Raw genomic sequence first — 106,613 nt, 5'->3', positions numbered from 1 at the left:
TCTTAAAAAAAAAAAAAAAAAAAGATCTGGGCATTATTTAAGTCTTTGGTGCATGTTGCCAAATGGCTTTCCAAAAAATTCTAGCAAGTTGTTTTCCACCAGATATGTAAAAGTATCTGTTGCTCACATGGACAACAGTCTTGTGTCACCAGTTTTTTAAACTTCAAAATCAAAAAGCTATAAATGGCCTTTTTTAAATCTTTTTTTTAAGAAAGGCAGACTGCCATGTGCAGCACCTCATTTTGGATGTGTCTGGAGTCTTGGAAGCTTGACTACCCGATGTTCTCCTACAAATGGACCTTAAGAGCTTGTTATAGCAGAGGAGGTTATAAAAGGGGAGCACAGCTACTTGTATACTCTTGACCGAAGAACAGTCCTCTCCTCTATCCACCGAGCACGCAGTTTCGGGAGGGACACACATGGAGCGGTGAGGGAGGAAGGGGACACCCGCCTAGCCAGCCAGATCAACCCTGGCAATCAATGGGGTGACAGATGTCACAGCCAGATCACCTTCACAACTATAAATGGCCTTTTAGTTTGCATTGCTTTGATTACTCCTGTGAGGTGGAAAATGTCCCGTGTTTATTGTGTTTTCTCTCTCTCCACTGACTAGTTATTGGGTCCTTAGTCTGTTATCAATGTTAGGCGTTCTTCACATAATAGAAGAATTAACCCATTGTCTGTAAGACATTTTCTTAGTCTGAAGTTTGCCTTTTAATGCTGGGTATGATTTTGGAGTAGGATAGGTTTTTGGGGGTTTGTTTCTAACAATAGAAGTTAAAGAATGTTTTTGTTTTGTAAATAACCCTGTCCATCTTTTCCATAAGAATTTTTCCATTTTTGGGTACCTGGGTAGCTCAGTGGGTTAAGCAGCTGCCTTCAGCTCAGGTTGTGATCCCAGGGTCCTGGGATTGAGCTCCCTAACCCCCACCCCCACATCGGTCTCCCCACTCAACAGGGAGTGTGCTTGTCTCTCTCCCTCTCCCTCTGCCCATCCCCCTGTTCTGGTCACTCTCTCAAATAAATAAAAATCTTAAAAAAAAAAAAAAGGAATAAGAATTATTTCATTTTCTCTAATCTTAAAAAACCATTCACAGAAAACCTCGTCAGGTTCGAGAACTGATGGAGATGTCTGAGCGTTTTGTCATCTTTTTAATAACAAAGGGGACCTAAAAAGAATTATTTCTTTTTTCCTTTGTACATTTGACTCTCCTTGACTTTTTTAGTACCTTTCCTTCATGAGAAAAAATAATTATTTCTTTTTTCTTTCATACATTTGACTTTTCTTGACTTTTTTAGTACCTTAAAATATGCTCTTTGGGAGTGGGTACTCTGGTAGGAAATGTGAATATGTATATGTGTCCCAAAAAGTCTGGAGAAATATGTACCAAAAATACTAATATTGGTTATTTCCAGTTGATGGGAGTAGGGCTGGGATGAATTTGTTATTCAAAGGGTGTCCGGCACCCTGATTTCCTTTTGGCAAGATATCGTTCTTCATCCCACAGTGTGGCTGCCCATGGCAGTACATTTGCCTGATATAGTATCTCATTTCCTTGGCAATAGTTTATTTGGGGCCAAGCGGTAGGCATGTTACTCTAACACAACTTGTCAGAGTCCTTCCCTGAGACTGATACATGAAACTGGGTATAGCTCTCCTGCTGGGTTCATTTGGAAAGCTGGATCTGCCTCACATCATGTTTTCTGCCAGGCAGAGTGATCACCCTGCAGTAGAAGGGAAGCCAACGTGCAGAGAAATCGAGACAAGGAGAGATGCAAGAAAGCAAATCCTATGCCAAGATCCTGATCCATGGTGTTCTTCCTTCAGTCTTGCAATCAGCTGCTGGAGTCACAGTTACCTCTCTGATGAAGCTGGCTTTGGTTGGGATTCTGTTACCTGGCAAGTGAAAAGAATCTGATTAGTGACAAGGATGGTCTTTGTGTGTTTTTAGTATCGGACGTAATTATTGGTTTAGTAGAGATATTCTTTTAAAGAGACAGAATTTATTTGTTTAAAAAAGAAAAGTATAAGTGCCCTCGAACATGATCAAAAGCAGGCAAAATGTAAAACAGAGCATAACAGTTGTACGAGTCCTCAGGACAGAGGCCACTTTATCACCTCAGGAATGTTGTCAATGAGATAGACAGGAATTTGTGGTGAAACAATTCTAGCTCAATGGGTTGGTACTGGGAAGGTAGGGGCTCAGCCCTGGGCAGGAAATATGATTTTCCATGAACTAGGAAGTCTGAGATACTGAGATTCAGGGGAGGGAAATTGCCTCTTAGTCCCTTGCCTCTGGACAAATCAGGTCCCTTCTCAGAGACTCAGTTTACACTAAGTCTAGCTCTCATATTTGAACCCCTACAATATTCCAGACACTTCACATTCATTATCTCATAGAATTCTCAGGAGAATTCTGAGTTGGTCATCAATATTCCCATATTCCGGATGAAAAAATTGAGTCTCAGAGAAGTGAAGTGTGACTCAGGTAAGTCAGTCTTTAAAGCCTTTCTAGGGGGATGCCTGGGTGGCTCAGTTGGTTAAGCAGCTGCCTTCGGCTCAGGTCATGATCCCAGCGTCCTGGGATCGAGTCCCACATCGGGCTCCTTGCTTGGCAGGGAGCCTGCTTCTCCCTCTGCCTGCCACTCTGTCTGCCTGTGCTTGCTCTCGCTTCTCTCTCTATGACAAATAAATAAATAAAATCTTTAAAAAAATAAATAAATAAAGCCTTTCTAGGAACCTCAGCCATCATCTTCTCCCTGTAAAATGGGCATAATACAACCACCACCCCTTGGGATCTAGTCCCAAGGATAAAAGAGGTAAAAAGCCAATGGAAATTGAGTTAGGGTAAGCACTGTTCTTTTCCCGTGTCCCTCTGAAAGATGCAGAAATTTGGGCAGTGGGAAGTGATGGAGGTGGAGTGGGGGTCACAGCAATGTGCCTCCTCTGACAGGCCACAGTCCAGCCCAACTGCACTTCCTTTGAGTTGCTCCCCCTCTTCCCCTGCGCCAAATTTCTTCCCAAGGAAAGACTTGCGCAAGAGGTCTTCGGTCAGATCCCTTGGCCCCCTGCCTGCACCCCAGGAGCAGTTTGTTCTCCCCCCTCACCCCAAACCTGGCCCCTTGCCATCAGCCCCTGGCACCCGCCCAGTCACGTGGCACTTTGGTCTTCTTTGGCCGGCTTCCTTCCGGATCCCGATTTAACTCCCACTCCTCCCAGTCCCTCAGGGCACCACACCTATTTTGAAGGGCAGGTGCAGGGGACACTGGGTCTGTTTTCCTGCCTGTCAACTGGGGCCACCTCCCTCTGCCTCCATTATCTTCAATATCTACTCTAGCTTTGCCCTTTCTCTACCCCTTCATCCCCCCTCCCCCCCATCAGTCTCCTGAGCCCTTTTGAGGGCCTAATTCCCTTCTGGGCAGTGAGGGAAAGGGGCGGGGGTGAGTGGGAATAGGGAGAAAGAGCCCAAGATTCCCAAGGGAGCTCCCAGAACTGGTCTGAAACTCCCAAAGATGACTGGGCGGAACCCGCCAGACTCTGACATCACACAAACCTGGCCTCGAATTCGATTTGGCCTCTGACCGCTTGCTGATTTTGAATCCTTCATCTCTCAGGGCTTCAGTTGCCCCTCTGTGCAGTGGGGGCCCCAGGAGAGAGGAGGGGAGGGAAGAGTCCAGAAGAGGACCTGACCTGAACTACGGGGTTCCTCCTCAACCATCGCGCCCCTTCCCCAGCCCGGGAGCGCAGCGGAGCCTCCCAGTCCCTCGTCCGTCCGCCGCAGGCTCCTCCTCCACTGACATCAGAGCCGCAGGCGGGCGGAGGGGGCCAGCAGTGCCCGAGCCGAACCCCAGCTAGAGAGCGGGCGGGCTGGCGAGTCAGGAGCGGCGCGGTGGCGGTCGGCAACCAGCAGCCAGAGCTCGGCGCCAGACACCTCGGGCCTCCCAGCCAGCCCCGCGGCGGGGCAGCCGCAGGTACAGCCCAGGGGCCGCCCCATCGGTGCTCCCGGGCGCCGGGGAGGGGTGGCCAGATCCCCTCAGTCGCTGGATACCCTCCCCCAAGAATGCGAGTGGGTGCCGAGACCGGCTGGACTCTGCATGGGCAGGGCAGGAGAGGGCCTTTCTCTCCAGCCTTGACCCGAGGCCCAGCAGGTGCCAGGCGGCTGTGGGGAACCCAGAGGGTACTAGAGGAAGGTGGGAAGGGTGTGTGTGTGTGTGTGTGTGTGTGTACACACGCGCGCGCGCGCGTACACACACACCCACACCCACGCCTGTGCTCGGCTGGGCCTGAATATGGACGGACTTGGCGTTTGGAGCTAGAGATGTGTGGCGGTTATGTTGGATTGTGCTAATATCTTAGCACTGGCATGCAGACCAGATATGGAGTTGCAGTGTAAGGGCATCTTTATGGGTGGGGATGTCTGGGAGTCAGTGTTTTTGTTTTAAATGTGTGTCCAGGTGTTGGGCATGCTGGTATCTGGCTCAAGGGTACTGAGTTGAGGCTATATGATTGTGTATTGAGGGTGTCCGAAGTTAGGTGTTTAAGGAGTTGGGGTGCGGTTTGGAGCACAGGAGTTTCTAGGGTATACAGAAACAGGATGGAGGGTATGAGTGAATCTGGGATGTCCGGTACATAGGTGAGGAATGTGTGTGTGTGTGTGTGTGTGTGTGTGTGTGTGTGTGCAGGTGTGTGATTTGGAGCGGTGTAAGAGGGAACTGTGGGAGGGATGTTTGGCTGTGAGGCTGTCTGGGGGAGTGTGTGTGTGTGGACATGTATGCTGATGTCTGGGTGTACATGTATGATCAGGTGTTGAGGTGTTGGGATATCTGGGTATGGAATATACTGAATCTGGGGGCAGGTATTTTGGTTCAGAGGTAGGGTGGAGATTGGTGTGTCTGGGTGTGTCTGTGGACCTGTGAGGACTTTATTTGCCAAGCCTCCAGGTGGGGTTTAAAACTCTGCCTCTAGAACTTACCATGTCTCCTTTCCTAGAAGTTTCTTCCTCTAGGATGGGTGGTCAGGCCCCTCCTGGGAACCAGGTCCAATCCAAGGAGTGGGATCTCACACCAGGGCCTCTAGGCAGGACACCATCTCTCATCTTTCCTCAGAAGAAATAGAAAGGGAAAGTGCCTTCCTTGAGGTCACACAGCATGGTGGGCTCTGAATGGACCCCAGTCTGACTGCGTGTTGTTAAGACAAGCTGAGGGGGACTCAAAATCCTTTGCCGTTAGCTAGCTTAGCTGGACCCCATACAATCATCATTTGGGCAGAGATGGACCCAGTCCTATCCATCGCTAACCTCAGTCTCTCCATTGTCCATCTGATAAATGGGAGAGAAAGCCCACCCTCCTATTGAGGGTGAGACAGAGGTCTCAGTGGAGAAAGGTACAGGCTGGATCAGAGTGAGAAAAAGCCAGGAGGGGACAGGCTGGGTGGTACAATTTCTCAGGCTTCTGGGACCCAAACAGGGAGCCAGGAGGAAGAGGGGGTAATAGGAGGCCTGGGGAGCTCCAGCTGTGGCTGCTGTTGCCGTGGTAACAGTGCAGAAGGAGCTATTTTAAAACGTGGCTGAGATATTGCTGGAAGCCCAGGCTGCCGGAAACCTGATTTCTGAGAGGCTGGGTGGGAGAAGAAAGAGGAAGGAGAGGAGACACCCCAGCAATTCCCAAGGTGGGGCTGAGACATTGCTGGTTCTGAGGATAGGAGGACCCTCCAGGACCATGTGCTTCTACAGTCTGCTCTGGGGGTCTTCTCTGCTGTCCTCCTGGGAGTCAGTGTCAGCCTGAGTGTTTGAATTTGGAGAGCGAGAAACTGGGAGGCAGGCTGAGTAAATGAATGAATGAATGACTTTGTTAAAAAAAGACTTCTGCTGCCACCTTGAAGGATTTTCCTCTAGGCATGAGGACTTTGGGAGGAACAAATGACTAGTGAATGAATGAATCTGCTGAATAACTTTGTCAAATGAATGAACCAAGGAATGAATAAATGCAGGCTGAATGACCGAATGGGGCCTCAGTTCCCCAAGTTCCAACATGGAAGGCTGGGCCCTACTGAGTCTTTTCCCTCCATTCCCCTTCTTAGGAGCCCTGGCTGTGGCCAGGGGGCAGTGGGCCATGCCAGGGGCAGTGGATGGCCCCAGCTGGAAGCAGGTGGAGGACATTAGGGACATTTACGACTTCCGTGATGTTCTGGGAACGTGAGTCTCTGGGCACGTGGTGGGGCAGAGGGTGGATGGGGAGGCTGTCCCTGAGCTGGGGTGTGGGTTGGGAAGGTTCTTACTCTTGGGACTGGCTGGCTGGGGAAGCTGAATCCAGGGTGGTACTTCCTCTGGTCAGTTGATCACTGCTTCCTGTTTCCTAGAGTTCCAGCCCTGTGGCAGACTTGCCATAGCCCAGTCTGGCCCATCTTTTCACTTCTGGCCAACAGTGGGTGGAACAGACACTGCTCTTGGTGGCAGCTCTGGGTTCCTGTGAAGAGAACAAAGGAGAATGAAGGGGCTCTTTTGGCCAAGAGCTGGGGGTTTTGGCCTAGGTTTAGGAACTGATGCTGGGCATGGCTCTCTTCTCAGTGGTGGGAACCCAGAAATAACTCAAACCTGATCTCTGCCCCTCAAGTTGATCCTAAACATGTGAGGGAAACATACCCAGGGAAAATGACAGCAGGGTGTAGGGTGCACTTCCATTAGAGTCAGGAATGAGGACTTTGTAGAGCCCAGAATGCTGGCTTCTGCCTGGAGAAACCTTTCTGGAGAAGCGGGTGTTCGAGTTAGGGACTGAAGGATAAGCAGAAATGCACTTGTCAGACAGGGAGAAGAGCATTCCAGGCAGAAGGAAGAGCATAGGCAAAGGCTGAGAAGCAGGCTATGTGCAGAAAGAGGTTAAGAATGATACAGCTTTGGGACACCTGGGTGGCTCAGTTGGTTGGACGACTGCCTTAGCTCAGGTCATGATCCTGGAGTCCTGGGATCAAGTCCCGCATCAGGCTCCCAGCTCCATGGGGAGTCTGCTTCTCTCTCTGACCTTCTCCTCGTTAATGCTCTCTCTCACTGTCTCTCAAGTAAATAAATAAAATCTTTTAAAAAAAAAAAAGAATGATACAGCTTATAATCAGATGCTGGGGGAACAGTGGAAGAGGTGGCTGAGAAGAGAGCACAGGTCATGTAAGGCCTTGAAAGCAAGCTATCTCATGAGCCAAAGGAAGGCATTTAAGACATTTTCACAGGCTTGCAATTTAGGATGGTTACTCTGGCCAAAGCATGGAGGATAAATTGGAGAAGAACAAGACTGGAAACCAGCAATAAGGCTACCACAGTCACTAGGTTGTTGTTGTTGTTTTTAAGATTTTATTATTTATTTGAGAGAGAGAGCACAAACTGGGGGAGAGGCAGAGGGAGAAGTAGGCTCCCCATGGAGCAGAGAGCCTGACACAGGGCTTGACCCCAAGAAACCGAGACCACAACCCGAGCCAAAGGTGATGCCCAGCCAACTGAACCACACAGGCACCCCCACAGTCATTAGTTATTCTGATTATTGAGATTTCACCACGAGAGATTCTTTCGACCTATGATTTCCTCTTATCCTAGAGAAAGCCCAAAGTCCTAGAAAAAATACTCCAATAAATCTTCCTTATCAGTGCTCAAATGCAAATGAGTTTGTTCTTTTCTAAGAGGTTGTTGTAAAATATTGCTTCTCAAATTTCAGTGATCATACAGATTATCTGAAGATCTTGTTAAAATGCAGATTCTAATTTAGTGGGTCTGGGTTTGATGCCTGAGATTCTGCACTTCTAAAAAGTTCCCAAGTGATGCTGATGGTTCTTCAAGGTTATAAAAGGTGTTAAAAAACCATGACTCAAGTTGACTGTAGCAGAAAAAGAAATGAATCAATTATGTATAAATCAAAAAGCCGAGGGCATAAATGTCAGGCATAGCTGGATTCAGAGACTCACATGATGTTATCAGGAAATTGTCATCAGGAATTTCTTAGCTCTGATTTCCTTTGTGTTACCTTCATTCTCAAGCAGGCTCTTCTCAAGCAGTGGGAGAGATAACCACCATTAGCTCTAGGCTCGCATTTTACCAGCTTGGCAGGAAAGAGCAGCTCATTCTCAAAGTAGGAGGCACCTGGCTTGCATCACAAGACCCAATTACTGTGACCAGGGAGAGACTACATTGATTGGCTGGACCTGGGAAATGTGACCACCGCACAGACAGGGGGTGGAAGAGTGATGGAGGGAGGTTTGTCCCACATCCTTCTGTTCACAGGTGGTCACCTAACCCATCGGGGTATGGAGGAGGGGTTGAAGGGAACTTAAAGTTCCAGTTCCCCAGCTCATGAATACTCTCTCTGCAGGGGGGCCTTCTCAGAGGTAATCCTGGCAGAAGATAAGAGAACACACAAGCTGGTGGCCATCAAATGCATTGCCAAGAAGGCTCTGGAGGGCAAGGAGGGGAGCATGGAGAATGAGATCGCTGTCCTGCACAAGTGCGTAGGCCACAGGGTTTCTGCCTAGGGTGACCCTGCCTTGACTCCTCCCATTCTCTTCCTACCTCTGCTTTGGGCATATCTTCTAACCTGTGAGCCTCAAATTGCTCATTTATAAAATGGGGTAATCTCCACTTGGTAGGGCTGTGGGGAGCATTAGAGGCTCCTTTATTTCATGTGTCTGGTTCAGCAGCTAACATGACAAATGTGACTGAAATGCCACAGCTTATTTAGAGTGGTTTAATCTGTTCAGTCAGATCTAAAAGCCAATCCTTGAATGTGGCTCAAAACAACGTATCTCAACTGATGCTATGTATCATAGACGTACCTCCAGTTCCCCCCATATATTAAAGCCACTCCGGAAGTTTAAAAATGCCTGTCTCACGATCCCTTGACTAAATAACCAACTGGTCTATGATTTGCTCACCCTAATGTGAAACCTGCTGCCCTCATTGGAAAGCTTATAGAGAATCTTCACTTCCATTCTCTCCCCTGAGCTTTCCAACGATGGTGGGCAGGGATGAAATGATCAGTTCCACTACTGGGTGGGGGAGGGGGACTGAGGCCCAGGGAGGGTAAGGGATTTGCCCAAGGTCACACAACAACTTTGTGGCAGAGCCATGGCTTCTGTCAAGCTCAGTCACCATCATTGGTTCATTTACCAAGCATTCACCGTGTACCAGGCATTGTGCTGAGATTCTTTCTTATATTTTTTACGTGATCCTTAGCCCAACTCTTTGAGATCATTGGCTTCATATTAAGAGATGAGGAACCTGAGGCTTAATATTCAGTGAATAAGTGAGCACTTACTCTACACCAGGTGTGGCAGGAACAATGGTAAGATAAAGCCCCTGGTTTCCCAGAACTGGTGTTCTGGTGGCAGAGGCTGACAGACTTATAAACACAAAAATATTTTAAAATTGTGTATTGAACAGTGCTGAGAGGTAAGATTTGTCCCCAAATAGCATGCACTAGAGGCAGGTGAGACCCAGCCTGATGGGTCCGAGGTCAGGGCCCAGTGTTTGTTTATCTCTGTGCTCGCCTACCTTCCATTCTATCAATAAATTGTGGTAAATTGGCTTTTCCTTTTGGGACCCAGAACTCTGGTTTGTCCTGCCCAGGTCTGCAGTGGTGGTTCTTCAAGGTGAGGGGAGGAAAGTAGCTGAGCTGTCCTCAGCTCTGAACTATCTCATTTCTCCTTTTCAGGATCAAGCACCCCAACATTGTAGCCCTGAATGACATCTATGAGAGTGGGGGTCACCTCTACCTCATCATGCAGCTGTGAGTGGCTTCACCCCTTGCTCACACCTCTCCCTGCTGCCCCTCCCTAGCCTCTGTGGCCAGACTGCCCTGTCCCCTGGCTGTAGGGTGTCCGGCGGGGAGCTGTTTGACCGCATTGTGGAGAAAGGCTTCTACACGGAGCGGGATGCCAGCCGCCTCATCTTCCAGGTGCTGGATGCCGTCAAGTACCTACATGATCTGGGCATTGTACACCGAGACCTCAAGGTGGGCTGGGAGGGTGTGTGGTGAGCTGCAGTGCCGGGGGGGGGGGGGCAAAACCCCTCACTGTACAGCCTGGGGCAACTCTTAGCCCTTCCCTGAGCTCTGGCCTCCCATCTGCAAAATATACCCAGTAAACCCTAAACTGCCTCCTCCACTTCCCCTTCCAGTCTGGACACTCAAATGGATACAGAGGTGAATGGTGCTAGTATTTAATTCATAAACATCTAGGTCTTTTTCTCATAATAAAAGCCCCCTTGCTCTTTGTGGAAAAGTTGGAGGGGACAGCAAAACAAGAAGAAGGAAGCCAGAAACCCCTGAAATCCTACACCTCAGAGACTATGATGGATTCACATTTTGTACTACAACTCCTTCGGTCTAGAAAAGTGCTGGTGTGAGACAGATCTGGGCTTGAATTCTGTCCCTAGGTTCTCAGGCAAGTCACTTTGCCTCTCAAGCCATCAGTTTTCTCATCTATAACGTGGGATTTTTCAGACTGGCCTGACAGGCATGTGGTAAGGATAAAATGAAAGCAAGCATTAGCACAGGATCTGGCACACAGTATGTCCTCAAAAATCCTTTAGGGCTTCACAATATAAATGTGAAGTTTATAGAAATTTCCCTCTCTCATTCCCAAGGCCCTTGTCCTTTCTGGTACTTTTAACCTCCTTAAGAACTTCCTTGAGTTTCTTGTGCCTTCAACCAAGATGGTAGTCATGAGGCCCAGGGGCTCTTGTGAGGCTCCAGTTTCTGAGAGGTGGTGCTTGGGGAGGCAGAAGGTTCTGCCAGCCTCTGGCTATCTCTGCCTCTTCCTTTCCCTCCCCCTTCCAAGCCAGAGAATCTGTTGTACTACAGCCTGGATGAAGACTCCAAGATCATGATCTCCGATTTCGGTCTCTCCAAGATGGAGGACCCTGGCAGTGTGCTCTCCACAGCCTGTGGAACCCCAGGATACGTGGGTATGGAGCATCCTAGGCTGGGGCCATGGGTAGGGGAGGAATTGGGAGCTGTGGGGCAGAGATTTGTCACCACCATGTCCCTTTCCCTCCATAGCCCCTGAGGTCCTGGCCCAGAAGCCCTACAGCAAGGCCGTGGATTGCTGGTCCATTGGGGTCATCGCCTACATTCTGTGAGTGGGGACTTGGCCCTTGGGGCATGTGGCTCCAGCGTTCTCCTCTCCCCTATTTTGCTCTCTTCCTCCTCTCTGCTATTTCTTCCTTCCTGCCATCCATGTTTATATCTACCAACTAATGAGTAAGATTACTTCATTCAATACATGCCATGTTTCTGGCACTATGCTAAGCACTGGGGATTTAGCAGAGAACAAAACAAAATGCCTGCCCTGAGGGAGCAAAAACTCTAGTAGGGGAAATAGATAATAAACAAGTAAATAAATCCATAAAATAATGTCAGGTAATAAACAACTATGAAGAAAAATCATGCAGGGTAGGGAGAAGGGGATGGATGCCATTTTAGATAAGGAGGTCAGGAAAGTCCTTTCTTAGGTGACATCTGAATAGCCTTCTAAATGAAGTGAGGGAGCCAGACATTTGAGGTGTGGGGGAAGAATGGTTTAGGCAGAAGAAACAGCAAGTGTAAAGGCATTGAGGAAGGAAAGATGGTAGCAAATTAAGAAACAGAAAGGCTGGACAGGAATGAAAAAAATCAGAGAGGGGCAGATTTCCCCTCTTTGTAAAAGGGGGAACTCCTTCCTGTGGGTACTGCCTGACCCGAGATTGCCCCAAAGCTCCATCCTGGAGCCAATGAGTTCACTGAAAGTGGATATGAGGATGAGTTTCTCCCTGCCCAGGCTCTGCGGTTACCCCCCCTTCTATGACGAGAATGATGCCAAACTCTTTGAACAGATTTTGAAGGCCGAGTACGAGTTTGACTCTCCTTACTGGGACGACATCTCTGACTCTGGTATTTGAGGCTTTGCCTTCTTCCCCTGGGCCCTACCTCTGGTGCCTTTCACATCTGCTTTGGGGTCTCTTCACTGCCTGCCTGTGGTCAGATTCTCCAGCCCCAAACTAAGAGCTGTCTTTAAGATCAGACATCCCACCCCAGGTGCTTCCCTCTGCCTGGCCCCTGGTCTGAGAAGCTTGAAGGCATGCGTTCATTCAGCCTTCAAAAATAGCATTTTTGAAAATACCTCATCCATTGACTTCCTATCACCTAAAACACCATCATAAAGGTTTTCATCTGTCCTTTTGTGCCTCCTATTAGGAGGCAAACTTGTGAAGCCATGATCAGTCACTTCTACATCAGTGTGAATACACTGAGTAGAATCTTCTTTAAGAACAAGTTTTTCATAAGAGAAAAAGGAAAGAGCTGGAAGGCTGTGGTGGGCGGGGGGCTTAGAGAAAGAGTACAAGTAGGGTCGGGTGGTGCATGGACAGATCTGGCCTCTTGTCTTGCTGAAATGCCAAGCCAGACCTGAGGGGGTGGGCTTTGTCTTGGGGGTGTCCACAGGCACCACCATGCTGTTTTGTCTTTGCTCTTGTCTTGGGGGCTCAGCCAAAGACTTCATCCGACACTTGATGGAGAAAGATCCAGAAAAGAGGTTCACCTGTGAACAAGCCTTGCAGCACCCATGGTGAGAGCTCCCATAAGGTGCAAGCTGGGGTGGGGTCTGGGGGTCTCAAGCCTGCCTCTGCCTTCTCAGACAGCCCTCCACACACCCCATCCTAGGATTGCAGGAGATACGGCTCTAGATAAGAATATTCACCAGTCGGTGAGCGAGCAGATCAAGAAGAACTTTGCCAAGAGCAAATGGAAGGTGAGCACATGTTCCTGATCCTGGATCCCAGCCTCCCCAGGCCTCCTCCCCACCCTACTCCAGACCTCAGATCCCATAGCACCTAACATCAAGTCAAGCACACAGTAACTGCTCAGGGATGCTTACTAAAGAACCTCGTTCATTCATTCACTCATTCATTCAAGGCTCCCTGACACCTACTCTATCCCAGAGGCCCTGACTCCAGGTCTAGAGGGAGAACAGTATAACTCTTAGGGACACCTGCTCCAATCTATGGGTCCTAGAAGAGGCGTAGGGGTGCTGATGGCCTGACAGACCTATCAGACTCGACAGCTGAGTAGGAATTAGCCAGGTACAGAGAATCAGGTCTGAGGCAGAGGGAACTGGCATACCACAGGCCAGGGGCAAGAGAGAGAGAATGTGGCCATTCAGGGAAGTGCAAGTGTTCAGTAAGCCTGGATGGACTCGAGGGGCTGTGGGAGCAGGAGCCCAGGTTGGAAATGCAGGTAGAGGCCTCAAGTGCCACACAGAACAGACTCAGCCCTGAAGATACTGGGGAAGCCCCAGAAGGATTTTCAGCAGTAACCTGCCTTCCAGAAGGGGCTCTTAAGGTGCAGAGAGAGGCATGGACTCATGGCTGGGAGGCCGCAGCAGAGATGTGGGCAGGAGATGGTGAGGGCTTGGACCAGAGAACAGGGGATGGCTCAGGAGTCCTTTAGGAGGTAGAACTGACAAGAAGTGATGGTAGGAGAGATTTTGGCAGAGAGAGATGTTAAGGGCTGGCCGAATATTTTGGTTGGGGAAATGGTGAATGGTGGTACTATCACTGAGATGGGGATCCCAGGCATATACACTTGTCTTGGCAGGGGATGATTTTGGTTTTGGACATGGTGATATGAGGGATGTGCGGAACACCTTGGTGGGTATGTTAAATGGAGAATGATACACACACATGTGGGCAAGTTATTCAACCTCCCTCTGCCTCAGTTTTCTCCTGTAGTAATGGTGACACTAGCAGTGCTCACCTCAAAGACCTTTGTGAAGATCAAATAAATTGCTAAATAAAGTGCTTAGAACAGTGCCTGATACATAATGCTATATTAGGTGTTTGCAATGATATGAACAGAAATTAATTATACATATAGGGTTATATATACTTGTTCACATATACACATTTTATATATATGCATGTATGTCTGCATAAATATATAATATGGCTGGGTGTCATTTAATAAAGTCCTGTAGAGGTTTCAGGGGCTTTAGGCGATCAACCAGTAACACCTGAATGAAAATAACAAAACCACTGCAAGAATCCCACCACTAGCTCTTGTCACATGATATCCCACTCTCAGAAGTCCCTTCTCCTCCTCCTCCCCACAGCAAGCGTTCAATGCCACGGCCGTGGTGCGGCACATGAGGAAGCTCCAGCTGGGCACCAGCCAGGAGGGGCAAGGACCAACAGCGAGCCACGGGGAGCTGCTGACACCGGCAGCTGGGGGTGAGGACCTGTCCTCTGTGGAAGGGCATGAAGAGGCAGCCAGGCTGGAGTGATGGTCTGCTATGGCCAACTCGGTTCTCTCTCCCCATGTAGGGCCTGCGGCTGGCTGCTGCTGTCGAGACGGCTGCGTGGAGCCAGGCCCGGAACTGTCCCCTACATTGCCCCCACAGCTCTAGGGCCCCAGATCCAGGGTCCAAACCCCTTCTGTGGGAGGCACTGGGGCAGCCTGCTCCCCTTCCCTCCCTGAATTTGAGAGTTACTCTGCCCTGCCACCTCCCCACCCCTTTCCTTATCACTCCTCCACTGCATTTTCCATACAAATGTTTCTATTTTATTGTTCTTTCTTGTAATAAAGGGAAGAGATAAAAACGTAGGTAGCTCTGTCTCTCCAGATAATCCCCACCCCACATTGCTGTGCAAATTACTGAATCTTAGAGTACCTGGCCCCTGAGGTAGTTGCAGGAAGCCCCCTTCCCAATGCAAGACTGGATGGGGGACAGCAGTGGGGAAAACTACCTGGGAACCCCATTGTGCAGTACCCCCCACCTAGACTTCTGGGTCTGTAGATCTCCTGCGCTTTGCTGGTGGCTCCCGAGTTCGGTGAGGTTGGCGCAGGTCAGCACTGAACAGTACCTAGGGGCAACGGGGAGGTTACTCTGGGGGGTCAGGGTACACGGAGTCAGGGCTGGTGGGGCTGGTGGCAGTGTGGAGAGGTATAAGAGTTCACAGGGAGCAGGGTCAGGACAAGGGGCACCCACTGGAGTCAGGGCTGGGGTGGGTGAAGAGTCCTGAAGGACCACCTGGAATGGCAGTGGTGGTGGAGGAAACAACTGGGTCAGGGCTTGGGTGAGGGTTGGGGAGAGTCCTAAGGGGTCGGGGCCAGAGGAGAAGGAGGAGGGGAAGCTACAGTGCACTTACTGCTTGTGCCCAGCCAGCATAAGGTCCCCACAGGCTCCGGAAAAAGTTTCCTATGCCAGAAGTGATAAGGTGAAATTAATTGGCCCTCCTATTCCCTATCCACAGGAGAGGGATTTTATGGAGAGGTGGGAAAAGTTTCTACCATCTCAGCCCACTACCGGCTCCAGCATCCCCCCTCTCTCCTTACCCAGTTCCTTGTTAGCCTGGGGGCTTGGACCCTTGGCCTGAGATGTGGTGGGGTGCCAGCTATAGTCACGCTGGGCGATCTGCCACATGTGGACATCTACAGGCACGGCCTGGGGCTTGTCTAGGGCCATCAAACAGATGCAGTCAGCCACCTTTGAAAGAAAAAGAATGAGCCACAGAAGAGGAAGCCAGCAGTCTGCTTCTGGTCCCAAAGCTGGCTGTTTTCTTCTCCACTCTGAGGTTACTATTATTTTCTATTTTCCATCAATATATACCTTCTTGTAATAACTTTAAAAATAGCTATGATGAGATTTCTACTGCACAAACATCTATGTGGGCCAGCTTCTCATCATAACCTGGGAAGAAGGGAGTACTCTATCCATTCTGTAAACAAGAGAACTGAGGTTCAGAAAGGTGAAATGACTTGGCCAAGATTACACGGCTAAGTAGAGGCAGAGCCAAGATTTACTGTTAGGCTGAAGTTCAGAGCCCATTAAAAAAAGTTTTTTAGGTGCGCCTGGTTGGCTCAGTGGTTTAAGCCTCTGCCTTCAGCTCGGGTCATGATCTCAGGGTCCTGGGATCGAGCCCCGCATCAGGCTCTCTGCTCGGCGGAAAGTCTGCTTCCCTTCTCTATCTCTCTCTCTGCCACTCTGCTTACCTGTGATCTCTCTCTGTGTGTCAAATAAATGAAATTAAAAAAAAAAAAAAAAAAAAGTTTTTAAAACAAAAATCCATTTTTTTTTTAAACTACAGAGAAGTATAAAGAAGAAAACAATAAATGCTCAATCCCCAATCATCTTACTGCTAGCAAACCTTATTGATATTAAACAAAAACTTTTGTAAGTACATACAATTTCAAGATAAGAACAACATGAAAAGAAGAAGCATCCTTCCATTTGTCTTCCCAAAGATAACCACTATTAAGTTTCCCGTGGTTCCTTCTGGAAATTTTTGCATACATAGAGCAGTGTTTATGGGCATCTGAATGAATAGCCTTTAAAAAAAAAAAGCACTCAAGGGACCATATCCTTTATATTCCTTCTGCACTTCGCATTTTCCCTAATAAAACATCTGTGTGTATCCATGCACCCAGCTCTGAGGCCTGCCTTGTCTCCTTCCCTGCTACTCTGTGCATGGGTGTCGAGGGTAGCTCCTATTCCCTTGGGACCTCACCTTGGTGCCCACTCCGGGCAATGTGCAGAGGGCCTTGTGGGTCTCCTCGTAGGGGGCCTTGCGTAGCTGCTGCAGCCAGGGCAGCCCGCCCTGTTCTTCTAGGATGGCTCGGGCACTGGCACTCACATAGCGGGCACGGTACCCCAGGCCCAGCGTCCTGAGCTGCACCTCTACCTCTGGCCCTTTTGGGGGTTAGGGAGAGTAGGGGTCAGTCATCTTCAAATACTTCCTGTCTTCAACCTACTGTGTGAGCTCTCTGCCCCAGAGGAATGCTTTCCCTGAGCATCTCTCTCCCACCTCATCGCCCTTTGGGAGACCCCAGGGCACTTGCTTATACAAAGGTAAGGGCTAAAGCCTGGATTCTACCCCTCTACAAATGTTTTCTGACCACCTACTATCCAGGGTTGGGCACTGAAGCAGGGACTGAGAAGGACTTGCTGCTGTGGAGGAACTCCCCAGGTGAGTTCTTTAACCTTTCCAAAGTGCACTCACACCTATGATCTCAAATAATAACCATAATAACAATAGCTTCTATTATCAAGTGCTAGGCATCAGGTGCAGGCAAAGTGCTTTAGGTACTTTATGATGCTTTTCTTTCTTTTTTTTTTTAAAGATTTTATTTATATGACAGAGAGAGATCACAAGTAGGCAGAGAGGCAGACAGAGAGAGAGAGGAGGAAGCAGGCTCCCTGCTGAGCAGAGAGCCCGATGCGGGATTCGATCCCAGGACCCTGAGATCATGACCTGAGCTGAAGGCAGCGGCTTAACCCACTTAGCCACCCAGGCACCCTATCATGCTTTTCTCAAGGACCCTGATGACAGTACTCTTATTTAGATAATAACTGGCTCAAGAAAGGACATGCTGGAAATGGGATCTTGCACCCAGGTCTGGGAAACCAAATCCTGTGCTCTTAGACCATTAGATCACCCTGCCTCATGACTGTTTTATTCATCACTCAAACCCTTCTGGATAGAAACTCTTATTCCCATCCTACAAACAAGAGAAGCTTGGATAGGTAAATGAGTGCTTTTGGTCTTATGACTACTAAACTGGAAACAGACCTGAGATAAAATTGCTGGGTTTGCTGTAGAGATGGGAACTTAGATTTTCTGCATAATTCTTGCATGTCAAATACTGACCTAGTTGCAGCATGTGTATTTCTCTACTTCACTCTTGTGGCAACTCTGATAGGTAGGTGCCATTATTATCCTGTTCCACAGATGAAAACGCTGACATAGACTGAATAACACACTCAAGGTCATATAGCTAGACATCAAGTGCCAAAGGCAGAATTCAGACCTAGGCAGTCTGTCTCCACAATGAGTGCTCTTAATGCCAAAGTACTGCATACTACATATAGTTGTGGGGTTTTGTTTTTTGGGTTTTTTTGATGAAGCACTGAACCCCTGGGGTACAAAGCGAAGACTAGTGAGGTGTTGACATTTCAGGGACAGACGGGAAGGAATTGGTGGAGTGGATCAGACTAGGCAAGGTGGTTCTGGAAGAGAACAGTGTTTGAGAAGGCAGAAAGCGGGGCACCTGGGTGGCTCAGTGGGTTAAAGCCTCTGCCTTCCGCTCGGGTCGTGATCCCAGGGTCCTGGGATCGAGCCCTGCATCGGACTCTCTGCTTGGTGGGGAGCCTGCTTCCTCCTCTCTCTCTCTGCCTGCCTCTCTGCCTACTTGTGATCTGTCAAATAAATAAAAATCTAAAAAAAACAAAAAAAAGGTGGGGTGTGTGGACCTGGCCATTCACGGACCTGTACCCCTGGGGATAAAAATATATGTTTATAGGGGCGCCCGGGTGGCTCAGTGGGTTAAAGCCTCTGCCTTCGGCTCAGGTCGTGATCCCAGCGTCCTGGGATCGAGCCCCGCATCGGGCTCTCTGCTCTGGGGAGCCTGCTTCCTCCTCTCTCTCTGCCTGCCTCTCTGCCTACTTGTGATCTCTGTCTGTCAAATAAATAAAATCTTTAAAAAAAAAAATATATATATATATATATATATATATATATATATTTATAAAAAATAAAAAATTTAAAACCACACACACACACACACACACACACAAAAGAAGGCAGAAAGCTTTGAGATGGAAGATGGTGACCAGGGGAGAACTGAAGAGACCCTGAAAGCTATTGGAGGGTCTGAGGGCTGGGACCCATCTACTCACCAGCCAGGGCCTGCAGGCTAGGGAAGCCATGGTAGGTGACATCATCAAGCTGGATGAGCCGAGGTCCAAAGGCCTCACAGAGTCGTTCTACCATGCCAGTTATGCGAGCAATGTTGTTGTTGGAGGAACAGATGAAGGAGAAAAGGCACTCGATGGGGTCCTGTTGTAGGAGTCGCACACCTGAGGAAAGGTAGGGAATAGGATACAGACCTGCTGTCAGGAGTGGCCTCTTAGATCCTAGGCACCAAAGATCTAGAAGGATCCCAGTGGAATGAGGGACAGCATTGTTAGAGAGGGCAACACCAGAGCTCTCATTCCTCACAGCATCTGTGAGGTCTGGATTAACATTACATCCCACTGATATAGAAGCCACAATGTAAATACTATGAGGATGGGGATTTGCGTCTGTTTTGTTCACTGCTATATCCCCAGTCACATAGCAGATGCTATGTAAATATTTACAGAATGAATGATGTCACCTGCCCCAGGTCACATAGCCAGGATTTGGCTCAATATCTTTGTCACTACACCGTGGTAAGCAGCAGAACAATAATAGTAATAATAATTACTGTGTCAGGCACTATTGTAAGCAAAGCTTTACACATATTAGCTCCTTTAATCCTTGTAAAATTCTATAAGGTGGATATAATCCCCATTTTATAGATGGTGAAACTGTGTAATTTAACTAAATTACAAGAACTCCAACAGTGAACTCACCTTGGAATTTCTGAGCCACCTCTTGAAAGTGGGGGTCCACGGAACTCCAATGGTGATAAAGTTGAGCCAGGCTGACATCCAGCTGGAAGTACTGGTACACAGTCTTTAGCTCTTCTGGTGTGGGTCGGCCAACCCATCCCTTGTCGCCTCGGTACACAGTACAGTAGAGCTGCTCCTCAGTCTGAGTCAGTGTCCATACCTGGTTCGCCAGCACGCCAGTCCAATGCGCCGGGTTTTGTTCCCTCCACCTGAGTCCCCAGGCACACAGCAGCCCCGGTACTCAATTTTCCTTCTTGCACCCTTTGGGGCCCTCCCATTCTACAACAGCTTCATACACAAAACTGACTTAGGAAATGCAGAGTCATTTGATCGTCAGAACACTGCACTGGCTTTTTTTTTTTTTTTTTTTTTTTTTTTTAAATTAGGCTCCATATCCAGCGTGGAGCCCAGCGCAGGGTTTGAACTCACGTTCCTGAGATCAAGAACTGAGCAGAAATCAAGAGCCGTATACTTAACCGACGCGGCCACCCAGGTGCCCCTGCACTGGTTTTTTACCTCCACTTTAGAAAGGAGGTAAACAGGCTTACCACCCGTGCCTCAGTTTCCTCTTTTGTACCCTGAGGTTTCTTCCATCACCCCCAACATTCCTTTACACTCCAGACCTGCAGTGTCGAGGGTTCAGGAGTCAGGGTCACTCACCGGAAAGACTGTCCGGAAGCCAGAACCAGGTCCAGGCGCAGCTCCGAACGTGGACAGGGGATGGAGGCCCACAGTGCCGGGAAAGAAGCTAGAGTTCGATGCTCCATGCTGCATAGCATAAGTGAGCGAGCTAACAATTCCACGCCGGTCTCCCCTCACAATGGCCCCGCCCACTCGGTACCAGCTCTCGCGCGGCCAAAAGACCGCTCCCACACCTGCTACTTGCTCCTTAAGACCTCGCCCACCAAACCCAAGCCCCCAAGTTTACTTAAGGCCCGCCCAGTTTCTTTTAATTCCTCCGCTCCCCGTAGGCCCCGCCCCTTACGGTCCTCCAGGGAACCCCCAACCCTCCGCCCTTCCTCCTTACGTATCCTCCCCGGCCCCCGCCTCCTGGCGCGCACCAAGGTCCTCCAGGAAGCCGCGACACATTGGGAAGCGCGCGCAAACGCACTCTTCCGGCTTCTCAAGAGGCTGACCTCACTCTCCCCGGAAGTAAGACTCAGGCCTGGTTTATTGGATCCGGAGGTGGCCAATCCGCGGAGAAGAGGTGCCAATGAGAACAGGGTGTGGTGGCGGGTGGGCGGGCCTCTGCGAGGCGCCGCAGCGGTTGGCGCGCGCTGGGCTCGCTGCCGGCTTTCGGCCTTTGCTCTGTGGATGTCTGCGCTCGGCAAGCCAGGGTGTCCAATCTCCGCGCCCCGCGGACCGGTCGCAGAATGCGCCCTCGGGCCCCATCCTCACGGCCAGATCTCCTCAGAGCCCCGTGGTTTCTTGCCCGCCCGCAGAGCCAAATCCTGTCCCTCACCGTCCTCAGAAAGCCTTTCTCCACCGAGCTTCTCCAGTCAGATATTCGCTCTCTTGACCGAGAATCGACCCGAACACAGCTCGGGCCCTGCGAGGCCCCGTGAGGCGTCTCCACAGCGTCTGTCGCCTGCGGATTCTGTCTTCGCACTCGCCGTCTGGGCCGCTCCCCTCCAAAAGGCCTCACGGAGCCTCGACTCCGCAGGCCTCCCCACAGACTTCACTCCGTCAGAGGCCGGGCTCCTCGGACTGCCGCGCCCTGGCCGCAGCCCGCCGGCGGCGCCTCCCAGCTGCTCCCTTCAGTCCTTCAGCAGCACGCCGTCATGTCACACTCGTGCCCAGTGGGGTCTGTGGCCCTCAGGTGGCCTGTCTGCCTCGCCCAGTTTCCAGGGCTGGCTGCCTGGGCCGAGGAAAAATGTTTTAAGTCATTTCTTCCTTGCAGAGGAAGACCTGAGCAAGGAGCTAGGAGGAACTTTTATCTGGGCCACTTTTTACCTTGTAGTGCAGTGATTGATTGGGAGTTACTTTGAGTGAATAGACTGCAGATTCCTCAAGGGCAAGATCTGCAGCTGACTTCTTTGTGTCCCACCCACAGTACCTGGTAGGGAGCACCAGAAGCATGGTTATCATCAAATGGTATTTTTGTCTGCTCCACTCCTCAACAGCTGCAGCGCCCTTTGGGCAACTACCGCCTGTGCCTGTCTTCTCTCTAGACAGTGCAGCCCACAGGTGCCTAGCACTTGGAAGGCATTCGTTCAATAACTGTTTGAATCTGTAAAGGGGGTGCCAAGGTTGAGAATGAGTGAAGAACAATCCTCTACAGGCTTGCTCTGGGTGAAGGTCACAGCTGAAGTGACTCTGAAACACTTGGGACTATTGTACTGGCAAAAGACTTTGAAGCATCTGAAGTTGATGAAGGGATGGGCAGTATAGACTCTTCCTCCAACAGTTCATACTGGTTAAAGAGCCAGCTTGGCAGACAAATAACCTGAGTTCATTTCTAACTCTGCGACTTCCTAGTTGTGGAAATTTAGGCAAGTTACTTAGTTTTTCTTAACCTTAGTGTCCTTGTGGAGATAAACATCCTATTATTAACTTGCCCCAGAGTTACTGCAAAGATTACATGAAATTATGTATCTAAAAATGCTTAGAACAAGGCCTGCCACTCAGTTAAGTGCCTCGGAAATGGGAGCTGTTATATTCTCTCTGTTGTTGTCTTACAAATGCAGCAGGCACAGCAACCAGCAACCTCTCGAGCCCAATTATTTACCATTCCTGGGGGACGAAGCTTCCCTTTTTATCCCTCTCCCTGGCAGGAGGTAAGAACCCAAGAATTCCAAACAGACATTTATTTTCTAAGAATCAATATATTTTCTTCCTTTGAAATAAATACAAACCAGTTTGAAAGGTGGGGGAATCTATGGGAAAAAGGGAAGTGGGGACAGGCCCCAGTCTTTTTTAGTACCAAATGACTCTGGCGCGACCCGGAAACGCAGTTACAAATGAGAATAATTTAAATTCTCCGCTAATTACAGTATTTACAACAGCAGGGGAGGGGGTCACCTAGTGCCCCTCTTCCAGGCTGGACAGACATCAATCCCACTGCTAGGCTGGGCAGATGCCCGCTCACCTCACCACCTGCGGGGGGCCTCAGGCCACTAGGCAGTTACAGATTCTCCCGGAACAAGCAGAGCAGGCAGAGGTGGTGGGATGGCCAGTTTTATGCAGTGTCCTAACCTTGGCCCACCATCCTGCACTACAATGCTGTGAGGTCTCTGGAGCTTTCTGGCCAGTGGGACCTCCCCTCTCCTTGCACAGAGCCACTATGGGCCCTTGGAGTGTTCTGTACAGTCCAGCTGCACTCAGGGCGGGAGGGACCTCCCCCACCCAGCTTCCCCTGAGACTGGCCCCAAGACCAGGAATGAGTCAGTGCAGAGGCCGGTGCCACTCCAGGACAGTGAGCAAAGGGGGAGGAGAGAGGTGGCAGGGCACTGTAGGTTGGGCTGTGCTGGGCATTATCAGTCACTATCACTGGTCTCACTGCTCTGCTCGCCCTGCACCTTGCTGCGGTGCTGCAGAGCCCTGTGGTAGGCAATCTGCACTGACTTCCGGATGTTGGATTTGCGGCCCTCCAGCATCTTTTCCTTGTCGAGGTCCTGGTTCACGCCCAAAGGAACCAGCTTAGTTCTTGGCAGCCACTGCCTGTAGGACAAGGTGAGGGTCACATAAGTCATCTCTGGGAAAGCGACAAGCAGCAGCCTTCATCACACACTCATTCAAAAACACCTCTTGAGTGCCCACTCTGAGCCAGGCTCTCGTGGGCAGTGGGGTTACTGTGACTAAGAGAAATAATCCCTGCCCTCAAGGAATGGCTCATAATCTAGTGATGAAAAGAGTCCAGCCAAAAGACCTACTACGGGGTAACAACAGGCTATTTCTGAGTGCAAAATAGGCAGAGCCATAACCTAACCTGAAACAGGTACCCTGTCCAATAGGCTCCTGGCAGACTTGACATTAAATATCCTCTGCAGACAATGCACAAAAACATATTACCCACATGTGACAGAACAGAGACTCAGGCGTGAACATTCATGCCTGTTTTATCTCCATCTTGTCACCATGAAGGCAGAGGTAGGAAAATGAAGTCTAGAAGCCATCTAAATCTGGGTGGGGAGCACACTTGTCACAGTCACTAATGGCCCTTTGACATCTAGCTACAGCTGGTTGTCAGCCTCTGCCCACTCAGACTCATGGTCAACACAACCCTTCTGCTCAAAGATCTAAGTCCCTCCCCCTCTGATTTGTGATAGCCCAGTCTGTCTGTTGCTGGAATTTCCTGGCAGCCTGCCCCTATACCCAGGGTTGCATCTGTGGCTGTGAGTCACACCAGATGCTTCCCTCCTCCCTTACCAGGTTCGCTTGTTGTCAAAGAAGAGGACGAGGTAGAGATGCTCTCGGGCTTCCTGGGTCATCTGCTCCCCAAGTTTCAGCACCTCCAGTGGGGGCACAGGGATGGGAACCCCATGGTGGAACATACCTTCCCGGGGCATCTTTGGATCAATTATCTGAGGGTGTAATAAGACCTTTGTTTGGTTCAGTCCCCTTCTTCTGCACAGCTTACACTACCTAAGAATTGGGAGCTATCTCTAAAGTGGGGACAGAGAAAGGTTATTATGCCACAAGGCTGCAATGCTGACCCTTGGCTGCTTCTAATGATGAACTATTTGAGACCCCAGGGTGCAATGGGAAGGAAAAAGGAGACATGGAACAACTAACCAGGAACCTCTTAAGTGTCTATCTGCCAAAGACCCTTGTTCTCTGCAGTACAAACTGTGTCTGCCAGCTGGTGTTGGGAGACAAGGGGTATGATAAGAAAAGGGGAAGCCTACCAGAGCTGGGTATGATGGATACCCTCGGCATTTGGCCCACACCAGGTCCAGAGCATCCAGGGGCGAGTCCTCATCCTCTGACAGCCAGCCAGCTCCCCGTCCCAGACTCTTCCTTACCACTTCACAGGAATGGGAGAGAGGAGGCGGATCAGCAGCCAGGGGGCTGGCAAGGCCCTGACACTGGGCCCCCGGCATCCCTGGCCTTGGGTGAGGGTACTTACTGCTGTGGCCCACGCCGCGGCCAGTGCCCACGGAGTAGGCCTCATTCTCAGTGCCTGAGGTATCTTCACTGCTATCTTCCGGGAATGTGCCCCGAGAGAAGGAGGGCTTGCCCCGGCCTTGTTTTGAGGGTGTTGTGCTATGGATAAGACAATAAGAACTCAGCTTAAAGGAGGGGAAAAGTAGGTAATGGCATGGTAGACATCCTCTCTTTAAACTGGTCCCCGGGGTCCAAGAATCATTGAAAGCTGCGGTCACTTGAAAAATTTCAAACCCAAATGCCTTCAAGGGGTTGGCAGTGACATAATGGACATGGGCTGGATTTAGCTGTGGTAGTGATGAATACACCCCGTCTAAAGGAAGCACTAGCTAGATTTACCAGATCTGATTTTTAAAGAGAATACAGACACTAGGAATTTTACGTGGTAGTACTAGATTCATTTTTTTAAAAACACCATGCTGGTCGAACAAAGTATGTATGCAGGCCAAATCCAGGCCCCAAGGCATCAGTTTATACTCTGCTCTATGTCAGCTTAACCCAGGATGGTTCCCACTATTCCATTACGGTGACATTCTTATATATGTCATTTATTTTGCAGAGAACCTTGGGTCTGAGCCATCTTAATCTAGGCTGAGGTGGCTGCCACCCCACTTCCCATTGGGAAACCCGGAAGGGGATCCTGGAGACAGGCCTTGATCTGGAGGGCTGGTACCTGGTTCGGTCGGAGGCAGCGCTACTGCTGCTACTGCTGCTGGACTCAGAGTCAGAGCTGCTCCGGGGAAGGCTGCAGTCATTACGATATACCAAGAAACTCTTCTTCACTGGCTGATTTCCACCGCTGAAGCCATTGGCTGGTAAGTCTTGGTTGGCGGGAGGGGGAGGAGGGAAGGAATCCGTCAGGAAGATGTAGATCAGAGATGGCATGGGGGTAAGGGGGACTAGGAGCTTAGTTAGCTTTCCCTTCTATGCTGGAATATTCCTCCAACTATGGTCAACAGAGCCAACTCTGGGCAGTGTCTGCCACAGTTGGCCATAGTCCTGCCCCACCCCTTGTACTTCCCTTGGCAGTTAATGGCCTTAAGACACAAATGGCTTAAAGGGCAGGAAATCCCCAAGGAGGGGGAGAAGAGAAAAAGTGAAGTGATATAATGGAGGGGATCCTGGACAGGAATCTAGCTGGGTCAGTGTTTCTGGACTTCAGTTTCCCCATCTGTAAAATGAGGGGACTGAATTAAAGGATCCCTAAGGGCGCTTCCAGCTCTGATATATTTTGGGCAAATGAAGGGATAGGTGAGAGTTATGTTGGGGACGATGGCAGCTTAGCTCACTCTCTTGGGGCAGGGGTGCTGGGTGATGGTGAGGCTCACCCATTGGGGGGTCTTCTGTGGATTTATCACTGTCGCTGTCTGAGCTCGAACTGGGCCGGGGGCTCCTACCCCGCTTGCGCTGACGTAAGGAGCCCATGATGGGGAGCTGGGGGGGCCCCACAGGACTGCCTCCGTGGCTGGGGGTCATCTGGCTCTCCCGGTTTTTGGGGGGCCGGCCCGGCCTCTTGGGCGGTCCAGCTGTCTTCGGGTTCTTTTTGGAGAACAGAACTGAGGTTCTCCTGCCCACCTCATGTGCGGGGGTTGAGGACATGTTGGGACCCAGGCCTGGAGCAGAGAAAGAGAGAAGGAGAGTTGGTGAGGGGCCTGATGTGGGAAGGGTAGATGCCCAGGGTATGCCCTGGATCTGTAGGACCATTACTTCAGCTAGAGTTGGGAGATGATCTAGGGGGTATGGAATTGGGAACATCATCTCTTATACAAATAGCCAGAGAGGCAGCTGAGAGGCTGTATGGGGAATGAGGGAGAAAGTACAGCTAGCTGTGTAGGAGAAACCTCTGCCTGGGGAATGGCAGGGGCTGAATGTGTGCTGCAGAGTCAAGTCTGGCTTGCTTTTGGAGTCCACCTTGCTAGGGGGTTCAGACCTTTGCTTGTCTCCTGGCTGCTGCTCTCCTCAGCGGCACTGTCTGTCTGCCCATCCTTGTCACAGGCTGCTGGGTGAGGTGTCAGGCTGCCCCGGCTCGTGGGTCCGTGCCGCTCAGGCCCATCCCTTCCAGTTTCCCGCTGGTGGGCAAGCTTTCGCCGCAGTGCTGTCATCTCTTTCTTGATCATCTTTGCACGCCGTGAACGGCCCACACTCTGCTTGCTGGCATTCACCTCATCCAGCCGCTCCAGCAACAGCTTTAGCTGCTCTTCTACTGGCAGGTGCTTCTGGTTCTCCAGCAGGACCAGCCGCTCTTCCTCTGCTGCTAGGGATGGACATGGGGGTTGGGGAAAGGTCAGACTCAGTGCAGCCCTCTGGGCCTCCTGAACCTGGGAGGCAGCAAGAAACCACTCTTTTCCCCTGGGCTTCTCACCAGGAACAGCTGTATAATAGCAGCACCAAGATGTGGGATGGCGGGCACTGCTATCCATTCACCCAGTCTGGCTTCTTGGGGAGCATTCCTGGGGATAGCTTGCCACTGCTCAGCCTAGCTACTTCCTGCCTACACTGCCTGTTCCCGGTAGGGGACTTTTGGAAAGCTGTTCATCCCTGGCATTGGCCTCTATGTGTGTAGCATGACTTATCACCCACCATCTTCAGCGTGTTGTGGGGCTTCATCTCCAGCCAGGTTGTGGGGGATATGCATGCCCGTCTCAAAGTCAATGCCCATTTTTTCTGCCTGGCGCCGGGCCTGGCGGAGCACAGCGCCACCCTGTTCGCGGAGCCGCACTGCTGCCCGGTAGAAGATGGTATCCTTGGCGTTATACTTGAGGCAGTTGCTGACGATAAGGTTGAAGTCCTCCTCAAAATCATCAAAGTTCAGGTAGCGGTAAGCCTCCAAGTTCTGCTTCATGGTGAAAAAGTCCATGGGCTTTTTGATGTGATCTAGGTAGTCAGGTACCTGGAGAGTAGGATAGGTGTGGCTAAGTGGAAATATGCTCCTCATTGCCCCTGAACCCTTGCTCCTAACACCCCCACCCCCTGAAATGCATCCAGCAATCTCCTCCCACCACAGTTAGAGGCAGGCATATAACACAGGGGAAAAGAAAGCTGGATTCTAGTCTAGACTTTACCAGTCACAAGCTGTGTGACTATGGCAAGTCTCTTAACCTCTGTGGGCCTTCTCTTCCTCACCTGGAAAACGGTGATGAAATTACAGTCAAATTTACTTCCTACAGCCATCTGAGGCTTCAGTAAGAAAATGGCTACGGCAATCCTCTGGAAAGAACACCATCTTGCATTCCTATAGTTCTTTTTACCTATCATTAAGACTTTTAAGAAGGCTACTGCCTCAGGCCTCTCATTTTATACCTTTTAGAGAGAAGAGTCTGCCAGTCAGGACCTAGGGCTTCAGAGCTGGTTCTTTAGGTGTGAGCCTTCTAAAGTCTCCGTTCTAGGGTTCAGCACCCTGAAAGTGTCTTCCTGCCCTGGGATTATTCATTTGGCAGACTCAGTCCCTGCCTCTGGGGAAGGAGTGCAGATTGCCTCCCATTCTGGGCCCTTGGGATATGACAGGGACAAGACAGAGTCCAGGTGATGCATATGGCTCCAGTTCATCCTGGAGCCCCAGAGCCACCAGCCCCTCTCTTCATGGTCCCCTCCTAGTCCCTGGCCCAGACCTACAGCAGGGGTCCAACTGGGAGAGGAACAGAAAGAAGGTGGAGTGAGGGGAAGGGATTCTTACTTCGTCCAATTCGGTTACCTCAGACAGAGGGACCGGCTCGCTGAAGATGTTGCCTGTGTCCTTTTCTTGGAGCTGCTCCAAAGTTTTGCGAAGAAGGATGAGGAAAGGGGTCAGCTGCATCTCCATGGCGATCTGCTGGACCTTGATCTGACACACATAAAGGCCCAATCAGCCAGGCCCGTGCCAGTCCCTTGGCAGAGGTCTGAGGGGATGGCAGCAGCTGGTTTGGGACATTGCCTTCCTTCTCCAGCCGACAGCTGGGTGTACTCACTCAAGTCAACTTATAAAAAGGCCCATCTATTCTGGCTGGCCTTTCCTTTCCTTGAACTTCCAGTGCCAGCTACCTATATCACATAATCTAGGGTCTCTTTCATACTCTTCTGTGACATTCTGTTTGTAGTGAGCTAGAGAACACACTGGGAGCCAGGAAACCTGACTCCAGCATCAGCCCTGTTACTTTCTGGCCAGGGGATACATGCTCTTCCTCGTCCCAGGACTGCTTTTTCTTATGTAAGATAGAGTTGGCCGAGGAGCACTCACCGTCTCCCTTTTGAGTTTCTCCCGCTTGCGGATAAGCTCCACCAACAGCCGAGCTCGCTCCAGGTCATGCCGGAGTCGCTGCCAAGACTTGAGCTGTTCTTTGAGGGCCCAGTTCTTATCCTCAGAATCTCTCTGTAGAGGCAAAAAGGAGATCAGGAGATGATGAGGGAGCCAGAAGAAAGGCCAAAAAGAGGAGAGCCCAGGAAGCCTGGGTCAAGGGCAGTTAAAGCTTAAAGAGGGAGCACAGTCATTTATTGGCAAGCTTGCTAGCTAAAGTGGGAGTTCCTCAACATATGTGACCCCAGGCCTGGTACAGAATCAATGCTTGGTATACGCTTGTTGAGTGAATGGATGAATGAACACACAGGAACAGTGCCCTTCTTGTGAGCAGATAATCTATAAGGATTTCATCCTGAGCCTGGTTTGAGGGCTAGCTTAAAGGAGGAAATAGCCTAAGTCCTCGGATGCTGAAAGCAGTAGTCACAAATCTCAGTCCTTGTGTTCCTGGCCCATGTTCCCAGAGCCCACAGGGAATCTGATACAGTACCCCAACTTGGTCACAATTCCTCTGAGACTGCAGGTGTGTCTGTAGACGACGTAGCAGTGGGACTCCATTTCGGGACTGCCGTTTCAGCGTCCAGTAGCTGTGTAACCTCTGCATAAACTGGCTCTTCCTTTGGATGGTCAGGCGGTTGGTGATTTTACTGAGTCTGGAAAGTGGGGAATAAAGAGAAAAACCCACTGAGCCATGCTTTTCTTAAGCAGAACAGGGGTCTCTGGCTAGGGAAAATTCCTGAATGGGGCTGAATCGGGAATAAGTCTATCGTCAAAAAGGCCCGACACTTGGCTTAATGCAAAGAAGAGCAAATGGTACCAGACAAGAAGCCAAGCTCCCAGCATGAAGCCAGATCCCAACCTTGTTCACGAAGTTGGGTGGGGGAGGGATATCAGGAAGCTTGGCCCCTAAGAATGCTCTTGTCACTGCAGCCTGGAGTATTATTTGACCCTGGAGAACCTGCTCAGATTGAGCCTTGGCAGGTTTTAGGACAAAGTACAATTATAAAGCAGTAAACTATAGAATATCAACTAGATAGCACAAGAGAGTTAAAAATAACTAATGATGGTAGCCCTCATCTGGAGTCATTAGGGGCAGTGACCACTTTGCAACTTCTTAAGCATTTCCTTCCCCATTTTTCGTTCCCTTTCTCCCTTCCGGGTCAGACCATTTCTGCTACTATGGCTGGTTGCTACTCCATCTTCTTTCTTCCTAACTTAAACCAAACCATCAAAATGAACGGCAGCTGGAAACACTTACTGGATCTACCAGATAAAAGTTGACATTTCTGGCTCCTAATGTAAAAGTGAGGTGACCTGCTAGAGCTAACTTCTTTTGGAATCTGGTATGATTTTTGTTTTTTGGTTTTTTTTTAACATCTTTACAGCTCCTGTTAAGATAACCGAGCCCTGTCACTCCACTCAGGACTATCCATCTCTATGCAGGCTTCTTCTTTCCTTACCAGCCTATCCATCCACTCCCCACATACCTGTGTGGTGGGATGCAAGGCACTGACACCACAGGTGCTGCTGCCCGCTTCTCTGCCAGGATCTTCCTTGCCTTCTTCATCTTGATCCGGGACTTGGCCTTGGCCTTCTTGACCTTCTCTGAGCTCCAACTCTTTCCCTCATCCTCCTCCTCATCCTCATCCTCCTCACCCTCACTGTGGGACAGGGCAGGCAGGCGGCGTGCTGAGCCCGGGGGTGTGTGGATGTCACAGTAGGCCGTCTTGCGGACGCTGAAAGAGGTGCCATTGGCACCCGTCTCCCGCACAGGCTCCATCTTCATGTAAAGGCCAGCCTGCTGGGCACATGTCACGTGGAAGGCTGTGTAGCAGTTGGCCTTATGGCACTGGATGCAGGCTCCTGAGCCCCGCTGTTTACAAATATAACAGGTCAGCTTCCAGCGAGCTGGCGGGATGTGCTCAATGCTGTCGATAGGCTCCAGGAAGACTGTGTTGGCAAAGCAGACTTCAGGGATCCACAGGGCACACACCACATGGGCCCAGCGCCCGTCATCTGTCTGCTTGAAGGCACCACCCTTGTTGGGGCACAGGGCACAGTCCACAGCACGGGAGGGTGACTGGAGGCAGCGGCGGCATAGCCACTGGCCCTCAGGGATGTAGGGGACACCATAGCACTCTTGGTGCACAGCCAGGTTGCACATGTCACAGAACAGAATGACATTGCTGTTCTGGCACTCACCATCATTGCAGATACAGCACACGGCATCCTCATCCACTAGTGCATTGGGGTCACCTTTATTGTGGCTTTCAAAGTAGGACTCCTTCTCCAGCCGATCCATTAAGTACTCAAAGATTTCTTGTGGGATGGGACTCACACCCTCGGTCTTCCGCCGCTCGTTCATGATATCCAACCAGATGTAGTCCTCCTCATCCATGTCATACTCTACTTCCTCATCCAGCTCCTCTGCTGACTTCTCAATGTACCTGCAGTGCACATAGGCAGCTCAGCATATGCTTGAGCCTTTCTTCCTTTGAAGACAATGGGCTACAATTGCTGGATACTTACTCAATGCCAGGCCTGTGCCTTTATTTATTACTGTCTCATTCCACTGTCATCTTAACCCCAGGCTTTATAATTATTCTGGTTTTGCATAAAAGGAAACCTAAGGTTTAGTGAGTTAGGAAGTTTGTGTACTAGCTACTACACCACCTCCTCTGAGGTGCACAAGCTCAATCAAACTCCTGAAGGGAGGAGGGTGAGGCAGCTAGGACCTACTGGATTGGTCTGGATGATGGTGCAAAGCGTCTGAAGGAAGGTCCTCATGTGTCACTTGCAAATTATATATCATTTTTAGCACCAGCTGGCAGTGTCCTGAATCAAGCTGCCATGGGCCTTCTGTCAGCTGGTGCAGCTCAGGACTCCCTCAGACTATAGGTACTGTGTTTGTTCTCTGGATAGCCTTGGAAGATAACAGAACTAAGATTTACTGAGCATTTACTGTTACACATATATTCTCACCATAGCCATAGTATTAATGTTTGTTTGTTGTTGTTTTTTTTTTTTTTTTAGATTTTATTTATTTATTTGACAGAGAGAGATCACAAGTAGGCAGAGAGGCAGGCAGAGAGAGAGAGGAGGAAGCAGGTTCCCTGCTGAGCAGAGAGCCCAATGCGGGACTCGATCCCAGGACCCTGAGATCACGACCTGAGCTGAAGGCAGCGGCTTAACCCACTGAGCCACCCAGGCGCCAGTATTAATGTTCTTATTGGCCTTATTTTGTCGATGAGGAAGACAAAGCTTTGAGAAGTTAATTAACTGCCCAACGCAAATAGATCATACAACCAGAAGTGGAAAAGCTACAATTCATACTCTACCCTACAGCACTCATTGGACCGGCAGGACTAGAGCCGGGGGCTGCTCCAGGTTCCTGGCACACAGAGCAGGCTCCCCATGCCCCCTGCTATGCTCTAGGTTGCCTGGACTCTGGTATTACAAAGCTACAGGGAGCTACAATGGAAAGAATGGGGCTTTAACTTCTGACAAACATGGATCTAAAGCCTGGCTCTACCACTTTGTGATCTTCAAGTCATTACTGCTCTTTCCTGAACTTCAGTATTATTGATGATAAGATGAGGATGCTACCATTTTCTCCCAAAGACACTTATCAGGATTAAATGGAATTTAAAAAATGAATGGGCTAAATGAAGTTGCACAACATAGCAGGCCCTACATCAATGTTAGTTTCTATCCCTCTCCTCCCCTCTCCCAAAGGGAAGTGGGGTTCTGGATGCTAAGAGCAGGCCAGGTGAGCACAGGCTCTGGAGTCATGCTCTGTATGCCAGTAGGTAAATAAGGTGACCTCCCTGGTCTCTGTTTCCTCAACTGAAAAGTGGTGATGCTAACTTGAACCCATTTCACACAGCTGTTGTGAGCATTAAATGAGTTAATACAGGTAAAGAACTTAAAACAGTACCTGGCATGATGCAAGTACTCAATAAACATTAGCTTTAGTATTAGCTTTTGTACAGCCCTGACCTATCTTGCCTTGTATTCTAACTATTTATGTGTCTAACTCCTCCACTCTAGGCTAGAGGCAAGGACTATGTCTGATTCACTATGCAGAAATAGGCACAATGTTGTTCATTTCAAAGGCATTTTGGGGGTGGAATGGAGGAGAGAAACTAAAATACTGTGTCTACAGGAAGCAGTTTCCTTCTTAGCCCTTTACTCCTTCCCCAAAGTGACCACAATGTCCTCATCGTTGAAAAAGGGTGTGGCTCAGAGCTTGTATGAACCATCCAGCCACTTCCAGGCCTTTGCACCTGTTCTCAACCTTTTCTCTGCCACAACACATGTGACATTACGTGATGGTGCATAACACACTCCCACAGTGTACCCAGATTATAGGCTGTGGCACAGATAGATAATGTAGGCTGCATGTCATGTACAATTCCTGGCACACCAGCCTACACTCCACCCGCTTTCCCCCTCAAGAAAGCATATCAGATGCAAGAAAGAGAAAATGGTGTTCTTAGAGAGATGACCTCAAATCTTCTCAAATTTATATATAAAAAATATCATTTACAGGGGCACCTGGGTGGCTCAGTGGGTTAAGCCTCTGCCTTCAGCTCAGGTCATGATCTCAGGGTCCTGGGATCAAGCACTGCATCAGCCTCTCTGCTCAGCAGGGAGCCTGCTTCCTCCTCTCTCTTGGCCTGCCTCTCTGCTTACCTGTGATCTCTCTCTCTGTCAAATAAATAAAATCTTTAAAAACTATATATATATCATTTACAAAACTTGGACAGTTCTGCTAACAGTAGTAATAAATGACATGGAAAATACTCCCCAGATGATGCAGTGCACCTAGCTAAGAACTGCTCCCCTGGAGAACAAATTTGAACGCCAGGAAGAAAGAGTGAAAAAGCAGAGGGAGGAAGAAATGGGGTGGGATGAACTGGTCTGAACTGCCTATCAGAGCAGAGAGTGCTGAAGAGCCCAGATAGGGGTCTGTGTTTTGGGGGGCGGGCACAGCAGTGAGTGTTAACATAAAAGAGAAGCAGTAGAAAGCCAGAAGGGGGTGGAGCTGGGCTGGACAGTTAAAATAAAAGAAGAGAGGAAGAGGAGACTGACTAACATGTGAACAGGGGTGAGACCAAAGTGTCTTACTAGGCCAAATTGCTTGAGTTCCCTCAGGCTTAATTTTATTTTTTTTAGATATATATATTCCACCCCCACACAGACTTGATTTTAAAGAACCAAGACTCAGTATACCATCACATGATTGCATTTTTTGTAAAAACCACCTTTTATATAAAAACATTTATATAAAAACATTTATAAGAGATCAAGCCTTCTGATTAGCGGACACTGAACACTGTTCCTTAGTTTTTCCAAATGCTTTCTTTACCTTGAATGCCAAGACTCAGAAGCTTTACATTTTGTTTTTGTATAATCCTTCAGCTAAGGTTTCTGTGTAGCTTCACCACCACACTGTCCCATCCCTTCATTTTTTACCTTGTGTTAAAGGAATTTAGCTTTATGCCCGTGACTTCGTTAGGAGCCACCGTGACTAATTTTGGAAGGACATGGGATGCCAAAAAAAACAATTAAATGAAATAAATAAAAGGGCCAACAGAAAAGTACAAAACATAGGTGATGAAAATGTTGCTTATACATGCTAAAGGATGGGTGACAGTAACAGAATAATGGGGAAATTACCTCTGCAGATTTACCAATTGCTTTCAGGACCTTATAAAATCAGTGTGCCTAGTCTTCTTCCTCTAGGCTGACAAAGGAATATTATACATGCTTTGCAGATCAGGTCATTAGAAAGCCTGAAGCTTTTCTCAAGGCTACACAGTGATGGAGTGGAGGGTCAGCAACCAGACACATGATGTTTTGATACAGTGGAAACAGTATAGCTTTGGAGTCAGAGTAACCTGGATTTGAATCCCAGTTCAAATCCACTAACATGTGACTTTGGGTCCCCTTTCTGGACTGTGGGCTCCTCATCTGCGAAATGAGAAAAATACCTGCCTGAGAGAATTGTGAGAATAAAATGGAAGGGACTGGCTGTAAAGTACCCAGTGCAGGGCCTGGCATGTGGCAGTACATAGTAAGTGCCACCATCATTAGCTGGGGCACTATTCTTCTTATTGCCTGGACAGGACCAGTGTGCTTCTGCTACCCTTTATCTCTGCCACTCTCCTCTCTGGTGCCCATTACCTCTCCAGCTCCTAAGCCCTGCTTGAGCAGTTTTCCAGAATGGGCAGGTAGAGATAGCCTTACCGGTAATAGGAAGTTGGCCGGGGCGGGGCATCCGGGGTGTCCTGCTCCAACTCCCGGTATACCACCTCTGGCAGCTTGGGAGTGGTGCTCACAGAAGCATTATGGTGATGGTGATGGTTGGAGTCCTTGCGCTTCTCCTTATTCTTATGCTTGCCTGACTTGGGAGTAGCAGCCGGTGTCTCAGTGTTCTCCTTATTGCTGCCATTCTCAGGAGCCTCCTCAGGGGCCTCCTCATCCTCTGACACCACATCCAGGTTGTCAAAAATGCTAATGCGGTGGACACGGCCATGCAGGTCCACCTCCACCATGCGTTGGGCCTGTGCGTAGCTCATCACCTCACGGCCCGGTGACTGGGATACCTCTGAGGGGCTGGGTGACTGCTTGTTGGCTGGGCGTGATTGGCGCCCCTTCTTCTTGTGCTTACGGAGTGGAGTCTGCTGGGGGGGCGGTGGGTTGTCGTGGTCATAGTGATATAGGTGGTACTCGATACCACTGTAACTCTTGTAGACCTTGCGGCAGGTCTCCACAGGGCATTCATACGGTGGCTTAGTTGCCCGCAAGTTGTGGCAGAAAGTCTTCACATCAAAGTCCACCCCCATGCTGTCACATCTAGAATGTACAGATCAGTTAGCATAGGCCTGAGGACAAGCTCCTGGCCATCCACTCTATTCTCTCCAGCCCTCCTTCTCCTCAAGGGGCCTGGCCAGCTCACCTCTACAGTGACTTCAAATACCATCAGCTCTACACTATGGCCACAGTCTGGACCTCATCACCTCCTGCCTGATCATCGTGCCCTATATCTCGACTCTTCTAGCCTAATCTCACATAATGTGGCCAGAGTAGGAACAATCACATCAGTCTTTTGCTTTAAAACTTCCTGATGCTCCCCACTTATTTCAGGATAATATCCAAATTCCCTATGATGACATTCAAGGTACTCCTTTCATTTTCTGGCCCTAGTCCTCCTTTCCAGACTCTTCTCACTAGTTACAGCTGTGCTTCTGTATACCCAGGACAACTTGCCATTCCCTGAATGTTATAACCTCTCATTCCTGCAAGATGATCTCTATTTGAAATGGCTTCCATCCTAACTGGCGAGCTCCTACTCATTCTTCAAAACCCAACTCAAATACCACTTCTTGTTATGATCTGTCTTTCCCATGGGGAGCTATGTTTCTACAGCATTCCATTCTCATCATTCCATCATAGTGGCATGGCACTTACCACACTGGAAGTTCTTTGTTTCCTCCCACTAGACTAGGTGCTATGCGGTGCAGACATCAGAGCCTGCCCACCTCTATATATCCTCAGTACCTGGCATGTAGTGGACACTCAGTTTTTGGCATATGAATGAAGAACTTATTGAATAAATAGCTAAATGAGAGGATCATCAGATTTGGAGCTGACAGATGGATGAAGGCTAGTGTTAACCCATATGGAAGCTTGCTTGAATGGGCAGCCTGCAATTTAATCCTGGGCACCAGCAGAAATCATTCCATTACAGAAACAAGCAGTTCATTTCTGAGGTGTTTAGGGGAAGGCTATGCCCTGGCCCTGGCTCTGGGAGAGGTACCAGACCCTGACCCTGGGAATGATACTAGGTACTAAGGGTACAAATAGGAACATGACAATCTAGGCACACTCAGCTCCATGATGGTCCTCAGGGCCTTCCCCTTCCTCCTCTCCAGTGTTCCTGGGTGAGTAGTGACAGCCGATGGCATCAGCCCCCAGGAAGCCCAGCTTGGTCAGAGATTGCCCCAGTTTCCCCAGGCCTAGTTGAGTTCAACAATTCAGCTAGGGTATTGGCATCATTCCAGGCAAAGCAACCCTGAGCTCCCAGACAAACAGTGACCCCTCTTGGCCTCTCTCCAGCTACTTAGCCAAGCCAAGTGGGCTGCTCCAGCCTCTGTCAAAGCCCCTGACTTCTGCACTGGTAAAGCTACTCCAACTTTTACTTCCTTTACCTGCAGCTGTGTCTTTAAACACAAACCAATCAGAGGAACAAGCAAGCTCTTCCTTTTCAGTGATGGGTCCCTGGTGTATGCTGCTGCTCTGTGGCCCTGGCTCTCAAAGTAGCACAGAACCCCGGGCAGATGTCCCGCTGGGACTAAGCGCCAGAGGCACACGGGTGGAGACAAGAACTTAGACTGGAAGCCCGTGAGGAAGCCCCAGGGCCCACAGGGGTATGGCGGCAGAGCTCAGGGGGCTGGAGGAAGTAGAGGGCGGGGGCCAGAGCGATCAGGCCCGGCCCAGGCGGTGCCCGCAGCCCTCTCCCGGATGCGGCGACGTTTCCCTTTTGTCGAAGTGTAACATGTTAAACAAGGCTCCCCTCCTGCTATTGGCCCAGGCAACCGTGGAAGATACTCTGTTGCCCTGGGACGCGGGCTGGGAGCTAATGCACTGTCAGTTCTCCCGGCTGGAGTAGCCCAAGGGGCAGCCGGGCCAGGCAGCTCAGTGCACGCCCCACGAAAGTAGTCTAGTCCTCTCCCGTTGGCCACTCCCGCCCTGGTCCCAGGCCCGCACTTACCGGCCACCTCGAGTCCGGGCTCATCGCCGGGGGCGCCCGCCGGGGCTCCGACCCCACTTGGGGAGGCCGGCGGGGAAAGACGGGCCGGGGAGAGAGCCCCAACTCCGGAGACCTTAGATCTCGCCACCCCGGCCCCCTGCCGCCCCACGCTCTGGCCCCGGCTCCCCGGGATTCCCGCGCTGACCCCTGCCGCTCCCGGTCCCGCCGGCGCCCTGGTGTCTCAACTCTGTCGGCCGCCGCGCGTTTCGAAAGCCACTAGGTTGTCCGGCCTCGGGATCCGACACCGCCGAAACAATGGAGCCTCCCGGAGGCAGCGCGGGGACGGCGGCGGCGAAGACCGTGGCGGCAAAGGCAGTGGCAGCGGCGGCGGCGGCAGCGGCGGCGACGGCGTCTGCGCAGGGTAAACTCGGCTCCTCGGCGCTGTCAAGCTGCACTTTCGCCACAGATCCCCGCCCGTCTGCTGAGTCTCGAGAGGCCATTCTCTGAGACTCAGAAGAGCTCCTGGACACCCCACATGGCTTCTCTAGCACCTCCATCTTAGAGTTGAGTTTCGGTAGACGGAAGACGCGATATTCGGGATCCGGAGTGGTCGGACCGTTTGTGGCGAATCTGCGGACACGGACGGTGAGCACGGGGCTGGGCTTGAGGAGCCCGCCCTTCTCCCTTCCCCCTCTGCCTCCTCCCTCCCTCCTGCTGGCGCCGCGGCTGCAGTAGGGACCTGGCCTTGGTCTCCGAGAAAGGCGGCGAGGCGGGGCTGGAGCCACGGGGCGGGGCCGGGGGCAGGGCCGGGAGCAAGAGGGACGCAGGAGGGAGCCTGAGGAAGGGCTTGGAGTTATGGGTAGGGGTGGGGCGGGTCTAGCAGAGAATAAACCAGTCCATGGGGCGGAGTTTGCGGGGGAATGGGCGGGGACATTTGTAAAGCGGGCCCGGGTAAGGAGAAGAGAGGATGAACAGGGGTGAAAGGGTGGGGCTAAACAGAAGAGTGGGCCTCAGGAAAGAAAAGGAGGGGCTTTAGTTGGGCCTGGAAGGCGTTGGGCTGGGGAGAAAGGACAGAGCAGGGAAAAACTCCGCGAGACTGAAGTGAAAGGGCGGGGCGTGGAGAAAGGTAAAGGGGCGGGGCTGAAAGGAAAGGGCGGGACCAGGTTAAGTATAACGGGAGTGGCTGAAAGAAAGGGAAGGAGCTTGGGCAAGGCAAAGGAGCAGACTGAAGGAAAGGTATGGATCTGAAGGAAGGGACCGAATTTGGGGAGGTGTAAAAGGCTGGTGAAAAGACTTGTGCACTGTAAAATGGGATTCAGATGCTGGGAACCCTGTAGGGTTGGCGGGGAAATGCTCATGGCTGTGGGTGGAAAGTTGGAAGACTCAATACAGATTATTGGTTTTAATATGACTGGGCCATTTGGTAGCTATGTGAACAAGTAGCAAGTTGTAAGATTCTTCCTACGTAAAATTCCATGTTTATAAAAGAGAGCTCAAAAACTACTGTTAGTTCTTGGGGGTTTTGGTGAACTTGTGTCCTGGGAAGAGTCCACTTGTTAAGCAATGCTTGTTGAGCCTCTTCAGTTTTGCCATCCAAAGAAGAGCGTGAAAGGGTCTTCCAGGGTTCTGGGGCAATGCTCAAAGTAAGTGGAAGCTTCTACTATATCTTAATGCAAACCTTGCATTCGACCTACTATAATGTATGAATTTTCATAAATAATGTTTTTTGAAAAACATCCTAATAGAAGCAACACTCCAGGAAGCTGTTTGCTGGTTAAGATCTTGGGATCTGGAGTGAAACTGATGAGTTCTTTTCAAAAAGTGATTTAACCTCTCTGAGCCTCAGTTTCCTGATTTATAAAGTGGAGATAAAATATAGTGCTTACCTTACAGGATTTTTGTGAGGATTAAATAAGAGTATGCTTGTAAATCACCTCCATATGTACCGAATACTCAAGTATTTAGCTGTTTTTATTATCCTCATTAAAATATTCAGAATGGGGTGCCTGTGTGGCTCAGTTTGTTAAGTGACTGCCTTCTGCTCAGGTCATGATCTGGGAGTCCTGGGATTGAGTCCTGCATTGGGCTTCCTGCTCAGTGGGGAGCCTGCTTCTCCCTCTCCCTCTGTCTGCTCTCCTCTTGCTTGTGTGCTTCTTTGCTCCCGTGCTCCCTCCCTCTCTCTCTCTCTCTGTCAAATAAATAAATAAAAATCTAAAAACAAAACAAAATATTCAGAATACATGGATCAGAACAGAGTTAGAGTCATTGTAAAGCTGACCCCTTTTGAGGTCAGGAACCCCTTTGAGAACCTGACGAAAGCTATGGGCCTCTCTTCAGAAAAAAACAAGCGCACAAAGTTTCATTTATCATTTCTTAAGGTGCTTGAAGAATGTCTGAAGAAGTGATTGGATGGGAAAAAAAAAAAGAAGTGATTGGATGGATGGGTGATAGGATGGGGTTGAACCTTAACTGAAGCAGTTTTTGCACACTTCTCTTGGTATGGCCCCAGTTCCCCAGTTCCCCCAGGCTCCTTCCCTGAGAACCATGAGACAGAAGTGGAGTAAAGATCAACTTTATTATTGGCACAAAGGCAGGGAAGTGGTGACAGTGCCAGGCCCTTCTGTGGGTGAGGGGACAGAAGGCTCAAATAGCTAGCACTGATCCTTCAAGCTGGACTCAGTAAGGTCCAGGGTTCCAGGTGCCTCTGGCTTTCAGCAGAAGCAGTGGGTGGGCAGGTAGGCAGACTGCTAGTTACTGAATAGGTAGGCTCCTCAGGACTGTTCTGGAGCTGGGGTTGGGCTGGAGTTGGCAGGAGGTGGGGGGCGAGGTTGGATATCCCTGGTGCGCATGTAGGACAGCAGCTGCTCTGGGATCTCAGCCAGCACGTCCTTGGCTAGTCGGGCCATACTCAGCACCTGGTTTCCTGACCGGTCAACATAATCTCGGAATGGGACGAACTGGGACAGGCACAGACAATCAGGTGTGGGTAATGGCCAGGGAAGAGAGGAATGGGAAGGGGAGCACTAAGGAGGTTTCCTCTTTGACTCCTAACGTCTCTTTCCAAATATAACACTATCTCTTCCCACCCCTATCTCGGACAGCTTTCTACATTTGCTTTCTCCCCATCCCTTTCCTATTCACCTTCTATATACCTTCAACCCATTCCTGTTTGGCTTCACACAGTACTGACACTGCTCTCGCCAATGTAATTGGCCTTATGTTACCAAATCAGTCCAGTGGGCAATAATTGTCAGTCTTCGTCTTGCTTGACTCCTCTTTAGCTTTTCATTACATTTGACTATAATCTTCCTAGACACATCCCACTCTTGACATACCACACTCTTCTGGATTTTTTCATTCCTTTCTGGATGCTCCTCCCCCTCACCCCCATTCCTCTGGGTCTACCTGATCCTAAACCTGGTCACTTCTCTCATTTCTCTCCTGATTTCATATACTTCCATGACTTTAAAAACTGTACTCTGATGACTTCCAAATTTATACTCCCATCCCTGGCCTTTTTTTAAAGGTCTAGAGCCACATATTTAGTTGCCCATATCACATTTCCATTCACTTGTCTTAGATATCTCAAAGTCCGCAACTGGCCCTTTTTTCCAAATCTGTTCCTCCCCCTCCCCAAGGGAAGGCTTTCCTTTCCCATTAAGTGGGACTATCACTCAGTCAGTTGCTCAAGCTAGAAAACAGAGTCATCCTTGCAGTCTTCCTCCCTCCCCATAACAATTTGATCGAAGCATCAACTCTTTTAAAATTTTCTTAAACAATCTGTTGAAACTGCTTCTTCTCTCCATCCTCACTGCTTCCATTCCTGTCCAGATCCCTGTCATCTCTCCTCTACTATTTCAGAGGTTTCCTCACTGACAGGTCTGTCTACTTGCTTTCTTTCTCAACCTGCTGCTATTGATCCTCCATGCAGCAGAGCTCTTAAAATGCAAGTCTGACCATCTCAATCCCCTAGGTAAAATCTTTCAAGAGGTTTCTAATTCTTTAGTACAAAACTACAAATCTTCATCATAACCAGCAAGGCCTTGGCCCCCTCTTCTTCACATTTCCTGGGATCCTGCCACCCTGGCCTATTGCCTTTTCCATGTTTGGGCTAATTCTTCTGAGCCCCAGGGCCTTTGCATGTGCTCCTTCTCATGTTAGGTAGAGCAACTCTCCTTTAGGTTTTAGCTCAAATGTCATTTCCTTATAGAAGCTTTCCCTGACTACCCTGCTAAGTCAGGTCCCTGTTATAGGCTCTCATATTGGCATTTGCTGCTCCTCTGGAGCACTTAACACAATCTAGTAAGCTATTTAGCTGTGTGATTATTAGTTGTCTCCACTAGAGGGCGGGGGCTTTGAGGATCTCCTACTATACTATGGATCCAGAAAGGCTGCAGCAACCTGCCTGTTCCTCAAAAACAATTTGTTCAATGAATGCAGAACGGCTGAAAGAGTAATGGGGAGAAAGGTAGATGACTAAGGAGACAGTATGGAAGAGTAGCTTCCAACTTAGCCTGTCTTTCCCACTGTGCCTTTGGCTCCATGACTTCCTCTCCCTGGTTAGATCTACCTGAACGATGTCCCGTTCTGCATAGCGTCCCCTGGAGGACACGCGCACATCATCGCCATCCAGCTCTTCCATTGCTGCAGAGAAGACACCCTTTAACTGATCGCCCTCTCCCATTCCTGCCCATGCTACCCCGTTCCTTGTTAGCTCTACTTTGGGGTCATCATGGAATAGTTCGTGGGTTTTTTTGAGTGCTAACAAATTTTAGGCATTGTTATGGAGTTGTTATTATGCCTTACTATGCATTCTACCCACCAAGGAACCCCAAGAAGGAAGTATTCATATCAACAGCCTTGGTTATAATAAGGAAATAGGTTCAGAGAAGGTCTTTGACTTGGCCAAGGTCCAACACAGGCACCCATTTTCTCCTCTATGTGATTTGGACCTGGGTGCCCAGATCCTCCCATATTTTCCCCAGTTCTTGGTCTCATTCATGGACACCATTGATCCTACTCACCTTCAAACATGGCTGGTCCCACACCAACAATAATGATAGACATGGGCAGTGAGGAGGCCTGTGAGGGAAAGAGGTTGAATGGTTGGGGTGAACAGTCATAACAATGGAGGTGCCTGCTGGGGACAATTCTCTGTGCATGTATCATGTTTCTGCACATCTTTCAAGCGGAAGCACTGATTCCCTTTTTTCCAAACTATCTTTTCAAGGATGTCTGCATATCAAACAGCCTTGAAAGATATAGTGTCTTCCTTTGGAACAAAGGGCAGTTTTGTTTCTCACACTAGAACAAAGGCAGGCATGCTTACTGCCCATTATAAAAGATTCAGATACCCTAAGCTAGGATTTCTGACCTATAATGCATCCCACTGTGGGTCCAGGTGTCATTCAACCCTCTTCACATCATTTTGTGGGAACTGGGACTTACAATCAAAGTAAATACTGATAATTGAGCTACTACTATGTCTGAGAATAGCACAGTTCTTTGTCTCTGATCCAGGAGTCTTATGTCTTCTGCTAGCATCCATTAAACTAAAGGGCTAATTTGTTAGCTTGCAAGTAGAGTAAAATCTCAAACTGTTCACAGTTATTAACAGTGCCCCTTTTTGCCAAGCCCTCCTCCTTAGACTCACACTGACAATGGCCTCCTTGGTCTGTGTCATGTCAGAGATGACCCCATCGGTGATGATGAGTAGAACGTAGTACTGGGAACCATCAGAGATCTTGGCTGCAGCCCTGGTTGAGAGTCCATGATCAGAATCCAGCTGAAAGCCCAGACAGGCCAAGGGAACACCCTACTCCTAAACCTTCCACCACCAGTGTATAAGCAGTAGGCAAGGATTGGGGTTTCTGAAGCTCATGCTCCTTCCCCAGACATGGACACCTGCCCCTATCTGATATCCCTCCAGTAACATTTATGGAGAACTTACTATGGTAGTTACTGTGTTATAGTAGGCACCAGAGGTACACAATGAGAAAAAACAAATTCATCCCAGCCATCTCGAGGGAGGACATGAATCCCAGAATCACAGAAATAGCTGTAATTACTCTTGTGATGAGTACTGTAATGGACAGGAACACTGCTGTAACAGTGTCTAGTAGGGGGCCCTGACATTGTCCAGCAGGTCAATGAAGGTGTCTTTAAGGAAATAATGTCTAAGGATGAAGGAGAGGCTAAGCAAAGGGGAAAAACAAAGGGAACAGCACAGAAAAGGGCCTTGTGATGGGACTGAAGGAAGCCCACTGTGTCTGGAGCCCAGAAAGCAAAGTGGACCATGTGGCTGAGATGGGGTAGGGGCCAGATCACACAGGGCTTTGACAGACCCTAGAAAGATTTGGTTTTTATACAAGGGCAAGACCAAAGGCTAAAGGCCTTCTTTCTTCCCTTTTTCACCCATTTCCTCTTTCTTCCTTCTCCTCTCTGCTGGCCACCTCCCATTGACTATGCTGCTGGGTCCTTAGCCAGACTAACAGCTGCTCCTACGCTCCTTTTTCCTTCTCTCACCATTAATCTTTGAATCCAAGATTTGTCTATCTGAGAAGGATTCAGAAGTAATTAAGTTCAGTCCCTTATTTTAAATATAAGAAAAATGAGACCTTCAGAGAGCACAAAGGTCATGGTACCTCCTGGTCTCTTAACTTTTAGTCTTAGGCCCTTAGGTTGGAAAGGACAGAGTTGCACTATCCAGTAAGGCAGACCCTGGCCATATGGGACCACTGAAATTTAAATTACATTAAATAGAAGTAAATAGGGGCACCTGGGTGGCTCAGTGGGTTAAGCCTCTGCCTTTAGCTCAGGTCATGAAGTCAGGTCCTGGGATCGAGCCCCACATTGGGCTCTTTGCTCAGCAGAGAGCCTCCTTACCCCTCTCTCTGCCTTCCTCTCTGCCTACTTGTGATCTCTGTCAAATAAATAAATAAAATCTTTTTAAAAAATAGAAGTAAATATTTGGTTTCTTGCTGACCCAAGCTCCATTTCAAGTGCTCAGTAAAAGAACACAACTAAGCCTACAGCCTGAGCTCTTGATTCCTTCACTCTCGGTTCCTGGCCTTTTCTTTGGATACACTCCATAGACATTGTACATTCTGGTTGTAATATACTGTTTACTGTTTCCTGAGCTTGCCCTTCTGTAACTCTGTGTTTTTCACATGCTGTTCCTTCTGCCAGGCCTACTCTTCATCTCTTTCTCTGATAAAGTCCAACTTGCCCTCTAGACCCATTCCCCTCTGAAAGTTAGGCTCCTTGGGTCTTTCAGACTAGGTTATACCCACCCCTCTTCTCCCTCTGCCTTCTAGGATACCACCCACCAAGATAGGCTGTCAGCCCTTCCACATGGGTTTTCACATCCATGAGGGTACCAGCACGTGTGCCCAGGGAGACCCAAGTTCACAGGATACCTGGAGCATCCATTCTGCTGTATGATCTGGTGGATAAAGCTAGATGACTCGACATATACTTAAAACACCTTTTTTCCCCCTCTAAATTAAAGCACACATGGACACAGAATGAGGAAAATGTAAAATTTGCCTGATTTTTAAGATAAATATGGTGGCTTCAAAGACATTTTCAGCCTTGTTGCTTTCAGCTGTGCCCCTAAGAGTCCCCTGAGGGAAGTAATCACTTGCCTTTGCCAACAGGCAACTTGGTGGAAAAGTCTGGGAAGCTCTAGCCTATGGAAAGTAATGATTTATTTATATTTCTGTCTCCTGCTCCAAGGCAGGAGCTCCCAAGGGCAGAGACTAGATGTGATTCATCTGTAAGTCTCCAGTGCCCCAGCAGAGAACTGAGCATACAGCAGATGCCCTTTGAATAGTAATAATGATAATAATAGTAACAGTAACAGCTAATGGTTATAGCAGTTATGATGTGTCAGGCACTAAGTGCTTAACATATATTAACTTAGTTAGCCCTCACAAGAGCCCTATGATATTGCTATTATTATTGCCATTTTACAATTGAGGAAACAGGCATAGAGAGGTTCAGGGTCTTGCTCAAATTCACACAGCTAGGGAGTGGTAGAGTGGGTATATTGACTTAGCTAATCTGGCTCCACAGCCCACATTCATGCTACATTGCCTCTTTATTGAATGTTTATTCAATGAACGAATGAATGAACTAAGATAAAATTAAGAAATCTGTTTGATAATAACAAAAATATGCTCAATCTCCAATATTAAGTGAAAAGATCAGTAGTGAAATATTAAATGTATTTTTTAATTAATTAACATTTTTAGTAATCTCTACACCCAGTGTGGGTCTTGAATTCAGAACCCAGAGGCCAAGAGTCACATGTTCTTCTGACTGAGCCAGCCAGGCGCCCTTGCATGTAACTTGACTGCAATTATGGATTCATAAGGAAAAATACTGTCAAGAACTGTATATACATCCATATTCCCATGAGCCATATTCTGGGTGATTTCTTATTTTATTTCTCCATCCTTGAAATTTTTTTACAGCAATGTTATGTTACTTTCATAATTGAAAGAAACTATTATCCTTGTTATGAATTACATAAACAATCTTTATTAGGGAAAAGGGAAGTCTATAGGCATATAAATCTCCTTGAAATCCTTCCATTTGTATTCTCTTTTTTTGTTTAATCTTTTTACTTTCAAGCTTTCTGAAGTACTTTGTTGTAGCTGGGTCTCTTCCATTCAGCATTTTGTAGGGGTTATTTATTATTTCATTGTTTTATTCAATCAGAGAATCTATTTCTTTTAATAGGTGAACTTATCCAATTTATATTTAATGACATATGTTTAGTTTTAGTTCTGTCATTTTATTTTATTTGCATTTTAAAAAGTGACTTGATATGTGATCTTGTTTTTTCTATTCTAAAAATTTGGAGTTTTTTAAAAGTTTTTATTTATTTATTCATTTAAATAATCTCTACACCCAACGTGGAGCTCAAACTCACAACCCTGAGATCAAGAGTCACGTACTTCTGACTGAGCCATCCAGGAACCCTGGAGTTAGTCTTCTATTTTTAGAAGTTACTTTTCTATTTTTTTTAAATCTACCATTTATTGAGCACTTACTATGGGCCAGACACTGTGCTAATAATTCTTACTTTGTTATCTAATTTTAACCTCCCAATAATCCTATGAAGAAGTGCTATTGTTTTCTATTATTATACCCATTTATAGGGATAAAATGGGGACTTAGGCTGAGTTGCTTAAGGTCACATGGTTAGTGAGGGGTGGAGCCAGGTGTGATGCCAAAGTTTGTGCCTTAACCATTGTGCTATAGGACCATCTTTCTTTGCCCCAAACTTGAGGCCTCAATTGTTGATGCCAGAGAGTGGAGTTGGTGTAGTTTGTTGACACCTTACTACCCCAGAATAAGGCATTTATCTCTTTATTATCAGAGCCTGGACAACACTGAAAATTTTACTCTTTCCCCAAAGCCCAGGTTCACCCAAGAGTGGTCTTAACTGTCCTTGGAAAATCAGTCCCCTGCCTGGGTCCCCTCATTCCTTCCAGCCCCCACCCAGTTTCCTTACCTGGCCACCTGGTTGATGACAGGAGCAAAGTAGGTGGGCCCATAGAGCTGCACTGTGCGCAGGCTCTGAAAGTAGCTCTCCAACACACCTTCAATCCCTGCACAGTTGGGATCCTCATCATTGTTGTTCTGTCGGGGAAGATGCTTTGTTGGGCTGAGCCATGCAGGGTATACCCAGGAGTACTCTGATCCCAGCTCACTCCTTTTTTTCCCCATCTTTCTCTCTCATGCTCCCCTCCAAACTCCAGTCCTGCTCCCCTCCCTGCTCTGCTCCCCTCTCATAGTTTCCTGGTCCTCTGCAGGTACTTGACCCTGAGAAGAAATTCACCAATTTGAGTGGACCAGATGCCAAGGCATGGAGTGTAGGCTCTGGCCTATACTATACCAGGGGAAACTGGTGGGAGATCCGTCCCTCTGGAGGCACTTTGGCCCCAAAGCCATAAGCTGGAAAGAGCTTGTCACTGTCATAGTCCTGGATGATTTCTCCTACTGCCTTGAGGGCCATGGCGTAGGCACTGAGTTGGTAGGGACTCATGTAGTGCAGGGAGGTGGGCTGCAGAGGATTCCCTGTAGGGACAGAGGACCCCCAGCCTTATGGTCACCTTGATCATTTATCTATTCACCTGTCCATGTATATGTCTATCCACCTATCCATTCACTCACTCTTTACCCAATGTACTCCCTCATTATTTTTCCCAGTCATCCGTATGTTCATTTTCCCCTCCATCCATCTACCAACCCCTATATCTATCCATCAATTTATCCACTTACACACATATCCATTCTCCCATCCACTGAGCATAAATTCATCTTTCAATCTACTGACCTATTTCTGTCCATCTTCCTCTCCATTCTCATATCCAGTATCTATCCAACTACCACCCACCCATCATTACTATTCATTTTAATTCATTCTGTCTTCAAATGTATTCATCCACCTATCCACTCATTCATTATTCTATTTACCTGTTATTTCTCCAACTTAATCATCAGTCCATTTGTCCACCTGCATACCTAGTCATTCATCCACTTGTTCAACCTACTGTACTCACTCACTAACCCATCTACCTACTTGTTTTATTCATCTATTTACCTACCCAGTTATTACTCACTCATTTACTGCTTCATTTCTCCTTATACCTCTATTATCTCCCATCCATTCATTTACTCATCCACTTCCTGAGGTATTTCTCCTTTCAACTTTTTAAAATTGAAGCCCTATTTTCTTTTACCTTCCATCCCCTATTATACCCAATAATCTTTCCCTGAAACTCCTGTCCCAGTACCAGCCTGGCTAGGCTTTGCCTTAAGCCTGGGCTTACTGGGTAGGTGAACTCTTGACCAACTGAGTCACCCAGGTGCCACTGGGTAGGTGAATTCTTATCCCCAGGTCAGAATCCAGGCCAATCTCTAATGAATTCCTTAGAATTCCTCCATACGCCATCCCCCCCATCCATGCCTCACCATTAGATGCTGTGAAGTCAATGGCTACAGTGAAGTTCAGCTGTGTCCTGTTGGGGAAATAGATGGATTGAGAAGTGAGGGGCAAATACATATTATATCAGGATTTCTCAAACACTAGTGTGCATATGAATCACCTGGAGATAGTGTTAAAATGCAGATTCTGATCTGGATGGTCTGTGTGGAGCCTGAAATTCTACATTTCTAACAAACTCCCAGATGATGCAGATCCTATGGTCCATAAAGCACACACTATCAGTAGCAGAACCTACTGTGTGACAAGTGTCTGTAATTTACGTCATTTAACTTAATCCTTACTATAGCCCTAAAGTAGTATTTAACATCTCCATTTTGCATCAGAGAAAAGTGAGCTTCAGAGAAGCAAAGTACTTTTTCCAGGCCTGCCTACCACTACTGAGCCAAATGGAATGTCCCCTTTGGTCTGCTTGGGTTTTCCCTCTCTCTTGCACTCTTCCTGTTGCCTGGCCATGATTTTTATCTGGACCGCAATCAGGTTCTTGGGGCCATTGTCCCGCATCTTCCCATGGGAGGGAAGAGGACTGGAAGCTAGGTATAAAAGTCAGCCTCATGAAGAAAACTAAGAGGAGGAACATTATTCATTTTACAGAGCACTTTATAGTTTGCCAAACGTTTAAAAGTTTATCTCCACGGACCCTAACCATTCATAAATAAGAAAACTGAGGCTTGGAACTGGAAGTAACTCAATGCTGATCTTTCAGCCCAGAACTTGGCCTGTGACTCACCCTCCCTTGATGTAGTCAACAAAAGTGAATTCAGAGTCCACAGAGAAGGAGAGCAGTGTCACCTGGAACAAAGAGACAGCCCTGCTATTTTGGAAAGGGCAGTTGGGTGGCAGAAGGCAGAGAGGCACATGATTCCACCCCCTACCCCACACTCCCCAACCCTATCTAATTTCTGAAAGGGCAAAAAAGAGGAAGCTGTCAGAAGCAGATTTTGATTTCCAAAAGTGTATTAAATTGGGAAATACAACTTAAGTTTTTTTTTTTAATTCTGCAAAACAGTAATAAGCAAACAGTTTTCCTCAGGTGAGAAATCAAAAGAAAAAAGAAACTTAAATGAAGTCCTTGGACCCAACATTACTATATCCAAGTAATCCGTGCTCACAGCCTTCCCCCAACATTTGTCATATGCAATGTCAATGGGAATAGAAACAGAAGGATCTAGGGAGGGCCAGAGCTCCAGGGAGTACTCACAGTTCCTGAATTGACATATTTCTTCTTCTTACATTTCTTCCGAGGGTTAAGTACCTAGGTAAAGAAGAGAACAGTAAGGTGGGAAACAGAGGAAGGGAACTACAGACTAAGCATACCAGGATGGAAGGCCTGGGCAACCTGGACAGGGCTGGAGTTCTCACCTCATACACTGTGAACTGGTTCTGGGCCTTGCTCAGCTCCCGGTAGCTGGTGGTGAACTCACCGATGAAGTCATGGCTGCAGTGAGGCCAGGGGTGGGTGAGCAGTAGCTACTGTTGACTTGGAGCCAGCCCTGAAACTAGTCTTTTGTTCCCACTATCCCCTGCCTCTACTTGGGCTGCAGGGCACTGGGGTTGGGGCCAGAAGAGAGGCCAAGTTAAGGGCGAAAGAAGGAAGATGCAACTGAGAGGGTCAGTTGTACTCAAGGTCCTGGCATCTATTATCACCCTTCTTGACTCCTAAGGCCACTTTGGGTTCCTAGTGAATGTACTATGTATTAGAGAAAACAGTTTGAATTAACTGCAAGAGAAGACAGTACTATGTGGGGCAGTTCTACCTTCCATCCCGGTCCCAGTCGTACACATCAATCTTCACTGTTCTGCAATGCAGGAGATAAACATAGGCTAGCGTGTATGATAAATCCTAGAGACACCCTCACCTACTTAAACACACACAAATCATCCTTCCATACACCCACCTGTTTTTCCTTTAACCTTTCTCCCACCAGTCCATCCATCCTGTTTATTCATTCATCAGTCCCTGCACATACCCAACTATATTGCTGCTGCCATTGTTTCTTCTATTGCTCTTTGTACCACTATTACTATTCTTTACTACTTGCTGAGTCTTACTATATTCTAGGCATTGCTACCAGTGCTTGTGTAGATTGACTCATTTGATTTAGGAACCATCCTATAAAGTAAGTACTTACTATAAAGTAAGTACTTTTATTCTTATTTTTGGATAAGGAAACTGGGATACCAAAAACCAGTAACTTGACTAAGGACCATAACTAGTAAATGATTGAGCTGAGATTTAAACTCAGATATTCTGGTTCCAAAGACTTTGTTCTAAAGTACTATGCCTAAGTCCTCCTGTATGTCCATATATCTGTGTTGCAGTTACAACTCTCTATCCATGAAGCCACCCATTTACCCATACATTTGCCAATCTAAAAACCTTTTAATCCCTTTCTTTATCCACCCATCTAACTATACGTCCAGGCATTCACTAACTTACTGATGTACCCAAGCATCCATCTCTGTGTCCATTCAGCTCTCTAACCAAATACCCATCTATCACATTTGTCCATATCCATTCATTTACAATAACCATCCATCTGTGTGCCCATCCATCCTTTCACCTACTCACCTGTCTTCATACTGTCCATTTATTAATTCATATGGTCAGCCTATCCATCTACTTCACTTTCATTAATCAACTAATTAATCTACTGATCCTTCCATCCATCTACCATCCATTTACAAATCTACCTTTTGCTCTACCTATTTATCCTCCTGCTTTTTCAGTCATCCCTCTGCCTCTCCAACCATCTAATAATCTCTCATATACCCATCCATCTGTTTGTTCATCCATCATTTGTCCATGTAATGATCTTCCCATGAGTTCACTTATCCACTTATCTGTTATCCATTCATCCATCTCCCCTTCTACCCATCCACCAGTCCTTGTGCACAGCCCTCCATATACCTATCCATCCATTCACCAGCTTATCCAACCATCTGACTCTCCATCCATGTATCTTGTGTATTCCTTTGTTCATTTGCCCTTTCATCTACCTATCAACCCATCCATCCTATCCATCTATGTGGCCATCCATTTGCTTCCCCATCTACCTATCTCTATGCCTAAAACTCTGTCTCACCAAGAAGGATCCTCTAAAACTATTGTGACACTTCCGCCAGCATATTGCGCCTCAGGAATCCCATTCTCATGCCCTTGTTCCCTTACTCCCTAATTTACACTGAAGCAGACCTGTCATAGTCTCCATTGCACAGTGCCCGCACAGGGATGCTGAAGGGTTGCCACACAGGATTCAGTGTGTTTTTCACAACCTCTGTCTTGTGGCAAATGGTGAACCTGGAGAGGAACAAGAGGACTGGAACCTGCCTTGGGGGCAGGACTGAGCCCAGAGATAGGACCTCATACTCTTGGAGATTCCTGGGATTTCCCCACTTGTTGAGCACATATTGTGTGCTGCCTTGAGTAAATTCTGAATTCAGGTCCTAGTAAAGTCTAAGATGCCCCACCTCCAGCCTGAGAGCCATAATGGGCCCATGGGCACAGTAGGGCAGGGGTAGGTGCCACTGGAGAAGACATCGACTCACGTGCCATCTTCATTGCTCCTATAGAACACAAGGAAAGGGTCTGACTTCCCAAAGAAATCCTTCTTGTCCAGCTTGTTTGCACACAGTTGCATGGTGGCAATGTCCTAGGGATGAAATTTGGCTGTTGACACCCAAATTGTTCATAGCCTCAAACAGTCCACTAAAGATAGTTTAGGAGAGAAGGAAGCCTTGTGGGTCTAGCATATGGCCCTTACTAACCCGACAATTGCTAAGCTCCTCTGCAGTCAGCAATATGGTCCCACACTTCTTGCCTGGTACACCCCTGGAAGCAGAAAAAGCCTCTTTGTGAGGGGAGGGAGAGTAGGCAATGAAGAATGGGGTAGCCAATCTGGGATTAGGTGGGACAGGGGATTCACTATGCTGTTTTCTAACATTCTCCTAAATGTATCTCTTTCTGCCCTGTGTGGTTCCTTGTGGGGAAGGGCCTGACTTTGATAGGGAAGGGGTCTGTAGTCTGAAAGACAGGGGCTAATCTGGCCTAGGTGGATATGTTATAATGGTAGTGTGGGGAAGACATAGGATTTAAAGTCCTGAGTAATTTATTTCCTCTTTTGGGGTCCTAGTTCCCTCTATATGAAATGGGAATCACGCCAACTTCTTGGGGTTGTGAAAAGATCTGAATGAGTGCATGGAAGGACAAGCAATTGGGAAGTGTTATTGATATGAAGGTGATTAAATTTCTCAAAGCAGACCTTGGTATCTACTATATGTCAGGCACTGTGTTAGGTATGAACTAGCCAGTTGGCATTCTATTTCTGCTAGACTGTTCCCTCAGGGAGCTTCCAGAGGGAGGTGGGATGTCCAAGGCAATAGGCAAGTAGAGTATGATGTAGCAGTGCTGAATGAGGAAGAATTTCTAATCAGACCCAGAGCAAAAGGCTGTTTTGTTAGATCAAAGATGATGTGCTTTCTGAAGAGTGAAATAAAATGTGAAGAGTGAAATAAAAAAGACAAGGGAAGCCTTATCCTCTCCTGACCCAAGAAGGGACACTTCCATGTATTTGAAAAGTACATATTAGGACACTCATCCCCAACTTGCCTTGCCTTGGATCTCCAAGTGGTCAGGGACCTTGCTGATATGAGCCTGTGAATCCTGACTCCAAAGGGTCCCAAGTGTGGCAGAGAGGAAGCTAGGTCAGGAGTGTTCTGGGTTCAAGACCTGGTTCCAACTTACTAAGTGATTTTTCTCATCTTTGACATGAATTGTGGAACTATTTCTTTCACTACTTTAATTTTTGACTCCTTGTGCTTTAAAAAGAGTGTGAGGAGTATAGGGACTCTTCACCTGCACACCCAGGACCAAGTCTTACTGCTTTCTCTCTATTGTCTCCCTAATGTTTTCCCTCACCTCCTTACCCAGTGTGAGTTCCAGTCAATGATTATAATTGCTTCTTTGAAACCTACCCTTTATATACTGCCTTTCTGTCACTTCAGTATACTTATTGGCAGAACCACAGCCCTAGTTAAATCCAGTTCTCTGCCTAACCTGTACTGTACATGTGCAGCTGAATAAGGCCAGAGGAAAACACACAATCTTGTTAACAGGTCTCACTTTTTTCTTTCTTTCTTTTTTTTTTTTTACTTCTTATTTATTTGAGTTATCTCTACACCCAGCATGGGGCTCAAACTCATGACCCTGAGATCAAGAATCACATGCTCTACTGACTGAGCCAGCCAGGCGCCCCCAACTGGTCTCATTTTAAATGCATGACCGAAAACCTCAAGAGGGTCCTTAATCATACTTTACTCTCCGGTTCTGCTAGAGGGCAGTTTCACTCCTCCTCTCTCCACAAACCCGGAAAGCCTCCTCCCCCATCCTTACTTAGCCAGTGACCTTGTTTCCTACTTCACTGACAAAACTGAAGCAACCAGAAGAGAATGTCCACAGACCTACCACCACACCTACCTTGCCTTCAGTATCTTCACCCACGCAACTGTTGCTATAAATGACTATCCGTGTGCCTATTTATCCCTCTACTGTGTGCTACATTCTACACCCTCTTGCCTGTACATGGACATCATTCCAGCAATTCTCTCCGTTTTTTTTTTATTATGTCAATTTTTTCAGTTTATACTGGGTCATTCCCCTTAACATACAAATGTGGTATAATTTTTCTCATGTTAAAAAATGCAAACCTAGGGGCGCCTGAGTGACTCAGTGGGTTAAAACCTCTGCCTTCGGCTCAGGTCATGATCTCAGGGTCCTGGGATCAAGCCCTGCATGGGGCTCTCTGCTCAGCAGGGAGCCTGCGTCTCCCCTCCCTCTCTGCCTGCCTCTCTGCCTGCTTCTGATCTGTCTGTCAAATAAATAAATAAAATCGTAAAAAAAAAAAAATGCAAACCTATTCTGACCTCACTTCCTTCCCTAACCACACCTCTTTTTCTCTTTTCGTTGCAGCAAAACCCCTTGAAAGATTTCTTGATTTCATTCCTCTCTTCCACTCTATTCTAAACCTCTCCAACCAGGCGACCACCCCCACCTCTTCCTTCAGAACTTCAGACCTGCAGCAGCATTTGACATGGTTGGTCACTCTCTCCTCAATACACGACCTTCACTTTGCCTCCAAGATAACACTCCTTCTTTTGGTCCTCCTCCTACTTCATAAATGCTCCTTCTCAGTCTTCTTTTCTAGTTCCATTTCATGGAGTCTTGGTGTTTGGTCCTTTCTTTATCTGCTCACTACCTTGGTGATTTCATCTAGTCTCCGGGTCTGAAAGAGCATCTACAACTCATGTATTTTACTGCCTATTTGACATATCTGACAGGATGTCTAAAAAAATTATCAAATTCAACAGAAGTCAGACTGAACTGATTAAATCCCCCCACAATATACATCTCCCTCCTTTTTTCTTTTCTTTCTTTTTTTTTTTTAACCATCTCATTTATGGCAACTCCATCCTTCCAGATGTTCAGGCCAAAGGATTTGGTGTCATCCATGACTCCTCTTCTCCTCTCACATCCATATTCAACCTGCCAGGAATCAGTTGGCTACACTTTCAAGTTATATCCAGATCTGACCATTTCTCTCCTTTACTGCTGCCACCCTGGATTACTGTAATGGCTTTCCAGTGGGATACATGCTACTCTCTTCACCTGCCCAAGGTTTATTCTCAATCCAGCATTTTCATTTTTTGAAAACATAGTCAGATCATGTCACTCCTTTCTTCAGAGCCTTCCAGTGACTCCCAACTCAGAGTAAAAGCTAAAATCCTTACAGTGGCCACAAGGCCCTAACCTGTTAACTCTCCAATCTCATCTCTTCCTTCCTCCTGCTCACTTGGGTATAGCCACACTGGCCTCTGTGCTGCTCTCTGAACATATCAGGCTTTTGCCCTGGCAGCTTCCTCTGCTTGGAACATCCCATATCCAGGTATCTGCATAGCTCATTTCCTTACTTTGTCCAGGTATTTGCTCTAAAGCTACCTCTCCATAAAACCTACTCAACCACTCTGCAGAATATTGCAAGTCCCACCACTCAGCCTTTACGATCTTCCTAATTCTGCTCTACTTTGCCGTTTTCCCATTGCACTTGATGTCTTCCAATATATTATATAATTTACTTACTTGTTGTGTCAATTTTGTACAGTTTCTCCCCCACCTTCTATAGTATAAGTTCCCTGAGGGCAGGAACCTTTGTTATGTTCATCTTTACAACCCAAGTCCCTTGAACAGTCGCTGACATAGAGTATATGCCCAGTAGTATTTATGGAATGGATGAGTCTCTGGTGCCTAGCACAGGGTATGACATACAAAACATGTTGATAAATATTTAGTGAGTAAATGTAATGGAAATTCCAGGGGTATTGATTAAGTGAGAGTAAGCTTCCCAGAGGAAAAAAGCTTAGAAGTGGACCTTAAGGGTAGATTCAGACTTAGAAAAAGACTGAGATGCGAGAGACAGAGACAGAGACAGACAGATAAAGACAGAGACAGAGAGAGGACAAAACAAGACGTATCAGTCCTGAGACTGACTTGAATGGAGCCCTGGACATTGGTCTTTCCCAGGAGGGTGATGAGAGCCACTGAAGGCTCCTGACCAGGGGGAGTCTCAGCCTTCACTGCTATTGGGTCAGCAGCATCTTTGGGAGGAAAATTTGGAGGCACCCACCCTTTCCCCAGCACCCCTTTTTGTTCAGCTTACGTGAGGGTTCGCTCTACACGGCTGCCCTGGCCTCCGATCACCTCTCCCAGGGCCAGGAATGCTTGTCCCAGGAAATCCTGCACCAGGACATGGAGTCAAGAAGGCCAGGAGGGGCTGGGGATGCAGAGTCCCAGCCTAGCCCTGGTGATACTGCTGCACCAACCAGTGTGTTCCAGGATGGCAGAACCCTAGAAACATCACCCTGCCCGTGCTTTAAAGAAGAGGGAAGGGGGTCCCCAGGCCAATTCTGCTTCTTGTTTCTGCTGTCAGTTTAAGTTGCTCTCCACAATGCCATCTCACACCTCACCTTCCATTCCACACCCCACCCTCCCAAAGCCAGCCCCGTTCAGCCTCACCTTCTGTGTGTTCCAAAGGTGGCCAAGAGGGAAGAGGAACAATGAGTAAAAGGCATGGGTGGGAAACCAAGAGGCAAGAGCAGGGGAGGAAGGGCAGGAAGCTGGATTTGGGGCCCAAGAAGTTAGAGTTGGGGTTGAGGTGTAGGAGGGTTCTAAGGAAGGTCGTTTAACACACTGAGCGCCTCCTGTGTGCCTGGCCAGCCTGTGAGGGGATGTTCGCTCACCGGTTTGGAGATGTTGGTTTTGGAGTCAACGTTGTATCTGGGAAGAGAGTAGAACCAGCATAAGCCGGGGCTGGTGAGAGACAGTCTAGAAAAGTGGTCGAGTTTTGAATCCTGTTTAAAATTGTGAGGGGCAGCCTTGGATCCAAATTCAGTCAGGTTCTCCTTTAGGGCAGGAGTCAGGGTCACAGAGAGTCAGGGACAAGGCTAAGTCTGGGGCCTGCTGGGGGTGGAGTTATACCAGGGCCTCTTGATGGAGCCTGAGCTAAATTAGGGTATAAAGCTTTGGGCCCAGCCAGGTTTGGGAAGTGAACTGGATTGGATCTGACCTAAGGACAGGGCCAAGCTAGAGTTGGGGACAGAGCTAAGACTAGAGTGAAGGCCTTCAGAGTGGGACTAAAGGCCTGGTGGAGGAGCCAGGCTGGGAGGCAGGGTTGGGGAGGAGCCTGCCAGAATCTTGTGTAGATCCAGGTTTGGGGGAGGGGGAAATCCAACCCAGGATTCTGGGCGGGGCTCACACATCAAAGCGCAGGTTTTGCTTTTCCTCAAAGAAGTAGTCGAGGACGAATTTGCGCACAAAGTCTGGGTTCAGCGTGTTGTCGATCACTTCTGTCCGGCCAAACTGGATAGGGGACGGAGAGTAAGCATGGGGCCAATCAGCGGGCAAGTGATGGGGTGGGTGGGGGGCAGCTCTTGGCTAAGAGAGGGCTCTTGGACTCACCTCTCGCCACTCCTGGCTGGCCCGGCTCTGCGTGTAAAGCACCACCACTGCAGGCGAGAGTGGAGGCGGGGAAGGTAGGAAGTCAGGTTGGCCTGAACCTCTCCCCACCCCTCAGTCGCGCCCGGACCCTAGTTCCCCCTCCCTTCCCTGGCGCCTCCTACTGGGGTCAGACTTGGAGAAGGTGTCGAGGTCCAGCAGGTTCCTAGAAAAGGCAAGAGACAGACGGGCAGAGGATGGGTCATTCTGGAGCCCAGTGCTTGGACTCTGACCTGAGCTGGGCACCCGAAGGAGACATGGGGCTCAAATCACATCTCCTTCACCCATTACTACACCCAGTGGAGAGTTGTTAGGGGTGGGATGGGGAGGTGGTCCGCGTTGTCAGCACCCTGGACAGCACCAAAAAATATCGGCTCAAGACTTATCTATGCTTCCACACTGTCTTCAAGGGTCCAGGAAAGAGGGTGAGCCCCAGAACTTTGTCCTCCTGGAACCTAGATCCTATTGGATCCCCGCGACCCGTTCCTTGAACCCGCAGGCTGAGCTTTTATTTGCGGGTGGAGCTGTTCAAAGAAACCCCCTCCCTGAACCCTCCAGAGTCTCCCCTAAGTCTGAATCTGAGATTTTCCGGCCCTGGATGCTTCTTTCCCCCTGGGATCTGGCCCTTGCCCGCTCTAAGCCCCAGAGCCAATTGGGGCAGGGGCAGTGCCTACGCCCTCCCCAGCGTGGTGGCTCACCGGCAGGACACGGTAATTTCAATCTTGGTGGCCGGGACGCTGCGCTCAGAGGCTCCACTGAGAGACATGGCTGGTCGAGTGGCCGGAGCTGCTGGAGGCTGTGAGACAGGGGCTGCCAGGGCTAGGGGCGGCGGCAGTGGTGGGGTTGGTTCAGGTGCCGCCGCAGTAGCGGCGGCGGTGGCGGCGCGGCAGCGGCGGCGTCTGCACTCCTCCAGCCCTGCTTGCACTCCCGCGGATTGCGCCTTGACTGTGGCCGCCGGGCGGCAGCGACTCCAGATGGTAACCTAGCCCCGCCCGGCCCTGCAGGCGGCCCCCGCCCCATTGGAGCAGCCTCAGCCGGCGGGGAACCTTACCCCAACCCTAAATCCAGCCCATACCTTGGGAGACTCCTCCCAGCCCGTTTCACCCTGGCGAAAACAAACACCCCCCCCTCGAACTGTCCGCGGTGCTGAAGGGTTTGGGGCGTCTGGTGGGCGTTGGGGACACTTCCTCTTCCTGAGCTGCTCCCTTAACAATCTGCTTTTTCCTCTTCCCACTTCCGCCCTACCTAGGTTTCCAAATAGAAAGAGTTTTTCGTTTATTTTTATTAGCTGTGTGACCTTGGGCGAGTTACTCAACATCTCTGTGGCTCAGTCTCATCAGTGAAAGGCCAGAATAGCATCTACTTGATGTGTTGTAAAATTTTGAGATAATCCACATAAAGGGCTTAGCTCAGGGAGATTGTACACAGTAAGTACTAAAGAAATGTTCACCAGTATTATTTCCTTCCTCTGGGCAATCACATCGATGACCTCTTTTGTGTTGAGCCAGAACTCACTAAACGGCAGCTGCGATAGCACTCTGAAAAGCCCTTTGCCCATGTCTTTGAACTCTGACTTATGGTGATAGAGATGCAGACATACTGTGAGGATGCAATCTGTCCTATCTAGGTCACCCTGCAGATGAGGGTGGTAGTCAGCCAGATCCATTCTCCCCACACCAATTGCTGCCTCCAAAGCCCCAGAAGCCAGTCCCTCCACCAAAGTCAGGGCTCCATAGCTAAGGGCTGCAAGTCACCTGTACCAGAACTGTGCTACCTGCAGAACTTGTTAAAAATGAAGTATCCCGGGGCGCCTGGGTGGCTCAGTGGGTTAAGCCGCTGCCTTCGGCTCAGGTCCTGATCTCAGGGTGCTGGGATCGAGTCCCGCATCGGGCTCTCTGCTCAGCGGGGAGCCTGCTTCCCTCTGTCTCTCTCTGCCTGCCTCTCCATCTACTTGTGATTTCTCTCTGTCAAATAAATAAATAAAATCTTAAAAAAAAAATGAAGTATCCCCCACCACCTCTGCCATTTCTTAGCTAAATGAAGATCTCAGCAACCTGAGGTCTAAATTTCAGGCAGCTCTGGGAATCCGTGTGAATAAGTAGGTTCCTAGGTGACTAAGGCCCATTGACACAGGACAACTGCTCCCACCTTAACAACCTCTGACTAGTTGTCACCATCTCACTGTCATGGCTCAAGAGGTAAGAGGCACAACCCAGTCTTCAGTTGTCTTTCTGCTTTATCTGACCCCCATCCCAACCCCTTCTGGCACAAGGAAGAACAGTAAGAAGCTTCCAAACAATTCCACAAAGACAGCAACCAAATGAGGATGCAAGACAGCAGTTGTTCAAAAAGATTTTATTTTGTGATCTGTGTCAAACTGCCTCATTCTCAGTGCAGGTGATCCCTCCTCTCCAGGAAACAAGAATGGAAAGAGGGGAGTCTTTCGTGGAGGTCTCAGCCTCCACAAGGCCCTAGGGAAACCCCAACAGTTCTGAAAGTTGATGGGAATCCCAACAAAGACTAGGGTCGGTGAAAGGCAGTGGCAAGAGGGGTGGTGGTCACCAGTCAGGAAGCTGGGGGTTGGAGAACCCTATCCTTAGACCTGCTCTGCTTTGCGGCTGGCCATGTGCATGATGGAAAAGGAGAAGTGAGGAGATTTCTCTTCTATCTTGAAGCACCCTTGTCTGGGCATGGCTTTAATTCTGCTCAGGGCTCAGGTGAGAGGAACAGGAAATTGTTGTGGGCTGGCTACTTCATAAGGTGCTGTTGCTGCTGGTGCTTCGGAGTCCAACACCACGGACAAACTGCTCCAGCAGGCCTCCAATGGCACCAGAGGGACTGGGGGCTGCTGCTCGAAGCCCCACTGTGCTGCTGTATGCGGCCAAGAAAGCTGAGCGTACTTCCTGCAACCGAGTCTCCCGCTCACTCAGGGCTGCAAGCCTATGGGGAGGAAGGGAAGCAGGGAGAATGGAATGAATGCATTACCCTGGAGCAGAATCCAACATCCTCATCCTCACCATACTACCTATCCTTTTGCCTTTGCTAGCATAGGCCAGCACATGTCCTGTGGCCATACTACCCCTGCAGTTCAGGTCCTAAACATTTGGCTTTGTTCCCCTCAAAAAACCATTCCTCTCAGCTCTCAAGCTACTGTTCCTACCTATAACCAGCACCTTTTAATGGCACACTGGGGTGGGGGGAGAAGGTGAGCAGGAAAGAGTTTGCCAACTGTTGGCTTCCATTCCTCCGTGAGAATAATGTGAGGCGCAAATCTGAGACTTAAGGAGAGACCACAAGATGAGACATCAAGCCTTGGCTGACCAAAGACCTCCACCTTCTTGAGGCCAGGACCTGGAGCACTCAGGGAGAAAGTTCTTGGCAGTGTCCTAAAGAGGCCAGGGTCCTCAACCAGAAACCCTTGAGGGTCCAGCTACATCTTTAGTCAACTGTCATCCCTAGGGAAACAGCTATCAGGGTGCTGACTTCTCTAGAAGGATTCCTGATCTGATTCTATTTGCTTTTCCTTCCCTGGCCTCTACAGAAACTAATCACAGAAGACGAGAAGTCCCTCTTCTCTCCTTGGCCTGGAAATACAAGTCACGAAGGGGAACAAGTAAAACAAACAAACAAACAAACAAAAAAACCCCAAAGTGACAAGTGCATGAAAACTCGGGCTTATCAAAGAATGAATTCCATGAGGCTATTTGACACTTTGAAAGGTCTTTAACAGAAGAGAAGAGACCTGAGATACCAGCCACATCCAACCTATGGCTAAAAGGTACACAGTCTGGGGGTGAGAGGGACATGGAATCAGAGGACAGGTCAGGAACTCACATGGTATTCATCCTAACTGTCCCCTGGAGGGCTTTCTCCAGGGATCACAAACCTATATGACTCAGGCCCTCAGGTTCCCATCTACCTAAAAATTAAGACTAACTCTGACCACTAACTTATACTGAAACTTCCCCCAACAGACCAATCCCTGTGTAATCCCTCCTGGGAATTTGTCAAAGTAGCAGCAATGTCTCTAATTCCCCAGTGCAAATGACTTGTACTGCAGGGCCTGGGGGAAACAGATGGAGATATGAGGATAAATGACAGTCCTGGGGTAGGTATGGGGAGAACAGACTGAAGGGAAGTAGACTGGTGGGAGTGGTGGTGGGTATGAGTGGGTGACTAAGTGTGGAAGAGAGAGAAGCAGCAGGTACTAGGGTGAGCAGCTCTTGCAGCAGCAGTAGGAAAATGGAGCTGATACTGGAGTCCTGTAATACCATGAAGAACTCCAAAGTCTCTCTTGCCATTTGGGGGAGACACATGGCCCTAGATCTTCTTTACTCTCTAACTGGATTTCATATAGGCTGGAGGCCATGTGTTTTTCTGCTTTTCCTTAGAACATGTAATGAGAAATTCAGATTAGTAGTTTGTATTCACAGGGAATATCCAAAGGTCCATACGTGTGTGTTCTCACTGCCCCTTATTTCTGGGAGGCAGAAGGAGGAATCAGCCTATTTAGAGATAAGAAAACTGGAGCCCAGAGAGGATAAGTGATCCACCTGAGGATACACAGCAGGTAAGGAGTAGGAAGTCAGAGATACTCTAGTGCCATTCCCTCTCAAAGAGAGATGAATTAGCAGGCTCGGAGAAGTCAGGGCTGACACCACAAGACATAGCTGGTAAGGCAGAGCAGCCAAGAGTTTGACTAAATTTCTCTGATAACAAAGTCCAAGCACTAAATCCACATACTGTATGACCTCAGCAGGAATCAACCCTGACTCCATCCCTACACTGCAATTTTGGAGGTCTTGAGATCGCAGAGAACCTAGCTTTCCTCTGGCAACCTGCCAGATCCTGAGGATTGGCTAGGAGCTCAGAGAGCTGCCTGTTTCAGTGGCTAATGCCAGTTAAGTGAGGGGTGCTATCAAGCAGGGGCAGAGATGTTTGTGTCCTCCAGAGATGACTCTTAGGCCTATTCCATCCTATAATCCCAAGGTCTGGCTTCTGTCTGCCCTCAGTAGGGATCCTTCTTCTTCTTCTTCTTTTTAAAATTTTATTTATTTGATAGAGAGAGAGCACAAGCAGGCGGAGTAGCAGGCAAAGGGAGAGGGAGAAGCAGGCGCCCTGCTGAGTAAGGAGTTTGACATGGCTCCCTCCCAGGAGCCTGGGATCATGACTCGAGCCAAAGGCATTTGCTTAACCAACTGAGCCACCCAGGTGCCCCAGATCCTTCCTAACTCCCCAGGGCAACTCACCTCTGACCAGTCAGCTCTGGTAGCTATAAGCCAGATTCTGGTGGTGACAATGAACCCCCAGCACCTGAAGTTCATTCAGCCCATCCTGGGGAGGAGCGTGCCCTGCTCCCCAGGCCACTAGAGGCTCTACCCTGCCTGACATCCATGAAGCAGTAAAGCAGGCAGGGGGCTGCCACAGAGGCAGCCACTCAAGTAGATACATTTAAGAGTTGGAAGCCCAGTACTGGAGCTTAAGCAAGAGGATTTTACAGGCCTGAGATTTGGTATCCCCATCCAATTTTCTTTCCTGACTAGAGGCAAAAGCAGAAGACAAAAGGAAGAAGGGGATGGCAAGGAACCCTTGGTTCTGCTCAGAGGAGCATATCCCTTGAGCTGACCCAGCTCCATTCTGGCTGTGGTCTCGACCATACACCTACCTTCACTACCCCACTGTTCTGATTTCAAAGGATTCTCATGTCAGGCAAAGCCCTGGACAGAAATAGAACCTTCTATAGTTACAGTCCGACAGCTTTCCCTCAGGGTGTGCCCCAAGGCACCTGTGGATGAGTTTTGGAGGCTCAAGAGAGTGAACACACACTGCAACACATATCCTGAACAGCCCATGAAGCCTCTTCCATACCTCAGGAGTCCAGAAACAGTGAGGTATACTTAGCTGAGACTGGGGAGGGGCAGGAATTCCGAGCCAGCTGCTGCTTCACTCCTTAACCAACACTCTTGATTGCTCACCAGCTTCTGATATGGGCAGGGGAGTATCCTGCCTTCTCAAGCAAGACACTTACAGACAACTGTTAGGGAGCTCATCCGGGAAGCTGAAAGGGAGAGAGGAGTCTGTGTGCAGGACAGCCCGTTCCTGAATACTGCCACAGCCTGTTACCATCTGCCAGCTGCCAAAGTCTGTGGAGAGAGAGGATCCGGGCAGGGGATGGTCCACTGATCTGGGGCAGAGAGGAGAGAGAGGGGAGATGATGCACAGTCAGTCATATGCCTGACAGGGGAGGCCCTTTGGAGGGGTGGGGGTGGGGCTATGGTGGTCCTGGGCCATAGCCGCAAGCTTCTGTTGGTGGAGCTTCTGTAAAGTCAACCACTTTCTTCAAAAGTACCAAAACAGCTGGATAGGCTGTGACTGAGAAAAAAGAGTATAGACCATAAGGCAGGCTCAGCTGTGAGGACAATGCTTTATGCAAAGACTTACAGAAGCAAAAGAACAAGAGCAAAGCAGAACGAGAAGAGGTGAGCCATCAACCAAAGCCTCAGGTCAGGACAAGCCTGCCCTGGTGGCTGACAGAGCAAGTACAATCTCAGCAGCACCAAAAGGAGGAACAAGGCTGGATGCCCCAGGAAACAGGGAGACAGGATCACCGCATACCCCCTGGCATGCAGATTGGCTGGGTGGGCAAGGCACAACCCTGGGGCCACTGAACTCTTATCAGAGCAATGGGAGAATAAGCTTCTTGGGGACAGTGGAGGGTGGTGACCTAGACTGAAAAGTGAGGTGATGGGAGCCCTGAGGCACCTCCCACCCCACACACATATGCTTTCTCTGCAGCACCTTCCAGGAGCCATAGTTTGTATTCACATGCATCAACCCAGTGACCTTAATGGTTATATCCTAAAGGGAAGGGATGAATCAGGCAGGCAACCTGACAGCTTTATTAGGCCTTTTTCAGATGGAAGTTTGGGCAGTGCAGGGAGAGGAAAGTTGTACAGGCAATCTACTGCTGCCATCACCTTCTGGCTGATAGCTAACCTCTCTCTACTGTCTCAGGGCAGTAGCCCAGTCACTGGGGGTGGAGGAGGAAGGGAGGAGATAGTAAGACATCAAACAAGGCCCTTTGGTCGGCTACTCCAGGTCTCCATCCCCAGGGGTAAAGCATCTTTGATGTTTGACCCTTTATTCTTTAATTCAAGAATAGCAGAAAGTACTTCTATAGGAACCCAGTAACACAGAAGCATGAGTGGTACAGGGGGTTGGAAATAGAGAAAGACATTCATTGACCTTGGCCCACCCAGTTAGCTGGCATCAATGTCTTCAAGTTTGAGGCAATAGCCCTCATGAGTAGCCATCCCAGCCTCATCTTCAAGCAGCTGCCACCCGAGTGATGCTCTGACCAAGTACTACATCTCTGGTAATCTTTAACCACCCTTATCTTAGAGACAGAGAAAAATGACAGTCCAGACAGGTGAAGACACTTACTCAAGGTCCCGTAGCTAGTGAGTGCAAGAAGAGATTTTTAAAGCCAAGTCTGATTACAGATTTGTCCTACAACAGAACCACCTTGAGACCGGGAAAACAGATGGTTTTCTATGTTAAAGCTGCCATGAATAGGAACCCCCTGCAACACAGAGACTTCCACATTCATCATTCCTGCTAAACTCTGGAAGGTGTGCAACAGCAGCATTAGGGAGGAAAATAGGACATGGTCTGCTACCTGGTGGAAGCGCCCTCAGGTCCCACAAAGCAGGATTTCCTTGTTTCTAAACTTGGCAGGACTTAAGCAGTCTGTAAATCAAAGAGACAGCTGCCCAGGAGAGGGCAAATCACATCCACAGCCTGCTAGTTTCCCTGTGCTTCCTCCAGGTTTTGCTGGGCCTTCAGTCCCCATAACTCAACCCAGGTCACCCTGGCTCCCCAAATCTCATCTGCTGTTCAAACTTTAAGGGCAGATTTCCTCTTCCAGTTTTAGCAGTCTGTAGGAAAACAATGGCTAAACACCAGAGTATTGAGGGAATGGAAGGGATGCTGAGTAGGATGGGGCACTCCTGGGGCTGGGAACATAGAGGTTTCTTATGTTCTCCACCAACCCCTGCCCAGGCTATTAGAGACTCAAACTACCAATGGAAGAAGGACAGAAAGATGGGATATGAGGATTCCTGGTTCCCTTAGGCTAGTCACTGAAGTAGGCAGCACAGATAGCAACAGGGTGTGTGATCCCAGGGGACATAAAGCCATCTCAGCAAGCAACTGGCTGCAGACAAATCTTCCTGTTTGAGGCTTTTGTCAAAGAAAGGGCTGCAAAACAATTGTTCAGCTCCTGGGTTTGACAGCAAGGGACTATGCTAAGCAGAGAGGTGCTCCTAAGTGCCCGTCTGGATTAGCTGTCTGGAGGGGACACCTAAAGATGAAAGAAAGCAACAGTCACCAGAAGTAGTACCTGCACCTGCCAAATGAAAGAAGGAATACTTTCAAGATATTCTCAGTACATAGGTAACTTCATCAGCTTTTTAAGACCCCACACTCTACTGCCCTGTGTCTTTACTCAAGTACAAAAAAGGCAGGAAAAAGAAAAGGGAGAGAGAGAGGTCTGAGTTCTAGCTCCTAAATATATCTATAGAGCCAGAGGGAACATAGGGCCAAGCTTCCCTCAAACTGGAGAACTGTGGAGCTGATGGTGCTTCCAAGGTCATTTGTCCACATCCCCAGGGCTTGGAGGGCTCACACTTCTGCCTAGGAGACTGGATTTTTGGCAACATTTCATTCCCTTATCTGGATACTGCTTAGGCCCCTCTTTTTTTTTTTTTTTTAAAGATTTTATTTATTTATTTGACAGATAGAGATCATAAGTAGGCAGAGAGGCAGGCAGAGAGAGAGAGAGGAGGAGGAAGCAGGCTCTCTGCGGAGCAGACAGCCCGATGCGGGGCTCGATCCCAGGGTCCTGGGATCATGACCTGAGCCGAAGGCAGAGGCTTTAACCCACTGAGCCACCCAGGCGCCCCTGCTTAGGCCCCTCTTTATAGCACCAAAAGAGCTGCAACTCCCACTCCCCTCCCCCACACCAAAACCATGTCCTGCCAGATACCCAGTGTGGGCAGGACTCAGGCAGGTTATCTTTTAGTTAGTCCTTTATGGAAAAAGATACAAGAATACCCACACAAGCAGAGCTGTCCCAACCCACAGAGCTGAGGCATGAATAAACAGGTCTGTCTTGCAGTGCCTGGCCTGGCCTTTTACCCAGATGCCTAGTGCCCTGAAATGGCCCTCAGACAGGTGAATAAGGACGGGTCCTTCACCACAACTACAGTTTACTGAGCATTTGTGGAAAGGATGAGTATTGAGGATGTGCCAGATACTTAGTTCTATTAACTCATTTACACCCAAATTTATGGAAGCCAGGATCATCAATCACTTGATCATTGAAGGTGGAATGAAAAAACTGAGCTCAGGAGGGAAGTGATTTTTCCAAGTCACACATAGCTAGGAGTGGCAAAGCTAGGACTGAAACTTGGCCCAAACTAGCCCCATAGTATACTGATCTTCCTTCCTGATAAGGGGTGGTAGTGGCTTCAGGGACTGGTTCACGAATTGTGGTTCATGGTTGGAAGGGAGGTCCTCATGTGATCCCTGGATGTGAGAAAGGAAGCAGGGTGCTCGGGAGTGGCTGTTCACCATTAGGGAAGCTGGGCAGATGACAGAGCTAGCATATGGAAGGAGGCAAGGGAAATGAACCACAGGAAAATGGAGTTGGAACCTTGACCAGACTACACCTGAAGGTCGTATTTTCCACTGGACTTTTCCATAAGAACCAACAGTGTTCCCTTACTACTTAAACCTCTTGAGATGGGGTTTTTGTTAATTGCATCTGGAAGCACCTGAGCTGACACGGAAGGCTTGAAGGTACACAACTAGGAAGAACGTGGAAGTTGCCTGTCTAAACCTCTGATTACATAGATGAGAAAACAAAAATTCAAAGCCATCAAGTGACATGTCTGAAGTCATGTAAGGAATGAATGTTTGATCCAAGACCTAAAATCCCAAACTTTGAGGGGGCCTGGATGTCACCTCTAATCTACACTTATACCTGCCAACCCCCAAGCCTTTAGATGATAGTCCTGTAACTTCCGCCTAAGTGAATGCTTCCAGGAATGGGGCTTTAGGGAAGATTCCTTCAATTCAACAAGTTCCTGAACTCACAGAGCAACTGATTTCAGAGATGGTTAGGACAGGATTTCTTATCACATTTGGGAAGAAAAAAAAAGGAAAAAATGTCAGTTTTCCCCAGCCCAGACTTTAAACCTTTAAACACTGGTATGTGTGTGTGAGAGAGAGAAAGAAGGGAGGGAGAGAGAGAGAAAGAGGTAGGGAACATCTGCATTCCCACAGCAGCTCAAGAAATATTTTAGGATTCTAAGTGTCCTTTTCTGGGTCTTAAGCTAGCAATGCCTTTAGGCTTCTTACCACTCATCCTTGATTTGAAGCCATGATGCTATGCAAGACAATGTCAAACATGGGACAGGAACCCTATGTGTTGCAGAAAGCAATCTGGTTTCTCTGCCTCATTAAACACAACCTAGGACAGAGCTCACTGCTTATAATTAGCAGTTGATGTGTGGTGGAAGATGGGGAAAGAGAAGTTAGCTGGGCAACAGAAGTTGGTTCCTGTGTTTCTACTTAGCTATTCAACCAGACTGCTAGGTGTCCCTTAGCCAAGTTGATCTGCTCTTTAGGCAGCTTAGCTTCAAGCTGGGCTCAGTGGTGGCACCATCCCTCCTCAGGCAAGAATAGTGCTGTGCTAGCAACCTCCCACCCCTAAAGATGTCTACTCTGGAGTAGAGACCAAGGCCACACGGGGCTGAGCCACTTACTAACCAGGACCTTGGGAGGCATGTGAACTCAGAGCATTGGCCCTGCCTCTTCTCAGCCCTCTGCCCTGCAGCTGATTAGAGATTTAAAATGGTCCAGAAATGCAGCTCAATGAGAAGCTGTCGCAGTAGCAGCTAATAAAGCAAAAAGCCACCAGCCTTCTCATAGAGGAGGATGAACTTGGGACTCGATAAGAATTAGCACCCCACAGAACTTTTTTCCCAGCCCAACACCTACTTCTTAACTTCAAATAAAGCTTTACTGGCTCCTTTCCTAGGGAAGTCCTGCTTTAAGAGAGATCCGCTTATAGAATTTGGAGCATTCAAAACCCCAAGAATTCACATAATGAGGGGAATTTCAGCTGTCACAGATAGCTTTACTAAAAGGTTTCTTTCCATAACAGTTCCCCCTACTGCATTAAAAAGCTGATTGGCTGTTGTTACCTAAGAGAGGCAGGGAAGCTAATGACAGGATCCCTCAGGCACTTTAAGATAAAAGAGACTAAATTAATTTTAATGTTAATGGAAATACATAATTAGAATGCTCCAAATCTGAATAATCTTGTCTTTCAGAAGCTCTGGCAAACAGGCAGCCAGTCCAGAACCTTGTTGCCTGGCCAGACCAGCCAGGCTCCAGGCGGGCATTCCCAGAATAGACAGGCAGAGCCAAACACTTCAAAGCAGCCCAGCCCACGCCTCTTCAAGGCCTTGTGCCCCACTTTGGTCCAGCTATCCCAGCCTCGACTAGGCTAAGCACACAGGGCTGAAAGGCCAGAGGACACCCCCAACTCTCCTCTGTCTTCTTAGGCAGGGGCCTTTGTAGCTCTCCTGGGCCAGCCCTAGGAGTCTGAGCCACCCAGTGCAGGCAGAGAACCACTGGTGAGATTGAAGGAAATGATCACAAGATTGGGAAGTAGGATCTCTTGGCAGGAAGTAGGATCTCTTGGTGATAATAAAAAGCTGGGGTGTGCAAAGAGGTGAGTACAGCCTTAGCGGGAAGCCCTAGCAGTTGGACAGTTAAGGCTACAGCAGGACCCAAGAGGATAGGAGGACTCTCTGGACTCCTTCCCCACTGTTCAGCAATGTTGCTCAGGCAGGAAGGGAGGTGGGGACATTGAACAAGAGTTCCAGCCCAGAACTGCGAGGGTTAGGTCATGGTGCCCCAGCCCCAGGGTAGCCCTGAGGAAAGCCAGGCATGCAGACAAGGGTGGCATGGCAGTCGGCACACACAGAGGACAGGACCGAGCACAGGCATGTGGCCTTGTTAGCCTGGCACCATATGTACCCAGCTGTCTTCATCAAACCCCCTGTGGGGCCAGAGGGGTCATGGTCTTTGTTTAGTATCTATCAGACTCAGCTACACCACTGGCAGACACAGCAGCACTCCAGGTTGAAGGGCTCACCTTCAGAGGTGAGCACACAGAACTCCCCTGGTCAGTGCACTGAGTGGGACTCCTACCGGCCTAGAATTGATCTGCTTTGCTAGCATGGGGAGGGTGCTCTTCCTCCACTGCCTGCTTTTACCCATGGAGAAAAGCCAGAAGATAGGGATAGGGAGAGGGTTCCAGAAATTTCAGGTCTTTTCTTGTAATAGGCCTATGACTTTGGGGCTTAGTTTCCTCACCGTTAACAGACCTGCTACGAGGAAAAGACCTGAAACTTTTGGAACAGTCCATTTCAGAGCCCGTTCAAACTGAGGTAGACTCCACAGCTCATACTCTATGCTAAATGCTTCTTTCTCCTTGGAATTTATGAAGGGATTCATAAGTCACAGACTTCTTTGTTCTCTCCAGAAGGGGCAGACATTCTCAAGACTTGAGAAAACAAAGCAATTCACAGGATTCTTTCCTTGTGGGTATCACATAGAAGAAGTGGTACAGGGTCAGCCAGGAAATGCTTTTCCCAAGTGCCAGACCATCCCTCAACCCTAAGGCCCTGCCCAGGATTCAGCTTTATTCTCTTTTAGGGAACACTCTTCCTGCAGCCCACTCCAGCCACACCTGTCCATCTGACTGAGCACTTCTCAGGTGTACAGAGTCTCCCAAGGTTTGCCTGAACCACACATATCTAGCCTAACTCCCTGTCTTTTCTCCTCACCGCCTCGCCAATCCAGACATGGAATTCAAGAACCAAGGACTTTGAGGATTTGGATCCATCTTGTTAAGCAGAATGTGAGGGCCATGAAGGCTGAGACCCATCAAAGGCAATAGGGGGAGGCAGCCCTCACCCTCTGCCCATCACACTGCCATCAGTACACCTTCTAGATTCCTCATCTGCTAGGGCTCTGGGAAGGAGTCTCAAATCATTCTACAAACCAGCTCTTACTCAAAGATTAATGCATCCTCTGGACAGGGGTAGGCCTGCAAGCTTGTTAAACCCCTCTGCCTCCTGGGTACACTCCCCACCAGGCTGCATGCCAAGGAACTCTGTCCCAAGACACCATCTCAGACACCAGCTCATGGGCCGGAACCCCACTCTCCAGGCTTATTAAGACGGAAAGGCTAACCACTTCCACCATTAGAGGCTTTGGAGCTCCTCACCTGGGTTTGGGGACCTCCAGAGGACTGCTACCCATCCTGAAAAAGTCAGAATGGTTTGAGGATGAGGAGCTGGAAGACTTGGCTTCCCCCAGCCCCTGGTGGGAAGGCAGGCGGTCCTCCGAGAGCTGTGGCCGATTCCAGAGCACACTCTGTGGAGAGGATGAGTGGCTCTTCCTCCTGCAGTAGAAAGAGTAGGGCTGTTAGCCAAGGCGCAACCCCAGGCAAGCCCTCTGCCCACTTTTACCAAATGTCAGGGCCCAGTCCTTACCTCCACTGGGAAAATGCCATATGGAGATGGGTACACATTAGCATTCCCTCAGGCTCAGCTATGAGCAGCAAGGATTGGGTCTTCATAAGAGGGAATGTTACATCCAAATAAAACGCTATACTACTGGCCTCGGAGAACACACTAGATTCCTAACAGCTCAGTAACTGCCTCTCCTTGTAATACAAAAGTTTGAATCATCTGTCTAGAGACAGAGTCATCAGATTCTCAGAGGACTTCACCCTCAAACAAGTTCCCAATTCATAATCATCATATTGAACTCACTGTTTTCTTCTTTTTTCTAACTGGCCCCACACCCCCAAGCAAATGATACAAGGGAGCTCCCCCAGGGAATCTCTTTTAACACCAGCTTCCCCTCACCCCACCCTGTCTGCCCAGCCTTGAGGCTTCTTTCTTAATCCCACAGGGAGCCCCAGCCCTTTATGTTCCCAGGCCACCACAGACAGTGCCCCTCACCAACCAGATGGCTGGCCTCTGAGGTCTAGGAGAGACAGCAGGGCATGGAGCTGTGCTCTCAGCCCTACTGTCAGGGGCTCCCTTTGTACTTGGGGCTCCCTGGAGCTCGTGGCCCTGGGCCACAGCTGTGAGCAAGCTTAGTTCCAGCCTGGCCCCTCACCAAGATGCCTGAGTCTGTGCTCCTGCAGGGAGCAACTCCACAGCCTCATAGGTGAAACTCCCGGCAGCTCCTGGGGAGCTCTCCATGACCAGAGAGAAGTCACTGCCAAGGCTGGTAGTGCTGCCACGGTCCTTTCGTCCTGAAAGAAGCAAGTGTCATCAGTCATCACATTATCTTCTCATTATCTTCTCAAACTACTGGTCCCCTAGCTCTTCCACACCATATAGCTGGAAAGAGAAGTTTCTAGAACAAACAGTTCCTGCATGGTCTATACTCAGAAAGATGCACATACGCAAGGAAATCTGTTGGGGCCTAAAACTCACTCAGCATACAGATATCTTCCAGAGTGAAGCCTGCATCGCGGGCTGGCAAACTCTTCCTCCTGTAAACAGAAACCAGAATACTGAATTACATTCTGGGCTGGGGTCTTCTTTGTCGTCTCCATGCCCAGCATGCTGCGTGCCTGGGAAAGAAGCTCCAACTCACTGGCAAATCAAGTCCTACCTAAAGTCCTGCAAAATGTCAGGCCACTACTGAAAGGCCAGCAAAGCCTGACTCCTTCCTTTCACCTTGGCCCCTCGGCATTCAATCTGACCCAACACACCTAGGAGCTTGGATTTGGAAGGCAAGTCAATTCAAAGACACCAACTCTCAGAGAGTTTGTAAGGGAACTTCCAGATAAGACTCCTGTGTTTCCCAGGCTGGAGGCAAACTCTGTTCCATGGTGGTGGGCTGCAAAGAGATGCAGACACACTTCTGCAGGACCAGCAGGAGGACAGCCAGAAGAATCTGCTGTCTCAGCCAGAGCTGGGGTGCTGGGAGTCCTCCTATCCCTAGGCTGGCTTTTCACTGCAGCAATGTGCCCTGCTCTCCTAGTCACCAGAGACCACTCCTTTGTCCCAAAGCCTTTCTGTTCACATGAGTGCAGGCTGACCCCAGCCCTGCCTCACAGGCAGAAGAGCCTCTTTCCCCACTGGCTGTCACCAGGAATCCCTACCCTGGCCTCAGAGGGAAGGCAGGGATGAGACGCTAACTTGCCAAGCATGCGGGGAAGCCAGGCAGGGAATCAGACAGTGAGTGAGACCCTGCCTACTCTTCCCATAGTGGCCCTTCCCAGAGTACCCTGCCCAGTGGGAGAGAGCAGGTGTCTCCTCACCTCTGTGTCTTCAAAGCAGAGAACTCCTCAGAGATGATATGCTTCAAAAAATTGAAGCAGAAGAAGAAAATCTAAAGAAACCAAAAAGCAGCACACATGAGAAGACAGCTTTCTCCAAGGAGAGAAATCTAGGTGACTCAGCTCCCAGGAGAGGGGAGCCAGCCACCTGGTCAGCCCCTGATGGACAACAGCCTGCCTCAGGGACCCTGATGGATGTTCTGCTCTATAAATGGTATAAATGGGTGGGAGAGTGTTTGGCAGGCAGGGTAATGTGCCTGGGTTAGGGCAAGGAGGGAAGGAAAAATATACAAGGGTAAGCCAGTGAGTTTTCAAACATCTTCAAATTCAACATGCATGTTCTCAAGCCACTGAAAAGGATAAAGAGAAGGCAGCTTTCCCCGCTCAGCCTTTCCTAAGAATCCCAAGGAGAGAGGCTAACTGGGAAGAACAGCTGGGAGAGAGATTATTTGGGGGTGAGGAGATTAATAGGCACTGAACATGATGGAAAGGAAAGGGATCAGATTTTGTAAGAGGAACACCCAGAAATAGTAGTTCAGAAGAACCAGGGGTGAGGGGCAGCCAAGGTCTGGCTCAGAGTCTGAGATGGGCAGGTGTAAGAGGCGGCTCCTGACCTCTAGCTGCAGTCCCACCACCTCTCTCCTCCCTTCCAGCCAGTGCCCTATCAAATGGGCCCCCATGAAGTGCACATAAAGCAGTCTCTACAGTTTTTAAACAAACTTCCCAGTGATTCTGAAAGGTGTGGTCCATCAAACCCTCACTTGGATAAACACAAACATGGTATCGCAGAGCCCCATATGATTTCCTCAAACAAACACCAACCTCCCACCCCCACCATCAAAAGGGAGGGAGGGTACCCCAGGTTAGGTCAGTATGAAAATGTTGGGTTACATAAAATTAAATAGGTGTCTTCACCACAGACTCTTTAATCTTTAATATGCTAGCGTGCTGTGAACCTTAAGGGCTGGGGAAGAGGACAGAGTGTCGTTTAACTGTTTTGTTTGTTTGTTTATTTTAAAGCATCAGCATCTAGAGTGTCTGGTAGAGGTAAGAGAAAAGCCCACACCCTGAAAACCAACCCTTCCAGCTGAGGAGACCCTCCTGTTGATGCTGAGAGGTGGCCAGGTTCTGAATCCAGAGCCCAATGGACTTGGCCTCATCCTCTGTCCAGTTTCTGAAGGCAGAATCTGGCTGGCTCTGAGAGTCGGGGAGATGGTATGGAGGGCAAAATGTTCTGGAGTGCCAGTCAGTCTCCAAATGAGAGGCTGCAAAGGGGCTTTATGTGCTGTTTTCAATGCCAAAGTCACTGCCTCTGACAGAGTTCATGGAGGCCTCTGAGGAACAGGCTTATGAGCTCTGCAGCCCTGGCAGATGTGATAAGCACTCAGAAGAAGAGATTTAGAAGGGGAGAGGAGCTGCTGAGAGGGAGGAACAAAAGGAGGAGGCACAAGATAAGATGCTTGGAAAGAAGGCAGCCTTAGTAGTGTGAGAAAGATGCTTCAGGAAAACAGGGCGGGGGGTGGGGGTGGACAGGGGGCAGAAGAGAAAGCGCTAATGCTATGTGACAGCTCCCACTCTGGGCACCTAGACTCATTCTTCTTTGTGAGGAAGCATGATCAACACCAGGAGACTCAAGGTGAATCACATTACTCAAGGTCACCAAGTAATAGGTGGGACAAGCAGGGTTCAAACTCAGGTCTGAGTCCAGGTCTGCATGCAAGGAAAACAGGCTGAAAAATAAGCATACCAAAGAGGCAAAGACTGCAAAAAGTAGAAAAGGATGGGGTATAGAGAAGGCAGAGAGAGGAAGAGGGGACAGTGCCCAAAGAGTAAGGAGATCCTGGAGGCTGGCTGGCTGTGCCTGGTCTGGGTCTGTGACTGGTGTGGATCTGCTCCCTGGGCAGACGGGGAGCACCTGGGCAGGACCTTGCTTGCTTGGCTAGCCCTGGGGCTTAAAAGTTGCTGAATGGTGTGAATAGGAAAGAGAGACTGGGAAGAGCCTCTGGGCTGTAACTGTAGGGCAGAGGAGCCCAGGAAAGGCTTGTAATTTCATTCCATAACTGAGTGCAGAAAACAAGATCATCCATATGAGAAAGATGGCAGCAAAACCAAGGAGAAGAGGACTGACAGCTGGAGGTCAAGGCAGCCATGTGGGAAAGCGTTATTCTCTACTGCACAGGAGAGGAACAGAGGCTCAGAAAGGGGGCTATTATGCTGATGTTTTTGTGGCCATGCTGCCTGATCCCTGCACGCACTAGGCAAGGAACTGCCCACTATGTGTGGACGCCAAGCAGGATGTCATGCTGTTGCTCTCAGAGCCTCAGCATTTGCTCATGGTACGCACCTCCTCTCCTTTGCTGAGCCGATCTACCAACATGTGCCTGCAACAAGAATGCAAGGAGGTCAAAGCGAACAGCGCACCAGACAGGAGGGCAAAAGGAGACAAAAGGGAGTTACGGGGACAGACCATGGCTTTGGCACCACAATCTCAGGTGGGGCCTGATAGGCACCTTCTGTCTTTCCCAAGGAGGTAGAATTGTCTTTACCTCTAACCCTGTCACAGGAGCCACCACACCCACATACACACAGAAACACTGTTCCCAAGGCATTGTGCCCACCCAACAACCTAACATTCCCCGAAGGCTTACCCAAAGAGGAACCAGTCATAGGCCACGGTTAGGTAGAGGATCTCAGCAGGCTTCAGGGATGTGTGGATAAGTCCATCCTGGAAGAGACCAGAGAGACATGCTAAGATTAGAAAAATGACTCCCCATGACAAAGCCCTCTCCTAGTCCCATGAGCTGAACTGCAACTACAGACCCAGTGACAACCGAGCTGCCCAACAGTCCCCAAAATAGTGTTAAACCTAACACGTGCTCTGAACACCTGGGTTCCTCACTCCAAATCTCTTAACTTCTGGAGATAGTCCTACTGCTCCCAGAGTAGATCTTGGTAGATCCTTGACCCCACGGCCCAGCCCATCCATACTCACAGCCCACAAGGAAAGGCGTAGGAGAGAGATGAAGAGGGGGGTCCGATCCCAGCCTGAGATACAGTGTACCAGCAGCCCGCTGTCATCTATTCAGGAGCCACGCAACAGGAAACCCAGAGGAAAAGCAAATATGGATGCATGAAAAGAGGGCATGCCACCACCCTGGTCTGGTATCAGAGAGCCATACCACCCTCAGTCTCCCTCCTCCTGGTGGGCCTCCCACGAGTCTTCTACCACCTACTCCCAGAAAGGGGTAGGTAGAAGGCACTTGTCTCTGTGCACACCATTTCTTCTTTCTGGCTACTTTCTAGAAAAGCAGTACTGTTTGGATAGTACTGCCCAAGTCATTTAGGTGGGGCTGACATGTACATCCCCACCCAGCATTTCTCAGGAGTCCCTACAGATATTTTGGAGGAAGACAATTCTTCAGTGTGCAGGGCTGTCCCAGGAACTGCAGGACATTTGGGACTCTTGGCTAACATGAACCAAATGTTAGCAGACTTCCTCCAGTTCCTACAACACCCATTTTTCCAGAAGCCCCCTTCCTCTAGTTCCTACAACACCCTGTTCCCCAGAAGCAGTACTACCCCAGGTAGAGAACCACTGCCTAACCCCAGAGGTAGGCATGTGCCCCTTTTTGTACTTGGTCACAGCGACAGCTTCAAGGATGGGCACTTGACCTTATCTGGGTCAATGAGCATGAGCTCTGGAAGAGGCTCTATCTCTCTTCTGGGGGAGGTCAGATGGCAGGAAACAAATCTAGAATGGTTACAAAGCTAATGAGACAGTGGGTATGAGAAACAAGAAGATTCTTTGTGAAATTTCTTCGGCACCTGGCTCTGCTTTGGGGCTTTCTTGGTTATGTAAGCTTAATACATTTCCACTTCTTTAAGCAAGAGCAACTCCACAGAAGTCTTGACTGGTATCGATGAGTTAGTCAGTCCACCCTAGAGACCCTGAGCATGATGGACCCATCCAATCAAAACAGCTGGGCCAGAGATCAGGCCCTCTAGGGACTTTTGTATATGCCCATTAAGAAACCAGAACTGATTTTTCTCTCATCTTCCTGAATTAGAAGAGGCAATTCTGGCCCCACACACAACACTGATGATCAAAGGTCAGCTGACCTAGTGTAGAAACACCATGCATAGTTCAGATGGTAATGAGCTCACAATTTTGTTTTATTAGATTTTGAGGACGTGGAATAAAGCTGCCAATGGACAAGGGAATCCTTAAATCCTTCTCCCATAAAGCAAAAGGTAGGTGTGTGACCCCCCAAAAACATATTCACGGTATCACGACCTGGGAATACCCAGAAGATCCAATACTTGAGGCCTCAGGCACAGGCAGACTCACCATCGCTGTTAATTATGGAAAGCAGCAGTTTCAGGTAGTTTTGTGTTTGTTGCACCAGGTCCCAACTCTGTTAAAGAACAATAAAAGGGGTCTTGGAATCAATATGTAACTCAGACTGAGAACTTAAGGTATTTAAAAAATAAAATCCAAGGGTTATTCTTGGGCAACAAGTACCCCAGCATCTTGGTCACAAGTCATAGACCCCAAATCCCAGATAATCTGAGATTTCACTCCCACTCCAAGAGCTCCTCCCTCCTCTCTCTGCACCCTCATCCTGTGGACCACCCTTACCCTGCATTCTAACATGATGTGATGGTGGAGTAGGAAGCCATGCAGGGGCCTGGGCAACTCAGAGCCCCACACCCAGCAGCAGTAGACACACATTAGCCTCATCTAAGCCCTGGGCTCCCAGCAGGCTGTCTAGGGAGTTGATAGAGGCAAACAGAGAGTCCTGAGCCCATGACCACTGGTGCCAAATGGAAAGAGCCATTCTTTTACCTGCTATCACATCACAGAAAATACCAACCTTCAACCTCCTCATCAAGCATGTTTCATTCACTTTTTACTGCTATTCACTACATACTCTTTTTTTTTTTTTTTACAGATTTATTTATTTTTTTTTTTTTAAAGATTTTATTTATTTATTTGACAGAGAGAGATCACAAGTAGGCAGAGAGGCAGGCAGAGAGAGAGAGAGAGAAGGAAGCAGGCTCCCTGCTGAGCAGAGAGCCCGATGCGGGACTCGATCCCAGGACCCTGAGATCATGACCTGAGCCGAAGGCAGCGGCTTTAACCCACTGAGCCACCCAGGCGCCCAGATTTATTTATTTTAGACAGAGATAGAGAGAAGAGCATGAGTGGGAGGGGGAGAGGAAGAGAGAATCCCAAGCATGGAGCCCCATACAGGCCTTGATCTCATGACCAAGATTACAAACTGAGCTGAAACCAAGAATAGGACCCTCAACCAACTGCGCCACCCAGGCGCCCCGTTGTACTTGTCTTTTAATGAACAGTAATTGCAATCTGATTGGCAGACAAAATCTTTTAAAACAGGAGGCCCATGAGTTGTGGGGGCGGAGAATGAAAAATAAGAAAAACTGCAAAAAACGTATAGTATAGTAGTTTGTTCTAGCCCAAACAAAAAGTCTAAACCAGATGCTCTGAAAAAGTCTACTGGAATTTGGAATTCCATGGAAGGGCCTGACCCAGTTCTGAGGCTCCTTTACCCCCATCTGGGGACAGCCTCCCAACATAACTGCTTATAAGTGTCCTGGGGCTATGTGGAGACGCTAGCTCGTGCCAGTGAGAGAGCATTTCCTGGGGGAAGGTGAATACGGCACCTGTAATTGGAATGGTTTTCCCAGGAATTTAAAACAGGCTCATTTACCTGACCCTCCCACAGTCCCTGGAGAGTTATGACCTACTTTCAGCAGCTCTAGAGACGGCCGCTGCAGCACTGCACTAATAAAGTCATTACCCATAGTAGCACAGGGGTCTTGTCCCTCATCTGGCTCAACCTGTCGTACACACCATTGCCAACAAATTTCCTATGAGCTGTGAATCTTGCAGGTGTGGAAAAGCAGGAGCAGACACTGGGGGGAGGCAGGAACTGTGCAGCAGCACAAAGCCCAGGGAGGTCAGGTAAGCCAGGGAAAGGCTGCAGCAGCCAGGAGAGGGCAGGAAGTGACCAATAGCTGTGGCCTGCAGAGCTCCAATAACCATGGTGGCTACTGGAAGGGGACATCGACATCAAGGACCAAGGAGAGGCAGCAGATACACTGTGCCCAGTGTTGGGGTAGGAACTGCAGGCTCCCAAAGTCATATAGCTAATCTGACCTGGGGTAGAATCCAGCCCTGCCAGACTGTGAGATTCACATTTATAGTCACATGCTATACTGAAGGGACTTCTCTGATAGCAGAGTATGAAACTAAAGTTTGAGGGGACTGCAGAAAGTAAGGAAGATATGAGAAATGCACTAAAATCTAGACTCAGCACTAATTCTCTCCTCCTAAGTGCTCCACGAACAAGTCTCTGGGGACAGAACTCAGCACCACACCACTGCTTACGTGTCTATGCTTAGAGTACTCTTCCCTGTGGTTGGCAAACTCCTATTCATCCTTCAAACGCCCAGCCCTATTATCTTCCACTGAGACTTCAGAAGCCACTGGTCAATACCTCTACTACCCAGGTGATGGTTATGCTGTTGCCTTTTTTCCTAAACTGAGCCCAGTGAGGGCGGAGGCTGTTTCAGAATCTCTGCGTCTACAAGGCCTAGAGCTTCGGGACTAGAAGGCATGTGTAGGATGTTACTTCTCTGACTGTTCACGGTCCGGGGCCAGCTTGAGGAGAAGCAGACACTGGAATCGGGTCTTTTTTTTTTTTTTTTTAAAGATTTTATTTATTTATTTGACAGAGAAAGATTACAAGTAGGCAGAGAGGCAGGCAGAGAGAGAGGAGGAAGCAGGCTCCCTGCCGAGCAGAGAGCCCAATGCAGGACTCGATCCCAGGACCCTGAGATCATGACCTGAGCCGAAGGCAGCGGCTTAACCCACTGAGCCACCCAGGCGCCCCCTGGAATCGGGTCTTATGGCACCGAAAGAATGAGCAGATCTCTAAGAAATTCACGCCAGTTACATGGAGGGCAGCAACACATACAAGTACTTCCAGAAGTGTTCCTGCACTCGTGAACATCACTGAGGGCCTGCCCCTGAAAAACAGCAGTGTCCGCGATAGCCCCAGCCTAAAAGGGCCGTAGGAGAGGGAAGAAGTGAACTTCTGCAGGTGTGCTGACTAAAAGGAGACCTGTGGGATCCTGTAGGATCATGTAACCAGCAAGCTGAGCCTATTATGAACCACAGGGACCAGTAGGGGAGCTTCCTGAAGGTAGTGGCATCCATATAGGAGGGGAGGGAAAGGAGAAAAGCTTTTTCTGGCAGAGAGATCAAACAGCACATACAAACCTGGAGGGCATTCTTCCCTAAGGGGCTGAAAGGAGGTCAGTGTGGCCGGAGAAGAGGTAAAGGACGGCTAGTCACAAAGCACAAGGCTGGACTGTGTGGAGCTGAGTGGCTCACTAAGGGTCACTTGGCTATACTCTGAGGAAAACAGGAAAGTCAATCAGTGCAGTCTCAGGAAGGGGTGACAATGATGATCTTGTTCCATCACTTGAGTATTCCTATCTGCCAGGGCCTGTTCAAATGCTTTACGTCCACAGTTTCCAGCTCCCCCTCAATGTGGCACCCGTTCAGACATGAGATGCACCCAGATGACAGGAGCCCTGACTAGGCTGGTGGTACAGGAAATGAAGGCAAGAAGATGTGAAGAGTTTCACCAAGGGCAGAGATTTAGAGAACTGATGGGACCTGGCAATGGATATGGGAGGAGAAAAACTCAAGTTTTGACTTTGAGCATCCAGGTAAAAGGTTGAGGGCCTGTGATGCTGTCAGTTGTGGCCAATTCCATTTCAGACAGCTTGAGTTTAAAGTGGATGAATGAAGGGACACTGGTAAGAGGTGATGTAGATGTGGATCCCCAAGAAAGGCTTGGCCCAGAATCCTGGGTCAGGTGATAGCAATGGGCTGACGGAGTGGACAGTAGATGAGGTCACCTGGGGGAGATAAGGAGGAGTAACAGGGAGTCCTGGACACTCACGCTGAAGGGGCTGACAAGGCAGAGCAACACATACCTGGCTGAGGAAGAGGATGGTAGGAGGCCCAGTGAGACCATGTGGCTGAGCAATGCCCTGCCTTCCTACTTTTGTGCCTAGAATTTTATTAGTGTTCATGCCCTTGAGTTAACAGGCTAGCAGCCCACTTCTGAATTATCATCATTAAAATTGATCTGGCATTTCAGTTAAGAACCACTTTCATAGAATGACCATACTTGAACCTTGGCACAATTCCGAAATGGGTGTTGTCAACTCTACTTTTAGAGGAAAGTGAGACCACTTGCTCAAAACCACAAAGCCTGGAGAGAAGGGCCAAGCAAGCTCAGGCCTAGATCCAGGGCCTTGAGATACTAAGCAGAACTACTCCTCATATGCACAGGACTCCTTCCTAAAGAGACAGACATCCTAAGCAGTGTCAACACATTAAACCCCTATTCGCACCTTTAGTGAAGTAGTTCATCAAGCCCAGTTTATGCATCAGAAGAATACTGCCAGAGGGGCTCCTGGGTGGCTTGGCCGGAATGAGCATTCAACTCTTTGTTTCAGCTCAGGTCATGATCTCAGGGTCATGAGCTTGAATGCTGTGTCATGGTCTGTGCTCAGTGGGGAGTGCCTGAGATTGTCTCTCCTCTCCCTCTTCCTCCGTCCCCCTGTCCCCTGTGTGCACATGCACATGCTTGCGCACTCTCTAAAATAAATCAATCTTAAAAAACACGGGGCGCCTGGGTGGCTTAGTCATTAACCATCTCCCTTCGGCTCAGGTCACGATCCCAGGGTCCTGGAATGGAGCCCCACATTGGGCTCCCTGCTCGGCAGGGGGGGGTAGGGGGGGGTGTCTACTTCTCCCTCTCCCACTCTCCCTGTTTGTATTCCCTCTCTCACTGTGTCAATGTCAAATAAATAAATAAAATCTTAAAAACAAAACAAAACAAAAAAAACAGAATGGTGCCAGAAAGAAGAGTAAGGGTGGCCAGGGTTCGGGCCCACTTGACACCTCTGCGTACAACAAATTAAGAAGGAAATCTGCAAGTTCCTTTGGCCACTCAATCTGTCTACTACCTAGGACTTGAGACCAGGGGATAGGGTCCCCTAAACCATTTCTTCTCTAGGCTTCTGGGGCACAACAAAAAACTGGCTTGCTCTTCTTCCTAAGTTCCCTCTTGCAAAAGTACCTGCATAGAGAACATCTGATACCACTCTAACTCATTCGAATAGTTATGCAGTTATCAACTTTGTAATCAAGGGCTGGTGTAAAAGATAAGCACAGCCTCTGCCTTTACAGACCACTTACAGACCAGACCAGGACATAAAGCTCAAGGGGATATGGGGGCACACAGCTGCCTAATTGGTGTTCCTGGCCTCTCTGCCAGAGGGAGACCTCAAGGCTAGATGGGAACTAGAGACCAGACCCAGGGGCAAAAAAGGGGAGGGAAACAGATTGTTTCCTAAGTAGGCGCTGGCTTGGCCTGTCTGGCTTTAGGCTCCGCGCCAGTTTCTATGCTGAGGATGCCCAACCCATGGTTCCCCATCCTCTGGGAGCTCAGTCTACCAGAGATGGAAAAGCAGATCTCTACATCAGTGATTACAAATCAGTGGAAAATTCCATGACAGATATGCCCAGGGTCAATGGAAATGCAGATATAGGCAACCAACCCTCTGGAGAGAGGGGAAGGGAGGTACACTGGAGAAGTCTACCTGGATTATACATTGGAGCTGAATCCTAAAGGCAGTGCGGCAGCCAGATAAGATGAGGTGAGACGTGGCAGTCAGGCAGAAGGAATAGACATGGAGAAGGCAGTGGGGAGAGCAAGGCTACTAGTTCTGACTGAGGCAAGTGACAAGGAAACTGCTGATGGCCTTTAGGTTTTACACTGGGCTAAACATACTTAAGACTGGGGCTCCTTCCATGGGGAGAGGGGAGAGGAGCACAATAGAAATAATTTTAAAGTTTCTATAATCAAACGAGGTCAGACAGCTCTGCACTTCCTCTGGCAGAACATGCATTTAAAAGGAAAAATGAAAAAAGTCACTAAAGCCCAGAGCTGGAAAAACAGACTCCATGAGGTCCTCTGGAAACAGAAGCTGCTGGTAGACGTAAATCTTTGAGTGAGTCATGATCAGAAAGCTTTGATTTTCTGGGCCAAGAGCAAATCGGGAGAGAGCTAAATGGATAAGCAGCTCCTTCTTTCCTAGGCTGTGTGTGAGAGGTCAGAGGGCACCAGCTGGACCTTCTGGTATCTGCATGAAGGACTTCTGGGGCAGGCATCAGGGATCCCCTCCATCCCCCTCCCTTATCCTGCCCTGCTCCAGTCAGGCCCCTCACCTGATATTGGCTCCAGTCAATGTTCAAAGAGGAAGTCAGGAAATCAGGGATGCTCAGTGGGGCATCGACATAGTCCTGGGGGTATAAAGACACTTGTGAGATGCAAGAGGCGAGCAGGAGAAGCCATGGTGACAGGCAGGTCATAACCCTGAAGCTGTGGCCACCAAAGGCAGGCACAACATCCCTCCACAGTGCTTGCCTTCTCTGGGCCAGAAACATATGCTGCCCTCGGAGGGACAGTTTTAAAATCAAAGGGACTAGACACTGCTTCCAAGTGGAGTTTTCCAGTGGGCCATTCTAGTGTTTGCTGCCAAAACAGACATGATGAATCTACAGTCAGCATCCAGCAGGCTCCCGTGGCCGGCTTCTGCCGACTGGGAAAGGAACAGAATGCTGGTCCCACTTTTTACGCAGATGGTAGAGCAGAGAGGAAGGATATTTCCTATCCTGTCCCTGAAAAAAAAAAAACCTTTGAAGAAAGGGATAAATTAAAAGGGGAGAGGAAAGCATATATGAGAACTTCAACATGTACACACAAAGACAAGAGGGAGGGAAAATAATGATACTCATCCATGGCAGAGAAGAGAAAGGAAAAGGTAGTTGTTTTCCCCAAAAAGACTGCAAGCTTTTCTCCATGCCCTCCCTTTGCAAAGAAATGTTAAGATGATTGTTGATGATTGTTACTGCTCATACCTGCTTCCAGTTAAAAATGAGCCCTTCAGCCATGTAATCCCGATCCTTATATTCCTTGAAAAATTCACAGCCTGGAAAAGAAGGGCAGAGTTAAGACATCACCTTTGCTAGCCCAGTTTTCTGAGATGCTAAAGGACCAAAGCAGCTACCAAGTCATAAGCTTTTCCATACTGGTGGGCCCCATATGTGACCACAGCTGACATGGCTATGGACCGGCATGGACAGGAAAGAGCTAGTGCTCCTTAGGTTTCCAGTTACAAGCCTTCCTGATAAGGTACTGTCAGCTTGCAGACCTCTTTGTATCTTTCTCCATCTGGGCTCAGTGGATACTGGTCACTTCTCCCTGATTTCAGGTCCTTTGTCCTACTTGTCCCTGAAGTGCCAACGGCCAGCAAACAAAGCGTGGTTTACGATCTGAGTGTCAACAGTACTTTTCTCAGCCACCTCCCTAGTAACTGAGGATCATTCTCCCTCCTACCATCAACCTCACAGGCCTCTGGTGACATAGTGGAAAAGACCACAGACAGTGCCTGAAATGTGACAGGTGCTCAAGAGACATATCCATCTCCAAAAGACCTCGCTGAGAGGTGCTTTCCTGTCTCATTCTCTAGGAAAACTGTAAGAAACTCTGCCAGAGTAGGCCCTCAGGAATACAGAGAGGAACTGTGGAGAGAAAGGGTTTCAGCAACATTCTCGGCTTCAAATCTCAGCCTTTCACTTAGCTCTGTGACTGCAAGCAGGTGGTGTAACTTCCCTAAGCCTTGATTTTCTCATTTATGAAATGGTTAAAAATGAAACAATAACATATAAAACACTAGCAAGCACAGGTACAGATGTCTTTCAAATGATAGCCATTAGTGTTATAAATAATGGTGGTTGATTATACCATGCTGCTGCTGCTGCTGCTGCTGCAGGAAGGGCCCACACGGCCAGCCCTGCTGCTTATGGTCAACTGCTTGCCTCACAGACAATGAGGCTCACTCATCCACCATAGCACGGGGAGCATCCTGGGGCTGCTATGACCTTAAGAGTGGGAGAAGGCACTTCAACGTAGCTTCTTGAAGTTATTCTCACTTCCTCAACCAGAACCAATACAAACTTTGGAGGCCACATGCCTTTGGCCACAGGTCCAAGTCTAGTGAGGTCCCCACCCAATGGCAATAAAGAGCTACTGGAATTCTGGGGAGGGGACCACAGGCCAAAGAAATTCACATGAAACTTCCCCAGCTACTCTTGGGCCAACCTCCCCTCCTGTGTGAGGCCACCCCAGGGAAGATAGGAAAGGTTCCTTTGGAGAAGGAGGTCTGGAAATGCAGCCCATGTCCTATATCCTGGGCTTCCATTCCACACACATTTCTGCACTCTAATCCCTCAAGGCCTCACTGCTGACTGAGAAGTCAGGAAACCATCCTCAGCTCTAACACTCCAGTCTATTCTAGGGTGCCCTCCTGGCAGAAAGAAGAAATACAAATATCAGACAGAGGCCCTGGGCTTATGAGCCCAGCTTTAGAAAAGCCACCAATTATTGATCAGAGCTCCTTTGAAGGACTGTTTTTTTCCCCAAATTCGACCTACTCAAATCAACACTGCAGGCTCAGGGCTGAGCTCCGGCCAGCCTGTGATGCAGAGGCAATTTCTTGGGAGAAATGGATAGACTTAAAATAGATTCAGTACCCAGGGAAATGCCTGACATTCATTACCTGAACAGGCTCCTGAACCCACTGAGAGACAAGAGGGATAAGACCAAAAGCGGGGGTGGAAAGAGCCACTGGCTCAAGGAAAAAACCAATCAGACTTGTGCAGCTGAGTCTTCGGCTATTTTGGTATGTTGAAGGAAGTGCTCCCAGAACACTTCTCCATGTCAAGGGCCAGTCCAAATCCAAGTTCATCTGACAGAGTTAGAACTGAGAGCATCAGAGCACCTGGCTGGCCTCACGGTCTTCAGAGGACTCAGCTGAGATGCCATGAACAGCTACAAAGCGCGGCTCATGACTGGGGTTTCAGTAATGTGAACTGTTTCTTTTCCTTGAGAAGAAGTAATCCAGACTTGTAAAGAAATTCAAGAACATAAGCATAGCAGGTAAAAAGTGCTTCCCCCATCCCCTTACCCGGATGTGTGATGGCATCTCCCCCACCTCTGGCTTTATGGTTTCTATTGATTTGGATCCTATTGATTTCCCTCCAACTAATACACACACACACAACTATCAGATGTAGTACATAGAAACCTTGGGAAGAACAGGGAAAAAAATTCACAGGTTGTAGCATCTTACCATTTTGGCTATTTCCTGCTGGCCCTTTTGTGAAAGCATTTTTTCCCTTACATTGTTGACACTGACATTGTACTATAAAATTGTGTCCTGCTTCACATCTTAAGCATCTTTCTATATCAAAAAGTCTAAGCATTTTTCTATGACTATGTAATCACCATTCTGACTAATGAGAGTGCTTCTTCTCATGTTCTGCTAGTATGAACAGACATCGTGATGAACATGTTCAGCCCCATATTGGCTGCCTTAAGGCCTGCTGCATCACAGGGTCAACGGGTGTTAAGATTTGGGGAGTGTTCTGGCAAGCTGCCACACTACAGCAGAAAGGATATGGTGCTACAGTTCTGGGGCAGTGGTATGCAAACTTCTAGCAAAACTATTTTTTCTAAACCAAGCTCTACTTAAAATGTAAATATAATCAAAGAAAGCGACGCGTGGTTCCTCACACAGCACTGACTCTTCTTGTTCAGCAGAGTACTTTGGCCTGCAGACCCCCAAAACATCTCCTGGAAGTTGGGAGCTGGGTCTGAAATCTAACTGCTCCAGCACAGACTCTCTGGGGGGGGGGGCACTCTGTCACAATGTGGCTCTGAGACTGTCAAGCCCACAGCAGCAGCAGCATGGTTTGCCTCTGCCCCAGCAGCTTTCAGGAAAGAGGAACTTCCCTGAGCCTTTCCTCCCTGTGTACCCATCATTTAGCCTAGTGTTTATTGAGCATGTGTTAGGGATAAATTTGGGACTTTACCTTGAAATAAGCACCATTATCTTCATTTTTATGGAGGATGAAGCCACTGCGAGATGGGGCTGAGGTGCTTGTTCAAAGACACACAGAACTATAAGGCTGAGACTCTTGCCCTGCTCTATATGGCTCTAACCACTAAGCTGGCAGAGAAGAGTGAAGAGAGATTCCAGGAGAGGCCACTACAGTAAGAGTGCTGGGCTATCAACGGTCATGGTTTGAATACCACCAGCTCACAATGGGGAGGATACCCTCTCCTGCCAGGCACTGATAACCCTGTAGTTCTAATGAGAAGACCCAGCTGTACAATAACCTGTTGTCACTGGCCAGCTTTTGCTATTAGCTCTATGGCGCTAGAGGTCCAGCATAGGATGGAAGTCAGATGCTGATGCTGAGAAGCAGAAAAGAGATGTCAAGGAGAGAGAGAACACTTCCTGCTGTTGACAAAGTCTTGTGCTGACATTAGGGCTCTTCTGGCCTCCCTTGCTGAACAAGCAGATATTGTCAGAAAGCTTCAATGTTACCAACTGGACTAATGTACTATCCAGTACATTCAGTACTGCCCTGGCCACAGGTCTCACACATATCAGGGCACCAGAGACAAATGCAGCTAGCTCTGTGTACACCAAAGTGTTTACAACATGGTGAGGTCACCAACGGTGTACAACTGGGGACACGGCAATCATGTTCTTCATCACCTAGGGCCTCACTTAGAGCAATTTCCATAAATAACTTGATCACCCCAAGACAGACATTCAAAGATTTACAACCACAAAGGCCAGCGCAACATCATTAGTTGCTGACACAGAGTAGCCAGTAATGTTTTATGCTGAAATAGTATTTTATCTGCACAGAGTACTTTCACAAACATGATCCCATCTAAGCTTCACAACAAAACCTTGAGTTTAAGCCTTTCCAAGTTCCAAATGACACCTGAGAAAAGCTGAGGCTTGGAGAGGTGAAGTAACTTGCTCAGGGTTATAGCAGTAGTAGTACCTGAGCCAGGAGTTAATCCCTGGACCCCAAATAGAAAGTGCCTTCCAGGACAGTGTCCTACCCTAAGTGTGAAAGCTTAAAACTGAGAGCCATGGTGTCCTATGCTGATCAGCATAAGATCCTCTGGGGGGGTGGGGCACTGGGGGAGAGGGCAGATGGTGGCGCAGCATGGTGCCGGGGTCTCAGTCGGTTAAGTGTCTGACTCCCGGTTTCAGCTCGGGTCTGGATTTCAGGGTCATGAGATTGAGACCCATGTTGGGCTCAGTGCTCAGCAAGGAGTCTGCTTAGTTTCCCTCTCTCTCCCTCTCTCTCTCTCTCTCAAAGAAATAAAACTTTAAAACAAGACAACACAAAACATAAGATCCTCCAGGAAAGCTCTAGGATACCTATGTACCTAAGTAGAGATGGCCTCTTGAGAGCCCCCAGTCCTAGGAAACCTGTCACTAGACTAGACCCTGAAAAGAGCTCCCTACCTGGATACGGGATGGAGAGGAGAGTGAAGTCGGCATAGCGCTGGGCTTTGTCCACCTTCTCGGAGGAGGTTACACTACAAGACAGGACACAATGTGTTATGGCATCACAACACATATGCACCATTCCCCAATGAGTATTACAACAACGTAAAATGAACGTCTTGCTAAAGAAACTAGTCTTCAGAACTAGGAATGATTCCCTAACTTTGAACAATTAAGAAATGTAACTTCTTGGGGGCGCCTGGGTGGCTCAGTAGGTTAAGCCTCTGCCTTCAGCTCAGGTCATGATCTCAGGGTCCTGGGATCAAGCCCCACATCGGGCTCTCTGCTCTACAGGGAGCCTGCTTTCTCCTCTCTCGCTGCCTGCCTTTCTGCCTACTTGTAAAGAAATTCAATCTCTCTCTGTCAAGTGCGTAAATAAAATATTAAAAAAAAAAAGTAAAGAAAAGAAATGTAACTTCTCTGCCCCCTACTCTAACTCATCAAGCAAGAGAGGTTACGCTCCAATTCTGTGGCACCCACAACAACCTTCCCGCTGAGTCCCACAATTGAAGGCAGCACAACCACCCCAACCCAGAGGGTGGAATGACACGACAGCAAGTAACTGAGACACTGTCCAAAGGGGGCTTCAGGGGGACTGTCGCCTCTACTGTCTTCTCCAATATTCACTGAGGACACTCCTAAACAGGGTGGACAAATGGCATCTGAAAGGGAAAGACTTAGGACATTCTGATAGATGAAGGGAATATTCAGGTATCTACACAAAGCTGAGCTGTAAGGCCACAGTATGCCTTATTTTCTAAGACAACCTCAGCATAAATAACGCCAATATTATGAAAAAATAAAAAAATTGGGGGGGGGGACTTCTACAATCTCATCCCTTCAACCCAGCTTCCATTATTTTTAATTTCTGCCTTATCAAATATCAAGATCTGGTCCATATGTAAAGTAAAAATTGGGTATATATATATATATATACTGATTTCTGTTTTTGTTGTTCTACTTGAAGCAGACTCTAATCTATCAGATGTGGTACAGAACCTGGAGCCAAGGGATGAATCTTCAAGAACATCTAAGAGGAGGAGGCAGCAGAGCACAGGTTAGAGACTCACGGCCCCTCAGTTACTTATCTCCATAACTTTGAGCAAGTTACTTAATTTCTCCGTGCTATAGTTTCTCATTTGCAAGAGGGGCACAGTAGAACCTGCCTTGCAAGAATGTTTGAAGATACAGCTAGAAGATGTACAGAAAGCCCTTGGCACGAGGCCTGGCATGTGGCAAGCCCTTGGTAACTTTATATACCATCACTGACCTGAAGAGTGATGAACGTATCACCTCTGCCTATTTCAGGAGGTGGCCTGTACTTACTTCATGCCAAACTTCACCTTCTTGTTCTCCACCATCAGGTCACAGATGTATTTGACGGACAGGTACCGAAGCAGCTTGATGTCATAGCCTCTAACCTTATCAAAAAGATGTGTGTCGGAACTTCTGAAACAAAGAGCCGAAGGGAGAAGCTATACTGCACATTCATTCAGAGAAGTTTGAGGGGTAGGGAACGTGTTCAAGGAAGTACAGATGTCATTGGCAAGAACTTCTGTTTCCCTTCTCTGTAAGGTGGAGGGAGGGCCAAGACAGGACAGCTGGCTTCAGGGAAGGTGACTTTCTAGAGATTACCCTGCTCTCTGGGACATATTTCAAAGAGGAGCAATTTGCAGCCGGGAACTGGGAAAGAGCTTTTTGGCACTGCTTGACATTAAGCCCGAAAACTAGATAATCTGAGTTCTAAAAAGCAGCAAGCTGGTGGCTGATAGAGTCTCTGAGCTTCCATTAGAGTTTATCTTCCTCCACCCCACCCCCCTTTTTCCCATTTCTGACCACTTTTAGCCACATGATTTGCTCATAATGTAACAGAGTGAAATGCTTGTTTGGAGATGGATTTTTTAGAGCTGTTTTAGCAACTGATCATGAAATACTAGCAAGTGAATTCCCTCTACTTAGCAGGTCTAAGAAGCAGGGAGATAAAATTTTTCCAAATCCCCCCAGGCTGTCTTTTGATCAGTCATACAGATAAAGGCAAAAGCAGAACGAATACACAGTCACCATTAATTTTTCAATGCTCACTGCTTTGCTGTCCATAGCAGTCTCCTCACCAAGAACAGTGCATGCTATGGAACATGGCCTGGCTGAGGCAGAGGTTGTCTGATCTCAGGGGAAGAGCCAAACATTCTTGAGCACAAGCCAGGGCTGCAGCTCTTGGAACTAACAGACAGAACTGGGCATAGTGAGATGCCTTTTCATGTACCAAACCATGATTTGGGGCAACTGATCTTACTAAGGTGCTTGTGAGCATTCCAGAGATGCCTGACACTAGTTAAAGACTTTCCACCATACAGACCATCCAAAGGAGCTTTTCCAAAATATCCTAGGGGGTCATTTTCTAAAAACGTTTGGAAAGGAGGTAGAAGAGTGTGAACCAACCCATTTCCTCCCTTTAAGGGGGCCTAAAATACTTCTCTGTATCAAGTTCTATTATGGAATCAAAGACAACTTGATGAATTGTGTAACATCTATAGTCTTTAGGCTATTCCATGGGGACTACAGCCCTTGCCTTGTGCCGTGGTACCAGGTGTGCTGTATGGTACCCAGCAGGCTGGCTGTCAGCATCCTGGTCACACCCTGTAACCAACAGGGCTTGAACACACAAACAGACGTCTGAGCCTTGTCTCAGACCTGCTGACCCTGGGGCTGAGAGACTGCCCAGGAGGGAGAGAGATTGCTTAGCCAGCCATTAAAATCAGCTCTGGTGAGAAGTTATGGGATGGACCTTAATGACCCTATTTCCAGGACATGGAGTTAGCAGTGGAAGGAAAGGAGCCAAAGCACTCACCTGCACCACTGACGAACACAGTATGAAAATGCCCATCACTGGTCAGATATCCCACCCCCATACAAGCCCAGATCCATAACAATCTGGCACTGACCGAAGAGCGCAGTCCTCCTCGGTGATGTCCTCTGAATCTGCCCAGGCATCATCTGCACCCCCTGCCAGAGAAACCTGTCAGCACCAAGGCTGTTGCACAGGGCTCCACCCGCAGGGCTTCCTGACCAGGCTCCTCCCACCCCACTCTGACACCACCCCCAAGGACAGCCCTCCTCTCTGGCACCAGATGTCCTGTGTGCCTGGCAGTCTTCTTTACCCCAGCATCTCCTTGAGTGATGAAGAGAAGGTCCCGGTCTCCCCCCAGATTGCTCATACTCTCTACCTATGCCACTGTAGCATGGGTGGCTATTCTCGGTATCTGGACTCTTGTTCTTAGTCAGAGGAGGTAGCTCAATATTCACCTGAGAAAATATAGTTGTAGCCAGTGCGTCCATACAGCTCCCCCCATCCAGCCAGGGTAGCTGACCTGCAAATGTGCTGGAAGAGAAACAGCATTTTCAGATGCTTTTCTGGGTTTTTTTGTGTTCTTGTTTTTCCCAGCTTTATTGAGATATAACTGACATACAAATGTCTAAGTTTAAGGTTTACAAAATGCTGATTTGATACACTTATAAATTGTAAAATCATTACCACCATTGCGTTAGCTAATAGCTCTATCATGTCACACAATTATCATTTCTTTCATGTGGTAAAAACATTTAAGATCATCTCTCTTTGCAACTTTCAAGCACAGAATACAATATTAATACTATAATCACTCTGCTGTACAGGAGATCCTCAAGTTTGTACCCTCAGGCCAATGGCCAAGATGATTTTCTTAAGTGTGCACAGTTGAAGAAACGCCCAGGACTCTGCAGATTAATCTACACCCTGTCAAGGGAGCGTCTCTCCCAAACAAGAGGCACCAGAATGCTACTAAGAGTACCAGTCAGACTGAGGGGCTGTCCCATGTGTATGTGTGTAGGATTCGATGTTACTATGTGTGTGTTCTAGGCATGGCACTGAGACATTTACACTACCTTCTCAGTGAATTCTCAGCGAGCCCATGAGGTAGATGTGGCAGGTGGCATGCACTGCTGCCACTTCACAGAAGGCACAGGGAGGTGACATGATATGGAAGGCCATACAAGGAGGGGTAAGCTGGGATTTGATCTAGACCCATCTACCTCCAAAGCCTGTGTTAATCATCATTTGGAACTGTTCAGCACTGGGATGAGCAACCTCGGAAGCAGGAATCAATTAAGGGAGAAACCTTCAGGTTTGGTTTAGTTTTGTTTTGATTACATTACATCTCTCTCCTCAACAAGGAAATGCTGTAGTTTTAACTGAGCTTTTTTTTTTTTCACTCTTTGCCTCATTACTTAAAGATCACTTTGAGAGCTAGACTCCTAGAAACCAGGCAACTGGACTGAACTTCAAAATCTAATTTTAAGACTGTGTCTTTAGGGGCACCTGGGTGGCTCAGTTGGTTGAGCCGCTCCCTTTGGCTCAGGTCACGATCTCGGGGTCTTGGGACTGAGCCCCGCATCGGGCTCTCTGCTCGGAGGAGAGCCTGCTTCCCCCCCACCCCCCACCTGCTTCTCTATTTGTGCTCTCTCTCTCTCTGTCAAGTAAATAAATAAATAATCTTTAAAAAAAGAAAGAAAGAAAGAAAGAAAGAAAGAATGTATTTTTAAACTGTGATGAGATCCAGTAGGGTTGGGGGCATGGGAGGAGATAGGTGGTAATGGGTAGGCCAACTAACCCAGAGTCTAAAGGCTAAGGATGGCAGTGAGGTGGCTGTGAGTTTATATTAAAGAGGAGGGCAGCTGCATGACAGAGAGGGGGGAAGTACATTTCTCAATGGGTCACACAGACCGGCAATGTAAAGCAGGTCCCCGAAAGAGTGCAAAATACTGCCTGAGGCATTCTTTTTCTTCTCTATCTGTTAGATAATAAGAGAAACAAGGTTTTGTTGCTACAGGAAAGGGATGTGAGTGGGCATCACCAGGTCACCTTCTAGCTCTCTTGAAGTAATGACTGCCTGGGGGAGGGGTGGATAACAGAAAAGGAACCTCCATACAACCTAAGGCAGGGTGTGATATTTTTTCAGGGCTGGGGGCAAGAAGAGATTCGTGGGAAGGTTGTCCCAGCAGCCTGTGATGTAGGATGTGGGCTGGGATTCCTGCTGGCCTGAGAAGGATGCACTCTGGTGGGAGCTGCTTAATTTTTTCTGGGTCCAAAAGCATTTTGAAAATCTGATGAAAACGATCAACTATCTCCAGAAAAAAAATGTATGCACCACAGTTAACTTACATTTTAGAGGTTCCTGGACTCTCCCAAGTCCATCCATGGACCCACCTCAAGCCCCTGTTAAGAGCTGCTCTAAGGGAACCATCCCAGGAATGGAGAGCAGGGAAGTAGAAAACTATAGCAGGGAAGTGTCAATCCCCAGGGTTAGACCTGAGAAACTCTCACGTTAAGAGGGAAGTCTGATTTCTGACAGCAAGACAACAGAGGTGCATCAGCTTGTTTTGAGGTCCCCCAACCCCTGAAATAAATAATCAATTTTATTGGTCCGTGGGTCTTGAAGACTTCTATGCATTCGTCAATTTTCTTCTTCAGGTTCTTTTCAGCCGGTTTCCATAGCCTCAGGAGTGGCTTTTTCTTTGAGTAATGGATCTTGGCCTTTTCCTTCCTCTTGTCCTCTAGGGTGGCTGCTACTCTCCGGTACTTCCTACCAAGCAAACTTTACTGTAGGCTTCCAATACAACCTTGGGAGCAGGGAAAAACCACCACCTGCTTTTTCTTGTCATAAGGTGGCAGGATCCCTTGAGGCGGTCCAGAACAGCCTGGCCTTACTGGGTCTTGAAGGAGCAGGAGGCCTCGCACTGTCCACCAAAAGATGCGACAGGGCACTCAAAGTGGTAGGTGCCACAGAATGGGTTGACGCGCACCCACTTGAAGAGAAAAGTCCGGCTACTTCAACTTGTTTTCTGTAGAAACTGCCAGATACGTTGATGCCCTCACAGCACATGACTTCAAGTCTAGCCATACTTAGTTGGCCACGATGGCCACCCAGCAGCCCAGAAGGTAGCCTCTGCCACTGAACAAGGGACCTGCCCCTCCGCCATCTTCAGCATCCATGTGGGAAAGCTTGTTTGAGTTTGACTGGCGTGTTATCATGCCCACCCATCCCCATCATCTAAGTTGCTAACACCAAATCTCACTCTTTGCATTTATTTACTTATTTATTTATTTTGTTAAATCTTTTCAGAGCAGAGACACACACTATCTTTGGCTCCTGATTTTGAGACTGTTTCTGTCCCAGACCTCCCATATTCCTTAGATCCGTCCTGCCTTTTTGCTAAGTCAGGCAGCAAGACATGGGCCCAGAGGACTCATGAGACTGAAAAGGCAAGCTGGCTAATTCCCCAAGTAAGGCACTAGCCTCCTCTGAAGCAAGGTCCTCAGGCAGTACCTGGCAGAAGCTCTACTGTACTACAGACTTGAGACCTGCTCCTTAGCCTCATGGCTCTAAACCAGAGCCCCATCATTTCTTTCTTTAAGCTTAGCTCTTGACTGAGAAAGCAGGATGTACTGTGAATGCTCTCCATTTATCTAATTGTGAGTGGCCTCTACTTCTGCATGAGGACTACTGCTCTGTAGGATTTGCCTATCTAGTAACCAAGTTGGACACACCAATAAAAGTGGCAGACCTTTACTCTCCATCTCTTAAGGGAGTAAAAAAAGAAAGACGACCTGTCCCAATTTTTAATCATCTGAAAGCTAAATACAAGGGGTAGAAAAATGGCAGAGGAGAACACCTTACCCTTAAATGCTTGAACTGAGTTTTTAAAGAATTTTGGTATTATATTTTATTTAACCCAATTATATCCCAAATATTATGCCAACATATAATCACTTTAAAAATCATTAATATTTAACTTTTTTTGTACTAAATCTTTAAAATTCTATCTGTATTTTACACTTTCAGCACATCATCTCAACTAGAATGGTTAACTTTTAGCCTTTTTTTTTTTTTTTTTTTTTACTAATTAAAAAAGATTTTTAAGATTAAGTAATCTCTGTGCCCATGTGGGGATCAAACTCATGACCCTGAAGTCAAGAACCACATGTTATACTGACTGAGCCAGCCAGGTGCCCTTTTACTTTCAGCATTTAAAGGGGAAAAAAAGTAGCCCTGTGTTTAACAAAAAAAAATTCCACATTGTTACAGCTATAATTAACTGCAATAACATCAAACATTTAGTTCCTCAGTCGCACTAGCCATACTGAACTGAGTTTTGAAGGAAACAAGCATTTCCTAACACACCTGCCTTCCCCAACCTAGCAGAGGTATTGCCTCTGAAGTATTGGTAATTCACACGGCTATCACCGCACTAGTTACCAAGTGCCTGCCGTGTGCCACACATCTAAGGATGAGATCCCCATTTCAAAACACAACACATTCTCCCACCTTTTCTAATCTCCCTCTCTGTTGCCTGTTCACTTGTCTGCCACTCACTGAGCTCAATGAGGACAAGGACCGCCTTATTCATCTCTGTCACCCCAGACACTCGCACAGGGCCCACTACTGCTTTATCCAAAAGCAGGAACTGAGTTTCCACTTCTAAGCCAGGTGGGTACTTTGCTAGGTGCTGGCAGGACAACAGTCAGACAAGGCCCCTGTCCTCAAAGGGATTAGGATTAGGGGAGAGAGGAAATGGCAGATATCAAACACACAATTAGAATGAAGCACATGGAGAGGAGTAAAAAGTGAGTGAACACCGATTGTGTCAGGGGAAGCCAAAAGGTATGAAATGGTATCATGCTGCCTGGACAAGAAGGTGTAAAAGGAGAAGAAAGCAGGATTAATGGGAAAGTCCTCATAAACACTTATGAATGCCAAGGACTCCTCAGAATAATTCTAACTCACTGGTCTTCCTCGGACATCAAGTGGCTTAGGAATATTTTCTCACAGGCCTGCCTAGTCTGTAAGTGAACAATCTGCCATTTAGCAACCCCACTTGTTCAGCTCTTCAGTGTGGCCCTTCTCAAACACATTCAGGAAAGTTCCCTACTTGTAGTGTACAGACAAAGGAGAAACAGCGGACCTGACAAAGCTACACAGGTGTCTCTGCTTTAAGACATTCTAGAGCCTTTGTTAGATCAGTGTACATGTACCAATGGACTTTATGAAAGTGGGGCCTGTGGTCAGGCCAACTCAGGTACGCAGAATTTCTCATTCACGGACAGGGAATGCTTTACACAAGTGTATCCTTAAAACTACTGTTCTATGGAACACACTTGGGCAAATACTGATTTGAGTATTACCTATATGATTTCTAGTGACAAACACTATGCTCCACAGAGCAGTGGTCTTTAAACTGGAGTTCCAATAACTTGCAGGAACACGAAAAGTTTCCAAAGTGGGAGGGGAAAAGAAAAGCTGTAAATGGGGCGCCTGGGTGGCTCAGTGGGTTGAAGCCTCTGCCTTCGGCTCAGGTCATGATCCCAAGGTCCTGGGATCGAGCCCCGCATCGGGCTCTCTGCTCAGCATGGAGCCGGCTTCGTCCTCTCTCTGCCTGCCTCTCTGCCTACTTGTGATCTCTGTCAGATAAATAAATAAAATCTTTAAAAAAAAAAAAAAAGAAAAAGAAAAAGAAAAGAAAAGAAAAGCTGTAAGATGATCAGCTACAGGAACTTCCATATAAGCTCTTCCCCACAATCAACCTCTCCAAGAAAGCCTTCACTCAAGTCCCGTTTCCTAACTCCCCTTTCACATTTGCCCTTCTCCCATTTTATAGAAAGAAAGGCAAAAGGGGGCAAGCCTCATATCTCTCCTCCTTACTGCCCGGATACTCGACAACCCACACTGGATAACCACAGCTGGATTCTGCATGTTACTGGGGCTACAGCACACATGCTCGTGTACCTGCCAACCAAAGAGAGAGAGACCGCACCTGCTCCCCTCCCATTCTCCAGGCTCTCCCTACTTTCATCTGCTCCTCACAGACTAATCCTCCTGAAAAAGCTACTTTCCTCCTGTATTTCCCTGCTCAACAATCACACTGCTCTACTGGCAAATGCAAGCACCTTGGTCAGCATTTGGCTTCCTGTCTTCAATCCCTTCCATTCTCTGGCCTGGCACACACCTTCCACACCAGCCAGGGAGGTGTCCTGGCCCCTTTGGTTCCTGTCTCCATGCCTTTTCCCATGCTGCACCACCTGCTAGGAACACCCTCCCCTGTCTGCCAGTGAGCATTCTGTTTTTCCTCCAGTGCTCTCAAGCCATGGCCTGCTCACTTAATTAGGCCACTGGTGAGTCACTCCACACTGTTGTCCAAGCTCCTCTTACACCACACCGGAGGACCCTATCTTTCAGTGTGGTAGCCTGAGGGAATTCTAGGTTCAGTTCAAATCCCAGCTCTGTTGGTAAATTTGGAAAGTTACTTACTTTGTTTCATCTGCAAAATGGGAACATCAGTTACATCAAAGGATTATAAAAAAGATAGGTAAATGAGACCACACAGGGGAGCCAAATTAACGAATGTCACTAGAGTATCAACTCCATGAAGCTAAGGATTTTTGTCTACACACTGATGTATTAGGCCTACTTAAGGCCTGAAACATAATACACATTCAGTAAACACTTAGTAAATTATAAGACTGAAAGAACGAACAAACAATAATGTATTAAATTACTTGATCTAATCTAGTTCATAAACCTTTGATGTAGGCATGATTATTATTCCCATTTTATAGAGAAGGACACTGAGGCCTTGTATAGGCAGGAAGTAACAGGGCCAGGATCTGAACGTAGGCAGACTGGCTCCAGAACACAGGGCTGGGTGGGACCCCTGAGTGGCTCAGTTTAAGCGTCTGCCTTCCGCTCAGGTCATGATGCCAGGGTCCTGGAATGGAGCCCTGCATCAGGATCCTTGCTCAGCGGGGAGCTTGCCTCTCCCTCTGCCTGCCAGTCCCCCTGCTTGTGCTTGCTTGCTCTCTGTCTCTGACAAATAAATAAATAATCTTAAAACACACACACACACACACACACACACACACACACAGGGTGGGGTACTCCAGTGTGACTATCCCCTGGAAGGGGAGAGACTTCCTGGAAGTTGGTATAAGAATTGGTCTGTTTCTCTGGCCTGCTTTACACAGCACCAGGCACCCAGTAATCACCCAACACTTGGCTGGCAAACGCCAAGAAGAAGATGACCACACACTTTGCATTAAGTCAGTTACCCCAGAAGAGGGTCTCAGGGAGTGTGAGGCTATGGTATATTCTTACCTTGCCCTTGAACAGGATCACTGGACAGACAAACCGTCCTCTGCACCTGGCCGTCTTGCTACGGTTGACAAGGTCTTGCAGCTTGCTCACCTGCACAGTGCTCTGAAACCTATGGCACAGACAAGAGGCAGGTCAGGCTGGCTTCCAAGTGGGCATTCTGTATATGTGTGTGTGTGTGTGTGTGTGTGTGTGTGTGTTCACAAAGACCCCATAAGAGGTCTACCGATGTGTGTGTGAATACTCATTTGAAATTTAGGAAATGCTTTAATCCCTAAATTCTAGATCATGGATATGTTAAGCTTTTCAGGAAAAGAGAAAAAAAAAAAGCTCTATTATAGGTAATAAAATTAAGTCATCCTGATTTTAGAATCCTTAAAATGAAAAAGCAAATGAGCTACTTTGAAGACATGGTATGTAAAATACAGAAATATACATAGCAAACTGGATGCTGAGCAAGTCTGGAGTGTACATTTTTTTACTCCTGGAGTAAGACGATAGGTGCCCTGGGGACCCTATGGAAATCACAGGGCCATTTTTGTGATCTTGCAGGGAGCAGGCTAAGAAGAAAGTAATAAGCTTCTGATATTTCATCAACATTTCAACTATCTTTAACAGTCCAAACAGCAAATAGGGCAGGGAATGCTGGAGCAAATGAGGTATTTGCTATTCATGGCATGGAGAAATATAGTAGTTACTGCACTGGGTTTGGTAAGAGAGCTTCCAGAACATGAAAGAGTCAGGTTTAGAGATGAGCTCCAGCAAGTCAAAGCCATAATCAAATCAGTATACCCTAAATACAGTGGTTTTTCTTATAGACTCACCTACCAGTCCTGAGCAAAATGCCCCAAATCAGCCAGGCAGAGGTTCTGGTTGCATGAGAAAGGAGAGTCAGGAAAGTTAAAAGGGTGGGAAACTATGTAGATTAAATGAGCAGAAGAGAGGGAAGATGTTCATGTTCCCTCCTTATAAGGTTGAGCTTCCAGGTCAAGTCTTACAGGGCATTTAATTTCTTCTACATCTTAATCCTTCTAGGCATCCATGTGTTCTTGCACAGGAAATGCATATAAATAATTGTTTCTAAATGAGTACGTTCAGCAACTCCTACACATCTGTGGTAACTTTTTAAGTCTACCTGGATGCTGGGGTGCCTGGGTGGCTCAGTGGGTTAAGTCTCTGCCTTTAGCTCAGGTCATGATCTCAAGGCCCTGGATCGAGCCCCACATCCGGCTCTCTACTCAGCGGGAAGCCTGCTTCCCCCTCTCTCTCTGCCTGCCTCTCTGCCTACTTGTGACCTCTGTCAAATAAATAAATAAATAAATAAAAGTCTACCTGGATGCTGTCTTTGAAAAATACGGATTTCTTAGTAGTCTTCATAGATACATTCATAAGCCACAGTTACTAAAAATATAATTACTATCAAGTGGGGAGCTGAAATTGAAGTTAAAAAGAGATTTTCAAATAAAAACCTGGGCCAACGGTTTGCTAAATCTGGAAAGAGAACAAGGGGATAAAAAACAGATCTTACACTTTCCATGGTATATTTTTCTGAAAGGTCTGATTTAAGATGTTACTTTTGTAGTCAATTTTTTTTCTTTTTTTTAAGACAGGAAGAATGGCAAAAAGAGGCTGGAGTGCCTCTTCAAGGTGCCTATAGAGTGGCACTGTTCACCTAGCCATGCCCTAGGAAGTCCATGGCTTATTGAACACCAAGTTCTGCCATTCCCCCTCACTCAGTTTCTCCATGAAATAAAGACACTTCAGTACAAAATAATCTCCTAATTCAACTCAGATGCCAGGAGAATAAAAACAGAGAGTGCACACAATACTGTCCACAGTACTCTTCCTCTGCTCTTTTGGTGGCCCCGGGCCATTCTCACAGATCTGGTCAGCATCATCTATTGCAACAGGATCTCACTTAGTCACACCAGCAGCTCCCTCTAGTTCTAAATGCCTTGAAACTGTGTTTGATTCTCCCAGGCTGAGAGCTTCCATTCAGCAAACTCCATAAAACCAAGATGGAAAACATGCCAGTCTTTCTGTCTTAGGGGCTTTGGGCAGTCTTTTAATGTGGCAGCAGGCATACTTCTGGTTAGGCTAGTTGGTGGTTTATTTTGCTAGTTCCCGTACTCAGAGAACCAATTCAGCTTCCATTCTTAGTAGTTCCTGTTTTTATTTTTATTATCTCTTGGCCTTGGGCTCTTTTTCTTACAGTGCTAAGCACTGAGCTATGCCTGACACGATACTCAGATTTGAATGAATAAACGTAGGCTTGTGTATTTATGTTTGTCTTATTGGACTGAGCTGTTAACCTGTGGAATCTGATGCTATCTCTGGGTAGACAGTGTCAAAATAGAGCTGAATTGTAGGACACCGCTGGTGGCTGAGAATTGGTGATGTGAGGGAACCCCTCAACCCCTCCTGTGCTGGAATTGGGTGCAGAACTTAACCATTATCCCCCAGTGCCTCATCTGTACTTCCCCTAATTCCGGTTCTTGTTACACGGTCATTGCTTATTTACTGGTCTGTGTTATCCAAAAGACCTAAGGGCAGGGACTTCATCTCTCTGGTAGGGCTTCCACCTGGATCCACCAGGACTGCCACATGGCAGCAGCTCAATGGACACTTGTAAATAAACACATGTCTTGGCTGTTCAGAGACCCCATCCAGACTTCTATTCCCAGATGATGGGCTAAACTGGGGTTGGGGGATGGATTAACAGAACTAAACCACTTCCTGAATCCACTTCTATCCTGTGTAATGTGGTCTAATTAGTGTCCTATTAACACCAAAGCCAGGCATGTAAAGAAGCAAAAAGTTCTGTTTCTTCCCACATGCATATACTACTTTCACTTCAACTGAAAGGCACTGCCCATTCAGAATTACTTCAAGGCCTAACAAGAAGTAAAAAGTAAAAAGTAAAAAGTAAAAAAAAAAAGTTCAATAACTCCTCTAGGGTGACGAATATGCCACTGTGGCCCTGGCCTAGAAGCTGTGATCCTGCTCGTGGAAGAACTGTGAGGGTGACAGATAGAAAAGACAAACAGGTGCACAGAGCAGAGTGAGAAAGATTCGGATTTTAAACCCACCCTGCTTATTACTTCTGTGATCTTCATGAAAGGCAAGTTATTTCCCTGGGTTTTCGCTTTCTCTTTGTTACAATGGGAGTGATACCACCTACGTCACTAGCTAGTTGCAGGACTTGAGGGAGCTAGTGTGTGAAACCCTAACACCCGCCAAACGGTATGCCCTTGGCAAACATTCCTTTCCCCTTCTTTAAGGGCTCGACTGCATCAGCACTGAGCTGGTTTCCTTCCAGAAAAAGCTTCTGTGGGGCAACCAAGACCGAGTCCATTAATGTACTTCTACTATAGGGTTGGGGTGGCAGCACCAGGGAGCTTGTGAGAAAATGCAGAAGCTCGGGCCCCACTCCAGACCTACTGAGTCAGATTTTGTTTTGTCACTAAAACACAGGTGATTCACTCATAGTCTAGCTGAAGCAGCACCATCTTAACTACAGCTGAGCTTAGTATCAGAATGCCTTCAGGGCACCAACATAAAACCATCAGCCAGCACTGAATAGGGTGGAGAGGAGGGCAAGGGCAAGGAAGAAGAGATCTTTTTCAGAAACTTTATTTAAGGGCTTACAGATGCTGAGTCTACCTAATTTGGGAATAAGTCAGGAAGAGCTAAAAACCATATATAACGGAGGTATAACAAACCCCAAATCTTTAGGGTTAGAGATCTCAGGAGTTCTTAAGTTATATGATTGAGGATATGATATAATTTCTATGATCCACATACAATTTGTTTTTCTAATCCCTTTCTTTTTCTCAGTGAACCCCACCACAACCTCATGAGATGGCACACTTCCAGAGATTACATTTTACAGATAAGGTATCCAAGGCTTAGTTCTTACACTCCTCTCATCTGGTTATTCCTCTGCTTCAAAGCCTTCTCTGGCTCCCTGTGGCCTATAGCAGTGGTCCTCAGGCTATACTGTAGGTTAAGACTCATCTAGAGAGCTCTCTTAAGAATGTAGATTCTGGAAATTCTGCTTCAGCAGTCCTAAGATCTGTGATTTTAATGAATGCTCAGGGGATACTAGCACAATAAAGCCACTGACACCCACAAGTCCACACTCCTTGGCCTAATGATCAAGACCATATACAAACTGGTCTTTTAGGACATGTCAGGACTGCTACTCATCCTTCCAGTTCCAGCTGAAGAGGACCTCTACCACAGGCTCTTCTAAACGCACACACTCCAAGCAGAATTAACCATTCTCCCTGGTTTGTCTGTAGCAGCGCTTCTTAAACCTTAATGTACATATGAATCACTAGGGCATTGTGTTAGGCTGTGATTTTGATTCAGTGGCTCTGGAGCCAGAGATTCAGAATCTCTAGCTGGTTCCAGATGGGCATACTTCAACTGTGAGGGCCTGCTGCACTCATCTTAATATCACATCCCAGGGCCGTGCTTTCACAGACACTGTGGACAACAGCTCCTGGGTTCTCTTAAAATCACCAGCAAGCATGGAGACTAAGGGAACAAACTTAGAAATCAACATAAAGCATCGCCTGGAGCCTCCATGCTGTGATGATTTATTAGTGTCAAACAACTGCCACCATTTACTGACTACCTTTGAGTTGTATCCATATATATTCTCGTATATGACCTGTTGTTACCCAGAGAAAGTACTTGGGCCTTAGGAGGGCCTCCATAAATGGTAGCTCTTACTTCTATCTTACAGTACCCACGCCAGGCTTGTAATAGCCCCACTTATCATCTGGAATTACACTAGCCACTTTTCTAAACAGAGACTGACCAATGAGATAACCAAAAGACAAAGAGATTACATAATTTGCCCAAGTTACTCAAAGCAGTCTGACTCCAGACATCAGGCTCTTAAGCCCTATAAATGGTTAGGTGATTGTAAGATGTCAACAACATAGCATAGCTCCCACCCCACTCTCTTAAAAAAGGGCACTAAGGTTCAGAATGGTGAGATGTAAAGTAAGCTGTCTTAGGTAAGTGAGCCCTAGGGTAGGGGAGAAACAGAAGTCCAGGATAGTGACTTCCAACCGTTCATTCTACGCCAGGCTACTTTGTCAATCTAACTTATCAAACCCTGAATGAAACAAAAAGTCTGATAAGGTTTCACACCTGGGGAAAATGAGCCTACCCCACCCAGTTCCCCACCCAGTTGCAGACTTCCTGACTCTGGGGATGAGCTGTCAGAGCCTCCCCAGACAGGCACACTCTAGTTACAAGATGCTCACGTGTCTTTCTCCTTCTCAGAACTTTCATACTCCAGGAACACGATGTGCTGGGGGTAGTGGCCACAGATATCCCCATTCACATTTTGGATCACACTGTAACAGTAGTCTCGGCCAAACAGCTCCAGACATCTCTTCTCAATGCGCTCAACCTGCACAGAGGAGGAGACCTGAGCATAAAGAAGATTCTGGGATTCTGAGTATGAGAATTAGGCAGTTCGTGACCTGCAGAGGTCATTGGCAATGACCTGGGCCTCTGTGATTATTATGCAATGCTAGGAAGAGACACGTTGCTGGAACACAGGCCCTAGATCTGTACTTCATTAATCTATATGCAGTATGTTTTGAGAGGTCTCTGAACCCCTCAGTGTTGCAGTGAACTGTTAAGCACTTGAAGGAAAGGGCTACAAGTTTCATTAGATTTTCAAGGCAGTCCACAATCCATAAAATATTATGAATTCTTGCTCTAGATTAATCCATTATCTTCCCCTGGCTCCAGATTACTCCCCATTCTCTAGTCACAAATACCCAGACACTCTAGTTAGTGTAATGAGTAAAAGATGCAGACAAGGCTGTCTCCCCACACTCCATTTATTTATCAAATAAAAGGATGAACTCCCCTTAACATTGCTCGTATTTGGTTCACAATTCAGGGAAAGGTCCACTAGAAAAAAGGCATAAGACGTGTAATATCTTGAGAAATCTACAAGAGATCAGGAAGCCTGGAGAGGCTTTAAAGCTGGCTACAGTGAAAGTCAGCTATAACTTAAGACAACCCTAATCTTCAGGAGTGTAAGATGGAAGAGGATATCAGCAAACCCTTCACAGCCACTCAAAAGACCAATGGAGAGGAAAAAACTCATAGTGGCTTAAACTAGGAATTCTCAAATTTTAAGATGCATGAATGTCATTAAGAAGCCTATTAAAAAATACAAATTTCAGGTTCCCAACCTCAGAAATTCTGACTCAGTAGAACTGGATGGGATGAAGGAACCTTTATTTTTAACAAGCATCCCAGACAATGCTGAAACAGTGGTCCTCAGGCTAAGATCTGAAAATCACTTGGCTGTTTGGAGAGTGGGGAAATCCCATCATTACTGAAGTCTTCCCTAGGTTACTCCAGAGAGTAGCAGGATGCCAACTGCAGTTATGTTCCAACAAATATCCCCTGGAGCCAAACCAGAGTTTCATGGCCCAGAACGGAAAAGAATCCCACTGGAAAGCCTGATGCTAAACCTGCCAAAAGCACATGGGGAATAAGAAATAGGAGGATCCGCAAGATTCCCATTTGACTGCCAAACAGTGCCTAGGGAATGGCCTTACCAGGCTGGATGCCTTCCAGGTGTAGCAATAAGGAGACTGACGGGAACTAAGACCTGCTTTTGATAAAGGAATAGAGGGAGAGGTGGGCTCTTTTCCTGATCTGTAGAGGAAGAAAAGAGATGGGCCTAGTCTAAAGTCACACTCACACTGTGGAAGGAAGCAACACATTCAGTCCATGTCTTGGTTCCATTCTGACTTCTGACCTAGAGCAATCCTCTAGACTTTTTTTTTTTTTTTTAATCATCTCAACCTGGGGGTTTTGTACCCACAACCTGATGCACGGGAATAACCCTTCTCAGCTTCCCCTCTCTACTGTCTAAACATGGACTCTCAGCTCTGATCCTTGACCTCCAAACGCCTTGTCTCAAACCAAAAGACGTCCTTTCTTGGCTCATTCGGACCTTAGTTCTTCCTTTTTCGGTTCTTGAACCCGACCCTTACTCTTTGGGTCCAGACCCTGGAAACTTCCCTCTCTCCTTTCTCTGACCCCTGATCTCCGCCTTTCTTCCGTAACTTTTCAAGCCAAGGAGTTATCTTTGTGCTCATTTCAACTCCAAACTCACCTTAGAGCCGCCCGTCCCGCTGCAGTCCTTGGCCCGGTACTGAGTCCGGGAGAACTCCTCTAGCAGCTCCCCGAGCCCCGGCTCCTGAGGCGGCGGGTTGCCCGAAGAAGCCGACGGCCCCGCCGACGAGGCGGCGGCGGCCCTAGCACCCGCCATGGCCCAACCCCACGTCCCCTTCAGCACCCGAAGTCTCCCTCAGCGCGCTCCAGCCCTGCCCATGGCACCTGGAGTACCGACTCTGAGTCCGGAACCTCCGGAACAGCCTCAGCCACCGCCTTCCCTTTCCACTTCCGGCCCCGCCCCACCCTACCGGATGTTTACTTCGGCCCTGACCAATCGGAGCACGGGACTCGCGCCCTGCCCCGTGATTACCGGCCCACCCCCAAATGTGGAGCGATCCAAATGGTCCGGGGAGAGGGAGCTGGGGCCACTAGCAGATAACTCTTGCTCCGCCCCTCGGGGTTTCCCCTGGGGAAGCCGGGCTAAACCATTGGACTGCGGGAGGGGTGTTAGTGCAGGAACTAGGAGGAAGAAACTATGGGAAATAACCGGAGGAAGAGTGGAATAAACCATTACGGGGAGAGAAGAAGGGAACGCTTGGAGGCAACTAATTAGTGTCGGCAATCATAGTAATAATA

General features: G+C 48.1%; 5 protein-coding genes and 1 long non-coding RNA gene across 47 annotated transcripts; 2 read left to right on the top strand and 4 right to left on the bottom strand.

Annotated features, from left to right (window-relative positions):
* Positions 1–1,551: 1,551 nt before the first annotated feature.
* Positions 1,552–20,587, bottom strand: OGG1 (8-oxoguanine DNA glycosylase). Of its 12 annotated transcripts, none has more exons than XR_014307747.1 (10): positions 20,500–20,587; positions 20,099–20,206; positions 19,400–19,647; positions 18,683–18,862; positions 16,515–16,696; positions 15,343–15,493; positions 15,156–15,205; positions 6,278–6,465; positions 4,974–5,101; positions 1,552–1,897 (listed from the first exon to the last, which is right to left on the bottom strand). XR_014307747.1 is itself a non-coding variant. In XM_082750269.1 (8 exons), the coding sequence occupies exons 2-8, from the start codon at positions 20,203–20,205 to the stop codon at positions 14,784–14,786; spliced, it is 1,005 nt and encodes a 334-aa protein (XP_082606395.1). In that variant the 5' UTR covers position 20,206; positions 20,500–20,587; the 3' UTR covers positions 13,821–14,783. The 12 variants fall into 12 exon arrangements, 3 of the variants coding, with proteins under 3 accessions (XP_082606395.1, XP_082606394.1, XP_082606396.1); XR_014307748.1 differs by having other exon boundaries at positions 20,466–20,575; XR_014307749.1 differs by having other exon boundaries at positions 4,974–5,096; positions 20,466–20,575.
* CAMK1 (calcium/calmodulin dependent protein kinase I) lies at positions 3,563–14,610 on the top strand. Its single transcript, XM_082750267.1, has 12 exons — positions 3,563–3,972; positions 6,080–6,194; positions 8,350–8,481; positions 9,688–9,762; positions 9,849–9,987; positions 10,814–10,940; positions 11,035–11,110; positions 11,792–11,904; positions 12,499–12,577; positions 12,673–12,760; positions 14,120–14,237; positions 14,331–14,610. Exons 2-12 carry the CDS (start codon positions 6,112–6,114, stop codon positions 14,411–14,413), a joined length of 1,113 nt encoding a protein of 370 aa, XP_082606393.1. The 5' UTR covers positions 3,563–3,972; positions 6,080–6,111; the 3' UTR covers positions 14,414–14,610.
* A 1,656-nt stretch (positions 20,588–22,243) lies between the features above and the next one.
* Positions 22,244–38,433, bottom strand: BRPF1 (bromodomain and PHD finger containing 1). Of its 24 annotated transcripts, none has more exons than XM_082750263.1 (14): positions 37,594–38,433; positions 35,067–35,675; positions 30,302–31,261; positions 29,305–29,467; positions 28,758–28,889; positions 28,218–28,364; positions 27,125–27,434; positions 26,475–26,795; positions 25,873–26,157; positions 25,218–25,365; positions 24,507–24,643; positions 24,286–24,404; positions 23,807–23,961; positions 22,244–23,098 (listed from the first exon to the last, which is right to left on the bottom strand). In XM_082750263.1, the coding sequence occupies exons 2-14, from the start codon at positions 35,663–35,665 to the stop codon at positions 22,915–22,917; spliced, it is 3,660 nt and encodes a 1,219-aa protein (XP_082606389.1). In that variant the 5' UTR covers positions 35,666–35,675; positions 37,594–38,433; the 3' UTR covers positions 22,244–22,914. The 24 variants fall into 24 exon arrangements, with proteins under 24 accessions (XP_082606389.1, XP_082606388.1, XP_082606390.1 ...); XM_082750262.1 differs by having other exon boundaries at positions 26,475–26,798; positions 37,594–38,429; XM_082750264.1 differs by having other exon boundaries at positions 26,475–26,798; positions 28,236–28,364; positions 37,594–38,429.
* Positions 38,434–40,134: 1,701 nt separating this feature from the next.
* On the bottom strand, positions 40,135–58,554 carry CPNE9 (copine family member 9). 2 transcript variants are annotated; one of them, XM_082750242.1, is made up of 20 exons: positions 58,334–58,554; positions 57,761–57,801; positions 57,600–57,646; positions 57,397–57,500; positions 56,882–56,918; positions 56,302–56,378; positions 52,358–52,421; positions 52,139–52,242; positions 51,786–51,890; positions 50,347–50,388; positions 49,952–50,027; positions 49,791–49,844; positions 49,320–49,381; positions 48,559–48,605; positions 47,480–47,661; positions 47,096–47,223; positions 43,226–43,328; positions 42,597–42,654; positions 42,143–42,216; positions 40,135–40,529 (listed from the first exon to the last, which is right to left on the bottom strand). In XM_082750242.1, the coding sequence occupies exons 1-20, from the start codon at positions 58,399–58,401 to the stop codon at positions 40,344–40,346; spliced, it is 1,659 nt and encodes a 552-aa protein (XP_082606368.1). In that variant the 5' UTR covers positions 58,402–58,554; the 3' UTR covers positions 40,135–40,343. The 2 variants fall into 2 exon arrangements, with proteins under 2 accessions (XP_082606368.1, XP_082606367.1); XM_082750241.1 differs by lacking the exons at positions 52,358–52,421; positions 56,882–56,918; positions 57,397–57,500; ... (1 more) ...; positions 57,761–57,801; positions 58,334–58,554 and having other exon boundaries at positions 56,302–56,373.
* A 1,421-nt stretch (positions 58,555–59,975) lies between these two features.
* On the bottom strand, positions 59,976–106,286 carry MTMR14 (myotubularin related protein 14). 7 transcript variants are annotated; one of them, XM_082750234.1, is made up of 19 exons: positions 105,976–106,286; positions 104,093–104,241; positions 98,814–98,922; positions 91,933–92,008; positions 91,572–91,632; positions 89,956–90,078; positions 88,588–88,661; positions 84,110–84,180; positions 83,417–83,491; positions 77,426–77,492; positions 76,070–76,155; positions 75,726–75,802; positions 75,422–75,458; positions 73,060–73,130; positions 72,227–72,285; positions 71,904–72,042; positions 71,002–71,178; positions 63,664–63,819; positions 59,976–60,575 (listed from the first exon to the last, which is right to left on the bottom strand). In XM_082750234.1, exons 1-19 carry the CDS (start codon positions 106,129–106,131, stop codon positions 60,389–60,391), a joined length of 1,950 nt encoding a protein of 649 aa, XP_082606360.1. In that variant the 5' UTR covers positions 106,132–106,286; the 3' UTR covers positions 59,976–60,388. The 7 variants fall into 7 exon arrangements, with proteins under 7 accessions (XP_082606360.1, XP_082606364.1, XP_082606361.1 ...); XM_082750238.1 differs by having other exon boundaries at positions 63,664–63,814; positions 105,976–106,283; XM_082750235.1 differs by having other exon boundaries at positions 89,956–90,075; positions 105,976–106,283.
* Positions 77,259–90,049, top strand: LOC309857524. The gene is made up of 2 exons (XR_014307746.1): positions 77,259–77,328; positions 89,597–90,049. It is a non-coding gene; the product is annotated as an uncharacterized lncRNA (long non-coding RNA).
* Positions 106,287–106,613: the final 327 nt, after the last annotated feature.

Source organism: Mustela nivalis, assembly GCF_964662115.1.
Source record: "Mustela nivalis genome assembly, contig: HAP1_SCAFFOLD_819, whole genome shotgun sequence".
NCBI lineage: Eukaryota > Metazoa > Chordata > Mammalia > Carnivora > Mustelidae > Mustela > Mustela nivalis.
This window is presented reverse-complemented; position numbering and strand designations above follow the sequence as displayed.

What these genes read in the sequence shown, in the direction of transcription:
- CPNE9 (XM_082750242.1), bottom strand. Translation starts at nt 58,401, where the DNA reads ATGTCTCTCAGTGGAGCCTCTGAGCGCAGCGTCCCGGCCACCAAGATT. An exon ending in ACCAGTTCACAGTGTATGAG is followed by an intron (nt 49,845 to 49,951) that starts GTGAGAACTCCA and finishes TTCTTTACCTAG; the next exon opens with GTACTTAACCCTCGGAAGAA. An exon ending in CCAAGGAGGCCATTGTCAGT is followed by an intron (nt 42,655 to 43,225) that starts GTGAGTCTAAGG and finishes TTTCCCTCACAG; the next exon opens with GCCTCCTCACTGCCCATGTC.
- BRPF1 (XM_082750243.1), bottom strand. Translation starts at nt 35,665, where the DNA reads ATGGGGGTGGACTTTGATGTGAAGACTTTCTGCCACAACTTGCGGGCA. An exon ending in AGAAACTCAAAAGGGAGACG is followed by an intron (nt 28,365 to 28,757) that starts GTGAGTGCTCCT and finishes TATGTGTGTCAG; the next exon opens with ATCAAGGTCCAGCAGATCGC. An exon ending in GCTGCCTCCGACCGAACCAG is followed by an intron (nt 24,644 to 25,217) that starts GTACCAGCCCTC and finishes TCTTATCCATAG; the next exon opens with CACAACACCCTCAAAACAAG.
- OGG1 (XM_082750268.1), bottom strand. Translation starts at nt 20,527, where the DNA reads ATGTGTCGCGGCTTCCTGGAGGACCTTGGTGCGCGCCAGGAGGCGGGG. An exon ending in TAGCCTGCAGGCCCTGGCTG is followed by an intron (nt 16,697 to 18,682) that starts GTGAGTAGATGG and finishes AACCCCCAAAAG; the next exon opens with GGCCAGAGGTAGAGGTGCAG. An exon ending in TGCCCGGAGTGGGCACCAAG is followed by an intron (nt 15,494 to 16,514) that starts GTGAGGTCCCAA and finishes TTTCTTTCAAAG; the next exon opens with GTGGCTGACTGCATCTGTTT.
- MTMR14 (XM_082750234.1), bottom strand. Translation starts at nt 106,131, where the DNA reads ATGGCGGGTGCTAGGGCCGCCGCCGCCTCGTCGGCGGGGCCGTCGGCT. An exon ending in TTGACTGGAGCCAATATCAG is followed by an intron (nt 77,493 to 83,416) that starts GTGAGGGGCCTG and finishes GTTCTTTAACAG; the next exon opens with AGTTGGGACCTGGTGCAACA. An exon ending in TTCCATAATTAACAGCGATG is followed by an intron (nt 76,156 to 77,425) that starts GTGAGTCTGCCT and finishes GCTCCTGAATAG; the next exon opens with ATGACAGCGGGCTGCTGGTA.
- CAMK1 (XM_082750267.1), top strand. Translation starts at nt 6,112, where the DNA reads ATGCCAGGGGCAGTGGATGGCCCCAGCTGGAAGCAGGTGGAGGACATT. An exon ending in GGGGTCATCGCCTACATTCT is followed by an intron (nt 11,111 to 11,791) that starts GTGAGTGGGGAC and finishes CTCCCTGCCCAG; the next exon opens with GCTCTGCGGTTACCCCCCCT. An exon ending in GCTGACACCGGCAGCTGGGG is followed by an intron (nt 14,238 to 14,330) that starts GTGAGGACCTGT and finishes CTCCCCATGTAG; the next exon opens with GGCCTGCGGCTGGCTGCTGC.